We start from the raw sequence: 144,179 nt of genomic DNA on the forward strand, positions 1-144,179 counted from the left end.
ACTCGGTGCGCTCCCCCTGGATCCGTCACTGGTCATGAACAGCATCTAGTGGAGATTGATAAAGAAGTGTTTTAATGCTTTGAAAATACATGTACTCCACGTTTGTCTGTTTGTTTGCTGTTGTTTTTTTTTGTGTGTGTGTAGTTGTTAGAGTAAACAGTGAACTGTGATACATTGTGGACAGCAGTATGTTTGAAAACCAAACAAGGAGATGCTGTTTTAGGGACGTTAGTATGTTCAGGGAGGTGAGCCTTGGTATGTTAATCAGTGTTGTCACAAGTGGCTGACAAGATATTGACAGAAATCCTCACATTGAATGACTATAGCTGATAACCATGGTACTGTATACGCCATATATTTCGCGAGTCTAAAATTTCGTGCATCGGGACTTCCCGACAATTTCACGAGTGGTTAAATTTGCGATCGTGGAGGCCTGTATTGAACGAAGAAGTGTACATGCGTACATCACATTCACATTGGGATCAGAGTCAATATTTTCGCGTGTCTTTAATTTCACGAATAGCACCTGACTCGCGAAATTCGCGAAAATAAAAACCTCGCCAAATATTCGGCGTATACAGTAATCATATAGTTTGAGTGTAGCTGTAGGAAACGAAATGCATTCCAAGATCCTCACAACAAATGTCTTATCATATGTTTAACACTTTTTTAAATAACATGTCATGAATGAGGTGTACTGTACATCATTTGCAGAAATCAACTTGGGAGATCTGACCTGTGTATATATATATATTATATGTGAGTATTACAAGTACATGTAAAATAACAGAAATGTGGCCATATCTCTCTTTCAAGGAAAATTATATTTTTCTTCATCAATATTTGCATAGACACAAATTCACACTCATATATACAAACATTTCTTACATTCATATCAATTGTGCTTACAATACAATATGTTGTACATGTACTTGTTCATGATAGTTGTTCAGTTTCAAAACTTGTAATCAATTCATTAGCAAATAATAAATAAAAAACTGGTGTAAATTTTTCACCAAGTTCTACAAATCAAAGTGACAATACACTGTATATTAGATTTCAAATGCCCCAGCTTTTTCAGCCTTTAAAATACTTACAACACTTTAATGATACTTTGAACTCTTGCAGTTTTCCTTTATGTTCAAAGGCACTTCCACAGGCTTTGAAGTTTAGAATCAGAAAAAAAAAAAGACTATATAACTGGTTTGATTTTTCTATTCCCTTGGAAGTTTAAAACACTAAATATCATTCTTGACCCAAGTAAAAGATCTTCTAAAAGTAAACCTTTCAGCTTAACCGTATAATGCTACATGCAGCAAATAATTATGACCATGTAATATGAACTTCTTTTTGCCTTTAAGATGTAATACTCTTCATTTACAAACAATTGCTATTCAACCACAATGTGTTTAAATAAGCATGCATACACTACATGTATTATGCTAGTTCTTTCACACACAATGTCATGCTCACTGAAACCACAAATGTGTTTGAATAAGCATGCATACAACACTACATGTACTGTAAAAGTGGAAATTTTTTGCGGTGTTGAAATTTTCGCGCAATGTCATGCTCACTGAAACAAAACATTGCTTTATTGATAATATTAATAGTTTTATAAAATGTGTTGAGCTTTATGCTAGCTGCTCTATACAAGTTTTACTGGTCCAGAGAAAATAATCACCAAAATGGCAGTTAGACAGAGAGTACAGTTTATACATCAGTGGCGGATCCAGAGGGGGGCGCAAGAGGCGCACACCCCCCTTTATTTATCGTTGAAAATAAAAAATAAAAAAAAAAAAATAAAATGAAACCCGGAAGTGGCACTAGAAATATTAGTTGCGCCCCCCCCTCTTTACAGAATTCCTGGATCCGCCCATGTACATGTACATACAGCTATTGGTACACATCCAATCATATCATTGTAGAATGTACCAAATTGGAAAGACTCTGGATGGGATATACCCTAGCAGCCATGATAAACAATGCTAACTGTATTACCAGAAAGTCTCATGGAACTGGAATGGTGTTTGTGTGCTCGATTTCTCTCGACTGATTACCATTAATAACGTTCTTCATAATGCATGACTGTCCCTAAATCAGCTGACACATGCTTAACCCATTGAGGACGGTTTGATTTTGCTACAACACGCAATTCCCATAGACACCTGCCCGAGTATACTCGGGACTCGTCCTCAACGGGTTAAAGGGATGGTACAGTATTGGTGGAGATGACAATAGGGCTTTTCACTTTTTGCGAGATACCAAGAAAACACTTCTGAAATAGTACAGAGTATACCATTTTAAGAGGAATCCAAAGTTTATTTGATGAAAATCGGGTTTGGAATAACTGAAACATCCAAAAACAAAGTAAACAAAGCGATCGCAAGAAAAGGTGGGTCTCACACTTTATTAGAATCACTCTGTTTTGGATATCTCAGCCATTTCAAAACCAATTTTCATCATATAAACATTGAATTCCTCATGGAATTACATGCTCTTTCATATTTTATAAGAGGTTTCTCATTATCTCACCAAAAAATGTTAGAAACCTAAAATTAGGTCTCAACCAAAATTATACAATCCCTTTAACAACAATCATTGTATGACCTGCACACAATACACAGATAAAACATTTAATACTGATGAATGAAAATCTAATGCTCTCATTTCTTTCAGAAAGAATGCTTCAGTGCTCTCACATGAGATTAGTTTTGCTTTGCCATTTTGCACAATCTTCTACAATAACTTGTACCACAGGTTTGTAGTACATTGTAAGACATGATGTCTTTGGTCAAAGATTTACAAAATATATGGCACCTTGAAGAAAGATCAAAACTCTGGTACTCCACATGCACAGTGTTCCACAATAAATACAAGTTCCATTTTAGAGATATTTGCCATCACCTAATCAAGCAGCGTAGATGAATACAATACATATGTGTGTATTCTAGCCGTCCACTAATTGTGTGTGTCATAGAGATCTTCATGCTAAATGTCAAACTTTCTCACACAGTGCCACACGAGAGAGAAAGTGGGTGATCTCAGGTTCTATTTCTATCTTAAAAGTGAAGCAACACAGCAGAGCTGATAGCATATCCTGATATTTTTTTTTTCTTTTCATGGCACACTCTGTATCACCCCAATCTGAAGAACACATCTGTACAAATTAATACATAATGTGTGCATAATAAATACATATACCCACTTTTTTTCACTAAAAACAAGCAAACACACATGTACATTAAATGTTTTATCTCGAACGTTTGAGAGTGATTCCAGTTAGAGCATGAAACACCGAAATGAAGAAATTGGAAACAAGGGATAAAAATGAAAATGCACCAAACACTTTCAACAAATGCACAAACCTCCGCTGAACACATGTGAAAACTGTAAATGATGCTAACATCCATTGCATTGCAAGCTTAAAAAGAAAGGAATATTGAGAGACTTTGCTTGAACAAAAGTTATGTATGCATCACCCACAGCATTCTGAGGAATAAGAGTTTTATGGCAATCAAAAGAACCATCAGACTCGACACATCAATCCTTCTAGACCAAACTCTCCAGTGTAGCAATTGGTGGGACCGTTGGGCAATACACACAAATTTTGTGCATCCACACCAGACAATCTTATCATGAAGCAAATCCTATTCATGTTGTAATAACCAGCAGCTCTATGAACTTTAATCTGCCACCCCTGACTGTGCTTTGTTTGTTCAAGAACACATCTCCTGGCATGCTTTCTTGGCTTATTCAATGCAGATATCACAAACTTCAAAAGTGAATAGAAATTAAGTATTGTAAAATCATATCAAATTAACACCCATTCTCTTGCATGATTTTCCTTCCTCTGTACTGTCACATGAGTGGGTTATATTTTTACATGATTATCTGAATACTAACAAGCTAGAATATTATAGATTATTCATATACAGTTGTACAAGTACCACAGCAATATAAGGTTACATTGCTCTGAGGTTCTTAAAATACTCATGTGCAGTGTTAACCATACTTAAAAGTTATCTGTAGTTGATGTTCTGTTAAGTAATTCATTGCTCTAATAAATTTCCATAGTGAATTTTCTCACTCATTTTGATGAACACTAGCCAACTTTACACTGTTCCATGATACAATGTATTAATTATCCAGTCATGATTGTCTTCATATTTAAGGGATAAGATTTTTCCAGTCTGGTGAAACCATGTCAATTTAACCAACTGACAGAATGTGGAAACAAAATGTAATTCACTGAGATACAATGTATTACCCAGATATGTGTCCAAGGTTCATTCCTCAGGAAATGAATAACTGCATTAGAATGTTCCCTGTTTTCATACCTGGTTCATTATTACTACAGAATTTTGCAGTTTTCAAAAATGAGCAAAGGCTGACTTTGCATCACTGTGGCAGTTGGACCAGTTACCTGACATGTTAACAAAGAGTAAAGAATTGACAGTTCAGCATTATTTCCATCGAGTAGGTATGTCACGACATGCCTCTCTTTAAAAAATAATCAGACACTAGCACTTGCTATGTACACTGACTCAACTTTAATTTTACTGCAATGTAAACAGAGACACAAACAGATAAATACAAAATCAAATGAACAACAACAACCAGAAATAAACAAAGAAACAAAACCTCAGCCAGATACATACAGTTAAAAAAAAAAGTTCCATTTACGACTAATACATACATGACTACATGCTATTGCAACTTGATATTTGACTCACAGATGTTCTGGCCTTCAAACATGGCATGGGTTACAGACTTGGTACAGTAACATAACAAACAGAGAGGAAACGGAGGGATGCCTATCGTAGTGATTGACTCCAGTTGATTGGATTGTAGCACAGCAGCTCACGTTCCATCTTGTGCTGGTTTCTTCTGTTTATTCGCTCATCTTGTTCTTTATTTTCCATGATCTGTGTATAGTAAATAAAATAAATACATGCAAAGTATTAAGTAGAATCACAATACTAGTTTGTATGTACCATTAATAGATGGTAAACCTACTAAGTGCAGTATAGTATGGAAGTTTTACAATGCTCAGTGATCTATGCTATATACACGTACCATGAACATTTGTCTCGTTCATTACACTGGAAATTTTCAGTATATTTGCTTGAAATATGGCATGGAACATGGATTACAATTTAATAAAGATAATTTTCAAACTTCAATCTCTCATGGCCTCTTCTTACTAGCAAGTCTAATGATATACCGGTAAATCATATTTCTGTAGCAATGTACTGTACAATGCATGGAGCCCACTGTTGATATTGAGAGGGGGGGGGGGGAATATCAAGATATGCTTTGAAAGGAACAATATCTATGCAGGATCAAAGTGACTGCAAAGGAACTCAAAACAACAATGATTGAAAAGACATTTACACCAGGTACAATGTACATGATATCTCTGTAATTCTCTATGGGAGCCTTCTTAAATCTGGGTGTTTGAATCTGTCAAAGTGTTATGTCAACAATACCCTGACATGCCTAGAGGAATGCATCTGTGAGGAATAGCACCTTATCAAAGCTATGTCAACAAACTCCTGATAACCTAATTACCTTGTTAAACAGTTTCATGGCCAAGCAATGAGACATCTCTGGTAAATGATGATCTTTCCTTTAATTTGCTACAAACTGTAATGAGTTAATGTACACACTACTGCAGTGTTACAGGAACTCAGTATAAGTTGTATTACCATGGACCTACTGTAGGTCCATTTATTACCAAGTGACCCAACTGTTATAAGACAGCACATTAAGACATACATGTACTGTATTTAGCCAGTCCTAACTGCAGCATAGCCTTACAATAATCATTAACTTTGGTTGACTGTAATAAGTGTATATCTCTTCAAATACTAAAACAGAATTGAACACAGGACAAAGTGTTTTTGAATGGTGTAAGATTCATTTCTGTTTACCACACTGATACAATACATGTACAATGTAGGGAAACATTATGCATGTAGTATACATTTTACATGCAGATTTCTAGCTCACTGTTGACTGCTTCAAAGACATTTTGGACCTTTGGGGCATACGGGATGGATCACATACAGAAGAACAAAAAGTACAATGATAACAAGAACATGAAAACTAACTAAAACTGTGAACCAATATAATGTGAGTCAGCAAACATGAATTTACAAACAATGTAGAGACATGATGGTAACATTCTCATTACCTACCTTTTTGTTCTCATCCCTAAATTTGTGCAGGTAGATAGCCTTCTTGACAAACGCATCCTTGTCTGCAGTCAGGCATTGTTTGTCATAAGCCACCGCTGTCTCACTCTCCTTCACTCGATCCACAAGAAACTTTCTTCTCACCGACTCCTTGTCTGACATCTGGTCTTTCAATGAACTTCTGATATGTTGCCTATGAAGATATATCAGAAATTTGAATACATCACATATCACTGAGTCCGATGAAAAATGGGAGAATAATTTCGGGCTCACAATCTTGTCTTTCTGCAAAGTTTGCAGAGTATCATCTCATCCATTTTCATCATTACCACAAATTAGTCAACAAACATTTGCTTTGGTATTTAACAGTAGGTCCCAAAAATATTAAGAGAATTTGATATCATTTTTTGAAAATCTTACTGAAGGATACTTAAATTAAAAGAGAAAGTTATTTTGCATGTTAACCATAACTAGTATATCAGTGCAATGAAAATCACTGGTGAAATTTGACACAATAGTCAGCTGTGAACGTCAAATGACAACTGTTGCACTATGAATCACAATGTGTAAGGCAGTTTGAAATGTTTAGCATAGCCATTTTGCTTTAACGACCCAAATAATCTCCTATTAAAAGTAGTTGCTTATACTTCTACTTTTGGATGGTAAACAAAATTACAAAACAAATCATATTTCCTAAATTTGCAGAGAATATCATCTAACTCTGTCTTTGAGGATGATCAAAGATTTCATGTCCTCACTATATCTTCCACTGTCATTGGAAATATATTTATCATGAGAGACAATAAGATTTGCTTAATATGTCTTTTAGAAATATGTGAAGAATACAACCATGCAATATCACAATGTGATTTTGAGGTAAACACAGAATATAAAGTTTAGATACTGACAAACCCTTTACAGCTGAGGTAGTGTTCAAAATATTTTCTTCCTATTGTTCAAATCTTCACACTGCAGTATTGCATCTTTTACTGCTTTCATTTGAAAAAGCTACAAAATGTGGAGGTGGAGGAGACCTCCTTTGGTTTAGCACTTTCACGGAAAGAGCAATTAATGTCCCAGAAATCTAAAGATAACAACTTTTCTTTACCTGTACTCTTCTTGTTCCATCTTTGTGCCATAGACAGGTTTCATCCATGCTCTGTGAAATTTGTGATACTGTTCTCTTTTCATGTTCAGGGTTCTAAGCTCATTTTTGTAATGAGGGTTTGTTGTCTCCAAGCTCACAGTTCTGCCAACTTTTGGTGGGTGCAGAGGGTCAAGTCGTGGGTATGACCGTCCACCAAGGGCTGTGTGAGGAGCCTGCTTGATGTCAGGATGCTCTGTGGCTGAACCACCCCATGAGTTTGAGAACTGGCGGTATCCAATGGAAGAGTGCGACTTTCTTTCGGGTTCATCATTACTGATTGTTGGGTAGAGGACAGATGTGATGGAAGTTTGCGCTGGGGCAAGACGCGGAAGGGTTGTCATCCTCGGTCTAACTATTCCTCGATCAGGCATGACAATCTGTGGAGGTAATAGTGTTGGGTCATAAAAATATAAACTCTTTGCGGCTATTTGAATACTTCTTAGCACTAATCTACTTATCCACTACAAACTTCTAGCGCTACTGTACATACAAACCACATTTTTTATAATACAACGGACATTTCTAATAATCATAATAACTGTAATAGTGAACTTGTTAAGCATATATCAAAAGCTTTGTTTACAGTGTATATTGCCTCATTGGACCAGTCTGGTAGTGATATTCTCAAGCTGTCTATGGAAATAAAAATATATTTCTAAAGAAACCAAATAAAAGTAATAAACAGGACAAAAAAGCATAAACCAATTACTGCTCTTAATATGACTGCAAGGCTAGTGTGGTGTTGAAAAAAAAAGTATGGTATGAAACACAAAATAAACATAACTAGGGGCAGGCTTTGACTTGACTGAAAAATCGATCTGAATCTGGTCGTTGGGATATGTTGTGCGGAGACTGCGTCTGGCTTCATGGAGTCCCCTCCTATACGAAGAGAGCTGATAGCATTAAAAAAAAAAGAAAATAAGACTCTTCTGGACAGACAGATTTTTCTGTCTAACAGGTTAGATCCTGACCTAACCAACCCATTAACTTTACAGTTTGAAAGCAATAGTCACTAGTTCGGCTAGTACTACTGACACTGTACAATGGTACAAGCATGTGGTAGGGTGTGTTGCTGGAATTTTAGTAGAAAAGCATCGGGATGCCATCGAAATCGACCCTACCCTGAAGTCTATACTGTTCCCCAGCAATTTGTGCGTTTACTGTGAACATTAACAGCGAGATATTTCGCTCAGCAATCATTTTTGTGAAGTCATTTGTGAAGTTTAGACCCTAAAGATCATGATCGATACTGCTACTGTTTCTAACTGTTAGTCTCGTTAGATCCCGTTTTAGACCTTCAACTTCCAAGATTGCTAGGTACATAGTTGCCCTTTTATTCAAGTGCCATTGTCAAAATATTCAGAAGTATGTGGGAAAAAGCGTGGGATAAAATCCGACAGCTCGACAGATCGGCAGGCGGGTTACGCTGGAAACAAACACACTACGGAGTATTGTGCGGCGTGCGGCCGAAGTTCTGGCAAGGGATCGTCCGGGAGGGGGACGACAGCAGCTGAAGGCGGAGCACCAATCGTGAAGTTTGGAAACAAAATAAGTGTTCGAAACAGAGGTATAATGAACATTATCATACTTACCAGAGACAATGAGTCTAGAGCGTTAGTTTCATGATAATACCGCTGACAGACACTTTCTTCCTCCTTACAAGCTTAGTTTTAATATTCCTTCTCAGATCCTTCTTCCGAATCAAATCGTCCCTTATTCCTATGCGGGATGTTTACAGCAATATACAATTGCTACAGTACACGCACACACGTTACACACGTACGTACATATGCCCGGTGTTTAGTGTGTACGGTCACGTGACTTCAACGTTGCTAGGATCTCGGACAGCTTGTGCTTGCCGCTCGACCACTTGACGCACAGAAACCAAAGATCAGCATAATGGAAAGGCGTGGTGGGGTGGGATGAGGGAGGGGGCACCTCCCTGGTCTGACGCTTGGTTTGTGCGCCACTTCACAATTACTATTACATTGTTTTACAATAATTTGTAAAATAATTTAGTCGGTGCAAAGGATGTCAGAGGTAATATTTCACTGCATTGTCCTAGAACAACTTAGAGATATAAGGGGGGGGGGGGGGGGGGGAACTGAGGGGCGGGTATAGGGGTACCCCCCCGTCCCCAGTTTCGACGGGACGAATATGTACAGGCTGAACCATCCGAGAGTCATGGGTTTTGTTGTGATTTTTAATTTTTAATGGGCGTACCAGCGCCTAACATGAAATACCCTCATGCTGTTGTCTAGATCTATAGACTCAAGAAACTGCAAGGTATGCTTATTAAATGAGAACCTTAACAAAACTCCATATGCCTAAGAAGGGTTTTCTCTCAAAACAGAAATTTAACAAGGCTTGAAAATAAACAGGGGAGCTGTTTCTGTAGTAGATTTGTTATGCTATAGCAGGGAGGTGGGAAGAGATTCCCACCTCCCTGGCTATAGTACGTTTATAGGCATATTATAGTACATAGTATATGGTATAGGCCTATGGTATATAGGCATAGGTGTTATTTCGAAGGCTTTCCAGATATTGCACTTTGTGTAACGAGGTTTGTTTGCTTTTAGGGCAAAACTGTCGGTCGAAGATGTCCAGTTTGTAATTCAGTAATCCTGGTTGCTTTTTGCACTTGGCCAAGGAAAATTGTCAGCCTAGGGATTTTGAAAAGATTTAGAGATTTTGATAAGTCATTGTCGGCTATCTAGGGCCTGTAACTCTGTGTAAGAATATAGGGAAAGTAAGACACAATAACACGTCATGTATCAGCTTCAATAACTTGAGCGTTATAATCGATGTTTGTAGGAAAACTGACAGAGTACTCTCGTTATAACGAACATGGTTATAACGAAATTCAGGTTCCAAATTATCACGTAAATATATTTTTTTTTTACACTTTACCATTTGGCTATGAAATTTCAATATAATTGTTTTAACGGAAAAAACCCCAAAACTGCCGGTAACGAGTTCCCTGTACGGTAGGCCCCAGATGATACGTTGTTAACTCATCAAGAATTCCTTGGTCCATGCAATACAGAGTACAACTACAAGGGACTTACAAAAGCAACTTAAAAAAAAAAAGAAGAAAGTCATACAGTGGAAACTCGATATAAAGAGATCTGATATAACAAAATACCTGATATAATAAACTAATTTCTCCAGTTCCAAAGAATTTATTTCCTTTGTTTTGTATTGTTTATTGACTACTGATATAACAAAATATCTGATATAGATGGTCCAAAGGATCTCGTTATACTGAGTTTCCACTGTATATAGCTTCTTGCAAGAAAATCAGTTGTTTCGATTGAAATTTAGACTTCCATTGTGATGGAACAAGCTAAAGACGGAAGAGGGAGGGGTGGGGGAGATCGTCATACATTATTCTCATTTTCTAAGACATTGAAAGAGCATTTGAAACTGACATACAGCTCCTCCGGAATGCATGGAGGATATCCTTCACTATCCCAGTAACGGGAATGGCGTGTGCGCGCTTTTCATGAAAAGTTTTGATTTCGTACTCTCCCCCCTTCCCCCATTTATGTTTCCTAAACGTCTAGAGAGGGCAGCACATAGCATTATCAAAAACTCTGCAGAGGAGCGTGTCAAGTTTTTTTTTCTCTCTCCCTCTGTCTCTCTCTCTCTCTCTCTCCCTCTCAAACTTTCATTGTGCATTTCACTTATTTTCTAGGCATTCATTGAACCCATAAATGTATATGTTAAGGAATTAAGCCAAGCTAAACCCTACAACAGTATTCTTTTTTTTAATCCATTTATTGTTATTATTACAGTTTATTTATTTATTTATTTTTTGGTATAGCAAAAGGAATAAAAATAAAAAATGGAGAGGGCGCTTGACCCCCCCCCCCCTTAATATTTTAAAGGCGCCCCATTTACTTACAACACAAATTTTTGGGCAGGTTTTTGTCTTATAGACGACGCTTGGTGAATTGATAACATATCGGCTAAGTAGTCTCCATTATGTTTTCTTCTGTGGATCTGACATATTATGTTAGTTACTGTCACCTTTTCAGAGCAAAATGTTCTCCTCTCTCTCTCTCTCTCTCTCTCTCTTCTTTTCTCCACTTTTCAATTCTTTCTCGGCCTCAGCAAAATACATACATGTAATGGGATGAGTAACTCTAGCAGTAGGCCTATCAGTAAGTTGAACATGCCGGTGACTTTACGCAGGAGTCAATTCAAAATGTCTCCCTCTGGCAGTAGCGGGAAATCTAAAAGATTGAAAGCCTATCACTGGGGGTTACTAAAAAGTTATCTGTCAAATACTGCGTCATCAAACTTCGAGAATTAAAACTTTGAGAAGTGCACTTCTTCCATATTCGAGCTGTTATCACCAGCATCCATTTCTTTATCAACAATGATTACCCCATACATTTAACAACAATGATGTCTCCATACCTCAACTATGGAATTTTAGTATGGGATAACTCGTCCAAATTTTTGCTCGATTCGTTTTCCTTCTTCAAAAACGTGCGATACCAGAATCGTCAATAACGTCGAATATTTATTTCATACAAATGATTTCATTTTTTTCATAAGAGTAAAATCTTGAAATTGACTGATTGTTTGTAATGCAATCTAGGCAGTTTTATGAACAGATATTCCACAAATTATATCCTCATGACGTTGTTCTTCACATGTTCAAAAGAAATCACCGTCGATTTACGTCGATGTAGGGCAATTTGTCAATCAGTTGCAATGAAAACATCTCCACGGAAGAAATTCATGAATTTGAATAACAAAGCAGTACCTGCTGCATGCTGTAAGGATTAGAACCAACACTTGCTTTCGGGCGAAAGCTCGGTGGTCTAGTGAAGATGACGCCTGTTCGGTGATCAGGAGGTCGTAGGTTCGAATCCTGCTCGAGTATGTACGCCCATGATTTTTTTATCATGGCTACTACTAAAACACTGATCAATTCAGTGCTTATTTACGTCGATGTATGAAAACATCTCGACGGAAGAAATTCATGAATTTGAATAATATCTTTGAAGCCATAATGATTGATAAAGGCTTAAAGATAATGGAGGAATATGATGAATCTTCTGTTAGTTGCAATTCCAAATTCAAATGAAATGAGTGAAGAAGAAATGTAAACAAAAATGGTAGGAATTTGGATTTCTCAAGTTAGGAAAATTGAAAATAATATTTGGCTCTTGAATTTGTCTCAAGAATTCTTTGATTGCTAAATTAAAAGAATGAAATAAAGATATTCCGTTCATTTAATCATCTTTGTGCCCTTACTATCTATGTCACATGAATTTTTCCTCCTTAGGTTTAAGAACTTGATTTTGTTTGAGGTCAGAAAGAAACAAAGAGAACAAAAACCTATTTATTTTTATTTCATTCATGTCTCTCATTGTGTAAAACTGGTCTTTTGTTATTGTTATCTTAAAGATTATTTGCAAATGAAAGACACATCAATTGTTGCAATTTTTACTTTTGTGCCTTGGAGGACAAAAACGAATGTATTCATTCATGTGTAAATTTAACTTTATATTGACCTACGAGGTTCATAGCCAAATCAATTACCAATTAATTACCTTCAATTACCGTACCAGTTAATTACCTTTAATGTGATATATATAATAAATTGATTTTTATCAAAATCTTCAATGAAAAATATGTACTGGAAAAAGCATCTACTTTTTTGTTTTGCTGAGTGTATTACCGTATACAGTGGAAACTCGATATAACGAGATGGTCGGGACCGAGTCATTTTCCTCGTTATAGCCGATATCTCGTTATATCAGTAGGCATAAAAGAAGGCATAACATAAAGACATTAATTTGCACATGTGGGACTACCCATCATATTTCAATCAATACTGTTAACTTGATATTGTGTGTGAGGGAATTACTCACCTTTATGGGTAAGAAGATGTTTTTCGCCAAGGAAATCCAATATCAAGTCATGAATGTGTTTCTTATTAATTGTAGATGTTTGAATTTGTAAATTTATAAAGCTTGCGATTGTATCAAGATCGTATGTGGATTGGTATGTGGTTATCGTATGGGTGTGTGTTGTATGGAAGCTTGAATATGGGCTGCACAATGTTGTGTGTGTATGTGACACATTCTGTATGTACATTATGACTGCGTGTGTGTGAAGATGGGGAATTCCCTATGTAGAAAGCCAATCACAGCATCAGATTGTCTCATTCCTGCTAAACGTCATGATGATGTCATGCATACATTATGGCCGTCCCACCACATTTTCTGCATGTATCAGTGTGCGCGCACACACACACTTACACGTACAACATGCAGTGCTAGCTGGAGTGCACTGACTATAGTGTACAAGACTGTTTTTGGCGCATCAAGTTTTACAATCTCGGAAGATGATAGCACAGGCGAAGTAAAGCTTTACCGAAGGCATTTTGCTTTACCTCGCTACAGCAGGTTTGATTGGCTATGTTTTTCTTTGTTTGGAAGTCACAAAATTTATCTCGTTATAGCAGTTATTTCGTTATAGCCGATCTCGCTATAAGAGTAGCATTTTACATAGACTTGTGTGGAAGGAAATTTGGGACCGGGAAAATTTCCTCGTTATAACCGATATCTCGTTATAGCAGTGTTCGTTATACCGAGTTTCCCCTGTATGCTATTATTTTTGCATACAGATGTGTTGGCGAATGATTAGCTCATGGACGTTTTCGTGAGATGTTGTTTTCGCGAATTGACAAGGAGGTCTTCACACATATAAGCGCACTACAACTGTACTACCTTAGTATATGGTGATAATTTCACCTGTTGGTAAATTCACGAAAATTAAACCCTCACGAAAATAACAGCTTATACAGTATTGTACTTGGTCTGCATGGAATGACACCCTTCGCTTTTTAGGCATTTCCACTTATGACATATGCATGTTCAGAATAGTCAGCATTGCTATCTGTTACATTATCACAAATAGATTGATTGCATCCCATACCACTGAGCAAATATTTTCTTTTCTCCATGAAAAAAAAAATGTTTCTCCCTCTCCTCTTCAATCTTTCTGATTGGATTCCCTCAAAGATACGAAACATTCAAAACAGCAAAGTTTCTCTCAGCATATTACCTTGCACATGTAATTATAGAGTTGGTAGTTCTCCCTTCTCATACATTGTAGTGCTTCAGGAACAAACGTACTTCACTTGTCTTGTACATCATTATTGTGTTTAATTTCATAGAATTAAGTCCCATACAATACTGCAAATAGAATGTATTCTGCAATGATTTTATTCTAATGTGTTTTCAAAGTCCACTGATATTCACAAAATCAAAGTAATACACAAATATTGCCTCTCATAAGACCAAAAAAAAAAAAAAAAAAAAAAAAGCCACACATCATCATGTCCCTGAGGCAAACAGTTATGTTCAAGTCATATAATATCCTTTAATATATCTCCTACAAAATGACAAAAGAGGGTGGTCTGTAAAGATGATGACACAATGAAGAAATACATCATAAACCCACAAGCAAAATTGGATTCAAATCTAACTTAGTCTTGACATACAGCATGTCCTAAGAATTTATTGTGCTCACTTCCCTCCAGTTTCTAAACAGAACGGCATATAACCTTTGATTGCATAAAGTGAGTTAAATTTACATGAAAATACAGTGTATTGCACACTTCAGTCCACAGTCTATGTCACTGGCTCTTTGACCAAATCATGTAAAAGATATTAAGAAATAAAAAATATATATACAGTGTACATGTACTGTGAAACGACAAATGTTTGCATGCATTTTAATTTCGCAAATTGCACACGTATGTTAAAATTCATGAAATTAAAATGCGCGCAAAAGTTCTCGCCCACACAATATGCATGGGATGCCATTGGCAATTCACGAAAATTTTATGCTGCAAGAAAGCCCGTCAGCTCCAATTCGCGAAATTGTCATGCCGCAAATATATCGTGTTTTACAGTATATATATATATATATATATATATATATATATATATATACAAATGTATATATATATATATCAAATCATCATTAAAACAAAAAAAGCTTCAACACATCAGCTGTTCAGGAAATTGTATCACAGCATTTTCTTGTGTAGGGAAAAGATTGTTACATTTTGAGAAAAAGTATACAAATGATTAAGCAAACAAAGTGAGTGTTATCTATGAGATCTGATTATCAAAAATTAAGATTGTCAATTCTACTATCATTCTGAGGATATTCAAAGAAAGAAGGCCCTGAATACAGAATGTGAGTTTGGTAATACATGCTTGCTCTGCTAAGAGCACATTTAACCCACTGAGGTCGGTTTGATTTTGCTACAACATGCATTTCCCATAAACGCTTGCCTGAGCATACTAGGGACTTGTCCTCAACAGGTTAAGGAACTTGATTTCTTTGCTGAGTGGCTCAATACAACCAAGTGCGAATACTGCATTGGCAAACAAATAACACATGATTCTCAATGTTCAAGAACAAATACACACAAACACAGACAAACATAAACAATAAAAGCCAAAAGCTCTTTTGTCAGCTGTATTGTTCCCCTGACTAATGACAAAACTTGAGGTTTATCCGCCTCTAATGGTGAATTTTGGTCATCTGTCTTGTGAACAGTCATCCAGCATTCTCTCAAAACTATTAGTTCTGATAAACTCATGTTGTCCAAGTCTATTGGCATTCCGTGAGAAAAAGTTTGTCTGTGGATTCCACTGTATGCCAAAGTTTAGCCGAAGGTAGTCAAGAACAGCACTGGTGCTGGTGAGAGTGTTGAAATTAACTTTCTCTGATCCTGGGAGGTACATGTCTCCGAGCATCTGAATCAGATGATGGTGGAAGTAGGTAAAATGAGTCCCTAGACCCATGGATATATCAACCTAGGAAGGAAGAGACAAAATGACTGATGAAGACACTGTATACAGTTTCATCCATAGTAACCTAAAATTATACATTCTGTGATCTGCTGAATTATTCAATCTACAGCTGAAATATTATGGTAATGCAATGCTGCACACTGGCACTGGACCAGTAAATTCAGTGCTGGACCAAAAACTTTTTCAGGGATGGACCAGTAAAACACGGAAAAACTGGGTACTTACTGGTCAGACATACAGGTTGGAGCAATAGAAAAAATGGGTTAGTGTGCAGCCAGGGTAATGAAAAACTATGTATAAATTGACTGAATTAATTGATTGCTGATTGATCTGCTTTACATAGGAAATTTCTTTGGAAAAAGCAACAACAATAAAAAACGTAGTATGCATAGTGGTAGTGGCATTTAATAATAATTAAATTTATAATGATAATATTAATTATCATTTGTATCATTATCATCAAGGTTGGTAATACATAATGTACTACTTATCATTATCATCATCTTTAAAAATGATGATAGTAATAACAGTAAACATCATTATCATCATCATTATCATTATTACTTTTATATCATTATTAGAATGTTCATTATTATCATTAATTACCATAAAAACACTACTAAATAATATTTCATGTATGTGTATTTTCTTCTTAATTACAATCAGCAACATGAATTTGTTGTTGTAATCATCATAAAAGATAATGAATTAATTCCAAGGGCATTTCAGGCTTAAAGGCATAATTTACCATTTGCAGAAGAAACAAAAACCCAGAATTAGTGCTATAAGATAGTTCTAAAATGTGAGTTAGGGATAGAAACAACCACTGTAAAAATTTGAATCCGTATTATCGATGTTCAGTATTGTTAAATACACAAAATGTGAACAATAGTTATAATAAGAATGCTTCCAGACTAAACCGTCTACAGTTATGGATTATTTAGAAAAATACTGATACAGTGCACTCCCGTTATAACGAAATGCTCGGGACCGGCAGTTTTCTTTCGTTATAACGAAATTTCGTTATAACCGAACAAATACAATATATAACTAAAACAAGGAAACCACGTATATATCATATTCTGTTTGCTGAATACTCACCATACACTAGAAAGGTATGTGAAATGTGATGGGATAACTGTATTACAATAATAAACGCAAGTTCCCCTCAGAAACTGCGCGTGACACAAGGAGCGAACACACAGTGGTGTGAAGCGTTCACCCATGCAGAGACGCTATATGCTTGTTCCGCTACGTATTTTCGAAAGCAATTCGCATTTCGTTATAACGGAGCACATTTCTTTTGTTTTTCTTTGTCTGTGGCGCTCGGAAAAGACTTCGTTATAACGGAAATTTCGCTATAACCGTGTTCGTTATAAGCGAATTTTGTACCATAGACTTTAATGGTGATAATTTTGGGACCAGAAGATTTACTTCGTTATAACGAAATTTCGTTATAACCGTGTTCGTTGGGAGTGCACTGTATCTCCATATATTTTAGGCTTTATCGCAAAAGTTTTTTATGGTAGGATGTTTTGTGGTACGACAGACTTACACATATGCATTAAATGTGATATCTTGAACATTTTTAAAGTCACTGCTCCCAAAGGTAAACTGGACCTTTAATCTTGGCAAAAATGTTGTACCTACCCAATCCTGGATACATTGATAAGGAGTCTCAGTGTAGCCTGCATACATAGCTGGGTTGCGCATCATGCCTCTTGCTGCCATTACTCCTGTGGTAAACACCAAACAATATGATTATGGAAAAGTAACAGATGTCAACTGTGATGCAGAGTCTCCTTTAGTGTAGGCCAAATGTTCTATCAAGTTCTTCACATCAATATCTAATTAAAATCAGGAGCTGCATGAATGAGTTAACTAAAATGACGAACATGTTACACAGACTAGAATGTAAACATCGGTAGAGCATCTGCCTTCGACCCAAGCAGCCCAGGTTCGATACCGGAGTCTCACTAAGCAATGTTGTATGTAATCATACTTTCCCCTCTAGCAAGAGGCAAAACACTCTCTCCCTCGGATAGGACATAAAATGGAGGTCCCATGTGTGAGAGAGTCACAACTCACACATGTAAAAGATCCCCTTTCATTCATTCATCGCAAAGAGCAGGGTGTTTCACCCGGTGAAGTGATCCTGCCTCACTTCCAACTGGACTGAAGACCAGCTGATATAGCTGAATATGGGCTATCCAGCCATCTTCTCAGATGGAAAATGAACAAACAAACAAACATCTTCATGGAAGTACACACAAAGATGGCAATAAAAACTTGACTGACTCAATAAAATGGGGAAATACTAGAGCAGCTACTTGTTTGTTTGTTTTTTTAATAAATCTAGTTACTGCAAATCTTTGCCAAAGAAAAACATGGAACAAATCGTACCATCGACTCCTGTGTCCCTAGCAACCCTGTTTACATCATCTATGGTCTTGATGTCACCATTTGCAATGACTGGAACTCCAACGCTTTCCTTGATGATGCGAATAGCATTGTGATCTGCCGGTTCTCCTCTCTGCTCCGTTGTACGACCATGCACAGTGATCCAAGACACTCCTGTGTGTTCAGCTCTCCTGCAAAGCTCAACTGTGTCTCTGTCCATCAAGTGATAAAATTCAGTGCAGATTTTTTTTTTGTATTGTTTTGTTTCTTTTTTAATCTGAGTTTGTATTCCACATTTAAAAGGCCTCACAAGCAGTAGAAAATTGGTTTTAACTAGACTGTGTGCAAAATAAATAGATATTTCATATGCTCTTGGCTGTTCATTAGCTGATATAATAAACTATAGTATTCAGCTGAATTCATACGATCAGATCGTTTTACCATTGCCATGGTGAAGAGACAGTTATTCATGAATGGCATGCTTAAGTTGACAGTAGCTCTGTTTAAGGTATGCGGAAGAGATCATGCTTTAAGACCACTGCATAATATACAGTCAAAATATGAAATGTATGGCTAAATGATGTGGTAAAGAAAATGCTACTGATAACATATCTGCTCTATGTTTTGCATCACAGCTGCTGCTTAACCACAAATCAATGACAAGTAAAATAACACATCACACGTAATTCACCAGAACAAGTAAATATCTGGCTAATCAATTAGCCACGTAATTCACCAGAAGAAGGAAATATCTCGCTAATTAATTAGCCAGATATGTCATATCCTTGTATCCTTATATCCCTGTTCTCGTGAATTATGTGTGATGTATTTTTCTACTTGTCAACTGGTTTGTGGTCAAGCAACATCCGAGATGCAAAGATTTAAAAAAGAAAGAAGAAAGAAATAGTGATGTCCCTCAAAAAGTGATGAAAAAACAAAGAAACATTCAAATGACAACAGAGCATTTGGCATTTCTTACAGAAACATTTTAGTTTAAAGGTCAAAACAAGTTTAACATCAAATTTCTCAACTCTGCAGTGGTTCTCAGTGAACACAGTTACCATGATACTGTTGTATGTAATCTGCTATTAAAATACAGATATTAAAGGGACTGTACAGTACTGATTGAGGTGAATATTCAGCTTGTAACTTTTGCAAGACATTTAGAAACCATTCTATGAAATGTTAAAAAACATATAATTCTAAGGGGAATCAAACGTGTATTTGATGAAAATCGGTTTTGAAATGACTGAGATATCCAAAAACAAGGTAAAACAAAGAGATCCTAATAAAAGTTGTGGCCTGTCAATTTTATTAGGATTGCTTTTTTTGATATCTCAGCCATTTCAAGACCAATTTCATCAAATAAATGTTGAATCCTTCTTTGAATTACATGCTCTTTCATATTTCATAAGAGGTTTCTTATTATCTCACCAAAAATGTTATAAACCTGATATTAGGTCTCAACCAAAACTATATGATATTTAATATGGTAAATCATGCCATGCGTTCTAACCTGATATCACGGTGAATTCTAATCTTGATTGATGTGGTGAAGTCTGACTTGGTCACCCTATTGATGGTTTGCCTCACCATGTCCTTCACAAGGTCTGCTTTCTTAATCAGCTTGGCTCCATATCCCTCAGCCATTGCCCACCTACAACATGAGGGGAAAAATGTTGTCAAGGGACAAGCTTGACTTTTCAAAGTAGTCCTCACTATACTGTACTTGGCTAGTCGAACATGGGTCTTGCAAGTCTTCCTTGGCAATATTCATTGATAGTTATGGATCATAATCTGTAAAGAGGAAGGCCTTAAATCTCAAGCAAGGTTTTGACTGATGATAATCAGTATTAGGTCCATTCTATAGTACATCTGTACTTGTATAATTCCATGTTATTAATTGGCAGCATGTCATGTCCAGGCACTGTATTCAATATGATTCTTGACACTGATACATATTGTATTTCCACTTAAAGTATTTAAAACAAAATTGTAATTAATGTTAAAAACTTGCTTACTGTGCTTGATCCACATTACATAACTTTTCATTGCTTTACTCAAATATTACAACTTAAGTCTTTAGTACTAATCAGTGAGAATGGATATCAATACTCCTAAGATATTTGAATGCACTAACCTTTGTGGGCAACCACAGTTGAGATCTACTCCATCAGCATACCTGTAATGTAGAAATATTTGACTTATTAGGTGATAAATTGTATAAAGTTTGTATGGCATGACACTAATCTAATCGCCATGAAATGAAGAGCACTTGTCACCTCCATTGTGACCTTCATTGTGTTTTAGCTTACAGTGTATTACATCACTTTGGTGAGAAATGAAAATTACTTGTTGAATTCTCCTAAAATCTCTTTCAAGGAAAAAAAAAATATCCTTGAACCTTTTAGTCACATTAATGCCCCATAAATGCCTAGTTCACGAGCCTTCACATATCATCGGTTGAGAATGATAAGGGTGTTAAGTTGCCACAAAACCCATAGTGTCCAACACCACTTAACGCCCACGGTTCTCATTCTCAACAGACGATATTCTCTCAATAAAACTTGCATTTCTCTTCTGTGTCTATTGTATGCATTTAATTACTAGTGTTACTTTTAATATATATTTATTTTACACAATTCTTTTTAGAGGTTTGTAAAATGAGCAAATCACTAGCAGAGATCCATTCTTCAGATACCAACAACGTAATAGAATAAATTACTAAAATTATCATTAAAGGTTTATTTTATAAATATATATCAACACAGTATGATACCAAATTATATTCAATATACACCAAAAGTCTACATTCTCTAGTAAACAAGTGCCAATTTGCCTTAAGCTAGTGTACAACTGATAATCAACTCTTGTTTTTACACTTTTCAATCATCAATCATTCTGATAAGTGATAAGCACACAATTATTTTACCTGGCCCTGTAAACTTGACAAATTACAACAAAACAGCTAATCTTTGACTGATATTGAACCCGTCAAATGATTTCAGCTTTACGTAGTCTCATGTAGTGAGATAATTCATAAGAAGGAGTAGCCGAGTCTCTGTAAACTTACGGCGCAATTATTTCTGCTGCATCGGCCAGATCCTTGGCATTGCTGGCTGCAAACTGGACAATCAATGGCCTGTCTCCTGTTTGAATCATAGTAGATCAGTTTAAAAGGAGATCAATGTTTAGACTTTAATTTGTCAAACATGACAAAAGACCCACACTCTGAGATTGTATGTGAAATGCTGAAAAAGAAAACAAAAAACGACCAAAACAAACATTTGGTACACCTTGATACAGTAATTCTAGGTATGAAGACAGAAGATGGAGAAGAGGATAAATGCCCCTCTATGGACTCCCCTAATCTTGTACAAGTCTGCCAACATTCCCACATCCAAATCAGGGAGATTCCACTCAGCAATCATGGAGATATCCGTGTGGTATGTGCATTTCAATGGGCGAAAATAATACCCAAATCAGGGAGATTTTAATATCCTCTTATTCAGACATGAACAGATTTCGACATTTTCAGGCAGAAGACTCCTGCAGAATCAGGGAGACTTGGCGCTCCGTTGTCAATATGTAGTTTAAGTGAATATTCTCACTTTTTATTCCAATAAACAGATGATTCAAAATGTTAAGCTCAGTAAACACTCCTCTAGTTTATTGGAAAAACAGATGAAAAGCAGTTGACTACCAGATGTACTAGTATCACAAAATGCAGACATTCACTACTCTACTACTCACTTTGATTGGTTGTGAACTCACTATCTCTGGCTTTAACTGAGTTGACAAATGAGTTGGATACTATCATAGGCGTGAAAGTCAGATCACATCCATAACTGGCAAATAAAAGAGAGTAAATTGATCATCATTAAAAGCAGTGAAGACATTAAGTGCAGTGTGGACTCCTGGTTAAAGATTATGGGTTAGTGCCTGTCACTGTGCAGATGAGTCATATGTACCTGCACTTGTTAACAGCATGTAAGGTTTTAATCCATTACACCAGTCATGAATCTTATAACATACTTGCATTGCACTCACTTTGAAGATACAAGTGTATTTCTTGATTGCATGCATATAAAGTAATAATGTTGCATCTGCCCCCTGAAATCAAATATTGCCATGACGATATCTAGATGAACAAGTTTTATTTTTGAATTCATCAAGGCACTTTTGTCGAATAAACTTGCTTCTAGGAGCTCCGAGTCCTGAAGAACAAATATTGGGATTACATGTGGGCTAAGATGACAAGTTGACACCCTACACATATTGACTAATCAATCATGAATATCAATAATAAGTGTCAAGTTTGACTACAATCATACTTCTTATCCACTAATGCTAAAGAATTGTTCCCATTGATCTCATCCCTTGAAAGAAAAACTTGTAATGTGTAAAAGAATACTACAACATACAATTGTACATCTATAAAGTGTATTACAGCTCACACATTTTGTAATTTGGTTAATTTTATATCATATGCAAAACAAGTACACACACACGCAAAACAAAAAAAAAATCCTGTCCAACATAGTCTATGCACATATGTACTGTATACATGTTGCACTATAATCATTTCAAACCAGTATTGGATGGCTGAAATTGCAGTAAAATCATACCTCTTTACAAGTGTCCTGAAAGCCAGCCTGTGGCAGAAGCATAAAACCCAGTGGGTAAATGGGTAGGGAGAATGACAGAAAGAGAAAAAAAGTTGAAATGGCATAGAAATCACAATATAGGTTACTACAACTGTAGTACATGCCAATGCTTAATTAAAAAAAAAAAAGTTAAAACAAGCATAATGAACGTGATAAATAGAATTAAATGCTATTGATGAATATGGGAATGTATAATTACAATGTTATTGCGATCTATTCATTTATATAGATTTTGGAGGGCTCTTCTTTAATTTGGCTATTAACTACATGTATAGAATACCAAGTTCATGTACTATGTAGGTAACTTCTAATGATGTGTACTTGAAACTACTAGAATCTGGGTGTTACAAAAAACATTTCCCACTTCCGATCCTGAATAGTTTGAAAAACTATAGCACTGCCATTGATATGAGTAATAGCTGAATAGTGCACAATGTACAAAATGTACGTTTTGTAGGTTTCAAACTTGACTGGATTGTTTCTCTAACGTAGGCACAATTGGGTGGTAATTTATCTAGTACATAGTAGCATTGCATTATGCCATAGATTAGGCAAGGTTTTAGCTGAGTTTAGGCATATTCAATAATTCATTTTGAAATGTTTAAACACAAAATTCTGAATTCTGATTGAGAAATAGATCTAGTTCTAAGTAGAATTGGCAAATACTATAGAAAAGTACATCAGAATGTCTTTTGGGTTTTGCACAAAGTACAGTACATATTTGTTAATGTTATTATCAATAGAAAAATAACATTAATGCAGAGCCATACACATTTCTATTAACATGCATATATGTTATTATGTATTACTAGCCCGACCAGACGCCGTGCGCCAGCACGGCTTGTGCACATACGACCTTAAATTAAGATAATGTTACATTTTTGTCATGTTAATTGATACAGTAGACTTTAGTTTTAGTTTTAACTGTGAATCAGTAGCAACAATACTCTCAACGACTCAAGCTACATCATATAGCTAGCTAGAGAGAGTCCACTTACCAAGCACTATGTAAGATTTCTAGTGTGTGGTGCCGTGGTTTGATGGCTGTGGTCCAGTAGTTACTCTGGACAGACATGTCTACTGAGTACTGTACTGACTGAAGACCCCCCGCCCCCCCCCCCCCCGTTTAAAAGGTTTAAAAAGCAATAGAAGCTAGGTCTAAATACTAAATAGACTAACCGATAGATACAACTAACTTTACTCACTTTGAATATCTGACCATGGGAGCACACATTTTGACAGGCTTTCCGAGCAAAGACATCTCTCGAAACAGATCCATTGGTGACAATAGATTACCTTCAGAATTCATTTGAGATTCGTAATCTGTCCATTTGACAGCGTCATTGTGCTCATTCTCTGCGGCTGCTGCTGCGTCTCCTGATTCCATCTCTGACTCCATTGACTAACGTGTAAAAGAACACATGGGACTATGAGAGGGCTAAAGGCTGTTCCTGGAATTAAGACTTTCCACTAAGCCTCCGACTTCACAGCGAATAACCCGTGTCTCTGCATTTTGGAGAAGGACCCGGTGCGCTAAGAAATGAAATATGCCAATGAGCCTATCGTCCACTTGGTTATGTCATAAAAAGATGTGGCATCGGCCATCGCGATCGCGATCGACGTGTCCTGTGGTCTAAGAGTAGCGCTAGCACGTCACACGAGGAGGCGGAGGGGAGGCATCCTCTACCGCATCATAATGTATGTACGCTGTGTAGGGGCGAATTATGCAAGTGTTCCGCCGACATATTGACTTGATACAAACACAACGTACGTTGGCCGAAACGCCTACGTAAGGTGTGATAGTCTTTTTACAGAGGCCCAAATAGCATGGTGAACTGATGATATTATGGTCGATGATGATGAATTGATGATGATCGATGATGACGATGATGATGATGATGATGATGATGATGATGATGATGATAATGATGATGATGATGATGATGAAGTTCTAAGATGAAGAAGAAGAAAGACGAAACAACAGTAGCCTACCCTAAATCGGTAGTCTCGCCTTTTATGTAGAAACACACTGCACAGAAGGCTGTAAGATCTTTTACCAAATAGTCAGATTTTTGGCATAAATGTAATCCTAGAGTATCATATAATTTCCGGTCAAAATGTGGGAGAAATGTCTGAATGTAGTGTGGAGTAGCAACGTAACGGGCATGCAATGTCATCTTATGGAATATGGTCTGCAAATACAGACTAAAGAACCTTATCGAGTTCGCGCGGATGTGAACGGCGCGAAAAATTGATTGTGTTGTTGAACCGTACACCAAGACATCTATCTATTCCCATGTGCGGGTGGTTCGTTTCATTGACAATATTGGTTACTTATCGACTTGTATCTTGAATGTATGATTCCATAATAACTGACAGAGAGGTTTTAAACAATAATACTAGTATTTTAGAATGTTTAGATGATCTCTAAAATGATAACATCCTACTTTTTGTAGATACATGGGGACAAAGCAGACGACAGATATCCGATAGGCAATGCACAAAAAAAGAAAAATAATAACAGAAAAATAAGATTGCACAGTATACACGCCCGGTTAGCTCAGTCGGTAGAGCATGGGACTCTTAATCCCAGGGTCGTGGGTTCGAGCCCCACATTGGGCGAAATCTTTTCTCCTTTTTTTCTTTGTTTATATCATATTAATCCAGCATCTGTGATGGTGATTTGAAGATGACGCATCATATTAACAATCTTCACTATACTTTCATGCCATCGTATTTCCAAGAGAGCGATTAGTGCCTCTTTTGGTTAATTAGCATGCACATTGCATTATGCTTTTTATACGGAGAAGTACATGTATATAGAATGTATATAATGTTTGTGTCTACACACTCTTTTTAGGAAGTCGACTTGGCGAGATAACGTTGTCATGTCACAGTCGATACACACTCGACCTTTTGGAAGCCAACTTTGTGAGATAATCTATAACGATTGCCATTTCGACTTACAGTTTCACGAACCTCTCGTATCCGGACAAGTCGGGACCGGGGCTCATCCGGATAAGGGATTTGGCCGTATACGGGAGACTCAATGCTTTGTTAACATGTACATATACATACACATGTACTGATGTAGCCCATTGTAGTACCACATGTAGTAATGTGTATACTGCAACCTTTTTATTGTTACATTTGGGGATGTTTGGGGATGTTAAAATGTCTGAAGGTAAGCAATTTGGAAGGAAATTTGATGTAATGTATCAAGTGTTAATCATGTTGGAAGTACACTGTAATATGTAATTCATGTGTGTGTGTGTGTAGGAGTTCTCAAGGAGTTGGGAATCCCCCTTTCCTCCCGTATATAAAAAAAAAAAAAAAATCACGGCGAGATTGCGTCCGTATAATAGAGAGATCCGGATAAAGGGAGGCCGGATAAGAGAGGTTCAACTGTACTAACTTGATTATGGTGGGCGTAGGCCTAAGTTGATATGGTAAGTTTCATATCTTGACGTGTCGACATGACAGGTATCAGTCGACTTTAAATAGATGAAGTAGGCCTACTAGCTCGCCATGTCGATCGTCAAGTCGAAGGGCAGTTACAAAACTCGCCTTATGGAAGTATATCGGTCACCTTCATGTTGTCGACAGTGTGGTATTTTCAAGTCAAATTCAATAGGCCTATATAGCAGAGGCATACTGCTAACTCAAACCATACACACAATGTCAATGATAGAAGCTCTATAAGAGTAATTTGCATGGAATTTCCCAGTTTCTATGAAAGTGAGAAATGTTTTCAAACAGTGTTTGCTACTGCTGGGCACAACAAAATTAAAAATTAGAAGAAGATTATGCCTAACATTGCATAGGATATACTCTTCCCGCGTAGCCCTACATCCCCCCCCCCCCCCCGATTTAGAAACTACAACCCCTTCGATTAGGTTACGACATTAGTACAGTCCCAACAATAGGTATAGGCCTACTTCACTGTTTATAATCGGATTATTTTGAAGAAAACTTGTTAAAGAATTTGTATGCATACATAATGTCATGTAGCCTTGATAGTTTGAGACACGTACGCACACAGAGAAAGCAGTGGACTCGCACATACGCTTTATACAACGCGCTCTAAACGGCAAGCTGCAATCGAGCTTTACATCGCTGGACATTGCGAGCTGCCTTTGCAGGTAGCGTGGCTTCTAGACCCTCTGCTCGTACTACATGTATTTTGCCATACAGGATATTGACGCCCGCAATGGGCCGAATGCATAAAACAAGCAATTGCTTGTAAGCAATTGCTTCAAGCAAAAGCACAAGCTCGTCTAGCAAAAGGTCTAGCTCAAGCAATTGTATTGCTTAAATCCATGTTCATAACCTTTTGCTTGTGCTTATAGCTTTTGCTTGCCCGCAAAAGGGACGTCACGCCTGTGCGAACACAAGAGTGGAGTGTGACAGAATGTACTTGAAAGGGCATGTGTGTGCTGAAACATTTCCTGACATAGCAGAAGAGCCATGAAATGACACTCATAAATGCACACAGAGACGTACACACACATCTATACTACACAGTAACACACACGTAGGCCTACTGGCTGATTCCCATCACTGCTTATCAGGCTGATGGTAGCCCGTATCCGCCAGATCACACTTTGAGAGAGGTCTCCTTGCACTCCACCGAAGTCAGAGACCCTACCTGTTTTTCATCACATTTTGCGGGCTAACCACTGGGCATTCCCTTTGTTGAAATGAAATTTTAAGTTTCTTACACTACTTAGGAGTAATTTCTTGTAGATTTATACCACTTCTGCACAAGTGTGGTCTTTCTTTATGAATATGAAAATGATACTTAAAAGGGAACGTCCCAGTAAAGCAAAAGATCTAGCTCATTTTACAGAGCTTGGAAAATCGCAAGCAATTGCTAGCAAGAACAAGCAAAATGCATGTTTTATGCATATGTTTTTAAGTAAATGCTTGATCTCTAAGCAAATGTTGTTGCTTGGGGGCAGCAAGCAATTGCTTGTGCTTTCTAGCAAAAGCCCGGCTCAGTCTGCTCGCAAGCAATTGCTTGTTTTTATGCATACGGATTTGAGTAAAAGGCTAGCACAAGCAATAATTGCTAGCGTTTATTGCATCCGGCCCAATGTCGAAAACTGGAGAAGGTTTGATTTAGATGTATTTGTTTGCTGAAGGCAAAGGCGGTGACTCGTCGCCGCGGAGTCCAGATGGCAAAGGGTCTGGAAACCAGACTAGGACGCAGGCCGTGAGGGAGGGGATGACAACGTCGTGCGTACTATACTAGTACACATTAATGACCCGAATGTAGGGTTCCCCCGTGACTTTCTCAACATGCAGGATATGTCCGATTTTGAATTGAACATCAATTATTGAAACTGCATCGGTGTTACACTCGAGACTCAGTGGACAGTTCCAGCACATTATTTTCATATTTCACTTCACATTGAAACAGAGACTCCAACTCTCCCGTTTTCGACGGCAGATCTCCCGCCGAAAACCCATTTTTGCAAAATCTCCCGTTCTCCCGGTTGAGATTTAATTTCTCCCGCCCTGGCTCCGTGTCTCCCGTTGGAAAGGATTTCCTACTTATTGCTATCGTATGTTGAAAAAGTAAGCCTTATAGATAGCACTTAATGAAATGGTATATGACCCCATAGTAAACAAAACAAGAAAAAGACAAACAGGCAAGATACAAAATATGACAAAGCAGGCCTATATGTCATCATACGGGGTCTATAGGGCAATTACCCCCTGGGCAATTACCCCGGACCCTTCCCCTGCCCCTAATCCTAATCCTAATCCTGAACCTCATCCTAACCCCAGCCCAAACATCTAACCCTAATCCTAACCCTAATCCTAATCTTTTATACTCTGGCCTTACCACTGAATCAGTATTTAGCCGGGGTAGGACCAAATTGCCCGGATACGCATCATAGTATTACGATATCTGCATATCATGCAGTATAAAAGACTATTTCATAAGAGAGTAAGAGACATTGTATACCAAAAGGAACAGCAAGAGCAAAGCTTGTAACCGTGGGTTCCATGAACATGAATAGGCCTACGTCTCGCATTGGAGATAGCCAGATACTGTTAACACGAAAGCAGAGCTACCAAGTCTCACGCATTCTGTGTGAGACTCAAGCATTTAGGGGCCATCTCACGATCTCACGCATGACAACCATTTTTCTCCCGCATCGGGCGAAGTCTGCAACTTGGGCCTATAATAATGAGCATAGCTCAAAAGATTAAAGTGATATAAGTTGCAAGTGAAGGTATATTTCTCTTTTGTCTTTCAAAATAAGTAAAAAATAGTCACTGAAGTATGCACCTGATCGCACCATTAAGAGCTAAAAATTGAAAAAGTTCCCTACCGTGGGAGGCCACAGGGGGGAAAAACCCCTCCCACACCCTCGCTAGCGCGAACATTCACATGCCGAGATGCCGAGTCATGAAAATCTCACTCATAAAATTTATTTGAACTTGGCATCCCTACGAAAGCTAAAATAACAAGGTATTGGTCCTACTATTAAGTCAAGGGCAAAATAAGTAAAAGAAAAGAAAAAGAAAAAGAAGAAGAATATAGGGGAAAAAGAATAAGTTAAAAAAACCCTGACATACATCATGATCATGGAACATAATAATGCCTATGCATACGATCATAATCTACCATCAAGTTCATAACGAATTCAAAGTATAAAAACCAATATTAAGTGTTATAGGCCTAATAGGAGCATGACGCTTAAACCAGGTGTTAAAGCGAGTGCACACTTCACTAAAATCAATATTGATCCTTCATGCATTAAGAGAGGATACAGGTTAGGGCCTAAAAGTGTTCAAGTCTGGAAATTTATAATCATTTGATAGCATTGATTTGAGTTTGTTTGTATGAAAATGAACAAAGAAAAAGAACATTGATTAAATCTCCGGGAAGATCATTCCAGAATTTGGATCCGGTGAAAACAAAGAACTGTTTTTAGAGCTATGGGTATGCGAGTACATGTGGATTTTGATAAAAATATCGATAAATGATTCTCCTACATTCTGTCTTATTGCTGCAATTTGTTGTATGTAATACGATAGTCAACTTGAACAATGAAGGGAATTTTCACTAAAAATTAGAAAATTGCCACTTACATAAACATGATAAAGAACGATATTTTGTAAAAACCAGATGTTCTGAACTTGATATAAAGTCCTATTTCGGAATATGATGCAGCGACCTGTTTTAGATGTGAGCCCTTCATGTTTTTGTGTCTTTCCTCCAGTTCGTCATCTAAATCCTCCATGCCTTTACATTCCCTTCATTCTTTCCATTTTGGCTTCATTCAAAGCAGTGAACTCAGATTCGTTCTTGATACAGATCTGTATTCTATGATACAGTCGGTTTTTTGTCACCCTTCATTCCTTCATAAAATCTCTCTTTCATTCTCCCGATATAGGCCCTTCGAATTTGACTTTCTCCCATTTTTTCTCCCTTTAATTCACTTATTATGAATACCTAATTTTCCCTTCTTTCTCTCTATACCTTCCTGAGTCCTCTTTTATTCCTCCCCTTAACTCGATCTCCTTTTGCCTTCCATGTACCTTTCTTCATCCTCCCGTGTCTCGGTGGTCTATTCGGCTGCATCCTTACTTACAATAGAATTGGAATAATCGCAATCGCAACGCCGAGCTCAGCTAAAGATGATGATGATGCACCGCATACACCACACCAGACCAGACCCCCAAATAGTGCGAAAAGACACCAGGCCCTGTTTTATGAAAAGTTATAATTCATTATAACGGTTGATTCTTATCATAAGTCCATGGCAGCCTGTGTAGTAATTAAATTTATAATCGATTACCGTATATCTTTTGAGAAAACGGAGCCCAGATAGTGGACCGCACTTACTCTGAAGGAGAAGAACAAAGTATAGGCCCCTGATTTTTCTACCGTAAAAATATTTTAGTTTATAGTTCGCTTGATAAGTACATGGTCGGCGGAACCAGGGGGGGGGGGGGGCGTGGGGGCTCAGGCCCCCACACTTCTTGTGCACCATAAAAAGGAATACATAAGGTGTTATCACTTTAAGCCCCCCACTTTTTTTAACCCGGAAGTACGTATAGGACCTAAGTAGCACTAAAAAGAAATACATTGTGGATATACATCTTGAGTTGAAGTGTGATCGCGGTAGGCTATGTTTTTCCGCTAAAGACCCCCTGTTTTTAAACCCGGAAGTGGAAGGGGAGAGAAGGACCTTTTGTTTTGCTTGTTTGTTTGTTTTGTTTTGCTTTGTTTTTTGCTTGTTGATAGCTCATCAAACCCGGAAGTGGGCCCCCACTTTTGAAAATGCTCCGCCGGCCCTGAAGTAATCTATAATACAGTGTACATGACTTTTGTACAGACAAAAATTTCGTGAGAAAACAACTATTAGTACATGTATTTCTACACTCTCGAGGAGCCTATACAAGTTACTAAACACGTAAAACAGCTGTGGACAATATCTGCAGCTCTTCCTGATACAGTGGCTGCGCTACACCTGTCCGCGAACATAGAAGGCTCTGTTCGCGAAAGGGTTATAGCGCCCTCAATGACATTACATTGTACTTACGCGGTCATCCCGTAGTCAAGGCAACTGACAACGCACCGGGTGTTTGGGTACACTCGTACGTCACCCTTTCACATGTGTTTTGGTTGCTCGACCGGTAATTGCCACACAAAAACTAGACAACACAAACAGTGGACCATTGAAGTGAATGGATGTGTGATGCGACCGGGGGTACCACGTACGTAGAAGAGACTTGGATCGACAGCTAGCTAGCACTGAAAGAAAGAGCAACGGTTTCTACCTTTCACTTCAGTCATTTAATTACACGAATCAGAGTAGGTACCATCAATCATTATGAGTGGAATGCAGATGTCATCGAGACAACCGTATCCCTGGCCTAAGCTGGAAAATGACGAGGATTTCAAGGGACAAAGGCAGCATACCCACAGTGTAAGTCTTCATCATTTGTGTCACTTGTTATACTGTAGAGGATCTAACGTTATTAAATACTCACATTAACATTAGATTCTATCGGCGCTAATGCAGAGTTCTAACCATTATTAGCGTTATTTATATTAAACTCTAGGCCCTGCTTGTGTAATGAAATATTCAGAGGACGGCAAGTTTCTAGAACCTACCATAAAAGACTGTCCTGGATTTTAATTAGGGGGCCAAATTTAGGCTTTTAACTTGTGAGAGCCGGGGAACTTCAGCACAGGCCACAGCCCCTAACCTAACCCTATCCCTAATACTCTAACCCTCAACACTACAGCTACACTCCACCCTATAACTCTAACAAGTTAACGTTAGCCTCTAACAATAGGCCTAATCCTGGCTATAGCCACCTAAATTTAATCATACTCATTAGAATACTAGTTACTACTCTGATTGATACATAAACATAGTCTAACTAGTTAGACACTGTAACTCTGTATCAGTATCACTTTTTTATTATTCAATCTTAGCGGGGGTAAATTACATAAATGGTTATTCTGAAGTTAAAGCCTAAGGTTAAAAGGATAATTTAGCCCCCTAACGTTAAAACCCAAGGTTGCCCCATCTATTCATAAAATGAGATACTTGGAAGAATCTTTGATGAGTAGACCTCCCAAACATCTCCTGTGGAGTTTTAAATGGAGATTGGTTGGGTTAGAAAGGGTGGACTTTCAGAAAAGGAATGAGAAGGAAGGGTCTTTCTTATCAGCATGCTAGCAAATTCTAATAATTGTGTGCTCTGAAGCCAATGGCAATGTGCTGCCTATATATAGTGCTACTAGATGCAGTTCTGAAATACTTAATTGCCTCTATCCGACTACTGTTAAAATCCATCTTCCCGAGCCTCCATTTGCTTCACTATGCCTAATTCAATGTCATGTAGGTTACAAAAGTATCTGCAGTTGTGACAGATAGGCTCCCATATGATCATCTTAGATTTTACCTCATAAGTCATGTTTTTCCCTCTGTCTAGGTTGGTATATTTCCTGTAGAATCTAGGTGAGCTACAATGGACTCCTATTATAATGAAGTCCTCGGGACTGGCAGATTTCTTTCATTATATCAAAATTTCATTATAACAGAACAAATAAACAATACAAAGACATAGAGCTGATAATTTTACAACCTGGATTTTAATTTCGTTGTACCGGAATTTCGTTATAACCGTGTTTGTTATAACGGGAGTGCACTGTATCTAACTTTAACGTTTGACATTCTCACTTTGATTCAACTCTAAGACAATTCTCACTGTCTCAAGTTTCCTTCTCACCTAGAAATAGTAGAAAACAGTACATATAGCGTGCTCATTTTGTCTTTCCTTGTGTGTAAATTTGATTACCATCATGCAGAACACACATGGCCAGCCCACACATATAGCCCAGACCAAAGACCCGTGGAACAGACTCAACTCAACATGCACACTGGCAAGTTCAAGGAGAGAAATCTTCCATCATGATCCACAGGTAAGTCCAATATAAGACCTGATTAGGCAACTTTATTGTTACTGTTTGTTGCACTTTACTTCAGGGGTCTGTTTGATAAAGAGAGGACTAAAATTTCACCAGAAATTTGTTAGTGACAGTTATTGCAGTTGTTATGGCAGCGGGGTAAAGAGCAAACAACCAGTCAGTTACTTCAAGTATCTAAGTTGTTGCTGAAATGTAACTGCAACTCTTCCCATGTATGGTGATAGCAAAAATCTTTACAAAATGCCCTCATCTATATACTCTTCACATTTATAGCCGTACAGTATATGTGTTGAAAGCTCTTATATATATTTTTTTTTAGTGCAGTGTTATACATAGGAAAAATGATTTCTATCACTCTAAAGTCTGTTTATTGTTTGAGAACTTGAGAGTGAGAAAGAGTGACTGATGTCCATTATTTTCATTCCACAGGCTCCCCGTGACAGCCTGGACTTTATCCAGAAAGCCTACTATGATCATCACAATGAGCTGCTGAAGTCTAAGGCAGAGACTCTGATGCAGCCAGAGACTCTAGGAGTAGATCATGGGTGAGTAGTTTGAGACACCACTAATGAGTGATTCTCAGTCTGCTTTTAGTGTCTAAGTGCTTCTCACCCCATCCCCTCAATCCCTTTATTCTCATGCTCTATAAACAAACATCCCTTACAAAGACAAGGATCTACCAGTGCCCCTCTCGGACTTTAAAACCAGGATGTTCTCCTACCCCCCTCTGAGCTGAGACAATGGAACTTAATGAACGTAAGATAATCACATTTGAATAGACTTCAAAATCCTTGTGGGTAACAATTAACACATGGTTTGTATAACAAACATAAGCTGAAGTCAAAAGGTCATTGTTTGCGTGGGGATAGCAGCACTCTAATCTCAAGTCCTCGTTCAATGGTCATGGTCTGAGAGGGATTCACTGTAGCAAACATAGTTACCATAGCTGTTGTCAAGAAGAACTTGGATGAGACCAGCAAGCATGTACACAGTATTTCAAAGTATGTTTAATAGACTGCTTTGCAGACATGTTAGACAGAACCCCTGTTTGTTTGTTTGTTTTTTCTTTGATTGTTGTGTGTATACAAACTGAAGTTTGTCAGTGATATAATGCAAGTTTCCTGCAGATAGCACACACCACACTGCCCAGAGAATAACTCTGTAGAGTTAGTAAAGTTATGAATAAAATTATGAATTGGTAAAGTTTCAGTTCAGCTGTCACTGAGTGACTGCTACAGTTCATGACATCATGTATGTACAATACAAAGAAAATATATATATACAGAGAATTTCACAAAATTTTGTTTAAAAGTACACATTGCCTTGATTTTGTTGCAGACACATGTAAAGGGTAATAATGTTCCCCTGTTTGTAGAAAGAGGTACCAGTAAGCCAAGTGTAAAAAAGAAAAAAAAATCCTTTATATGGTTTCTATACATGTACATGACATAACAGTGTTGTAGTCTTCTCATCCAGTGAGGGCTGCTGAGAAACTTTAAAAAAATACCTTTTAATAGATTTTCCAATTTTCCTGGAACTTCTCTGATGTGTTCTTTCAATATTGTACTTTATTCCCTCAATTCTCACATACATCTCACTTTCATTCTCCTTTAATGAAATCATGAAAGCATTATGCGACAAGCTTTCAGTCATTTTTTACCATATTGTACAATCTGCATGAAATTTGATCTAGAAACATGTTTCTCCATGATTACATTTTAATAAATTTTATATCATTATTTTTCATTCTGACAGACGCACTTTAAAGAACAGACCCACTCAGATGAAGCAGGCCACCACTGCTGCTTCACCCACTGGTCAGCTGAGAGTGGTCAGTATCCACAACCCTAAGAAGGAGAGTACACACAGTGTGAAGGGTGCTGTTGAGAGCCACCACACTCCAGCCACCAACCAGGGATTCTCAAGAAAACATGACGGAACATTCTATTCCACATAAGCACCATCTCTTCTCAGGCCAACCTGGATATTTTATAGTAAAGATTTATTTATCATGTTTCTAGGAGACCACACCATCTCGGTATGAGTGTATGTCATTTGCTGCCCAATATTCAGCCAGTCGGTATGACATAGCATGGCATACAGGCTGTAGTAGCATGATCCCATCTGGTCAACATTCAAGAAGGGATTCACTTTCAGAGAAACATCATTAAAAAGTTGGTGAATTTGCAAGTGCACTGACCTTGAATGATACCAAGAATTAAAGGCAGTCATTTGAATTATAGTAAGATGCTGCATGTGCTGTTGTAATACTTTCAAACAGAAACCTAATACCACATAAAAAAATCAGAATATATAAAAAACGATCAAAATAAAAATTCTCATAAAATAGACAACATCATAGTGCTGTAGAAATGTGTACCACTTGGCACAAAAGTGCTGTCATTTTGTAAGCTAATTACTAGATCGTAGCTATTTGTAGGTCCTATGCACACAAAATTTGATTGCACGAAGTCGTTACTTTGTGGTTCTTCACCAAAAGCTGTAGTTTTGTTGGTGCTGGCAAGCAATATGTGTGAGGTGAGTAGTGTGTTGAATGATGTTCCCACTACATTGCCATCCAATCACTCAGCATCTGTCCACATTTGATGAGAGCAGCTCTTTTGTACATGTATTATCACATGTCACAGGTTATCCAAACAATTTATCTACTTCATCACATTGTATGTGTAGTTAATCTTATGTTGGTCTTCAGTAGCCATTGATTAGAAATGATATGTTGTAAATAGCAAAACCTATTTTGTGTTCCTCATTGTATATCTCTCTTCCAACTTTAACAATACAATATTTCTGACACTCATTATTTTCTATTGTTTCTTTTCTTGACTGTATTATTATGTGAACACATTGAAGAACAAAGACAATGTAAATGGGGGGGGGGGGGTATCATTAGGAGAGAGGGAGAAAGAGGGAGAGGGGAAAATGGGAAGGCATGATGTGTGTGTGTGTGCGTGTGTGTGTGTGTGTTGTGGAAGAGGTGCTTATACAGTATTACAAATTATTCATGACGGTGCATAACACTTTTCTTGTAGGGAGGGGAGGCGGGGGAAATGGCACATCTAATGTGTGTACTTGTAAGTTTATGACATGTACTACATGTAGTACCAGATGTGAGGGACTGCATGTTCAATGGATGAATACAAGTTAGCCGAGTCGAGTGTTGATGAGTGGCCGGTGGTGTGATGCAAGCACTAAGGTGGTTTTACACCTGTTATGATCGTTGCTATTCCTCTTACAGCAATGCAGTAAAGCATTCTGAGACACCTCGAGGTCACACTGAGGTTATCATTACATTCCTTAGTCTGTAACATGATTTAGATTACAGAAATTCTGTACTAAAAAAAAAAAAAAGTTAGGCATAAAGTGGATACATGTACTAGTAACTCCCTGTTTAAGTTGTTTGTTTTCTTTAGAAATAGTCATTATTTTGTCTCATACATCACATATCTTTTATCAATCATGTTTTGGGTGTCTGGGTGAGTATTTCAGATCGATAAATGTCACATTAAAATTAGCTTTGAACAAATACTGCCTAAAGTAAAATAAAAACAAATAGAATGGTAGATGTGAAAATTGGAGAAGTATGAAAATTACAGGCTTTAAAGATACATGTATAAAGTTTTCATGTAACAAGTACAAGAGTTGCAGCCACACTTCGATATCTGATAAGGTGGTATGTCACTATCTCAGAAATCGCTCTTTCACATGAACACAGATCTTCACTAAATTAACAATCTTTATTACTCTGCATCATATTGTTGTCTTGCAATAAAGTTGCAGGGATTACGTTTAGGAGAAAAGGGTTTTTTTTTTTTTTTTAATCATCAACCAACAAAACTAGTTCCTATGCTATTTTTGTGCACATAACAACAGGAGAGCTGATGATGTCATCCCCTTCTATGATTTGCATATGATGTGGTTGCAACAAATATCACCAGTAAGAATATATGAAACTTAAAGATTCCATAACTTTATAAAGCCACATCAAATTTTTGATGAAATTTTTGCCTTTGAAATTTTGTTTGATTTCACTTCTCTATTACTTTCAGCCAACTTGAACATAGAGCGGCATTGTAGCTTACATTCAGTGCTAATTCATAATGTTACAAGTCTTTCAGCCTGTCATATTCGCTGCTGATATAGTGCCATTGATCATGTTTTCACAGTTTGTTTTAAATAAATTGGGTATGTGAGTGCTTATTGATCCAGCTTGGCACTCCCATCAATGTTTCACTGCTGCCGACATCATATCACTCATATCAAACTCACTTCACGGCAGAATCATCTTTATCTCAGGGAAGCAGACACTGGAAAAGGAGAACCATAACTCATATCAACTTTTTGAATCTCTTTTTGTCTTTTTTGAAACATGATCTTTTTATCCAGCATAAATACAAACATATTGATGCTTTACAATCTGCTGTACACAAGCATATCCGCGTAAGAAAATGCACTGATACATCAGTTGAGACACAAGTGGCCACAGCTTGAGGTTACTACCGAAGAGAAACTGAGAGATCTGCCGACATAGTCATTCCTACCAAAAAAAAAAAAAAAATAAGGAAAATAAACATGCACCAACCACAAATGATTAGTACAATGTCCTAGCAATATGCATCCAGTAGTAAATACAAATCGTACATTGATAACTCGGGTAGAGGACTACATGAAAATGCTTGTCTCACAAAAATGAAAAACAACAACAAACAAGCATGTAAGTGGTTGTGAAATACTGCACTACAGTGGAACACTTACCATCTCCTTGTCTACTCATGCAATTACAATCAGGAAAATGCTGCTATTACTAAAGGTACAAATGAAATGGTTCTGTACCAAGCACACCAAAAATTACATCCATAAGATTTTAACTGCCTGTAATGCACTGCCAAGTTGAAAATATTTTCTCGCAACATTATACAGAGCAGAATCTTACATTTACATTGTACGAAAGTGTAATGGTAAAGAATATACCTGACACAGAATATGAAGGGGACAGGTGTGAATATGAGAACAATAGTTATAATAAAAATGTTTCCAGACTAAACTGTCTACAGTTATGGTGTATTGAGCAAAATAGTGATATCTCCTTATATTTTGCGCTTTATTGCAAAAACGTTACATGGCAGGATGTTTTGTGATACAACTGACCTACACATATGCATCAAAAGTGATATCTTGAATATTGTTGAAATCACTGCTCCCAAAGGGAAACAGGACCTTTAATGTTGAGGTTTTCACTTTGCTACTGCTTGCACAAAGTCATTCATCTTTCAAACTAGAAAAGTGCTCGGAGAGAGCAGACCTTCGCCAAGCAGTTCATTTCCACCCATACACAACTGCTGAAAATTCCCCAATTTCACAATGTTAAAGAAGCCTCACAGTTTACTACCCTCATCAGCCTCTTGCTAAATATCTTGAGCAGAGCATGCACTTTAGTGCACGTATGTAAACCTCAAATACGCCCAGCTTGACCTCCCAAGTTCAATGACCCCATTTGCCAAAATATTTTTAAAATCCTTTAAAAATTCATAAGAATTCCTACGTCACTGCCAAAATTTAATCATTCGTTCCTTGTGTCATTATCAACTCTTTCTGCAAGTTTCATCAAAATCTGTTTACAACTTCTTGAGCTTTTTTGAAAACAGACAAACAAACAAACAAACACTGACAAAAACATAACCTCCTTGGTGGAGGTAATAAAAGCACAAACATGTTTGATATCAGCCTCTGGTCGATGTCACACACCAAATCACAATTCACTGAATTCTTCACTGAAAGCATAGTGAATTGGACATTCAAGAATTTCAGTTAGGTATACATTCCTTCACACACATTTGAGATACAAGTTAATGGATACAACTGTATACAACATATATCACCAACTCAATATTACAGTCATAATATCTGTTGTGTTCACATTCTAAGCATTTTATCTAAGTTTGTTTCCAGATTGCTATTGGTATGTATGTGTGTGCATTTCACAGACTAAAGAGCAACTTTGTATGAAAAATCTGATTTGGTAATGATCAATCAGAGACAGGTTGAAGGACAGAATACATTTGAGGCAGCTTTATAACAACAATAGTAATATGACCCTGTTGTCATGAGCAAAATCACATATCACACTCATGTAATAAAATAGATATACAAAACTCCCTGATACTGTGCTTACAAAATGCAGCTTAAGCTTTGAACAGGTGACCAATGCTGTATAAAGTTCTTGTTGGTGAATAATGATTTGTAATCCCTTTCTGTAAATTTTCTAGGTCATCAAGAATAAGTATATAAACACTATAAATTTTACACCAAAATGTTACACCATGCAAGCTCTCTGTAAGCACTAGCCTCATGCTGTGTGGCAGGTAAAACATCTCTCCAGGATTAATATCCTTATTACCCTTTACATAGTACAATGCTTAATTCTGAGTATGCCATTTTTTGTTGCTAAATCAATCTGCAAAATCATAATCAACACAATGTGGAAATGAAAACACTAAACTGGCTTGCTACACCTTATAGTCATTAATATTGAGAGTGAAATACAAACTATGACCCTTACCTGTGCATCATACATGGATGAACCAACATTTCAATGCACCTAACACTAAGAAAGGGGTTTGTATTTCAGGAAAAAACAACAACAACAACCAAACATAAAAAACCAGCACATGTATAAACATATTTTGCATTGACCATGATGTAGACTCTGAAATTCAGCCATCCAAGCATAATGTTAACTTTCAGCGTTGCAATAGCATTGCAGAAAAAGCAATTTACCAGTTTTACATCACAGGCATTTTGCAAGTTATCATCAGATGTTGCATACTTTGGCTTTATAGTAAAACAGGGATGCACACTGGCGTCGGTCCGACGGTCAAAGACCGGTAAAAGTCACTGTCGGATCGGTAACCTTTCAGGAAATCCACAAGTTACCGGTTCGACATGACCAGTAAAAAAAAAAAAAAGCATTGGCGGAGTCAGTAGAAAGAAAAAGAGCAGCCCCGATCAGGGAGAAACAGAACGCAAGATATCGCACTGTTCAACAAGTTTTACGCAAGTTTTCGTTTATGTCTACCGGTGCAATTTGTACAATAAACATATAGTTTTGAGCACTAGCATTCGACCAATTACTAGCTGGTTACTAGTATTCGCGCTGGCTTGCGCATTGGCGCTGCTCACGCACTGCCATGACAGGCAATACATGCAAAGCATACACAATGTAACTGTTGAAATGCTTGTAATTTCCCGATCCCCGTTTTGTTTGATCGTTTGCTTGCGATCGGCGGTCATGCCAGACAAGAAGCATTGATAGAAGCGCACGCATTTCTGGGTCATTTTACTCATTATTTTTTAACGCAATATCGATCCGATCCCGGCTTCGCAGCAGCGTGGCAGTTGACATGTTAGAACTACATGTAATTTACTTGTGCCGATTTTTAGAAAAAGTAAACACATATTCGATATTCAGCGATACAGTTAAAGGATCTGATTGCGTTCATTTTCATTTTACACAGTCATTTCACAAATGAATATTTTCATTCGTTCAGAATGGTCTCAATAATGAAGATAGGCGCAAAAAGGATCACGAAATCGGCCCTTCCGAGTACTTTTTAAGAACGCATACACAAAATGTGAAGAGATAATACTAGGGAGAAAAAAAAATCATGAAATCATCGCAGTCCCGCTTACATATTTCAGGTAGAAATCGTCCCAAACAGGATCATGAATTCGGCCGCGTCGTACACCTTTCATGTACGAAATGCGAAGAGATTATAGAGGAGAGAAAAAAAAGGGACCCATTTGGTGGGTGCATCATAAAAGATTACAGCCGAATAACAATAACTATTCATGAAATCAACGCAATCCCGTTGAAATTTGAGGAAATAATAGGCGCAAAAAGGATCTTGAATTCAGTCCTGCATGCCGTGTTGGTTATCAAAAAACGCATGCACAAATGCGACGAGATTATCGGGAAAAAAAACAACAACACATTTTTACCCTTCTGGTGCGTGCATTACATAAGATTACATTCGAAGTAATTCATGAAATCGCCACGATCCCTCTGATATTTGAGGTAGAAATATCCGCAAAAAGGATCAATTCGGCCGTGTCGTATACCTTTTAAAAACGCAAGTACGGAATGGGAAGAGATTAACGGGAGAAAAATAAAGGACACATTTTCAACCCCTTTTGGCGCTTGCTTCATATAGATTACAGCCGAATAGTAATTCATGAAATTATCGCAATCCCGTTGAAATTTGAGTAAACAATAATAGGCGCAAAAAGAATCTCGAATTCGGCCCTGCATGCAGTTTATATGATTTTGACAACGCATGCACAAATGCGAAGAGATTATCGGGAGAAAAATAAAGAACGCATTTTCAACCCTTCTGGTGCGTATATCACAAAAGATTACAGCTGAATAATATAATGAAACATCGCAATCCCGCTGATATTTGATGTAGAAATTAGGCTTTAAAAGGATCGTGAATTCGGCCGTGTTGTATAGGCCTACCTTTTCAAGAACGCATGTACGAAATGCGAAGAGATTATTGGGGAAAAAATACAGGACACATTTTCAACCCCTTTTGGCGCGTGCATCATAAAGATTACAACCGAATAATAATTCATAAAATCATCGCAATCCCGTTGAAGTTTGAGGAAACAATAGGCGCAAAAAGAATCATGATATTTGGCCGTGTCGTATAATTTTTAGGAACGCATTTACTCTCTAAAAAATATCGAGTGAAAATTTTCACTCTAAAAAGAGTGAATACAAAAAAAGAGTGAATTTCGAGTGAAATTGGAGTGAATTTTGAGTGAAAATGCTCATTTTCACTAATTTTGGAGTGACGTCAGGGATCACTCGAAGATTTTGGAGTGATCCTTGACGTCACTCCAAAATGAGTGAAAATGAACATTTTCACTTAAAATTCACTCCAATTTCACTCGAAATTCACTCTTTTTTGTATTCACTCTTTTAAGAGTGAATATTTTCACTCGATTTTTTTAGAGAGTACGAAATGCGAAGAGTTTATCGGGGAAAAAATAAAGAACACATTTTCAACCCCTTTTGGCGCGTGTATCATAAAATATTACAGCCGAAGTAATTCATGAAATCATCGCACTCCCGCTGACATTTGAGGTAGAAATATGCGCAAAAAGGATCGTGAATTCGGCCGTATCCTATACCTTTTAAGAACGCATGTACGGAATGCGAAGAGATTATGGGGAGAAAAATAACGCATTTTCAACCATTCTATAGCTGGTGTGTGCATCACAAAAGATTACATCCGAAGTAATTTATGAAATCGCCACAATTCCTCTGATATTTGAGGTATGATAGGCTTAAAAAGTATCATGAATTCGGCCGTGTGGAACATCTTTTAAGAACGCACTTACGAAATTCGAAGAGTTTATCGGGAAAAAAGATAAAGGACACATTTCAACCCCTTTTGGCGCGTGCATCATAAAAGATTGCAGCCGAAGTGATTCATGAAATCGTCACAATCCTGCTGATATTATTTTTGAGGTAGAAATAGGCGCAAAAAGTATCATGAATTCGGCCGTGTGGTACATCTTTTAAGAACGCACTTACGAAATTCGAAGAGTTTATCGGGAAAAAATAAAGGCCACATTTTCAACCCCTTTTGGCGCGTGCATCATAAAATATTACTGCCGAAGTAATTAATGAAATCGTCACAATCCCGCTAATATTTGAGGTGGAAATGGGTGCAAAAAGCATTGCGAATTCGGCCCTCCATGTCGTGTACCTTTCAAGAACGCATGCACAAATGCGAAGAGATTATCGGGAGAAAAATAAAGAACCCCTTGTAGCGCGTGCATCAGAAAATATCACAGCTAAAATAATTATCGCAATCCAACTGAGCACCAAGAGCAGGTTACGCAGCAAGTTCGTGCGCCGATGTTTAGAAAAAGTCACAAACGCATTTGATACAATCTGATTTTGTTCATTATCATTTTACACTGTAATTTACAAACAAACATTCTTTTTTTTATCTTATTTTTTTTTTATTTCTTGTGCAATAAATAATGCAAGTTAAAAAAACCACATTAATCTGCAAAACGTAAAGGGGGGGGGGGTTAGTCTGTAAAAACAAGAAAATAAGTTTGCAAGTCATTTAATGATTTTTTAGGTTGTCGTTGTTGACCGGTAGATTTTCTCTTCAGACTAGTAAAAAATGGTAAAACGGGGCATTTACTGGTCCGACAGAGACAGGTCGGACCGGCAGAAAAAATGGGTTAGTGTGCAGCCCTGAATAAAATAAATGATACTAGCCAATGACATCCATCATCGCTCTACATTGAAGGCCACATGAACAATACCATCACTCACATCAAATGGTTATTTTCTTGCATCTGAACTGTAACGATATTCTTCTACCTACAACCCAGCTGAACATCATTACACAAGAGATATCAACATTTTCTCAGGACAGGATGTGGGGATTTTTTTAGATTGGTGCCAATTTGAGACTTCTTACTTACTAGGCTTTTTTTTTCTTTCTTTCTTTTTGACTCCTGAAACACATACTGACATCATTTACAGACATCTGCAACATTCTGAGATGATACATAAAATGAGGCCATGTTCCAAATTGCAAAAATAGTTTTTGTGCGTGCTCTGATACAAGTTTTGCATAAGTCTACCTTTACATAAGTGCATTTATGCTCATAAAATGACTTCACATGTATCATACAGATCATGACTACAAGCAAATATTCCATATATAGGCCCTATATACAGTATAACACAAGATAACACAATTGTCAGACAGCTCCCTGAGTTGTAGTTGGCCAAGCTCATCATGAAAACTTGCATGTGGAGGGAATATATTTCTGTTAAATTGGGTGATTTATGCTCTGAGACATTCCCTGCCATTAACCATTTTCAGCCACTTCTGGACACGCCAAATTTGGTTTGCACACTAAACTGTGTCGCACACACTGTAATGATAAAAACTGTTGCATACAGATTTAAAAAATAATTGTCAAAGGGAATATATTTCATGAAAGACCTATGGGACAAGGTTTATAAAAAAGTGAAAGACACTTTATCAGCCATGTGTACAATTTTACCAATCATACTTCATGATCACGTGGCATATTTTGTCACAGTCTAGTTACTGCTGTAGAATTTATTACTCCTACAAACAGTTCACAATACTCAAAAAGAGCTTGATCCTTTATTTGATTACGGCTGATTATCGAATTCACTCTATAGATATGTTAACAGTTGATCACATTATTTATTGGCATAAAAAAAATAATGCCTCTGGCACCCTTCGGGCGGAGGCATAAAAATCATGTTAACCATGAAATATCTGGCAAAAGCCACAAACATCTACTTGGCAACTGGCAGACACTTAAACATGAAACCATTAACTTAGTAGTCATAAAAACATGTCTTTCTGTAGTACATAGTTAACTTCAATATTGCATAATACAAACTATTACTGCTTCACGAAGAAAACATCTTTTTTTTTTTTTTTTTTTTGCTGCATTGAAATGAGAAACACCACTGACATTTGATGGTGTGTAACATACTTTGCTTGCTTTGGTTGTGTAATACAACTGTATTCTCAATAGACAATTTCCAAGGAACATATGTAAACTGAGGCACACATAGACTTACACATAATATTTGTGCTACATGAAGAAAGACTCAAAGGGGAATAATGAAAGACCTATCCAAGCAAACCATGAATATTGCAATGTGTCTGCTCTTTTCATTCTCAAACACACATCCCACTTGATGAAATCTACAAGTCTGCTGACCATTCTGCTCCTGATGGGTCAAGAGTCTGAAACTCTCTCCTTGGTTGATAGTTGACTCAGGACGGGATCTCGACGTCTGTCCTCTCCTTCTGTATTATTCTTGATGTCCATAACTATCTACTTCTGATTCAAGGCAGACTCAAACTGGACAAACAATGACCAGCAGGAATCGTGTTACTTCACATATCAGCTGCATGCAGCTCTTTCCAGCTCTGGCCTCACATGACCCAACATCTGTCTGTATGGTCAGTCTGGATGATTGCAGCCATTTTAGCACACTCCGGTCAGTCTTGTCCAATGTATTGGCCAAACATTAGTTATACACATGACTGTCAAGATCCTATGTTCCTGAGTGTCTCTTCACATGACACCATTTAGTGCCTAAAAGAATGAACCAGAGTCTGATGACAATGACAGTGCGTGCAGACACTGGTTTGAGTTTGTCTCATGAGTCTGGGATGATGCCGTTTTCTCTGATTGGTGGTAGAGGCACCGACTGACTGATGGTCAAGATGTCCCGGTGGTGGACTGGTTCTAACTTCCTTGGCCTCTGGATGATGGCTGGACTGGAATGACCTCCGAACCTCTGCTGGATGATTACATTCCTGATCAGAGTCTGTCAAGGAGAATAAGAAATGTTCATTCAAAACATTAAGTAAAATCTGGAAGGTGATGGGAAGATTCAAGCACCTGTACTCAGACATAAATGTAACTCTCATCTGCACCATCTATGTCAAGATCTTCTTTCACACAATCTGCAGGCTTAAAAATCAAAACAAAGCAACCTAAAAGTCGTTTGGCATACATACAAATGACATGAAGAGATGTTAACATCTGGACACAAACAAATGACAGCTATTTCAGTGACATTCAAATATGCCTACTGTTGACACTTGGGTGTGGACTGCATGGTACATGTATGTTAGGTGTAAGATTCATGAAATAAAACTATGCCCCATGAAGAGAAAGCAGTATAAAACCGAAACATAACATATTAAACAGGGAAACAATAGCAAAGATGAAGCTTTAGCAATTAATGACTTTCACTCTTCTGCAGAAATCACAAAACCCACAAAAAAACAACAACCAACAATTGAACTATTCAACCCCCCAGAAAAAAAAGAAATAGAGGAGGAATTTGCATTTTGCATGCTGTAGACATTTGTCCATGCCATGAAGTGTACACAGAATGAGCATAGAATAGGAGCTAATCATCCCCTCCCATTCAACACTTATCATGCAGAAAGGGTTAGATTATCTCCATCTTGTTTCATTCATGCACGAAGGCTATTCAAATTCAAATCAAGGGAGTGTGACTGAATCCAGTCTTCCAATGCACTAACTAAACATCTTTTGTGAGGCTCTTATGGTAAGAGAATAGATTGCTGATCACAAGAATAGAATAATCCATTGTGAGCTGTAGAGGGGTTATCTTCTACAATTCTTTAGTGTTGAGTTAGTCTTGAGTTAGTCTTGAGCAGTCAACCAACAATACCTCCAGGTGGTTGTCAGTACAAAGCGGATGTAAAATCTGTTGTGAGCATCACATACAATGCCAAACACTGCCAATAATAGCTCAAATTATAGCAACAGGAAAACTCTTCAACTCTAAAATGCTTTCCAAGCCATGTAACAAGTGTTACAGAATGTCTGATGTAAGGGATTCTTTAGTAATAACTTGTCAGTCAGTGAAGTCCTGATTATATATCTCAAACAACAATCAGTATCTACAGCAAGATTCTCTTATTTGTATATAGTGAACTCTCCATATATTCCTCTTACAATCGGGGACAATAAGGAAAGCAGTCACAATTGATCTTGTTGTTGTTGTTGTTGTTGTTAATCAATTCTCTCATGATATTGACTGCTGGAATCCAGTATCATTTAATCACTCTTTTCTTTTTTGTTGTTGTTGTTGAGATTTTTATCATTCTGAAGAAGACATGAAGAATAGACAAAGTGCATTGTTGAGGGCACTCACAGTGTTTGTAACTCTAACTCTTTGATTGCTTTTCTTGTACTTATATGTCTCATAGATTTTAAAACATATCACTCTGTAAAGAGAGAAAACATTTGAATTCTTTTTTTCATGGAGTATTGATCTTAGCAAAGGCCTATGTACTGTGTCTTGAGCTGTCAAGCCAAACAAACATACAAAGTTATAACATTGACTGACCTTCCATCTTTTCTTGACATCTCTCTTTGTCTTAGCCTTGCTACAAGGCAACACCTTCTCAACAAGGAGAGCCTCCACCTCCTTGGTCACCATGTTGGCAATGCTGTCCATGTGAATGAGACGTGTACCTCGCTTGAACTTGTGCGCTACTACATTCTCTATGGTGCTCTTCCTGCGCAGCTGTGGCCGGTTGTTACTGGCAAAATGATGATCATAGCAGAAGTAATACTGAGTAAAATTTTAATAATTTCTAATCTTGTAATGATATTGATCTTTTCATAATTACGTCCCTCTGCGCCTCAGAATAGGATACTAGATCGAAGGCGCATTACAAATGCTGTACTTATTATTATCATCCTCATCTTGACAGCGTTAAAAATGAATATAGTGATGTTGCTGTAGATACTTGTAATACATTGTATTACTTTTATAAGAATAGCAATAAAAACAATGATAATGATAATGACAGTAAATCATCAGCATCATTGTCACACCAATGACAATAATGATAATGATAATGAAATAATTATTGAAATTTTCATTTCTCATACTCATTACCTCAAAAATGCATACAAGAAACCATCATGTTTAGCACAATTACACCATACATTTTTTTCCTCATCAGAGGATTTATTTGGGATTCCATTCAAACGTAGAATCAAAATGAGACAATCATACTGATATCACAATAAAGAGCAATACAAACACAATGGTGCATTAGAGGTCCCACAATTCCTTTGGTAATATTTGTTCATTCTTTCCTCATGTTCTTCTATATTTCATATGACAAATGTATTTCTATTCTCATTCGAATTTCTCTCTATAACATCATACATAATACCAATCACCACATCCTTAATGTTTGTCCAGTCCTGTCAAGTACAAATGAGTGATGTAAGAATGCATGGCAGTAAGCTGAAGGCATCAATAATACTTTGTTCTGAACAGACTAATAACTACATGCCAGGTCAGCATACGAAAGAGGAGGTCAGAGTACTTACTGCTTCTTTGAAGTCTGAGGGAGCTCTTCACTTTCAATATTTCCTGCTCGCTGTTTAACCTTGATTTTTACCGAGTATTCCTTCCGATGCTTGGCCAGGGTTGTTCTTAAGATTGACCGTTCTACGTTCAGCACAATCATAGCCCACTGAGAGGGGAGAAAATAAATACAGGTTTTGGACTGGTCATGGAGGGTGGAAGCTCTCAGTTGCAATGTTTAGTGGATTAACAAAGAGAACAGAATGTATCACACATCTGCAAAGATGCTGACATAACTCAAAGACAGGTTACATGTCAGACTGGAATCACGTTGAAAAGCCTCTTGAAGCTAATTTTTTATTCAGATCATATCTTTTCATACCTGTCTTTTCCACTCCATGCGTGATCTCTCCTCGATGATGTCAAAAGTCCGAGCCATCATCGCAATGACCATGTTCAGCATGAGAACTGATACAAACCACATGAAGATGACGAAGAGAACTATTGCCAACCATGGCATGCGACACTGGTAGAGACGAGTCCACTGTGGGGAGAAAAAGAAAGAGGAAAACAAAATAAGAACAGATTATCATCAGAAACATCTTACTAACATGGCTGCCCTATGACAGAATGCCCACTACATCTAGGGGGCATGTTGTTTTTTTGACAACAGAGTTTAAGAGAACGGCAATTCAGATGAATTCAGTAGCATTGCATCTACATGCAGAACACTTGTAGTAATGAGTCATACAGCCTACAAGATGTGCACATACATGCATTTTGTGAGAAACTTAAACAAACTATAGTACATTTCTAAGTATGGGGGTCAATATTTAACATTGCTTCCAATGATTTTCTATTTAGATATATCAACTAAAAACTTGAAAAGAAAACAAAAATAGCAGTGACATTGCCTGTTTAATCACAACTGCCACAATACAATGCATTCATAGACTTACTTCAAATTCGCCCATAGTCATGATGAAGGTTGAGATAAATGTTTCTGGGACTGTGCTAAAGGAATTGGTCTCTGCACCACTGTCTATGAACAGGAAGAAAAATGCTGCAAGAAAAAAACAAGCAAACAGAAAGGTAAGTATAACATTAATTGCATGCATTACATTCAGCTGAGCCTGTGATGTCTTACCACTTTAGGTAAATATATCACTACTGCACACATTACATTCAGCTAATCCTGTGGTATCCTACCACTTTAGAAGAAAATGTCAATATTACCTAACCAGTAATTGACGAGAGTGACACAAGTACAAGTTTCACGGTTCTTATGACATAAGATGCGACCTGTCACGTCAAAAGCAGTCACAAGTCGCTGGCAGCACAACCAGGAAAAATCAGATTTTATTTGAGGTACCGATAAAAAAAAAAAAATCAAAATTTTGTCTTTGGGCTGATTGGAAAATCTAGGCTTTTGCCTACCACTAGCTCAAATTTCAAGGTGTCACGCAGACCAGAAAAGTGTGAAATGTTTGATTATTTGGAGACATTTTTTTCAGCTTGTCATTTTTTGCTGCACAGCTATGGGCAAGGGCTTTGCATGGCGATTTCACAAGCTCTGCCCCCTAGCAACTGGTCTATTGAAAGCTGATTGGCTGGTGATGACATATTTCACTGAAGTCGTCCGTTGGCCAAGTGCATGTTACAAAGCACGATCGATCATTAACTTGGAGCATTACTGTTTCTACTCAAGAGAAAACTCCAGCGTAGTTGAAGCAAACAGTAGATAGCGTGCGCCCAGTTGGCTGACTGGACGAAATCCTGTAGTTGGTTGTGGTCCCTACTGGTGATTGACAGGTGCCCCCTACTCGCTTGGCCAATGGTTCTGCATGCGCATGGCGTGGCTTTAGTGCTTTTCCAACAAATGTAGCCCCTGTTGTACCCTGTGTTATACCCATACATTGGATACCAAGTCCAATGCTTTCAAGCAAAATAACATGTGCCGTAAGCTGCTTAAGAAACCCCTTGTTTTCTAATGCTAATTAAGACAGAAATCCTGCTTTAATCTTTGTGAAATTTAATGACTATAAAGTCATATGAACTGTAATGCATTGTGTGAATTTTCATAAGTAATGGTTTAGTGAAACTTATTGTTGCTAAGTAGTTTATGTACCCAATATTTTCCATCCCGTATGGCGTACAATCTTGGAATAAAAAAGAAACAGAGAGCAAACTTTGATAGCGATTTCCTCTGCATTCTGTTGTCACAAATTTCCCGTGTTTGCCGCATTCGATTTGAAATATCTCTGGTTGTAAAGCCCATCTTTTAATGAATAAATCATACATCAAATTAAAGCTTAGATACTGGACTAACTAGATATCTTGTTAACAGAAACTTCGAAGAATCCGACTTGTGACCGCTTTTGACATGACGAGTCACAATTGGTTATGTTTCACTACATTTGTCATTCGAATCCTATCATTTCCAACTAGCAAAGTTCCAAAACAGAAATTTGTCAGAGTTTGACTTTTGCTTTACAGTAGCTTGATGTGACAATGTAAACATAGAAATGTGATAAGTCAGATTTTGAGATGCAACAGTGTAGGCCTAGTGTACAACAGTTGACTGTAAAGAGTATGAGATGTAACTGTGTCATGAAAGATAGTGGGTTGTGAGAATGTGATATGTAACAATGTTGTGTGTGACAGTGGGCTGTTAGAGAAAATAATTTTTTATATTTTTGTGAGTAATACCTACCTTGAGCAAACACTGCTAAGATGATGAAGTAGATAACAGAGAAACGGAAAAGATCTCCTCCTAACATCTTGAAAAAGACTACTACCATGGGTCCTAGACTTGGGTAGCCCCTGCAAAGGTTTCAAAGAGAAAATGAAATAGCAAAAGTCCAAAATTACATTAATATTGCACAAACAGTCCTGAATTTCTTTGTCTATGGCAATAACCAGCAGCAATACATCACATACTGGGTAGAATATCTGTTGATTACTGTGCTGAGAAAAAGTAAACATTGCAACTCTCACCTGAAGAAGAAGAGGAGGTAGGACCATGAGAGTGGGACGATGATCATGACCAGATAGTTCTCAGCTCTCTCGAGGCCCATTAACCGTACAGGAATACAGGCAAAGAGCAGGAAGATGGAGATCATGAAGAGAGCTTTTGTTGGGAAGTCCAGCTACAGACACAGATAGAGCAAGAGAAAGACTTTGAGACATCATTGGTTGTGTTGCCACTGAGTGTCTGTTGGTAACAACTGATTCACAGAAGACAAGTAGCAGACTTTATGTTTTGATATAGTACAGTGCACTCCTGTTATAAAGAACATGGTTACAACAAAAATTTGTTGCAATGAAGTAAAAATTAAGGTCCTAAATCCATCATCTACATATCTTTATATTGTTTGCCTACAACAGAATTTCAATAGAACAAAAGAAAACTGCCAGTCCTGAGAGACAAAGACAGAGATACAGACATACTCTTCAGATGAACATCATCAGAAGACCTCACATTAATATTAAGAACATGAATACTTTAATCAACCTATGAGTCATGTAGAATATCTCTTCTGAAAAGATAAGGAACAATATAAAGTATGCAATTCCCAGCAATAAGCCATGGAAGCACTGGGAATAGAAATAACAGATATATTCTACAGAGGCAACATTCTCTCAGTTCATTTGCTTCATTTTTGCATTATTTAAAAACTAAACATGAAATATTTCGTAATACAAACAAACATAAATACACACATACATATATGAATACATAGATAATTATACTTTCTTCATTACACATATATTAAAATGTGAATGCATTTCTGGTCACACTTACCAAACTCTTGAGATAATCTACTATCGATCCCCTTGACTTGACCTCCAGAAGCTCTGTGATGGTTTTTGCCACACAGCCAATCAGGACACAAACTTCACTAACATAGCGAGCCTGGCATGGGAAGGGGGGGGGGGGGGGGATAGAAATGAGTCATAAAATGTTACTGCCTTTGATCTTCAGTCCAGGTATTAAAGGGTGGGTTTGTTTGTTTTATTCTATCAAATCACATTAACGTAACTCATATCTATGTCTTTAAAGCAATAAAATTTTTAAAGTCTTAATAGCATCTAGTAGTAAGAGTCAAACCAAGAATACACAATCATGTAACACACTCTGCTTCCATCATACATGTGGGCGTTAGCCGTTCTTTCTCATTCATCTTGTCAAGTTTGACTCAGACCAATATTTCCTCCATTACTGCACCACTGCATTGCGTCTCTATAAATGGAATGAACCTTCCCAAGTAATGCCTCTTTGTTGTACCAAAGATATCAAAATACATAGAAAAAGTTTATCAAAAATATAAAATACCAGCTAGACACAACCAAATAGGGTGTGGTTGATAAAAGTGAATTCACGGACAAAATGCATCCTATTTGTAAGCTGGACATGCCTTACATTAAACCTAGAGAGAATAAATTAAAAAAAAGACATTATTTAACTGGATATGAAACTCCACCTCTCTGGTCAAATCTATAAGCATATTTTGAGCAGAACTCTCCTTTCAAATCACAGGATTGCAGTGAAACATGTCAGTTTATTCTGATTTAAAAAAAAACACATGAAAAACATTAAATCTATTCACACAATTTCTTCTAAATTCTTATTCTCATTTCATGTCACTATGGGTTAATATTTACAGGTGCAAGCAAGTCATGTGACACTAACCTTTGACGTTGGGTCACTGCCAGTCATGAAGCCATCAGGTGGTCTGAGGAGGACTGCGATGAACAGCAGACTTAGATGAAGCATGGCCCAGAACTGCTTGAACAAAAACTGAGCCTGTGTGTTGGTGGGGGTGGGATGAAGTAACCAATTCTTCATTTTAAGATTCAGGTAACTCGGCTTTAATGAAATTTTTTTCCTTCATTCTGGTTTTAACAGTGCTTTTTTGAACATGTGACTTAAAGGACAAGTCCACCTTTATATACATGCGGATTGGGTGAATGCAGCAATATTAGTAGAACACATCAGTGAAAGTTTGGGGAAAATCGGACAATCCGTTTAAAAGTTATCAATTTTTGAAGTATCTGCGTAGTCACTGCTGGATGAGAAGACTACTATAGTGTATGATGTCATATGCGTACAACCATATAAAGAAAATAAAAAGAGCATTTCACAAAACTTTACTCTTTAAATAAAGTGCACATTTCTTCGACTTGTTACTGACATATGTTCAGGGCAATATTATTCCCCCTGCCTTCTGAAAGAGAGAAGTCAAGTGTTCTTTTGTTATGCGAGAAAAGTGAAAATATGTTGAATTTTCTCTATTCTTTCTTTATATAGTTGTACTCATATGACATCACAAGCTATAGTAGTCTTCTCATCCAGCCGTAACTGAGCAGAAACTTCAAAAATTCATAACTTTTGAACGGATTGTCCGATTTTGCTCAAACTCTCACTGATGTGTTCTACTAATATTGCTGCATTCACTCAACCCACATGTCTATGAAGGTGAACTTGTCCTTTAACATATATATATTTTTTAATATATTATTCATCCCTCAAGCAAGAGCTCTGCATGTAAACAACATCTGACATATTTCAACATTAAAATTGAGGGGGGAATTTGCAATTGTCAATTTGCTTATATAATCTATTAATAACACAAGTTTTTGACAAGGAAACTTAGAATTATATTTAATCCTAGACTACTGTACAGTGGAAATTTTTTCGCAAAATTGCATGACCAGAAACTAGCAGGAAAGTAAAAGCATGCGAATACCTTGCTTGTTAATAAGTATCACTGTGTAACATCTTGCTCAAGCGGAATAAAGAAAAACCACAAAATTCATCTTCCTCGGCAGAGCATGAAAAACTACTTTCAGAAAAATATCCACTTTTACAGCACTTAATTCAAAGTCATGCTAGCTTTCATTTGAGCTGATTATTATTAATCTATTTATTTTGATTTATTCACTTTTTTAGAGAGAAATTACCTTGTAGACTTGGCTACAGTTGACAAAACAAGAATAGATTCATCAACACAGATGCAAGAGCACAGAATCAATGGACAAGAAATATACAATTCAATCTCTTTGTTCTTGCCATTCTGTAAGGTCAGATATAATCTCAGTATCAACTTACATTCCTGGAAACGTTACAAAGATATGATAATAAACTTGATATGTAGTCCAACAGCACCTGTCCAGTGATCCATACCGTTTGTATCTACTGCTGTATAGCAAGACATAGACTAAAACGTAGAGAGATGACCTACCTTACAGTATTTCTTCCACTTGACCTCTAGAAGCTCACTGATGACCTGACCCTCCAACATCTTGAGATGGTGAATACTTTCATTCTCAACAATCACACTCAGTGCTGAGTCATCATCTACAATGGTATCACATAAATAATTTTAAAAAAGATTAGGCAACTGAAGTTCTGAAACTGCTTTTTTATTTGTCCATTTGCCATTTTTTCAGTGTTCCCAATTTAATCAAAGAACACAACAAAACTAGTGGGGTATTCTTACCATCTCTCTTTTTTTTTTTTGGGGGGGGGGCAGCAGGGGGTGGGGGATGGAGATATCTGGCAGATACTGCAATATTAGCTTTTATGAAGATGTTTCCATGGCACCAAAACCAGTCATGAAGATTGGTTGTCTATTCTGGAAATTGTTTTGACTTCTTTGTGTTTAATCATGATCAGTGATTCTGACGGGTTTGGCATCTATTTGGTCATACCTGACAGTCCAACTATAATTGTATAGATGGTGGTCATCCATTGAATTTTCTTGAATGATTATTACCTTGCCTTGCTTGTGAGTTTGTCGACAATAAACACACTGACATAATCATCAAGCCACTTTAATTAAATGCAAGAATATGAAGACAGCACAAGTTTCGTAATTTCCTGTGAAAAGACCTATGCATGGTTTAACTCCTCTGTAATCAGAGCAAGGCACTGTCAATACGAGGTTGTAGCTTGATGAAGACCATAAACACAGTAATCACACACATACACAGATACAGACTAAATCAATCAAATCTTATCAATAGGTCAATAATGTAATGACAAGTACTTAGATCACTTTCATAATGGACTGTTATTACCATCTGGAAAGTATTGCTCTATGACTTGTCAATACAATATTTACTGCAGTGTGTACAAATAGTGATTGTTGACTCAATCATATCTACTGTTCAGTGTTGACATGTAGCTGAAAATTTTGTGTGATGCACACTTTGGGTTGCATTTGAGATACTTCTTGGAGATTAAATTTGATAAGACTACTGTCCTACCAGGCACAAAGTCTTGTAACATGCTCAACAATCTCTAAAGACATGTCATATACTTCTCAGCTCAGTCATAAAACGAGTTTCTGCAGTAACCTCAAATAGTTTGACACTTAACACATTAAAAGCATATATTAGTTTTATATAACTTAACTGTGCCATAAAGGGACAACTTCGCACTTTTTAATGATCAGTACATTTGTGCGCCCAGATCAAGTGCAATTTCTGTGTTTTAAAAATGCTATCACACTATCTTGGCCGGTACTGTTAATCACACCGTCTTCCATAATTAATCCGTATAAAAAGACTGTTTAGATAGATTTTCACAAGTTTGGTAGAAAAAATTCAAAACAAACACAGAGTGTAAATACTTACTGACTTTCCCGTTCTCATCAATGGAATCTAACAGGGATAGTGGATATGCCACGTAGGCCACCTTCCCATACGTCCACTGAGTATCACTGGAGAGGTCCAGGAGAGCTGCAAAGAGCTCTTCCCTGCCTAGACGGAAGGACAGCTGAAGTGGTGTTAGTCCCGCTGCATTGCGAATGGTGTAGGAAGCCGGCATCTTGTTGTGATGGATTGCATGATAGAACATCAGCTGTTTGGAGAGATATAAGTCAGCTTATATTAACATACACCTCATGTCTGCCGGGGATAGGGTATAATAGCATTTTATTTATTAAAGATGCTTTTCAGGACAAAATATCTACTGCATAACTTTGAGTCACTCTGGTAATCAAGCCTACTAAACCTAGTAAAAAAAAATTAATTAAAGCATTTCATCTTTGGTATAGGTGAGTATTCTTGTTCATATAATTTGTCATTAAGAATAACCCCTCCTTCATTAAACTTTTGTCATGTTGCACAATGTTTATCCCAATCATGTAATCATCCTCCTGCATGAAGCATGAATTTGCATTATATAACTGCATTGATGAATAGATTGGCAGAATATCAAGTAAAAGATATTAAATATCAACACCAATCTTACTAATACACCCATGAGCTCCTTGCCTCCAGAGAGGCATGACAGCTTGGAATACTTTCCACAACTATTACCTCTCAACATACCTTCTGGTTATGAATGATGGCCATGTGAACGATAGTATTCCCAAAGGAATCCTTGGCGTTTGGATGACACCTGCCCTCGCCTGGTTTGCGCCTTAGTGACTGATCAATGAGATAGTCATAGAGTTCAATGCGACCAAAACTGGCGCAGAATGCCAGTGGGTATTCCCCAAGGTATGCCGGACCCTCGTAGCGGGACTTGGTATGGCCTATGTATTTCCGCTCCTTCAGGTCATCTGGGCGAAAGAAGCGCCCTCGTGCTCTCTGGTCAAGCCGTGCTCTGTACCTCCCAACCAGCAGCTTGACTGACTTCACATCATTGTTGACAATGGCAAGATGTAATGCGCTCTCTCCTATCATAAAACAATTAAATATGTGACATCATTATGTTGTGATGACTCCATTTCTGTGTGTATTCAAGACAAAAAACATGCAGCCAAGCATCTTAGGCAGAGGTATGCATATTTTGAATTTAAAGACCAATGAAAAAACAAATCATATTCGTACTTGCACATATAATCATGTTTTAGGAAATGATATGGGCCTGGTGACTGATGAAACATGGTGTAGGAGTTGTGGGAGAAACTATCCCAGAAAGAAACTAGATATATCGCTACGGCGACTGATATGCCTCCGCCATAATGCATGGTTCTCCTAATAGGTCTATAGTACAATGTCTTGACAATGTGTGATGACAGTTTCACACATTTGGCAAAATATTAAAATGACAGGTTTGACACAAATGTGCTGAATGTTCACTTTCCTAGAACTAGGTTCAATTGGATGAATGATTAAAATGTCAGAGTGCAGGTATTTGGGGAACTGATGATTTTTACTTGACTTTTGACCCTTTTATAAGTTTATGCATTGAGTAATTTTCAAGGTATTGAGAAAAAGTATAATTTCAGTATCAAATGGGAAAATAGCATTATCTAAACCTGGCCTTTGACCTTTGACCTCACAGTTCCAAAGAGAATCACTGTTAGGTTGAACATGCATAAATATGTAAGTTACATGATGATACCTTGAGTTACTTTTGAGATATGGAGGAAAAAGTGCAATTCAGCACTTTCACTTGAACTTTGACCATTTGACCTTAGACCTTTTGGCAAGAAACTTCCCACAGAATATATATTGGGTAATACATGTATACATCAAGTTTTAAAAAAAAACCTTGAGGAATTGCATAAATATAAGGAAAGTAGTGATATTTTGAGGAGTTGACCTTGACCTTTGACCCCCTGACCTTTGAACCATGACCCCCAGCTTCCCTAGATAATCACTGCCCATTGAAACAAGCATATATACTAAGTTCCATGAAGATACCTTGAACCATTTGCGAGATATGGAGAAAAACATGAATTTTCAACCTTTTTTTCACAAAATAACCTGTGACCTTTGACCTTTGACCCCGTGACCCTAAAATCCAAACAAAGTATTATCTACCCAGGATATACCCTCATACCAAGTTTGATGTAAAACCACCACACGGTTCTTGAGATATCGACAAAAACAAAACGGGACGGATGTACGGACGGATGTACGGACGGACGTACGGACGGACGTACGGACGGACAAACGGACGGACGGACGGACGGACGGACGTACGGATGGACGGACGGACATACGGACGGACGGACGACCCGAAAACATAATGCCTCCGGCCACTTCCTTGGCGGAGACATAAAAATTGATTTGAGTAAATCAGCAGTCACAAACAAGCAGTGAGCTTTTGTAGAAAATGGAGCAAAATTTGAAAATCATTCAAATGATTTTAGAGATTAACTGTGAACAAAAAAAAAGTTTTTCAAACTATGATTTAATAAGGGGACAGAGGAGGAAAAGATACAGGAATGTAAATGTAGCACACAAAACTCACCGTAAAAGTCACTACCTTCATAGACATCTAAAACTAGGTTTGGGTAGAGTTCTAACAGGTGTCGGGCAATCTCACTGTGCATGGGTGTGTCATTCAAATAACACAGATGGAGAATGGTTTCCCCTATGGCTCCTCTTTGGTAGAGATCAAAGCACAACTCATGCTCCTCAAACTTGTTGATGGCTCCATCCTGGTAGTTCTTGAAGTTCTCCATCAAATCCTGGTCATTTATTGAGCTCTGGGTAGAAGATGGAAACAAATGAGAGTAATCAACCTAAGAAGGACAGTAAGCCTCTTCCCCTTTAATTTTTTTTTTTTCATGTTATAATCACTTGTAAATTTGAGATGCAGCAGCCAAAGTGAATACAATGCATGCCCGCAAACTGCTACTAGCGATACAGGTATAAATCCCTGGAAATGGTGTCTCTACCAGTCTCAGAAAGTGGCAGAATGGAGCATACAAATAGGAGTCCCCAAGATACTTGCATACACCAGTTCATATGAGCTAGGACCATACAATTATCATTTGAGTTTAAGATGAATGAACTTTTTTCTTTAAAGGGATGGTACAGTATTGGTGGAGATGAGAATTGGGCTTTTAACTTTTTGCGAGATACCAAGCAAACACTTATGATATAGTACAGAGCATACCATTTTAAGAGGAATTCAAAGTTTATTTGATTAAAATTGGGTTTGGAATGACTGCAACATCCAAAAACAAAGTAAAACAAAGTGATCCTAATAAAGTGTGGGTCCCACACTTTATTAGAATTTTTTTTGGATATCTCAGCCATTTCAAAACCAATTTTCATCAAATAAACATTGAATTCCTCATAGAATTACATGCTCTTTAATATTTCAAAAGAGGTTTCTCATTATCTCACCAAAATGTAAGAAACCTGAAATTAGGTCTCAACCAAAACTGTACGATCCCTTTAACACAAATAATCTGGTCTTCATGTAAAATCAGGACCAGGCAATTCAACAAGTCATGATGAAGGATAGGATGAACCGTGATGCCAATATGGCTTGCTTATCCACAGAAGTGAAATACCCATGTGTCATTGAAAATCTACTTTCTCTACATTAGGTTACTGGTAAACACAAGATAAAGTTAAGCACGCAGAAATAAAATCCTCACAGATTTTTCTTCACAATCTCAGAGTACCAAGAGAATTTTGCACTGGGTACAGAGAGAGTCAGAACAAGAAGTAAACAGTGCATCCACTTTTCCTTTACCTTGTTTCCTTCAAGGACCCCCCACTTGTATCGAGCAAACTCCTCTTGGCTGATGGATCGACCACGCCCGCCATCATACAGCATCTTTCCCACCTGCTGGACGATAAAATCTCGGAAGTCCTCAACTGATAGTCGCCCCTCCCGCATCTTCTGGTAGGTTGTGACCAGGACGCCCCCACCATTGAGGTAGAGCAGCTGGTACATGGGGTTCTCCTCTGCAGCCTCATTTTGTTTGCGCCACTCAGCGTCCGGGTCCGTGGTCTTGAGAGCTCCCAGGAGCGCTGTCCTGAAGCGGCGCAACATGGAGTTGGCTTGCTCAGGATGTCACACACAAAATGTTGCCCTGGTCAGATGTTCGTGAGATAAGAAAATCATCGAAGAATACTCAATTTGTCATAGACAACGGTTGCTGGGGACAATCATTGTTCAAACAAACTAAAACAAGTACATTTAATTGGTTCCCATAATGAATATGTTTATACTATGACTTGAAACTGTAATGACTGTTTTCAATGTGGAAATAAATGAAATGAAATGAAAAAAATGAATCATGCTTGGTTCTATCTAAAATGAAAATCATTAATTCGGTACAAAATCACCCAAAATATAATTCTTATGTCAAAATCTAGACCAACAAATCGCCAGTTGAAGATGAATTTTGTAACAAAATTATTAGCAAGGAAGTGATCACAGAACCAGACATGGTTCCTTTTGGCGCACCATAGCAAAAAACCGGACTAATGCCAATATACCATGCTCAGTGTAAATGGGCCTTTAGCCATTGAGCTATGTCTCCATGAAGAACACATGTTGAACGTTAGCTCACTGTGTATGTGAAAGATATGAATCTGGACTACATTCTCATATGAACGTAAATGTGGGTCTCGCACAGCAATGCTCATACCAGCAACGAAGAACGGAGAAAAAGTGCGTAAGTCGCCAACACAAACGGTGCTAGAGCTCTGTTCAGCAGACAACATTCAACACCGAGCCTAGCACCAGCAACCGGAAATACGTCATAACTTTGAGGTCAGCCTCAATCGACTGATTTCAAGTTTGGTTTTATGGCCGGTGCTAATGCTGAGATGGCTAGCACTGTAGCACTAGCCCCTAACTTGAAATCACAATCGATGTATTAACAAAGCATCAACTTAAATGGTGATCACAACATTGATGATTTACAAGTACTGTACTCTGGTACTACCATAATTTAAGTTTGAGGAAGATCTTGCCTTAAATTATCAGCATACAGTCACAGAACATACAATGCACTATACAGCCATGTAGATGGCAACAAGGATGCAGTTCCTCTTATGTATGTGTTTTCTTTGACAGGACCTACAATTTGTATAAATTCCACACAAGATGCCTTTTATAATTCAACAAAGTCAACCCACACTGAGGTAATTGCCTTGGGGGCCATTGCCCTAGACCCTTCTCTGGACTGCTGAGTAAATGATAATGAAAACACATGTATGCTATATGAGAATAAAACTTTGATTAGTCCTTTTTGTAAAAGCATTGAAGGATTTATATGGCAACCTTCACCACATGAATATTTACGATGGCGTTTTCTATTCTTAATATTTAACAAATCTCTTACACTCAATGATGAGTTTGTGATGGCAAACGAATGATCCAGGAATGTTGTCACTGATATGTGAATCCATGAGATTCTACAACTAGTGTACGTCAAATTCCATACCAATTACCATTCATATTCTGTAACCAAGTTAGAATCACAGTTTGTACTGCATACAAAAAATGTACACTCACAGATCTAAACTCATGCGAGTCCCTCTCTATACTTGAAGTGAATTGCTGCGGGGTTTGTACATTGTACGTACATTGTATTCAGCTCGAGCCATTGACATGCCACAGTCAGTGAATGGTACCCTAGAGCACAGTTGCTGTCAAGGAAAAAGGAACAGCCTGCCACTATACAATTGTAGGTAGATCTATTGTTCATGAACAATAGTTGCATTCCGAAATTGCATTGCATACTGTCAAAAGCTTCTTTCACTTTGGAAGGTCATCAGTGTGATAAACAGCATGGAATGGCTGCATACATTTATACTATTAGTATTCTGGTGCCTTTTGTATCAACTTTCAACCTACACATGTGTGGACTACATGTATATTACATTTGGGGAGGTTACTCCACACAGGGAGGCACACAATAATACCATAAGATTGAATAGTATCGAGGATGCAGCATGGCAACACAAGCTGTTCAAGGTCTTGAGTTTTTAACTTGCATGAAATCCACAGCAAAGAAAAGATAATCAGGGGGTCAGCAAAATGTGCAGTGATTTCTACGTACACAGTATTTTCCCCTTATAATTTTCCCTCAGTAGGCCCTACAGAATGATAGATTCAATGACAAGCCCTACAGCATTATATTACCAGTTATTTTCTCATAATTTCTTTTTCTGTTTTACATTGTATATATCTCATATGGTTCGACCATTCATATCATAGAGCAGCACACACAACCCATCAACACACCTGCACAGCATGGTGGTTACCATGGCAACTACAAGCCATGCACATGCAAGCCTCACACTGTATAGATTGAGTCTGTTCTGCTTAATTGCTCTATTCTCATCAGACCCTACACCATTGATCTCTAGCCTACGTAGCTCTGAGGCAGCATGACGCAGAGATCGCCTCAAGGGCATCTATCTCTAATCGGCAGTTATGCATCAGTGACAAAGAAAATTAATTTTGCAATCTTCATTTACAGAAAATATCCACGACTATTATTATTTTCAAGTAAATGTTTATTGAGAAAAAAATTACTTTGCTTCATGTCGATAATGCAACTCTGTGTGAGACTATTTTCATTACTTTTGTTTGGTGTTCTAGGGGTACATGTATACTCTTCTTCACAAATTGATAAAGATATTTCTATGTGTACAATTGATAAGCTGGCATAGAGTGTCTTTCTGTAGATCAAAGCCACACTTTCTTGCTTCCACAGTTTGTTTTTCAATAATCTATGAGCTCGTGTATAAGGATGAACAAAACATTGCATGTGTCTAAACACGTGCATGCATACATGTGTGCAATATTGATACACAATGCTAAATGTAACCTTGAGTGTGTACAGTGTAATGCCCTTACGTATGGTCATACACACTACACACTTACCATTGTGGCATGCCGGCCTTGACATTACTAGTAGCAATGGCCCAGTGGCCCAGGGTCACTTAAAGGCATAATTTACCATTTGCAGGTGAAACAAAAACCCATCATTAGTGCTTTAAAAATAGTTCTAAATCGTGAGTAAGGGATAGAAACACCCACTGTAAAAATCTGAATCTGTTTAATCGATGGTGAGTATTGTTAAATACACAAAATTTGAACAAATAAATATGTTTCCGGACTTAACAGTCTACAGTTATGGTTTATTCAGAAAAATACTAATATCTCCTTATATTTTACATTGTAGGCTTATTACGAAATTTCTGTATGGTAAGATGTTATGTGAAACAACAGACCCACACATACGCATCAAATGTGATATCTTGAACATTATTTAAATCACTGCTACCAAAGGTTTTTATCTCAACAGGACCTTTAAAATTGATGTTGAGCCACCAAATTTATCTTTTGGTAGCCCAATTGGGCAACTAAGATTCAAAATAGGTTGTTGCATACTTTGACTTTTAGTTCAGGCCACTACCTACATGTCCCTTTTCTTGCCACCAATATCTAAGATTTTAAGATTTTAGTGGCCTGAACAGGGTACCAAACAAAAGTTAAAGGCTTGTTAAGCCCTGGATATGTAATAATACTTTGAGCTATGTTGATGAGATTTTGCTTACAAGTGTTCAATCTTCTTGCAAGCACTAAAGATTGTTACAATGTAGGTGCAAACATTAGTCTGTTTGAGGTTTATAAATAAAGATAGTAGCCACAAACTGGATATATGTAATGACTGGGGGGGGGGGGGGGAGAATCGCAGTGATTTAAAGTTATGGTAATTGTACGTATGACGTGGATTATCAGACATTCTAGTGTATAAAATAGTCATAATCTATCCCTTTCAACAAACACACACCTTACGAAACATACATTATTCACATGCAATAATATACAGTAAAAATCTTAAGTTGTTGAAAAAAAAATACATGTATATAGGCCTACTGCTCATTTAGGTAGGAATTTAAGTTTTGTGAACTGATATATATATATACACAGCTGTGTATATATATAAATATATATGAATGTATATACAATTATATATCTTATTCTTTTTTATTCAAAATACCACTGATACCATTATTTGTACATAAAATATCTCTACATAGAATTAATCGAAATGCATGATACTATACAATTTCTCCTTTATTGATATCAGCTTCAATCGATGTTGTTCAACAGCACAAATGAAGGGTACCAATGTGATACGACTTGCCAATAATAGAGCATTGAATTTGTGGGGTAAATGAAATCCAACATACCAACATACAGAGTACACACAGTACTTGCTGAATGTAACTGATTTAAATCTTTATTTTTCTTGGGACATAACACAAATTTCTATAATACACAAGCATAATATTGCAAACAAACTTGTTTTCATGCACATAAAGCACTGCTTTGCCATACATGTATGTTGTAATCCACTCTTCAAGCAGAACAGCCTAGATCTAAAAATTGGAACTAAAATACAAGTACTTTATAGAGCTTTTTTTTTTCTGGCTGCAATCTCACATCTAATTAGGTAGAGATAATGAGACCACCTCACAAGTCTCTTTGAACACTATCTTCTACATACATTGTATTATACAGGATATAAAAACACTGTATTTTGACATTAACTCTGTATTTATAACTAGAGTAAGATATATCCTATGAGTGTAAATTGATTGTTATCTGGTGATAACTTGTCAGGGGAAAGAGGTTGCTAATCATTGTCAACAAAAACACAAAATGTAATGTTTAAAGATATTTTGGTAGTAGTGTACCACCTACAGTAATAATTTACCTTTGCAGATTTCTGTCCACACTGAACCTGTCATTCATGCCTACTCAAAAAATCCCTTCCCCCTCTCCCTGAAAAGCCATGTTAAAGACCCTGTCTATAGCAGCCACCTGTCTACAACAGTCACTGTTTTTCATCCCCCTTGGGTGGCTGCAATAGACAAGTTTGAGAGATCGTGAGATGATCTCAACACTGTGTACTGAATAGATTTGTGTAAGTGGATGTGACTAATATTTCTTTTAGGGGAAATATGCAGTCTGTTGTATCCTTTCTACGTAAAACTTCGGAATTCCATGTTAATTAAGGAAATGGTGGTAGAAAGTGAACATGTGATTGTGTTAAGTAGCAATGTGCCCCCCCCCCCCCCGAGTTGCATTTTCCCACCTTTAAATTTTTTTTTTTTGCATTAGATGATGGCCTGTGAACTATGTGCACTTGCCACCAGAGGTGACTGTATACGGCACAAACCCACACTACCTTGTGGGTATTTTGAAAAACATATCTGCTACTTGGAAGATCCCATTCTATCCTCTAGTGAATCTCTTATCATATTGATTCCTGTGTACTGTGTAGTGCTGGTCAACTCTAGTGTTTCTGTTCTGGTATGGGGTCTTGTCATAAAATTGATGCCTCGAAAAATTACAAAAAATTTATTTTCATGGAATTACATAATCCAGAGACTCCAACCCAAAGTACCTTCTGATCTGGAGATTCTCCCGCCTGAAACCCCTAGCAAACGGGAGACTCCAAGCTGATGTGTGCGAAGCGCGAAGTTCCTAAGGTTCTAGATGCTCTCTGGTGCTATCTAAGGCTTATTTTTTCAACATACGATAGAAATATGTAAGAAATCCTTTCTAACGGGAGACAAAGAGCCAGGGCAGGAGAAATTAAATCTCAAACGGGAGAACGGGAGATTTTGCAAAAATGGGTTTTCGGCGGGAGATCTCCCGTCGAAAACGGGAGAGTTGGAGTCTCTGATAATCAGAGTATGAACATCTTTTGTGATAGGCTCTACTCATGATTGCACTCTCACTGGCAATCATGCACTATTTGCTGAACACCAATATCCCATATACGGTATAATACGTATATTGAAGTTTAGAGTTGACATCCCAGCTCTCCGATAAAAGTGTTTTATGAAGGAATGTGAAGCGAGATATATAGTAAGTCTACTACTCATCGACCACATTGAATAGATTGACCACCCTCGCGCAATGGCTTTGTCGCGTATGAAATAAAAAATGCGCATGGGATAGGGCGCAATACGCTGGAACATTCGAACATGAATACAAATCAAGAAAAATTAGGGGGATACAGGCAAATAACCTGAGGAAACAGGAGGAAAAAGAATTGAAGAAAATCCTTATTAGTAATACATGTAATTATTGTTAACACATATTTGCCTATTCACTGGATTTACACGCTTTTCAATGGGAAAACGGGCGGATGGTTTAAAAAATGAGCTACCATGGGCGCACAAAAAAAAAACCTCCCGTGTGTTTATCGCCGAGATTTACATGCGTAGGATACGGAGCGACAACCTGAGCATAAGGTAAGGATCTGCGGTATTTTCTCCCAAAGTGAGACGAAATTGAGGTACATGTATATCTGTTGAATATTTTCGGTGAAATAGTGGTTACAAATAAAGGCAGTCGATGAGTAGGTCCAACCATACTGTAATCAGTTATCAAGTGTACTTAATCAAAATGAAAGCTATTCAACCACAACCAAAAGAGTTAGTATGTTTTTTGTATAGTTAATATGTCTTCCCCCTGTCCGGTTGGCCCCTTCTTAGGGGTGTTGGAGAGTGAAGAAGTCTTCTTCAAGTTCTTGGTTTCATTTTTGGAAGCTCACTTCGTGGCAGCAGCATTGCCCGGCCAGCCGAAGCTTGCGAAGTTCGGCTGCAGCACCCACGCAGGGCTGGGGTGATGTGAACAAGGGGTAGGCCGCGGCCGTACGATTACATAGGGGCACATAGACTATTCGTAACAGTATTTATATGTCTTTTCGAGTAGGGCATGCACTACTACACTAGATCTATACAATTTCGATGTGGAATTTCTGCTACCGCTGACAACTGGGTCTTAAATTTGTCGAACGTGCGCACTTACTGATACATGATACTGTTTGAGATTACAAGTATTCAAGATAAAATTTTACTTACATTTAGCACGATGAATTTCCGGCTTGGAGCATAGCGGGAGTGGAAAAATCCGTAGGAAGCCAGAGGTTTTCAACCCGTTGCGAAGGTACACAATACAACCAGTCGGACGTACACACACGGAACACACACTACACGATGGACCAACCACTTCAGGAGAACAATACTTGCACTCCTTTCATTGAGACGCCACACACGTCCAGCTGCTCATACACATACTATGCACACTCGTCCACGGCGCCTCAACCGCTACCACGTTTTTGACACCTGTTGCATGCACTTTGCGGATCATCAATTACGCAACGGTTTTTTTAGGTTTCAAGTGCCTGTTGTAGGTGTAATCTAAGTTTTTGTGGTAATGTTGCTGCAGTGGTTGTAGTTCATTTAACCTCTCCGACCCTTACTGCGACATATGATTTTTTTTTAATCATTATTTTCCAAAATCATACGCTCTGAAAAACGATATGCACATGTAATACGAAAAAAAGAAAAACAAAATACGAAATTGATTATAAAAAATACAAGGAAATCAAAGAAGAAGGGGCAGGAATATTTGTCAATATCAAAATGCTGAAATCTCTCTGGCAATATATATATATATATATATATATATATATATATATATATATATATCCCGTTCTCCTAGAACCATCATTATAATCAGCACCTTTTATACGCATACATGACTTATAGTTCTTCGGACCGAGTTGCATGCAACACTTTGATTAAATCCCATGGAGTGAAGTTCATCTCTATCAAGTGCCTGAACAATACAATCATGATTCAGTCGTACGTATATACAAGACAAAACACACACACACGCACACACACACACACGCACACACACACACACACACACACACACACACACACACGGGGTACTTAGCAAAATGCTATGACAAGTGCTGGAATGTGAAGTTTGTTGTTTTGAGCCTGGAATCGTACACATTGAAAGTAAAAACTAACACACCTTACCCAAATTTCAACTCGTTTGAATAAAAATTCATATTCACTTTACCCAACTTTCAACTCGTTTGAATAAAAATTCATATTCACCTTACCCAAATTTCAACTCGTTTGAATAAAAATTCATATTTGAGTGGTCTCCATCAGACATGACAGCGGCTACAAACTGTATGTTTTGTGCTAAAGACACAAACATGTCAAAATTTGAAAATTGTGATATCACTCCTTAATTGATATACATGTATAACAACCATAGACATGTATAGATTGTTAATAGAATATATATACGATATCAACACTTACATGTACACTTTATCAGCGGCTTTTTCAGGCGATGTGTAGATGGCAATGTGTATAGTATCAACAATGAAAACCTTGTGTTCGGAATAGTCAAATCATATCTTCGAATATTCTTATCTACGTGATGACAGAGCCTTGTATATACAATATAGTAATGGGTTTAGTCATTGCTTACGTGATTAAGAAGAAATAAAAATGGATTAGAAAAGAATGTGATGAGTTCTATCTTTGTTCTTTTTTTCAACACCCTAAGCACTCAAAACTTACTGATGGATGGTGGCACACAACACCACCCCGAGGCTTGCAAACTGCTGTCTCTCACAAGGAGCTGGTGTTGCGAGTGCTATTGTTATGCAAATGTTGCTCCTGCGTACAAATACTTCATCAACAGAATCGAACCGTCCTCTCTGCATAAAATGAAAGTACGACTTTAGAAAATACAAACTTATTCAAGTCAGCAACAAAATTATTAATGTTTTCCATTTTTTCACTCTTTCGCCTGGAAATTTACCACATACCGGTTTATTTTTCTTGTTATGTTGTGTTTTGTTGCTTTTTTTCTCAAAGGTATAAAGAGAAGATGACAACCATTTCGTCATACTGTTATGCTGTCTAAACCTGCACACACATAGACCCGCACGCGCACACACACACACCCTCACACATCTTCTCTATCTTTTTCTCACTTAAAAAGATTATATACATGTATACATTATATATATATATATATATATTATAAATATATGTATATATATTATATATATATATATATATATGTATATTATAAATAAATAAATAAATATATATATATATATATATATATATATATATATATATATATATATTGGAGCAAGCGCCATGAGCGCCTGACTTGGCGGATACCGGCGCTATACAAGACTTCATCATTATTATATATATATATATATATATATATATATATATATAACATACATGAGAGATACTCAAATCGTGATAAATGAAATCAGGACTCTCTTTCACTGCTGTACCCCGCCGCCTTTTTCTGCTGATGAACATTGTTTGATGAGATGGCAAGCCTCAGACATAAGCCAATATACACTCATCTTAATCGATAGTAAACTATTTTATTTCAGTATAAATTGACGATCACACATCTCCAAACAAGGATCATGACTCAATACAATACGATGGTAATCTATCTCATCCAGTGCAGTGGATAGGATATATACAGTTTGGGCAAATGGTGCATCTAATGAAGTGCCACCATAGCGCTAAAATGCAGCATATACTTTCCATCGAGTTCCTCATTTTATCTTTAGAATTGCATAGTTCACAAAACATACATGATCAAACAGGACTTACTAATCATAAAAGAACAAAATAAGATTTTTCTGTACCGTTTACAAATATCAAAACTTAAATTAGATTTTGCAATGCATAAAAACATCTAATACAGAGAACTTACGCATGTATTTCTAGGTTAAGCTATCAGAGGTTTAAAAACATGATATTTTACAGAATATATAAAAGTTCGTGCATTTGGGGAAAAAAACAACAACATCGAGATGTCTGAAAGTCGTCAGAATCGGTTATTCTATCTCGTGAACAGAAATCTCATCAATTGATTTTGTAAAATGCTCAGTGAATTTAAAAGTGCCAGAGGGCACGAATTTCTCGCAACACAGGGAATTCCAGTCGTTCATATCATATCTTAAAGTAAGCTTCTTTTGTGTATTTTGTCGATCGTTCCAAGAAATTCCTCACACCCATTAATATATTATACTTCAAAGGCAAGTAATATCTCAATTATTTACAATCAAGCCATCCCCTTGAATCAACATTATTATTATTATTATCATCATCATCATCATCATCATCATCATCCTTTTGTTATCATCAAGATATTCCCTGATGTTATCATCATCGTCGACATTCAATCATTACGCAATCAATTTTTAATCTCATGCCCGCACATACAGGTCTTTCATAGACAGCATACTACATGCTTCAAAAAAAAGATCAAGTGGAAACACAGTTTTTATGCACTTCCAGGAAAATCTAACCAGATGCTTATTTGATTTTCGCTATCAACAGTTACCGACATTATAAGGTTGAGGTTGTACACATGGATACAATTATGTCATTTTCCATTGTGACACTCACAGTTGTCACTCGTTCTAATGAAAAAAAAAGTATTTGAATGTCGATAACTTCTTTGTATAGCTATCATGGCGTTCGAAAGAGTGTATTTTCCAAAGCACATTTATTGCCTGGTAATCTGAAAAAAGTAAAGCAAACATTTTGTTGACGAATCAGTACAACCAAATGCTCAAGATTGATATCTATGAACAATCCACAAGTCTATATGCGGCAAACATAATTCTGCAACTATATACATGTAGTTACAGAACATTCGTCTTTAACAATTGAGTAAAAAAACATAATAACTTTGCATTTCACAAAACGAAGAGTAAACAAAATCTTTGTCGCATTACTGTTTTCTAACGATTTAGTAAAATAAAACGTGCTTAATAACACACCAGTCGCACCCAATTTTCAGTTCTTGGGATGTGAGTGGACTTTCTGTTTACAGTGGATAGGAATATGTGTGAGAACTCGGGAGAAAATAATTATGTTCAAGTTTGCATGAGGTAAGACGCAAGGAGTAAACCTCTTTATAGTATAATTCAGCTTGAAAGTCCCGGTCCGATAGGAATGTTAACCCATCTCTAAAAATCCCCTTTTAATCTTTGGTCTGTTCTTGAGTGACTTCCAATTGAGGAAGATACAAAACAATGACCTATAGATGCGATCCTTGATAGGATGAGAGTTTCATTCTTCTCTGCGACTAACTCTATGGGAATAGAGATAAGCAGTTTACTATTTGCCAGCACGTACGAGGGAGGCGAAGACACTATCTTCTTTCTTCATGAGCACATTGGGAGAGTCAAACTCAACCACGTGACCATCACTAAGTGTTAGGATGTTGTCTGAATCCATGATGGTACCAACACGATGCTGCAAGGAAATCAAATACACTAAAACGTTGAGAATAGTATAGTCTCCAGATGTGCACACAATTCCCACATCCCAATGCATCCAGTAAATTGCAACTTGAAGCGAAACCCTCTATTTGCACTTCGTCCATCTTGATAACACAAGCGTACAGTACTTCCCAAGGATGTATAAATTCATTAGTTTGACACTAAGTACCAGAATATATGATACAGACATATTATGTTCTAAAGTTAGCACTTTTTTAAGATAGAGAGAACTTCCCATGCAATGTGTTATTCTTTGGAACAAACTTTTTTTTTTCTATATTCTATATATGGAACACATTTATAGACGCATTTAAAATTACACAAGATATCTTAAAGTTCTTTGTATATTGTCTGTACAGTCTTCTTGATCATCAGGTATGCTATCCCTGTACGTAAAATAAAGTTACAGTGATTATAAATTATGCCATGTAGTTTGCCAATGAGAGAAAATATAAGCATATCTAAACTACACATGCCTTGTGTCAGAGATGATTATTAATCGAAGTATAGTTAGATAACAGTGACCGTCTCGATGTGTATTCACGCTAATTTTCAGTTTCTTTTTAATCAATTTGCATTGTTTATACGTATGTTTAAGGTATCGATATCACGTTGATGTTTTGAACATAGCCCAAAGTTCAAGTTAATAAGGATTTATAAGGTTTATGAGGATCGTGTGATTGTACTCTGTAAGGGACAATGTTGACATGATTGTAGTAAGGGTGTGATGGAAACAAACTACTCTTTTTGCAATTAGCATTTTGGTATAGTTATTGCATACTTACTGCAATGGTTATCACTGTCCTATCCTGGAACACATCTGCAACAACGTCTTGTAATATGCGATCCTGCGTTGATTTGTCATGTCGAGAATAAGGAGAGAAAGACCATTAAGTATTGGAGTGAATCAACAATCTTGCTACTCTCACGTAATGAGGAAGGCAAATGGATGGTCATGTACCAGTATAATCCACGCAGTTGCACGACTTCACCGCATTAACAGAATCTGTATACTATATCATGCGTATTAATATTGATTTTAATGCTCTAATCAATAAAGATACATTTTCCTCTCTGCGTCTGTCTGTCTTTCTGTCTTTCTGTCTTTCTTTCTGTCTCCTTTTCCCTCTCTTTCCCTCCTTAGATACTTCGACAACTTCGCACTTTACAATCTCCTTTGTGAATCCATCCGAGTATGACTATGTTGACACCATCAACCATTTCGTTTTTACTGAATATTAAAATCTAATTACGAAATCATTAGATACATCATGTCTTTTTAAGTATATTGCTCGAATGAGCTGAGAAGACATGTATACTGAATGACATAGACCTTTTTTCAACAATCTTCATCATCACTATAATGCGTATGTATGGGTCTATTAAAGCAGTTGGCAATGACACTAAAGGTCAAAGGTGAGTATAGGAGAGAGAAGGTGTAGGGTGAGGTGATGTGAAGTAGATTGTATCAATCATGGAAGTAACAATGTGAAGTCATGATTTTATCATTAAATGCTGGATTGTGGAAAGGAAGGGAACAAATTTACCTTGAAATGTCATGAGATGCTTTAGACAAAGTTGTATTGATTTTAGGTAAAGATAAAACCAGAGTGTTAGCATGTCACAAAAATAGATTCATAAAATTTCCCGAACAAGTGTTAACCCTTCCTGTGCCAGTAAGTCAAATTTGCTCAAATCTTGCTCACAAATCCATGAGCAGGTTATTATTGGGGCACATAGAGGGTTAACAACAATGGCAAGGTGACTTGCTGAATAATACAAAGAAAACAATAAAAAAAGCTTTGTAAAAAAACTCTCACATGTCAAGTTTCTATTTGCGATCACTGAGCACATTGACATGATAGATACTATGACTGATTGAGCCGGGGAGATGGGATAGGTTTGTATCTCGGAGGGAGGGGAGGTATAGGGTGAGTTTCTTGGAGTGCCTTGAACTTGGATGTTGATGTGGATGTAAACCTACCGTCTCCTGGTCTATGGACGCAGTGGCCTCGTCCATGACAAGGATCCTAGAATCTCGGAGGAAGGCCCGTGCCAGACAGAACAGCTGTCTCTGACCTACGCTGAAATTCTCTCCACCTTCCGTCACAACGTAGTCTGAAACAGGAATGGTATAACAGATGATCAATTTAAGATTTGTTTTAATCCAATGTACTGTTTCCAAGTTTTCTCATGTTAAAGAAATTGAACCCTGTTGTATAAACAAGATTGTGTGTGTTTGTGTGTCACGACATTGAAAATTAGAGTATTTTCATGCGTTTGAATTAGGCGCTATAGTCAAAGTGTGGTGTTCTCATATTTCACTTGATGACAAGGAAAGTTTAACCATTAATTAACAAATTAACAAATTAACAAAAGTATCAACGAAAATATTAACAAATACTCTAACTCAAATTATAGTCTTGTCAATAGGAACCTTTTAGCATGATATCTATAAAGCAATAGCCTATAGGTATGATTCATTGTAAAATAGCAAAGACTATATATATGGAAATAAGGTCACAGGCCTCACCTAGTCCCCCTTCAAGAGGTGTGACGACATCTCTGAGCTGAGCGATGTCCAGAGCTTTCCACAACTCGTCATCGGATTTGACGTCGGAAGGGTCCAGATTCCGTCTGTTACGAGTGACACCGGAAAGAATTATAAGAAAGAAAAAAGTCAGAAATAAGAAGAATGAGAGGAAGGGAGATATTAGGATATAAAGGGCACAATAATAATAATTACTAACGAAACGCAAATTATATTTACCATGATGCTGTAGAATAATGCATGTTGGTTATCTATCTATGCATACCGCTGAATTCAACAGTTACAGCAGATTTTGATATGTCGAACAAAATAGCACCTTATATATCAAAGGTTATATGAGGTGAAATTAAAATACGAATAAATTTGGGGAGGTTTTTGACAAAATTTATCTTTATGAACCTTGTCACCTGACAAATTAAGTGAAACCATAAGAAGTTATGAAATAAACATCTCAACCCCGAGTCTAGGGCTATTATGTTTACACAGTGTACATAGGAAAGGAAGCCCTTTGTATTGAAAAGCTGGCTTTCAACTAGCTCTTATACGTAATCGATTATCAACATCCCATAACTTTCCTCAAAACTCCGTGAGTGTCATTTTGCATTAATTTGCAATATTATTGAAATAGTCTCACCCACTTGCACAAACGCATAACAACGACCACACGCACTCGCACACACACACACTCACTGACAGGTATCTAGCAATCAACAAAGAGTGACGATGCCTAATCAGCCAGATCCCTATACGTACTAGTAGTAAGTTTAAAAGATAGACAGATGGGGGGGGGGGGGGGGGGGGGGAGAGACAGAGAGAGAGAGAGAGAAAGACGGGGGGGGGGTGGAGGAGAAAGACTTGAGACGATCACGTGATGAATCTCACCTGATGCTACCAGTGAAAAGGATGGCATCCTGTGGGATGATAGACAGTCTCTGACGTAAGGTGATGAGAGGAACGGAAGCAATGTCCACACCGTCTATCAAAATACGACCTGACGACGAGAGCGATAGAATCATCAATTCATAATTATATACTTCTATTCCTCACACCATTTTTTTTCCCGACACTTTGGAATTAAGGATTAGGATTACATCACACACCACCTATATGATTGCAAGACAATCAATCTGCAATATAAGCCAGAATTCTCTCAGTTCCATTCCTTTCTGGCATGGAATAGCTTCGTCTTCCATTATTATGACGGGGTAAAGTCAGTCAAATTTGAAAGAATCCCTGTAAATGTTTCAGTGACATATATGATTACCGTTCTCTTACATAACATGGTACTCTCACGTCATCAAGACTATGATCCTGTTTGATCACTTCAGAGCTGTTATTTACAATTGAAGACCTGAATATAAGAACGACCCAAGTCCAATTTTTGGCCAAATTCAGTTTGACATGGGAAATTGTACCTTATGCATGGACTCGTCTTGTGTATAAATGATAAATCCTAATTACCCCCGGAAGTGCCTGAAATGAATGAGTTAAATCTTATATTAATGTAAGAATGAAGGACTTGACCCAAGTCCACCACACAAAATGGCCTCTCCACAATTAATGTAAATATTAATTGTCATAATAATATATGTTCTAATTTGTATATACAATGTTGCCTTCCCATCACAGTTAAATAGAATATTATTGGACAAATAAAAAAGATATGAAGTTTTTTTTTAGTTTACTCGAAATGGTCTTCCATGGACTTGGGTCGTTCTTATATTCATACACTCAATTGTACAGCACTCACTGAAATAGAAAAGTAGGCTATGCACACTTAACTTTTCCTGTAGGAAATGCCTTCTGTTAATGACTTATTGGTAGGCATTATTTCCATCATTTTCGTCAACGTGTATGTACCTTTTTGCTTCATGCATACTGACGTGAAAATGAGAATTCTAAATGTATTCACACACACTTTTTTCAATATGAATATACATTTTTCTGTTTAAACTGAAAACTGGGCGATGAATTAAGATCTAGCAAAAGAGATAAGCTGAAATAGATAAGCACAGGTAAGCCCATCATCTGTACTTTCAGTCGTGCTCAGCTCAGTAACGTTTGCTGTTTTAAGTAACACATAAAAATCATTGATACAATTATAGAAGACAACCTTAATGAAATGATAGTTTAAAAGACGCAGTACAACTTGCCCTTGAAAGTATCGATGATACGGAAGAGGGCCAAGGTCAGAGATGATTTTCCACTTCCGGTCCGCCCACAAATACCAAGCTAGTCATGAAAAAAAAAATAAAGAAAAGATGAACACAATAAGGACATTCTAGTCTTTTATGTACTTGCAGGGTCGAATGCCACAGGAAAAAAAAAACCAATATCGTTGTACAAACTTGGTACTTTACAAAGTCTAAGTTTGGTAAATAGGCCCTATTGAATCGATTACCTTTTTTTAAGAGTAGAATTTCAGCGTGATGATGAAATAAATGATTGATTCGCATTCCACTTTACTTGTCTCTATCATGTCTATGTTCAAAGGAGAGTATGATGCAATACTATTTACTTGTACACCTTTACTGTGAACATTTTGCATGGTTGAAAGCAATGTGTGAATCTGTTTAGTAATAAAACATAAATAGTTTTGCCATGTTTTTGAGCTTATTCATCTGTTTACAGAAAAAAATGACATCATATTTTTGACTGTACTCTTTCGTCATACATGTTTAGAAGTACTCTGTTATGAAAAATACAAATGACTTCTTCGCATTAATTTCTTTAGACGTCGTAGTACATGTAGTCTGATACATCTACATGTTTATGATAGCATATGTTTCAGTCCATGGTCTACATTTTTATGAACGCTGATCTGCATCATCTAACAGAGTTTATTCCTGGCCAAGAATCAGGGAAGATAAAACAGTCAAGAGCACACTTTCCGGGAGGCGGAGAAGGTTTTATTACCTTCTGTCCGGCAGGGATGGTCACGTCGACATCGTGTAGTACGGGGTCCAGCTCGGGTGCGTAGCGTACGCTGATCTTCTCGAGGACGATCTCACCCTTGTCAGGCCACTCTGGGGGTGGCTCCAGGCCTGGCAAAATAATATTACATAACTTTGTCATCTATATTAACATTTCCTCTCTGTCTCAATATTAAAACGTCATCTGCTTCACATTACTGTAATTTGTATGGAAACAGTTTCATTTTTTTTTTCTAAGCGGACTTTTTTTGCTTTGGCATTGCATGGGCGTCACCAGGGGGGTGCGTTGGGTGCGAAAAAAAAAAAATCAGTCTGCGAGCGACCTCAACGCCGGACGCTAAATAATTACTCTTTTCTATTTTTTTTTTTAATATTTTGCACCAGGGACACACACACACACACACACACAAAAAAAAAAAAAAATCAATTCGCACCCCTGGTTCTGGCAGCACTGATTTTATACATATCTATTAGTATTCTACAGTGTTTACTATTTATCGACCGTACTGTACATCCATACGATACGTAGCACTTATACGTTTGCATGTACGTGTGCTACTTACAAGTATGTAGGGTCTATGTACGTTACTTCTGACCAATACATTGCCAGCCCAAGAGCGAGCCTTAGCCTCATTTAAAAAAGATGAAAGAAAAATGGAGGGGCAAGCATATCATTTTGCCCACCCCCCCTCTCCATAATTCCAGAGACGAGTATATTAAGATTTTCTTATCTTTTTTTTTTTGACAGAAAAACAAAAAGTTACCTCCATAAAAATATTGGAGGGGCAAGCATATTTTAATTTTGCCCCCCCATAATTAATAATTCCCGAAATGAGAAGATTTTCTTGCTTTTGAAAGAAAACAAAAATGTTGCCCCCATAAAAATATTGGAAGGCAAGCGCACCATTTGCCCCACCCCACATAGTCATAATTCCCGCGATGAAAGGATTTTCTTGCTTTTTTGTTAGAATTCAAGAAATCTGTCCAATTATTTCACCCAAAAGCAGTGGCGTAACTACGGAGGGGGGGGGGGGGGGGTGCGCCCCCTCCAAATCCGCTGTTAAAAAAAAAAGACTTACCGAAATAGTAATTCAAGTGTTAGTAAACTGCTTTTGAATGAAAGGGCGATCAAGAAATAAGATATTTTTCTATGATTTCTATTAACCATAATTAGATAGGTATATAGTGTGAAACATTGTTCAAAAAGCCCGTACCCGACAAAAGATAGTGATTCAGCGTGATTCCTGGTTGGCATTCTGCATATAAGCAGGATGTGCGCAGTGTACTCTGTACATCCGAACGAAGAGTCGCTACAATTTTGCGCAATGTGCTGTAGATTGTACACCTTTGTACCTTACGCTTCGTTATATCAAAGCTAGATCATTGATTTTGCAATGTTGCTTTACATACTAGTCTATGTAAAAATGTCTTGCATTGCCAATAAAAAGACTTGACCTGGGCTAATTCCTAACTTTTCCATGTACATATACACACTCAAACAAACACGCACAATTAGTTTAGGGGATGCTCTAAAGTGCAGATTTTGGACATCCTTTCCCCGCTTGGTCACTTCGACGCCACCTCGCTGGTCATACCTCCCCCAGTCATGAACATAAACCCACAACCTTGACTACCAGTGGCGGATCCAAGGAGAGGGGCGCACCGGGCGCACCGGGCGTCCCCCCTTTAATTTCCAAAGCGAAAAAAAAAATAATAACATAGCTTCAAACGGCAGTTTTTGGACAGTAAAAATGTCAAAATTTTCAAGCTCACTCGCTCCTCTCGCTCGCATTTAGTCGTAATGCCATTCTCATGAAGTTGCTGCCAGTAATTGCCGGCAGTTGCGCCTGGTGCGCGCCCCCCCTTAATTTCCAAAGCAAAAAAATATGGCTACAAACGGCAGTTATGGGACTGTAAAATGTCAAAATTTTCAAGCTCGCTCGCTCGCTCGCTCGCATTTAATTGTTATGCAATTCTCCTGATGTTGCTGCCAGTAATTACCGGCAGTTGCGCCCGTTGCGCCCCCACCCCTCCTTTATTTCCAAAGCGAAAAAATATGGCTCCAAATGGCAGTTTTGGACCGTAAAATGTCAAAATTTCCAAGCTCGCTCTCTTTGCTCGCTTGCATTTAATTATCATGCCATTCACCTGATGTTGCTGCCAGTAATTGCCAGCAGGGTTTGCGCCCGCGGTGCGCCCCCCCCCTTAATTTACAAAGCAACAAAATATGGCTACAAACGGCAGTTTTGGGACTGTAAAATGTCAAAATTTTCAAGCTCGCTCGCTCCGCTCGCTCGCATGTAGTCGTTATGCCATTCCCCTGATATCGCTGCCAGTAATTTGTCGTTTCACACCGTCATTCCATATCCATTTATAAGGGGTACAACCCTCTCCGGCACTTCCACACCCTCCCCCCACCCTTGCTCGCTCCCTCGCATACTAACACCCCCCCCCCCCCCCCAATATGAAATCCTATAGCTGCCGGCGCGCCGGTGCCCTTTCCCCGCTTGGTTTCCCTCAAAAAACAGTAAAAGTCTAGGGATTGAGAGCTTCCTATATTCCAAATGTCTGTCCAAAAAATCTCGTAAACATTTAGTGTCAAAACGCACCCCCCTTGAAAAAAAGCTGGTGACGCCCCTGCATTGCTCCACAAGTAAACAGCTCAGTCTCTGATAAACATTCATTTGTTCTTTCTTATCTAAGGTAGTCTGATCATCGTCAAAACAAACGGAATGATCGCATGCAAGTTGTAATCGTAATATTTAGGGGAAATATAATTATGTCATGCCAATATTCTATATATCTGTCTTCTGGCTTGAAATATCTTTACAAGAACCATCTGAAAATTCAGATGAAAATGTAGAATATCAAAGTCCCAGCCCCCCCCCCCCGAAGTCAGCTGTCAGCTTACTTGTTTCTTTTTAGGGCAACAAATTCAGCAAGAACTTCTAGCTTACCGTCGTAGTCTTCGTTCTTGACCTCCGTGTAGTACCGAATTCGCTCAATGGCGTTCATCTGGAGCTCCAGATCGGCGCAACCTCGGACCACCATGTTCATAAAGATGGAAATCTGTTGTGGAATAGAACGAATGACGGGTTCAAATTTTGCAGCTTTGAGTTTATTTTCACCTTATGAACGATGAGATTCAGCATCGGTATATTGATTAGATAACATTCTCGTTTATGATCTCGTGTTTGACGTGAATCTAAAATCTATGTCATCGATTGATTCAAGTGTTCTTTTTGGGAAAATCAGGTCGCTGATAAACGAAAACTTGCGAATTTGTGAATGATGTAATATCGTACTTTAAATGAAGAACCTCATTCAATACTAAACTGAATGAAAAATCATGTAGAAAGTGATATGCACGGACAGAATCAAACTTATAAAGGAGGTGAAGTTATTTGTGTCCTGGTCCAAAGACTATGTGCTATTGAAAGGTATAATTACTATCATTATCATTAACTTTTTATTGCAGTGAGACTCGCAGTCATTATTGGCTGTTCATCTAACAGTTACACAATCCTATACCAGACTTTGTGGATTCACGGTGAGCATGCACCATCCACGCTGCGGAACCTCTCCCGGTACACTTCTGATTATGAACACCTCCCTGTTATGACTCACGACCTTACGACTACAGACCTTGGATCCGAAATAAATCACAATAGCCTCAGAGTACACACCCTTGTCTATTTCAGATCCAAAGTTTGTCAGTCGTATAGTCGTATGAGTCCTATAGCGTGCGGCGGGTTTAAGTCTCCATACAGAGATGGATGCAAATGATCAAATAAGGTTTTGGAAGGTTTGTCTTGTGAAATAGATTGAAAGTCCGATCAGTGACTACTTCAAAGTATTAATCAAATCTCTTTTGCGTATAGGAGTAACAGAAATGCCTTTTACTGCTTTGTTTGGCATTTAATTTTGATACGAATACATTATACGAAAAAAGTTTTCAAGTCTATAGGATAAAAAGGGTAATAGAGTGTACACTGTATATATATAGAAACAGTAATATGTTCTAGTTCATGCCTGAATCTCGCGCGGATTAGTAACGACAACGCACAATTCCCAAATCTCTAGAGAGATTTTTAGAGAGCGGGATCGGAAACCTGCATGGGCCCGTTTCTAGACACTGTACGTTTTAAATTTGATTTGAAAAATCAAACGCATATTCCCCAAATTGCATGCAACTTTGCGATTTAAATTTAAGTGCGTTGCTGCGAAGATATGCGTGTGAATTCTCGTATGATTCTGTCGAGATGATTTTTCAGTGCCGACTGAGTTGAAATAGGATGTGTGATTTTCCTTCCCTAAGTCGCCATATTCGTTTTGCTTAAATTTCTATTGCCATACTCTGAAAATGAATTATTCTCGTGCTCCGATTCGCAACATTACCGCTCTGTACGACGTGGGTCAGTTTGAAATAAAAAGAAGAAGACAAGTTTGTAAATCCGAAAACGACATCTTTCGGATTACCAACCTTCGTAAAAACAAATCTCTTTCCATCGTCGGACTAATTTAACTTTGGACTGTGATGAGATTTAAACCATCGGCATAGCGAACTGTAACAATAATTTGCTACTATTTTCTCATTGACATTTCGTGAAACAGAATGCGTTTCGGTAGTTTGAACGTGTAAATGTTGCGGTGTCTTTCCCCTGCTAGTGCAGACTAAGTTCGGTTACGGCGAAAGTTCCGTTACGAAATGAAAAATAATGCAAGTCTTTTCATCAATAACACACTTCCGTATAGATCAAGGTTGTAGATTTTTATGCGTTTAAACGCAGTTTCTATTATAGTTTCCTACAAAAAGCGCAAGTCTTTTCTGCAACGCTCTTGCGTTTTAAATACAGCGTTGCTTGTGATTTGACGGACTTGCATTTGATCTTTAGAATTGCGTTTAAACGCAATTGAGTTTAAGTTTCTTTCAATTTTCTAGTTTCCGATGATTATCAAACGCAAGTCTTTTCAGCGTTCCGTGTGATTTGATGGGCTTGCATTTGATTTTCGGGGTTGCGTTTAATTTTTAATTTTGCGTACGAAATAAAAAATAATGCAAGTCTTTTCAACAATAACGCACTTCCGTAGATGTTTAGAGATGCGTTTAAACACAGTTTCTTATATAGTTTCGTACAAACACTGCAAGTCTCTCTGCAACGCTCTTGCGTTTAAATACAGCGTTGCGTGTGATTCGATGGATTTGCATTTGATTTTTAGAGTTGCGTTTAAAAGCAATTGAGTTTTGAAAAAAGTTCCCTACAATTTCCTTGTTTCGTATGATTATCAAACGCACGTCTTTTCAGCGTTCCGTGCGATTTGATGGACTTGCATTTGATTTTCGGGGTTGCGTTTATTCTTTAATTTTGCGTACGAAATAAAAACTAATGCAAGTCTTTTCAACAATAACGCACTTCCGTAGATGTTTAGTGCGTTTAAAGGGACTGTACAGTACTGATTGAGGTAGGGATTCATATTTTGAACATTCCTAAGTGAGATAATGAAAAGCCTCCTATGAAATATGAAAGAGCATGTAATTTTAGGAAGGATTCAACGTTTATTTGATGAAAATTGGTTTTCAAATGGCTGAGATATCCAAAAAAGTGCTAATAATAAAAGGCAACATGCCCCAACTTTATTAGGATCCCTTTGTTTCAGATATCTCAGCCATTTCAAAACCGATTTTCATCGAATAAACGCACTTCTCTTTGTAGAATATCTCGTGTTAAAAGCTAAATCTACACCTCGACCAGAACTGTTTAAACGCAGTTTCTTATAGTTTCGTACAAAACCTGCAAGTTTTCTCTGCAACGCTCTTGCGTTTGAATACAGCGTTGCGCGTGATTTGATGGACTTCATTTGATTTTTAGAGTTGTGTTCAAACGCAATTGAGTTTCAGGTTCGTGCAACTATTTTCTAGTTTCATAATCAAACGCAAGCCTTTTCAGCAACGCACTTGCGTTTATGTGCAAAGTTGCTCGTGATTTGACACACCTGCATTTGATTTTTAGTTGCACTTAATTACATGTAGTTGCATTTCAATTAATTTTCTAAAAACGGGCCCAGGTTTCTAATACCGCTTCGGAAATCAACGTTAGAATATTCGGATAAACAGAAGCACCTACAAAGTATTTAATGTTCTGATAATGATTCTCTACTAGGACCTATAGGTGTACAAAGTTTGTGCGTTTTGAGAATAACGAGAAGGAGAAAGGGGGGAAAGTGAACTGCTTTGGGTACTACATGTAATACTCCAGAATGAGTGTATGCCCTTTCTATTCTGGCGTACAAGACAATGGGCGCATGGCGCGAACGCTACCGCGCCGTTAGTAGCGAATTACCGAGTAAAAATGCTGCGAATCGGAGCGGGAAAACACTTCTTTTTCAGAGAGTGGCGATAAGTTTTTGAGCGAAAAAATTATGTCGACTTAGACGAGGGAATTAACACGTACTTCAGCTCAGTTGGCACTCAAAAATCAGGTCGACTTACGCGAGTTGTCGACTTATAAATGTCGACTAAGACGAAGAAATTTTCAAGGAATAACAAAGGCAAAAATCGGGATTTTTTTATCGTGTCGACTTCAGCGAGTTGTCGACTTATACGATGTCGACTTAAGCGCGGTTTACTGTATATATATGTTTATACATTTCATTCAGCCGACTATTTTTTTTTTCTTCTAAAGACTGGACGTGACAAATAACAAGGCAAAGGTGTACAACATACTGTACCTCGAGTGAGTAGGTAATAGCCAAGCCAACAAGACTGGAGTCCACACTACCGTAGACGGCGCCTAGCAGGGCCGAGAGACTGGCGATTAACACGATGACAGCACCGAGATAGTCCTGTGAACAGACGTCATAATTATACATTTTTATTTCCGACTCTTGGTACAGTTAGTACACTAATGTGGACTGGAAATATATAGGCAACACGACAGAAATACCATGATACAGCATAATGAGACTTAAACCTCAAGCAAAATGTCTGTATATCTAAACCTGTAACTTACCAGACGAATTGCGAGCCACCGATTTGCAGTGTACAGGTAGACCAGTGCCGTGTTATTCTTGTCGATCTTACCAAGAATGTTTCTGAAAAAGCGTTTCTCATCCCTGTTAGGAAGAAAACATTTAAGTGACATTGATTTAATTCACCGCTCAATTTCCGAATAGACTCCAAACAGAACTCCTTGAAATCACCAATATCTGCTGCGTACTGAGAAATGTTGTAAAAGGATGTGTATAACTTGGACAGCGATGTTCCTAACTTGCAAATGTTTTATTTGGCAAACCGCAAAAATATCGGTTTTGAATAGCAAGGTAGCTTCATGAAATTCATTTTGCAACTCAAGACATCTTTCGTTGGTGAGATAAAGCCCTGCCTCACCTTACGGGGAAATTTGACAAACGGATCACGATTACAAAGTTATAGGAGAAATCTATTCAAAAGCCAATCCCTAACAATGAGATCTGAACATAATTATGGAAGATATTTCAACATATATTGTCATCGTTGTGTTTGAATATGTATTTTCCTGCTTTCAAAATTTGGGACTATTTATGCTTTGCATAGACAGAAGAATTGCCAATATTTATATCACCTACTTGTATGCACGTATGATAGGAAGACCACCTAAGGTTTCAGAAAAATGTGCGAATACCGGAGACCTGGTGACGCTTTCCAGACGTTGTAACATCCTGTGTAGTAGAGTAGAAATTAAGAAGGTAACTGGCAGAAGTAAGCTTCACCGGTTTGATCAGTTACAAACAATCTGAGCTGTCTTGACACATACTGAGTAGAATCATCATATGTCATATCAACATCTGTTTTGTATGAATCAAGAATCATTTATCTTTACACATCCTGGCAACACTTTAGGTGTAGAAATTTTGTTCATACGGCACTCAAAGAAAAAGGGGAAAGAAATCGAGCAGAAAGAAGAAGAAGAAGAAGAAGAAGAATAGGAGGAGGAAAAGAATAAAGAACAAGAAGAAGACAACGAGGAAGAGGAGGGGAAAAGGAGAAAGGGAGAATACAGTATGTATCAAGACATGTCTATTCTACTGGAGCTGTAGGCGTAGTAGGGCCTACACACGGAAGCGGCGGACAGACGGAAGCATAAAGTAACAGTTCTTGTGCTGTGAGAAAGCTACCCTGTATAAAAATCACCATGCATAAGATGCTAAAACGTTTTGATTAGTGTGTCAGTAGTTACAACCTTTACCTTGACGTGGCTACGAAGTAAACGAGGATGATGAAAAATATGATGCCGATCGGAACGAGGAAGATGACGAAGTAGACGTTGACGATGGCGTTGACGATGAATGAAGCGATGACGCTTACCAGTGTGTTGAGTAGCATGTTGCAGGTGTGAACCAGACGCTGGGATAATCGTATTAGATCATTACAAATATTGTAGTAAACATTTCGCTATTGCGCATTGTCCTGGATACTTTCATATCATAATATAATGGCATTTTTCATCATAGTAATTTCAAAGATCTGATCTGGGAAATCATGTAAGTTAGAGCTGTGTCTCACAACTGTTTATGAAAAATGGATTTAGCCAGGAAGAAAATTTGCTTCGATTATTTACAAGAAGGCAATAATTACCTGATCGATCCACTGCGTATCGCTCGACAGTCTGTTGAGAATCCGCCCAATAGGTGTGGTGTCGAAGAACCTGGTTTTAGAAAGTGAAAATGAGAAAATTAAGTCATTAAAAGTACCGCTGAATATAAAGCTGACATCTCAACTAATTGGAAGTACACTGATTATACAATGGCGACAAAGAATTCATTGATGTACCGAAGAATTTGTTTAACAAAAGCACAAACTCCATTACACGCTCAAACTTTCAAATTGGACATTAAAAAAGATAACAAATTTTGCCTACCAGGATATGTCATGAACTGAACACCCTACGAGAACTATAGTTTGCAGGACCGTTAGTTTATCACAATTTACCTTTTCGTTTTCCATTATCTCAAAGCCTCTATAAATGTTTATTCAGAAAATTCGGCCATATTATACAATATTACTATTGTCATTCCACATTTAACATGCAATGATAAGCCCTCATAAGAGAGATGGTAAAATGATTAATTACAACAAATGAGGTACATGAATGGTGCACGTACCATCGTTAATTTCGAGCCAGAAAATTGCCTGGGTTAGGGTTTTTGTATACTGAAAATAGTAGTAAAGACAAATATTTGTCGTTTTGTTTCTCTAATTTTCATCTTTCAGTCCTTTTCTTTCATACAACCTTTGTTTACAAGATATATCTTTTGGTTCACAAGCAAGTGTGATATAACTTTGAACGGATGGACGAACTTGTTACAAAAGGAAAGGTTATAATCTCCTACAAAATCGTTTGATTTGCCAGGAGACCTTGCACTGTCGAGAGCAAGACGTCAAGTACAAAACAAGGTGAACATCACTTTTTTAATTTTTACTTCTTGCCATCGTTACTCTATTGATTGCGTTCCATTATACTATCTATGTTGACTATGTATAATGACTGTGCGTTTGTTACAATTGTTTCTGTGGAAGTCGTTACTTTGATGAAAACAAATAAAAATATCTTGTAGGAATTTCACCTCATGGGTATGCCGATGATATTCTGGACCAGTGCGAAGTGGATGGCTCGAGCTGCCAGCAGGGCTCCCAGACAGCTGAAAATATTCGATAAGATTGACCCAGCTACGGTAGACATAGAAAATCCGGCGTATCCCCTCAGGTAGTAACTTGTCGATTTGGTTTCCTATAACGGGTTACGACACAGACAAACATTATATACTCAGTATGCAATCTTAGCTAAGTTAGATATTAACATTTGAACCGTTTAACTTTATCCTTTGAGACATCATGATTCTGAAGAATTAAAACTGATTGATAGAATAGAAAATAACAACAACAACATCATCATCATCATCACCACCAATAACAACAACAACCAGATGGTATGACGTACAATGTATCAAGAAGAAGGTGAACATTTTGAGTTTTGTTCTCACGTTTGCGGGCAAAAGGCCAGATTCGGACCAATCGGATAGCCAGAAGTTGGTAGCCACCTGCAGACCACTCCTCATAGCAACGCATCCAACCATCAGACAGGCGATGGAGTATCCCATCGACTTGAAGTAATACAGGTACATCATGTAGGACACGGATCCCTTCTCTTTCTCCTCCTCCTCGATTAGCCGGCCTGTCTCCTCCGCTAGGGAGAATAGGAAAAGCGATCAATGTAACAAACGATCTGTTCCTTGTTCATTGCGTCCCTAATTTCTGAAAAAGACTAGTGTTCAACCCCAACCCGATCCCGGTAGGGACATTAAGCAAAGTCCACATGATATGCTTTTCAAGCCCTTAAAAGGGGCTTTTGAAAGTGATTTAAATGTAATGAATTTTAATAAATTTTGGCGAGCGAGCGCAGCGAGCGAGCCGAAAATTTTTGTATTTCAGCTGACAAAACATGGAATTCTTGTCATTTTTTGCTTATCAAATCTTACAATTCTAATCAAGATAATGACGGCCTTATAGATAACGACTTATCTATACCAAAAAACTGAGTACTTTATAAAAACATTCTAAATCAGGGGGGCATTTCATGAAGCATTTTGTCCGACAACTTGTCGGACAAAATTTGCTCTCAGCCAATCAGAAGCAAGGATTTCAGTAGCTTTTAACAGTTTGTCAGACGAGATATCTGACAAATTGCTTCATGAAATGTCCCCCAGGTACGCGCGAGTGAGCCGAAATTTGTATATTTCCGCGTCATCATGACGTTTTGTTCTTATCTCCTTTTTGTTTTGATAAATTTTGGCGAGCGAGCGCAACGAGCAAGCCGAAAATTTTTGTATTTCAGCTTACAAAGCATGGAACTCTTGTCATGTTTTGCTTATCAAATCTTACAATTTTAATCAAGATATAGTGACGGCCTTATAGATAACGATTTTTACCAACAAACTGAAGACTTGAAAAAATACTCTAAATTAGTACGAGTGAGTGAGCCGAAATTTGTATATTTCCGCGTCATCATTACGTTTTGTTGTTATCTCCTTTTTGTTTTGATAAATTTTGGCGAGCGAGCGCAGCGAGCGAGCCGAAAATTTTTGTATTTCAGCTTACAAAACATGGAACTCTTGTCATTTTTTGCTTATCAAATCTTACAATTCTAATCAAGATATAGTGACGGCCTTATAGATAACGATTTTTACCAACACACTGAGGACTTGAAGAAATACTCTAAATTAGTACGAGCGATTGAGCCGAAATTTGTATATTTCCACGTCATCATTACGTTTTGTTCTTATCTTGTTTGATTTTTTTGGCGCCCCCCCCCCGTATTTTCGAAACCGTTGGCGCCTTCATTTGATCCAATTGGCGATCGCTTCAGAACGAAAGAAATTGCAGCCGCTGCTCCGTGAAAAATTTTGCCTGCTAAACATAAAATGACATGTGTGAACACAATAGACATTGTCATTTTGTTCGCGCCATCATCACATTTTGTTCTCACCTTCTTCTTCTTCTATATAAAATTTAGAAAGCGAGCGCAGCGAGCGAGCCGAAAATTGTTGTATTTCAACTTACATAGGGCCTAACATGGAATTCTTGTGTGAACACAATAAACATTGTCATTTTGTCCGATTCATCATTATGTTTTGTTTTTATCTTTTTTTATTTGGTTTTCTGCCCCCCCCCCCCCCACACACACACACTCACCATTCTTCCTCCCCCACCCCCTTCCGTTGAGTTGTTTCTTCTTCTTCTGGTATAATGTCGCACAAAGTAGATGATGACGACTATTTTGATGGAGATATCGATGACTGTTATGGAGGTGGTACAGATGATGAATGCACTTAAAGTGATGCTGATGGAAATAATTGTGATGAAGTCAATAACCACGTTGATGAAGGCAGCGATTAGCAACAATTGTGTTCCTAACAATGATTGAGCCAATAATGATTTTATGTTAATGACTAAAATGTGATGTCTACCACTGTGAGGACGGTCATAACGACGATACACGGCACATAACATTTATCGATTGTGATCGCATCAATAATTAAGAACGTTTCTACAATATGAATTATTGATAAAATCGTTAGTGATAATAGCTGTGTTCAGACAAAGGCAGTTTTGGTGGGAGTAACTTTGGAGGAAGGGTCGGAGGAAGCTTGGTCGGAGTAACTTCGGAGGAAAGGTCGGAGTAGTGCCCGTCTGAACAAGGTCGTGGTAACTGCCTCCGATTGGGGGAACTTACCACGACCTCTTCCTCCGACCAATACCCCTTTCATATTGGCCAAAAAACACGGCACGTCCTCCGGAGGACGTACCGTGTTCATCCCAGACCACTGTCAACATGAAATCTCGACTCGGCGTGAACACAGAACGAACAGCGGATGAACACGGCGTGAAGTTGGTGCTAGACCGTCCAGCACAAACACGGCACGTCCTCCGGAGGACGTGCCGTTGTTCGGAAATCTCGGACAAACACAACTGCGAGCGCGCGCTAGTATGTATACAGTTACACGTGTGTGCTTTGTCAACCTACAGTGATCGTTTATTTATCGTATACTATATGCCATGACAAATTGTTTGCCAATTTGTAGAGATATTAAATTTGTAAGAACAACGAATGATTAAATGATGAAAAAAATAAAATATGTGTTGACTACAAAATAATACAGTTTATGTTTTATCTATGTCTAAACAATGGTTACACTCACCTCACGTGTAAAATTGCAAGGCAATTAGGTGCGTCTTCTTAGAATTTGATCAGTCTTACGACTGCCATCAGTGGCTATACATACACTGTACTGATTGCTGTCAGCTGTTGCATGTATGTATTGTTGTAATGCATTTGGAAAAATTCGTGGATTCGGCATTTTGGTGGACTGCCAGGAAGCTGGTCGCAAGTAATCACGGGACCGTGCCCCGAGCGGGTTGCTATGGGAACGTGTGCCGAGTTCGTGCCGTGTTCGAGATCAACATGAAAGGGTACCACGGGCTGTGCCTCGTGTTTGCATAAGGAACTGGGAGGGCAGTCACGCCGTGTTCATCCGAGACTCGAGTCTGGCATGACATCCGAGGATGCCAGGGGTACAAGATACTCCTGAGTTTTCTCAGGAGTATCTCGCTACCACGACTTGCCGGTCGGAGTAAATTGCCCGTGCGGACAAGCCCTCGGAATATCTATGAACTTACATACCTTTCGACCTAGGTACAACTTCCAGGGTCAAACAGCAATGTTAACATTTTGCGAGTACACGTGCGCGTGTAGTGCATGTTATTCTAACCTAGTCGATCGCGACGAAGAAGTTATAGCGCTCAGAAATTTCCATCAACAAGAATGGAGAAGACAAATGCCGCTGGTAATAAACAATCGTATGGTCGACGTGCGCAGCGCTACCACTTCCGGAAGTTACACCGACCCTCCACGGTGATCCCCTCGAAGATCGTCGTAAATTGGTCGGAGTTTCTTCCCACGACCGTCGTGTTGACACAGGGTCGTGGTAAGATAAGTATGAATTTGAATTTTAATTGCTGCGTCATAAAATTCTACTCCGACTAGAAATACGTCTGAACATTGCTTAAAAAAGTCCCAACGTTCTCGAGGTAATAGTTATGTAATACATTCATGAATCGGGTATCAGTGAGTCCCCTGGAGGGAAGGGGGATGTTTTGCTAATACTCAAGCTGTGGGCACAGAGTGATAGTTGTAAATTATGTTTGGTAGGCTTTATTGTCTTGGACACCATGGAATAACAGATCTATCATGTATAGACAGATCTGAAATGGGCTATCCACCGCTACATATTTTATTATCATTGCCACAGTCATGTAAATTTGTTTTCATTGTGTTCTGATATATAAATTATGTTATGTTCAACGCTGTTTATTTTTGTACAGGATTTTACTGTTTGAACGAACGAACAAACATACAAACAAGCAAACAAACAAACAAGATACAAGATAAAAACTAGACTTAGATAGCAAGTAAGAGTGACTTGCAAACAACCATTAGGAATGTTAGGCATAACTTCTTAGATTCTAAGACCTAAAGATGCTGATGTTGAGATAATCCATTTCGCTTCCTCCACACTATACCTGATGTTCCTGGAACTGAATCCTTGTTGACGGAAATCTGTCTCGATAGCTGTTTCTTCAGGGCTCGCCTCTCTTCCAGCAATGTCTCAGACTCGGCCCCCGACGCCTCGGCCTCTGATTCCGTCGCCTCCTTCAGCATGCGTTCCGAGTCGGCCATAAGAGATGGGTCAGCCTCCGCCACCTCATCAGGCGTGCCCTGACACGAGATTTTACCGTCTTTCATCACGATTACCTGTCAGGAAGTCGAACAAGGAGTCGTCATGGATACGAAGGTGCGAGGATCATCAAGATCTCCAAGTGATCATTGTATTTAATTATCCATGACAGCGGCAACATTGAGTATGGAATGAAATATCACTGGCAAACTTAGCATGCGGCCGAGTTAAACAACAGTTAACTAATTTGGTACTTACCGAAGATCCAGTGCAACCGGATCTAATCAGGAGAAGTAGAATTTAGAGCAGACAGCATTATACTTGCGCGACATCTTCATACATGATATTTTATCAATCCATAACCTTCGTGCACATGTTGATATATTACCCTATACACTTTTAAATGTACATGCATCATTACCTCTCCCTCCCTCCTCTTTCTGTCCCCATTGCAGGATATCTCTGTCTCTCTATTACCATTTGTATATTACTCTATGTTCACAAACATCGAAAGGATGGACTATCAAAAGCCTTTGATGCTATGATATACCTGATATCACAATCTGTACTGCTGCTAAATGATTTTACGTTTATATTCAACTTTCAGATTACTTCCAGAAACCTTACATGATACTTTAGATGGACAGACATATTATTATCTAATGCTACTCATGATGAATTCCATACAGCATGGAGAGCAAAATCATTTTCTTGGTGATAAAACATAATATATTTGTTAAACGGCTACAAAATTCAGTTTGAATATTTGTTATTCATACCTTATCAGCGTCAGGCAGATACTGCAGCTGGTGTGTGACGAGGATCACTGTCTTCCGTCGTTTCTTGAGGATGTTCTGGATACCATTCTTGAAGAGGTGCGATCCAACGTGCATGTCAAGTGCAGAGAGGGGGTCATCCTGGAGACAAACAAAGGACAACGAGACAAAAGTTTGGAAGATTTTGTACGACAACGATTAATGCATAATTTATCTCATTGTGAATTCTTTCCGAGGAACACAATCGTTATCTACAGCAATTCTGCCAAAAGGGGGTCATCCCACCAGACCGACATCCACGAGTCATACAGCCCACAAGTTCGACATTGAAAACAGGTCCTGAGTCATACAGCTCACGAGTCATCCAGTCAATGAGTTCGGCAGTAGGTAAATAAAGCCCATGAGTTCGACACTAGGTAAAAGCCCACAGCCAACACGAGTTCGACAGATACAAGACAAGCTGCATGACTCGTGGGTGTCGGTGTCGTGACGTGCACCCGCCAAAAGGGGCGGGGTTGCTGGGGTTAAGATATCGTCATGATCTGGCCAGGATTTAGGTCGCACGTACCAGAATGATGATATCCCTGTTGGCGTACAGACTCCTGGCCACACTGACACGCTGTTTCTGTCCACCACTCAGGTTGATTCCCTTCTCACCGATCTCTGTCATGTCTTTTCCTGGAAGCATGTCGATGTCAGGCTGCAATGCGCATGCGTCAATCACTTTCCGATACCTTGCCAAGGAACAATGAGGAAGACAAAATATGAAATAAGTGTCCAGAAAAGTTTTTAAAGTGTTTCAATTGAGCTATTGAAAAACCCCAACACTGGGGAACCTAGCATTTTTATCACATAAATCTGAATTAACGGTATGCGTATATTACAAAAAAAAGAGAGAGATAAATATGAAATTTTGCCTTTCACCGGATATGGAAATTAGTTACAAGCACATAATGTGAAAATACTATTTCAGCCAATGATGTAATACAGGTTAATACTAGACGAAATGACGACTTCATTCCCTCTTCCAATCCACGTGTTTGCTACAAACATCTCTGATTAGTGAAAATCGATATTTCATAACTTTCTTATTCTGGTTGTGATTTTGAGAAAATCCCTTACCATTTCGAGCATGATTTAAATTCTAAATATTTATCGCACTGCTATCATCACTGGTGACAAATGAAATTCTCACATGCTTAGATTGACTTCTTCCCCGAAGATGATGTTCTCCTTCAGCGTGGCGTTGACGAGCCAGGCTTTCTGGGGAGCGTACGCAGTCGACTTGGCGTCACTACAACGAAGGGGGAGATACTTATTTCATATTGACTTGTCTTGAATATTTGGATATATTCCTTGAGCACGAAACATATTTTCTTCTCGACAACAAATACAATATGATCATTACTAAAGCACGTTGTTGGTCTCTTTAAATTAAAAGGGTTGCTTGAGGCTTGACCTCATCAATATACCTTTTACATGTCTCATGATGGAATGATGCAAGACAAGGGAGTGATAACTCGACATAAATCATTGTATAAAGGTATATATTTAAAATTTTATGAATAAACAAGTAGTTACCACAAAGATGCATGCAGCTTGTGTTGTGGAAACATTTGTTTCACTCTCTGCCCCCCCCCAAAAAAAACAACAAACAAACAATATATCTAATAACAAACTACTATCGACCGCAAGGACTAAACTTATACTGTGCTATATCCTGATATCATTTCTGCAACACCTGCTTTAATTGGGTCCTACTGGGACACACCTGCCTGCAGTCATGGCAGTCCCATGAGTTAGGACCATGTACATTTACTCATCCCAAACACTCGCCGTACTCCCTATTCGAATCTTTCCTTGTCAAAGGCATCTGTTTATTAGTACCACCATCATTACCTGCTGGTTGTGACAGAACCCGACAATGTGGTCATTTCATTCAGCATGGCGCTCAGCAAAGATGATTTTCCGCTGCCCACTTGCCCCACAACAATGGTCAGCTTCCCTGGACAGAGAGGATAGCAAACGATTAAGAACGGCAAGTTAATCTAAGAGATGCACTGTTCTCCCTTACGCCATGGAGCAGTAGCTCCATGCTTATACCTCCATGGCTGGATCTGGTTGGATCAGGGAGGTGGGTCCCATTTCCCTGGTTGGACAGCTGTTGGATCGAACTCCAGGAAAACATATCCACGCTGCAGAGATTATCAAATCACCCTGAAACGGGCAGGAAAGACAAGTATCGTGCAAAGCGCTCTATGCGTGACTCTCATACAGGAACCCGAGCACTGACATTTTTTTTTTGATAACATGTCTGCTGGTAAAAAGAGGACTTTTTCTAAAAGTAGTTATGCAATCATAACATGAATACTCGTAGGTTTATGTACTATAGATATTACGTTTTACGATCGTTCTTGTTCACTCAGAGTAATGGAGCTTTGGGAGACTAATTACAGATCTTTCGAAGTTCTCTTGTACGATATTGTATTCTTATGTACACATGTACACACGTACACACACAGACAGACAGCACCCGAGTGAATGATGAATTAGCAATTTTTACTTCTGTGCACATGCAGCTTTAGTATTCATTTTAACACTTCAATGATGTATTCAAGAATGTACACTGTAATTATAAGTCGGATGTACTGCGTGTTGAATGGTTTGTGTGTATCTGTGTGGAAGTGTGATATGTTATGTTATGTTTTGTGTTTGTTTTTCACATATTTCACTCACGATTAGAAACAGGCTCGGACCTCCCCTCTTACCTTTGGGAATGTCCACATTGATGTCTGACAGGATGGGTACATTGGAGTCAGGATCCCACGTGAAGTTGCCGTCATCAATCTGTTGCCAAGCAACGGGAGGATAGTGACTCGTGATGACAGCCATTATGCGACAAAACACTTTCCCAAATGGTGAAACATTTTTAGGTACTAAGACTCAATTGCATATAATGATATTATATTTTCTTTCTTTATCCAGGGTAGCCTCTTCAGCGCTGACACTGTTCTACAAGAGGGCCCTGCCCTACCGTGTTTGCCAGGTTCCCATTTATACACTTGGGTCGAGAAGGACATGGTGGGTAATAACATCTTTTCCAAGGACCTTAGCCCTGGAGTGGATTCCAACCCGGGTCCCTCGATTTAAAGTCAGGAGTTTTATCCACTGTGCCACACAGCCAGGAGGAGGAAGGGGGCTTTTTATTCTCATTGGTCTTGTTGAGTATAAACTTCCCTCTCCCTTACGTCTTCGTCGGGAAATTGGTTGTAAAGTTATGGTTAATACTTCAATGGACAAAGTGGACGTACGTAGCTATAGAGCGTCTGTGACATTGAAATGATGTCATACAATCAGCGTCATATATGATGAAATTGATGCACTCATCTCTCTTTTTTTTAAAGTCAAGAGTATGGATAGCTTTAATGAGTCTGTCCTCTATAGAATAAACCCACTAATCGAAGAAAAATGTCGTTACATATGTCGTTACATATAGGATAAGCTAATTTATGTGTACTTTAACGATGTTTGTATCAAACATGGGAAAATAATTTCAAACGAGGATCCTCATAAACTGCCATCAAACTCACCCGTATGGCCACATCAGATGGAAATCCGTCTTTCTCTCCAAAGAAAGTGTCTTCCTGATAATGAGTGGCTCCATAAGACAATGAAGACTTGGGAGACCCATCTCCGCTAAGGAGTGGTGTCTTCTTATCAGGCGAGTCTGAAGCCGTCTCTACACGTTTGCTTTTCTTTGACCGACTCCTCCCCCAGCTAGGCTGTTTCACATCGATCTCAAAGTCCTATTATGACAAATGCACATTGAATAAAGCTTGGTGAATGCAAAGAAATTTTAAACAATGTTTTCTTTGTAGGCAAGAGGTACTGTATCTAAATCCCGGCCCGATACACAAGAAAGCATTGCCTGTTAATCAAAGTTGACAAACCCGGAGAATGTCCCCATAAGTCTTGCACACATTCACCGGCGAAGTATGTAGAAAAATGGGCACTATTAATTGATATGAGGAACTTTTGGAATCCTCAGATTTATGTATTCCTTATGGGCTTGGACTTTGACGTGATTGAGGCGAGTTGGAATATATCACCAGCAAACCTTATAGTAAAAGGGCTCAAACTGAAATACATCAAAATTATAAACTCAGCTATAAATCTATCTTGAAAATGACACGTACGAGTTTGTCGGTAGACCTGACACTCTCTGCACTGTCAGTGGCCGAGTCGACACCGTCTGGGAGCCCGCTGATGTCTCCAGACCGACCTTCAACCTCTGGAGCGAGAAGATATTTCCGTAGTCGGGAGGTACTGACGATACAGCCGACGAAGAGGTTGATGACGAAGGGAAACATGAAAAGCGGACCGGCGATCTGGTTGAAGAGCGAGAGAGAGGTGAAGACGACGTCGGGTGTGAGAATCTTATCAGTCACAGCTGTGTACGTCCCGAATGACTGCAGGGAAGTGAGGGCGGAAAAGGGAAGACACAAAATATATGTCATTAATTCGAACAGCATCAAGTGATGAGGTCAGAGAGTTAAAAATAAATTCTCTTTGAGCACTTACATGGAAGCCCTTTTACTCCCTGCTACAGTCTTAATCAAAAAGTGAATTCCACCATAATTTGTACGTCTTACAACAGATAAATCAATTTGATTTGGCAGAGCTACACAAGCACTATACTTATCGTATTAATATGTTCGTGTCGTACAGATGAAGCCAAAGCAATCATACTATAAAGAGAAATGAAAAAAAAATCAAATAAAATCGGAGGTGTACTTACAACGAGCGTAACTATGATGGGTGTGGCAGCATTGATGACAACTGTAAATAAAGGAACAAAATAATTCATGAAGCATGCATGACGGTCTTCGTACACAACAGTCACATGAGCAAACCTTTCGTCCTTCTCATTTATTTTATGTATCTCTTCTTATTTCTCTTTATTTTTCATTCATTCTCTCATTTATTCTATACATCTCTTTTTATTTCTCTTTATTTTTATCTTGCAGTCTTTCTACTTTATACTATCTTAGTTTAGAAGCTACTTCTTTTTGGAAAAAAGGTGAGGGGATATTTAGTAATAGCAATGATAATAATGATGATAATAATAATAATAATAATAATAATTGTAATAATAATAACAATGATAATAACAACAATAATAATAATGATAATAATAACGATAATAATAATGATAATAATAAATAATAATAATAATAATAATAATGATAACAGAGTCTTATATAATTCCGATCAGGAGTCAATAGTAAGTGGGAGATAACTTTGAATCAATGGATTACTTTGCTGTTCTGAAGAAAGGTTACAGCCTCCTAAAAATCATGTGCTGGACTCTGTCAAGCATGAGATTTCTGTTACGCCATGTATAAGAGAGATAAATATGTTCTACTTTTCTATAAATGTGATAAGAAAGTGAGGGTAGCAAGGAACAGCTTACAGGTGACTGCAAAGAAGATGTAGACTTTGAGGAGAGCGTAGAGTTCGGTGATTCTGGCCCGTTTGATGGCCTGGTAGTAAATCCTTTCCCATCCATAGAGTTTCAGGAGCTTGATGCCTTGTAGCATCTCATTCGAGATTTTTAGTCGGAAGTCTGCCGCCCCCTTTTGATGGAGTGAAGAATGCATTACTAATATCAAATACTAATCTCCCGTTTGTCTGTGATTGGTCGAATACATTTTCTATTTATCATGTTAACAACAACTGAAAGGGCTATCCACCCTGTGAATGGAAATAAATGAATGAATGAACAAATAGATAAATAAATAAATAAATAAATGAATGAATAAATAAATAAATAAATAAATAAATAAACAAATGAATAAATAAATAAATAAACAGCATACCAGACTTAACTGCCAGAAGAATATAAAAAAAAATAGAAATTGGGAAAAATTACAATCTTTAACAACATTGGCTACTTTACAATACGTCAAGTTAGTTTTTTTCTCTCTTTGTTTCTGTTTTGTTTTGCTTTGCTTTTTGTTGTTATAGGATGATGCCACTTACAAGCTTTCAAATGTATTGGTATCTTGCGCGGGTGTTCATTTCACTCATAGGCGTGCGTATGGAAGGCAGAGAAAAAGATACAGGATGGTAAGCTTGTAGACAACTTCTATTAAACTAATGTTTATCTCGAAGTTAATTAGATAACCAGAAGCATAAACGTTTTGTACTTTGTATAGAAAGAAATCGTATTCAAATAAAACATTCAAATACTAATAAAAGACATTGTACATGATACATACTATTGAATACAGGATATGACTATCAACTACAAATTCCCTAAATAATGCGCATGAGATTCCAGCTGATACTGGATACAAAACTAATAGTTGTTCTTTACAACTGTATATTCAACTTGTTGACAAATTTTACTGAATGTATTCCAGAATGAGTGAAACATCACAGTACACAGGTGGAAAGATAATCGCTTTATGCGCTGAATAGCAAGGACATTCTTATTTTAGCTGCTTCTTTGACCTTTAGGATGGGAAAGACAGCGTCGTCACGTGACTTACGAGGACAGCCTTGATGAACTTTGACATGGATACAGCTGCTGCTAGTTGGAATGGGATGACAAGGAGGAAGACACTGGCTCCAATTAGAGCTGGTGATCCCAGCTGTTGGTAGAGGAGAAAAAGGGCGAAGGCGATCTGGAAGTAAAAAGACAGATGACGGTTAGAGTTCACTGATATTGGGAGTGAACACTGGGTGACATTACTGCTTTACATGTTATTATGTTAATGTGGCAGGAATTTACATCTTTCCAACAAATTCTGTCATATTTCATACATCCTCTACGTCCTCGATAAACTAAACTTTGGCATTGATGAAAGTAGCGATATCGAATTTTGTAACCCCTTTACTGTAATTCATTGTACTGATCAATATGTGTCATATCCCGTTGTAAGTATTTCACCTATTCATATCGGAACCATGGACATTTCGGCTGCTTCTCCAAGAACTTTAATTCAGAATGCGCCGTGAATAGAGATGAAATTTGTTTGCTCCTGTTTAGTGGTTCCCCTCCCCTGAGCTTTGTTGGGGTCGGTTCCCCTCGGCACATACCTTCACTGGGGTCGCCCAGACTTCGTTGCCAAGCATGAAGAACATCATCACGTTGTTGGCATCGACCGACATGTGGTTGGTTATCTGGCCCATGGTCATCATCCCACCCGACATCGCATACGTCGACAGCCGAAGAGACTTCTCGTAAACTACGCTCTGGAAAAAGATATAAGCAGATCATCCCAAAGAAGTAATAATTCATTCGAGTACCGAAAAGGGGTCAAAGAAGCCTCAAGAAGTATATAAAGACACTGCGACAACTGAGGTAGTATATAGAGTATAGTGCCGATATCTGAAGTGGCACAATGAAGCATGATCATGTATTTTATACACAGTAAATGTGTGACAAGAAAATTGAGGTTTATCATTACAATTTACCCGTATATAGGAATGAGTTGTATGTTCATTTGAATTCATAAAGTAGACCCCGTTATCAATGGTTTTCAAATGAATAGATTGCGGAGAATCTTGACTCAAAATCTACTGCTATTATGGTGGCCATTGTACATTTTTCATGCTGTTGGTTTGCATCATGAAGCGCTTTATAAGCAACCAGCATGACATTTAAAAACCCCGGATAATTTGGCTGACTTTTTAAAAAATCTCAATATCACTCTCGAGAACAAATTATTATGAAAACGGTGCACACTTACAGGAATCATCAAAGCAGCCTGCAATGTGAGATTCGCGACAATAACATAATACACTCAGCAAAAAAAAAAAAAAGAAAGTAAACGCTTTTTCAAGTGTCTAGATTTCTCGTAGAATATTCAGCTGAAAGCTAATGTATTATATACCATATTGGAGGTAATTTAATTGGCTATCAACCTATTAGGTCAACAAAATGGGAAACTTAACGCATGAGTGAACACCATTGTTTTTCTCTTCTAGGGCACAAAAGTAAAAATTGCAAAACTGAGCAAGTTGTCATTCATGCGTATATGTGCTCTACCATAGCACAATAAGAAGAAACAACAAATTTCACACAAAAAGAGACATGAATTGAGTTGCAAAAACAAACCTTTGATCTCTATGATATCTTTAAAGCCTAAAAGAGCAATGAAGGCTAAAAATAATGCAGGAAAATAAAGCATCATGTCAAATCTAAATTTAAACGAAATAAGTGAATTATTAACAAAAATGGTACAAATTTGAGCTTTTTTGCAAATTAGGAAATTGTAAATTATGTTTGGTTCTTGAAATTGTCACATGAATCTTAAATCACTAGTTTAAAAGAAATAAATAAAGAAATTCTGCTCATTTAACCATCTTTATGCTTTTTATTCCCTATGTCATTTGAAGTTTGATTTGACAGAAAATTCTTATTTTCCCCTTTAGTTTCCCACTTTGTTTTTCTTAGAGGTAATAAAGAGATAAAGAGAACAAAAAAAATATTTTTCCTATTTCATTCATGTCTCTCGTTGTGTTAAACTGGTCTTTTGTTGTCAATGTTATCGTGAAGGGCATTTGCAAATGAAAGAGAAAATGTCATTTTTTTGCAATTTTTAATTTTGTGCCTTGGAGGGCAAAAACGAATATGCCCAGTCATGTGTAAATTTTTCTTTTTAATTAACCTATTAGCTTAGTAGCCAACTAAATTACCTTTGATATGGTATACAAAACATTGATTTTCATAAAAATCTTATAAGAAAAATATGACCACGAAAAAATGTTTACTTTCTTTTTTTGCTGGGTGTACATATACTGACATTATATTAGTGCTTGCCTGAATAGCAGATCGTGCGTGGATCCCTTCGATAGACGTCCAGAACTGGTAGGTTTGGTCACACATGTGACGGACGAGGGCCGTCACGAAGATACACCCAATGAGAATGTATGCATCAGCGAAAAACTCAGACACACTAACGGGGTGGGGAGGTTGGGGCTGCGGATCAAGAGTTCATCGAAATGTTATGAATATTCATCACATATACAGAAGGATACTCATTGATGATTAATAATGTTTTTGTGCATAACACATAGGTATATCTCATGCTTTAGCGAAACCTCGAATGACAATGGACTCCTGTATTCCTATGGCGACAGAACTTATGTTAGCATGTCCATCGTCAACATCCTATGTCACATGTTAACAGTCACTCATTGAATCTTTCTTCATCATCATTTTATTTAAAAGTAGATTATCGAAATATCTGATGGCTCGTCGACAACAGAAAGAGGAAGAAAGGAGAAAAAAAGTTGATATATTGAAATTGTAAAACCTGATATAGAACCGAGTTGCATTTTTAGAAAAGTCAATTTCCATTGGAAGTGTGTCAGTCAGTATGGAGATTAGCAGCTCTGCTAAACCCTTAAATCATCCATTTCATTGATTATGAAATATTATCTGTTGAAAGTTTTTGCAGTGCTGATATTAAGTCATTGTATCGCTTTCAAGGGCTTGGCCCACTCACTTACCATCAGGTTGTACTTATTTGTGTTTAACATGTACGAAAGCATGTCGACTTGTGTCGAAATCGTCATCTCGTCATGTGTGATTTAGTACTTGATACAAGGGGAACAGGTCAGAGGGTGTGACAATATAGTTTCCTTTTCATTTCCTTCTTTAGTGGGCCTATAATACGTGCCTTCTTGTTGTGATATATAAAGTCGACCAGAGTACACGGTTGATATACATGACCCATTGACCTCATCTGATATTCGTTTGTTTACACTGATCTCGATCACTAAGAGACATGATCGTTCTAAAGGACGTTCGCATAGACTTGACTCTACGTAGGTAAATTAATCGCGTAAAAAAAAACCTTCAGGAGAATTAGACGATAAAAATCAAAACAGAAGCCATAACAGTGCATTGTGCATCCAATAACACAATGATTATAAAATCAGACATTGGAACACTGAAATAACGGCATTTGAACTCTTGCTGTAATTTTTTGATTTGATTACTACTGATAAACGGAGAAGATTTTGCCGAGATTGGACTTGGGACAAAGAAATCGGGCAATAAATTGCCCTCTGGGGAGTGTGAGGTGACAATGTCACATGCGACTTTATAAAGGTGCTGTTTTGTTGGAAACATGTAAAACCATTGTGTGTTTTTTTTTACGCACAAGAAAGCACGCAAAAAAAAAAAAACAACAACAACAGTAAAAAACAACTAACCAACCAATCCGAAAGGTAACAAAATGCAAAACACAAAACAAACAAACAAACAAACAAATAAACAACAAACAAGCAAAAAAAAAAAAAAGAGTAGGCAAGGACCCAACAACGACTGCTATTTATGATATGTGTCTGGCTGCTTTCCTATTTCCTAATGTGAATGAACAAACGAACGCAAGACAATATGGGGCACTGGGAAATGATGCTGAACTCCTTTCTCTTACAAAATTCTGGTCGCGATCTGATCATTTAGTAAAAACAAAACAGAACAACACCCTACAGATGAATATAATGTTGATTTGTCATTGTCAGGACTTAGTTAAGGTTGATCAGTATACATTCTCTAATGTGCCTGCCACACCTTCCTTAAAAACAACAACTAGCTGAATAGTGAGGTACGCGTATATCGCGTATTAAAATCGGTGTACAGTAAATATCATCTGCACTAGCTATAGTTAATAATAGTATGATGATGATGATGATGATGATGAACCATATTCATAAACAAGAATGAATTTCGAACTTGATTACTATAACATGCTTCCTTCACATGTGTTCTACTGGGTCCTACCTCCCCTGGCTCTCTGATAACGTAGAGGGTAATGCCCCCGATGGCCAGAGGACCGACATAGGCACCGAAGTCTGTACAGAGCTTTAGGAAAGCACCAGCGAGCATCCGAGGCCAGTATGTCGTGACGTACACCCGGGCCAGACTTGGTTCAACTCCTTTGGCCTTGGCACGTTTCTGTGGAAACATAAAAAAACATACCCAATCGGCATCGTTACATCAGTTGATTTCAATATTTGGTATATACACTGTATTTGCATATCTTTTTCTCTGTTTTTGTTTTGTGTTGTCTGCCGTGTTTGTCATGTGTTCTTTAAATCTGCATAAATCTAAACTGCAATAAGAGGGACTTGCGGCACATATAACACAGAATTTTTAAGTTGCGGGTAACATATCTTTCACACATTGTGATTATCCTTTAACACGACTTGTGTTACAGTGCGCATCCAACCATCAAATTATTTTCAAGTTCAAGTTCAAGTTCAAGTTCATATTTATTCGTTTTTCCACAATATACAGACATAAATCTCACAAAAACAATGCATACAATTGTACAGAGAAGACAACAATAATAGGGAAAAAACTAACAGTAGCAATACATTGCAATAGTTGCTAAGATAACGAAAGTGAAATAGTTTTCAATGTGATATTCACTGTGTGAAAAAAACGGAGGGACCCACTAAAAAGACAGAGCTTGTAGAGTGTGGGCCCCTCTTGTATTAGAAGCCCGATGTAAAATTTGAATTGAAAACAGCAAAAAATCCGCACAAAAAGTTCGTCACAAAAAAGTGTGGCAGCCCACTAAGAGACAGACGAACAAACAGTTATACATAAAACGACAACAAACAGAGTAATGAACATAACAGGACTGGGACAGCAACAAGACTACTTGTAGGAGGAAAAACAAGAAACAAACTGACTTGACGACACAAGAGGAAACAAGACTATAGCGTGATAAAAAGGTAACAGAATAGACAGGAATATGCAACACAGACGACGATCCTCGGAGGTTTGAGGAAGAAAGAGAAGAAGAAAAAAGAATATAGAACAAACCCTTCAACTGCGAAGTATAGACAAAGAAAATCTTATAATCAAGGCTTGAGCAAGTTACAATAATAAAGAGAACGGCAATGCCGATATTGCGGATGAGTAACAAAGTAAGCCTATAAACTAATCTGATTCTGCGAGTCGTCATTATAAGATTGTAAAAGAAGAGACTTTAATCTCCTTTTAAATGACTATATACATGGAGCAGATTTTAAATCATGATTCCAATAATTTGGTCCAGTGTAAATAAGTGTATTCTTTGCTAAAATCGTTCGAAGAAGTAGTAAATGAAACTCGTTAGAACGTCGGGTGGGGTAATTATGGAATGATTGTTTTTTTTAAACATAGAACCAAAGAAAGGTGGGAGTAAATTGTTATCATACATATACATAAATTGACCTAAGTTAAATAAGAATAATTCATCGATTTTTAATAGCTTATAACAGTCAAATAATGCATTTGTATGTGAACGTGTAGGAGAATTAGAAATGATACGGAGGGCTTTCTTTTGCAATAATAACACTCTATTCATCAGTGTCTGATGAGTATTGCCCCAAGCTAAAATTCCATAATTAAGGGAAGGGAGTATCAAAGAGGAGTATAACACTAGTAGGGTCTTTTCAGGAATATAGAATTTCAGTCTATTCATAACACCTATATTGCGAGAAATGATTTTGCAGATATGATCAATATGTATTTTCCAAGAAAGTTTATTAGGCCTATCTACAAAAATACCAAGAAATTTAAAATATGACACACTTTCTAAATTACAATCATTCAGAACTATTTCTGAGTTCAAAGAATCAACAGTATTGCTGAAAAGCATATATCTATTTTTTTTAACATTCAAAGATAACTTGTTAGCTCTGACCCAGTTGGTCACTTTTTTCAATTCCGTATTCACTTGTTGAACAAGAACATCGATATCGTTATGGGCAAGAAAAACACTGGTATCATCAGCAAAATGTATAAAAGAAAGTAGCTCTGAAACAGAGGAAAACTCATTGATATAAATTATGAATAACAGCGACCCCAAAAGACTTTCCTGTGGAACGCCACACTTAACATCTCTTATAACTGAATGATTATCTTTAATTGGAACAAACTGTTGTCTGTTAGCTAAATAACCCTTGAACCACTCCAAGGCCTTCCCGCGTATTCCATAGTGCAATAACTTATGGAGCAAAATGTTATGATTAATCGTATCGAAGGCCTTGGAGAAGTCCAAGAATATACTAATTAAATGAGAATGGTTGTCGGTTGCATTAACAACTTTATCAATAAAATGAAGAACTGCGTGGATGGTACTGTGTCTCTCTCGAAAACTAAACTGACAATTTGTAAATATGTTGTGCACATAAAAAATTAATAATTCTGGTGTATATTATTTTTTCTAAAACTTTCGACAATGAAGATAATAAAGAGATTGGACGATAATTGCTGACATCCAGATTATTACATTTCTTAGATATTGGAATTATTTTAGCCAATTTCATTTTATCAGGAAAAATACCATTAAAACTTGACAGATTAAAAATGTGGGTCAAGGGATCTGCAACTGAGGATATGACACCTTTAAGGATACAATTATCTATATCATCTATATTTTGATCCATTTTCCACGATCAAATCTGCGCATAGATCTATTTGAATAATTCTTTTTGGGGAAAAATCGATAATCCTTGGAAGGGAAAGGCACGGGATACTTTGAAACTTACTACTTCTCTCTGCAGATTTCTCTTGAACCGCAAGTGGTTGTATTCAGCCGTGTGCACAGTCGAGATGGTACCGAGGTCATCGACCTCCAGAGGCTTTTTGAAACCCAGGATGAACATCCAGTTCAGCCACCAGTGCATGAGTTGAGACATAATGTTGACATAGAGCTCCATGTAGTACATAGATTCCTTCTTCAAATCTTCGGGGTATTCCTGAATCAGGGTCGTGTCGTTGAAAAACCCGAAAATCTGCGATTTGGGCAAAGAAAACATTTGTTGCTTAGTAACCGTTGACATCAGTGAAGTCTGGTCTTCGTCACATTTGTGATCACCGCTAAATTTTGTGAGTGTCTTCTCCCGTCCCCGCTCTTACAACAACCTATCAATTTCTGGATACCATATGTCTTTCACATTTCATACTTCGAGAATCGAAAACTTTTGCTTGTTATATCATCAACCAGACCACACACACAAAAAATGTTACCTAATCTAATTCTCTTTTTTATGACGTCATTTTCTATTTTAGAAGTCCCATCTTTGAATAAAGGAATGATGGAACTGGACACCTACCATGATTGAGATAAAAATTAACTCCAGTAAGAGAAAGACGCTGTAGACGACGATGAGAATGATTGTGATGTCATAGATGGTGACATGGACGTCATTGAGCTCCTGGTAGTTGAGATATTCGAGCTGGAGTCCCATGGTTGCCAAGGACGCCACCCAATATAAGAGTAGAAACCAGGACATATGCCGCGAGCGCCATTGCTCCATCTTAGTAAAGTACAACAGCGACATCAGACTCCCGAAGAAAGATGTTATTCCTGCCCAGTTGAAATTGCCACGAAAATCAAAGAAACCAGAAACATTCGCATTTACCTTTTCTATCTATAAACAAGGAGATGAGTATGATTTTACATCCATTTTTCTTAAACTTCTTATATTTCTTTCCTTATCGTTATCGATAAAAACAGATTCAAAGTGTCGCTTTCTTGAAAATTACGGTCTTGTTGGATGTAAAGATGCAACTGATGCAACTTCTCTAGAAACTAATACAAACGAACAAACACACACACATAAACACACACACACACACATATATATACATATATATATATATATATATATATATATATATATAGATTGTATATGATTGTTTATTTATAAAGCTATAATCATCACAGATGCCCATGGTATGTTAAACACACTAGGAAGAGGATTTCCTTTTTTTTCTCCCGGTCTTGCTCCAAAATTGTAGTTAAACAGCCGTGAAGTTGGAGGTTATAAGAACAAATGTGTTTGTCGTGACAAAGTATTTTTATTGCGGAATTGTGATTAACTTCTTGGTGTGGAAAAGAGTTGTTTTGAGTAGCCTCCAACGGGTCTAAATGTGTCAGTTAATGCCACAATATCAAACTTCTCCAAATTATTATTATTATTATTATCATTTATTCGGCATTTGCAAGACAATACAAGTGATAATAGATAAACAAACAAAACAAGCGAAATACAAGAATACAAAATGTCAGGTTTTCCCTGGTGAGCTTTCCTAAGTTGCCGGGTTGGAAAAAGCAATCAAAATCACTATGACCCTTGGGCCTCTCCAACCAAAATACATTTACATACAAATATGTCCAAATCTCTGAGCACTCCCAATCAAGTACGAGGTTCGACCAAATTCAATATTTTACTGCTCAGTGTTAAAGGTCGTGGAGTAAACATAAAATTCAGATAGACCAAATGAGATTAGAACAAGAAATAACACTATTTATAGGCAAATAAATGAAGTGCTTGGCAGATAACACCAACACTCAATAATGCATAATCATGGGGGAGGGGGGGGGGGGGGGTTGGTTACCGGAGGTGACCACCCCCTCATGGTGGTGTATATGGTTCTACCGACCTGTAAGGTAGAGATGTGGCTGTGTTGGCTGCTGGATGTACGTGCTGTCTGTGAGAATACCCTCAGCTATGGACGCCACTGACATGACAGCTAGCACGAATGTTAGGAGCCAACGTGGGGCATGGGTGGGATAGCGGAGGAGAAAATGACCTTCCCGTTCTCTAAGACCAATTATAATCATGATAATAACAATAACATATATGTTTATAATATGTAAAACATATGTATATAATTATATTCTTCTGCTATGCAAAAGCTTCGAATGTGGATGGCAATAATGTACAGTTAAATGAAAAAGTGTATTATAAGCCTTTATGTAAAGAGTGCTCCAGTAGGGATATCCTGATTTCTGATGGTTAATCATTCCAAATTTTAGACAGAGGAGAGGAAATACTTCCGTGACTTTTTTTCTTTTTTTTTGTTGCAAATAAAGGTGTCACAGTTGAACGATTGATGATATTCTGCTTTGACTGAGAACCATAATTAAAGTGGTGTATTCAGATTCATTCTTACTTAAAATAAGTATGAGCAAAAATAAAAAAGATCAAAATAAAACGTCAACAACACCTCAAACAGATTTGGTAGCGATAAGATTCTTACAGTTTGTTATTTGATTACCGGTATCTTTCGTTAATAGTGTAGATTTATCATGCATATGCGCGACGAATGGCTGTCATTTTACATCTTGTTCTTTACAGGAAAATCCGGTCCAAAAATAAGTTCGTTTGATAAAAAAGAGTAAAGTCTTACGACTTACATGGCAAAAATTTGACTGAAATCGGATGAAAAATAAGGAAGTTATGAAATTTTGAAGTTTTGCTAATTTCTGCAAAACAGTTCTTGTACAGTGGATATGAATATGCAAATGAGTGAGCTTACCAGGCCACAACCTCACAATTTTCTATTGATCGTGTACAAAAAAATGACGAAAATGCAGTGTTTCTGTCATTGAAGTCTGAACATGATGTTATTCCTAGTTGAATAACTTCAGAATAGTGATCAGTGAGATAAACGAGGATTTGGGCCTCGGGCATAATTGCGTTTGAATGGAAAACTGGAAATTTCAAAATGTCATATGTACAAACTATAGTATATGGCAAGTTGTGAGGGATGACATGCTCACTTTGCCATTGGCATATTCATATTGACCGTTCAAGAACTGTTTCCTGAAAAATCAGGGAAAATTTGAAATGTCATAACTTCTTCATATTTCATCCGATTTCGATCAAAATTATACCGATGAACTCGTAATATTTTACTCTTTCTTATCAGACTAACTTATATTTGCACTTGATTTCCCCTTTAAGACACAAATCACACTCAGAAAGTTTAGAGCTTTAAATGTGGTAAATCGACAGTCATATAAACTGCGATTTTACCTAAAAATGCGCAACACAAAGCCCAGAAAAGTCGTCTGAAACAGAGACGCCAGAGACCCCATTGAGGACACATAAAAAGAAACACTATATTATCGTTCTCAGATGATACCTGTACGACGTGCAGCAGCTGATTGCGATGATGATGACGGCCGTGACGACGACGAACGCGACCTGGGTGCCAGCAATGAACGCGTCGATGTAGCACTGATTGCCGAAGACATCGGCATAGTTCATGGAACGGTTGTTGAAGGAAGGCAGGTCGCTGCTGTTTGTTCCACAGAACCATTTCCAACTTTCTGACTCCATTTTGGTATCGGATGGTGTGCTCAGTGGTAGCCAGGTGTGAAGAGTAAGCCTTGTGTCTGGATGACGTCCTGGAGTAGTGCGTGGTTGCTCAGATCTCTTATCTACTATTTAAAACAAAAGTACATTTTTGTGCATGCATGTAAACTATATATGTATATATCTATGTATGTATGTATGTATGTATATATGTATTTATGTATGTATGTATGTATGTATATATATGTATGTATGTATGTATATATGTATGTATGTATATAATTATGTATGTATGTATGTATGTGTGTATATATGTATATATGTATGTATGTATATATGTATGTATGTATGTACGTATGTACGGTGTATCAATGTACTGAGGGAGGAGACAGGAAAGAGTAAAAACTTGATGTTTGTCTTGAAATGTGTAGACTGCTATCCTGAAAATGTATTGCAGGGTTTGGAGCATTAAAGCATTGATCATTCACTCCTGATGGCCAATATTTTCTTTCCGAAATGGCTTCATTGTTAATACAGTCTTATTGCATCACTTTTACAGTTTTAACAATTAGCAACATTTTTTTTTCTTATCATATTGCCGCATAGTATACAATAAACTTCATTCATGTGAGCGTTCCCGAAATGCCGAAAGATATTGTGAAAAGATCAGATCATCAATGTGTTGTGATTTTTTTTCTCAACTCTCATTCCTTTTCATGTTCTCAGTCTCATCCTTACTATTTTTTTATCATTTTAAATCTCTGTGTAATTCTATTCATCGTTCTCATTCCCATTCTCAATTTCGTTATCATTCTATCTTTGATGTTATTCCTCATTCTCATTCTAATTTCATGCTTATTGTTATCCTAATTTTTATCTAATTTCTTTTTCTCGTCAAAATTATTGTTATAATTCTGTTTCTAATATTAAGTTTCAATCACATTCTTATTCTGAATTTCATTTTAATTCTCATTCACATTTTCTTACTCATGTTCTAATTTTTGTTACTACATCAGTGTCATTACCACGGATTGAAAACGATCCATCTACGTCATAAAAAGTGCACCGTAAAAAGAGACGCCATATCTGTTACAAGTGGATAAAGTGGTAGATACCCCTGTAGTTCTTGACAGAGCAATAACATCGAAGCCAATAATTCGTCCCAGGGACATGTTCGCGCTTCCTGCATTGCTATTCTATTTCTCGACCACGTATTGCATTGTTTACTCTGCTGGTCTGATACGGTGGTTGCGTGTAGAATATTTGTTGACAAAATAACTTCATTGATAAGTCAAAGACAAAGGTTGCCTGTTTACAACACTTTGTTACTCACTTTTTTTTTTGCTGCATAAGATATGCATTGGATCTACCAGTCAGAAGTACATTTTAACCCCACGCAGAATTATATTTACATAATAATCTTAGACGTTCTTTGGATAACCGTCAATATGTAAATAATAGCTGGATCTACAACAAAAGCGAGAGTGACATGATCGAATATGCAGGCTATCACACAATCGATGACCTGATTTTGACCTTTGGTTGGTCGTTGAGTTCTCTAACATGGCGTCCTTTAGGCAAGTACGGTCCTTCCTGGTTGTGTTGGTGTATACAAAGATGATTCTTGCATCACTTTTCTTACTTCTTCCCTACATTGTATTAACAGACACTTACAAACAAGAACATTTGTTTGTGCAATTTTTCAAAGAACTAACTGTTTTTGTCTGTCTCGAAGAACACATAAAAACATAATGACCTTGGTCTTTTAAGAAGAATCAGACAGAAATGTTACATTGGAACACTGGCGTAGCCGGGGGGGGGGGGGGGGATGGGGGCGGTCGCCCCTCCCCCCCCCCCCCCCCCACCCCTCTAAGATTTGGACCGGGGATTTGGGAGGCGGAAAAAAAAAATGCGTGTATACTGTATGCATGCACATGAAGCGGGTCTCCTTTGCAACCTTTCATCAAATAAGATATATTTTTTTTAATATTTCACTCAAAGTGTGCACCAGATCGTTGAATTTCAATTCAAAATATGCAAAATCTCTCGTGCTTGGGAGGGGGTATCCCCCTCCCAAACCCTCCCCCTCTGTGCCTCTTTCCCTAGCTAAGTACACTTTTTAGATTTACAAAAAATTCTGGATAATTCGGAGTGCACAAGACTTATCACTTATATTCCGAAAACTGAAGGTTCCCTTATGTATAAGGGGAATTTCCCCTTTTACTCGACCCTTTCCTCCTTCAGCCCCCCCCCCCCATCAGTTTTTTTTTTGTTGTTGTTTTTTGTTTGGTGATTTCCCAAATGTTGATTCCATCAAATATGCGTATAGGCCTATACGAGATATCTCAATTTCAACCTTAAAAAAAATAAAAGCTCCATCGGAAGGGAAGGGTGGAGATAACATTCGCCCACGCCTTCTCCCTGCTCGCCCCCCCCCCCACCCCGCCATGCAAAGAAGTAGACCGTGGCTATACCCAGATCGCTTTATTTCAATTCTAAAAACGCAAAAGCTCCGCGAGCGGGAGGGGGAATCCCCCTTCCCCTAAGCTCTACCTCACTAGACTTTATACATACGCACAGATGGTGAACATTCGGAATAAGAGCTAAATTCCGTGATTCTAACACTTCGATGAAAAAGTATTGCACCAAAAATTTGCACCAGATCGCTGAATTTCAGGTCTGAAAACGCAAAATCACCTTCGTGTGGGAGGGGATATGACCCTATCTACACCCTCGTGTGCATGCTTTTTCTGTTTGATTGCTGAACAGACTAAGTAAGAATTAATACAAGAAGTGTATCTAAATTATACCATTTTATAGGCAAATTGTTCAATAATAATCTACACTAAGATATACTGCTACCTTAAACAAGTGGGACTGTTTCACGTCGATAAAACGCGCAAAAACATGCATCAAATTGCACCATTTGCAACATCAAAATGCAAAAAGTTCTTACTGTGGGAGGGGGGAACTCCCACACCCTCCCCTACCCCCTCGCTCGCTCCGCTCGCTCGGGTTCAGTCGCGTTCATAATATTCAGTGAAAAGAATTGATACAAGAAGTGTATCTAAATTATACCATTTTATAGGCAAATTGTTCAATAATAATCTACATCAAAATAAACTGCTACCATAAACAAGTGGGACTGTTTCACGTCAATAAAACGCGCAAAAACATGCATCAAATTGCACCATTTGCAACATCAAAATGCAAAAAGTTCTTACTGTAGGAGGGGGGGGGGGGGCGGGACACCCCCTCCCACACCCTCTCCTACCCCCTCGCTCACTCCGCTCGCTCGGGTTCAGTCGCGTTCATGATATTCAGTGAAAAGAATTAATACAAGAAGTGTATCTAAATTATACCATTTTATAGGCAAATTGTTCAATAATAACCTACATCAAAATAAACTGCTACCATAAACAAGTGGGACTGTTTCACGTCGATAAAACGCGCAAAAACATGCATCAAATTGCACCATTTACAACATCCAAATGCAAAAAGTTCTTACCGTGGGAGGGGGGACACCCCCCTCCCACACCCTCCCCCCCCCCCCCCCCTCGCTCGCTCCACTCGCTCGGGCTCGGTCGCTTCGCGCTCTCGCTGACTAACCGCCCCCCCCCCCCCCCCAAGATGAAATCCTGGCTACGCCGTTGATTTGGAAAAAAGGAGACAAAGTTTGACCAATCGGTGACATTCAAGTAACTTCGCGTTCCCAAAGCTTTACATTGTTATGCTTCTTTTTCTTCAGTGCTTTCGAGATTTAAAGAGGAATCGTTCTCGACTAATAGGTCTGATTTGACTAACAGTCATAAAATCAACATGCATTTCATCCATTCTTTATTTAGCGGCGGCTTTGATACCTTGGTATAAAATTTGTCTTTGTTATTGTAACATTGTGGTTTTTGCTAAAACAAAGAGAAAGAAAGATTTCTAAGAATCAAAAAATTAAAACAAAAAGTAACATAGAAATACATTTTCTGGAAAATGAGTCACCCTGCGTCATTCAGGAAGTCCAATCCTTCCGGTCACAGTCTCCACTTTTACTTGCCAAATTTGGGCATAATGTCCACTCTCTGCCCTCCTTGGGTCAAGCTATGACCTCATAGCCAGTTATAGCCCCTCCACCCAAACAAAGTGGCAGTAAAAGTGACGTAGAACTGTGCGTCGGTGGATTGGAATTTAAAGTTAAAATATATCTTTGGGAAGGGTCCTAAACCCAATAAATAGAGAAAGTTTTCCTCTCCTCACTTCATATTGGAATCTTTGACAACGGGAAAGCATCGAGACATATTGTGAGCAGAATTCGTGAGAGTCAGCTATCTTCGTCTCCGGCAGGGGTAAGTTATCTTCCTTGTCAAGCTTAATCTGTGAAGGCTAGTTCGAGTCTAGTATGTTGTCCAGATAGTGTTAGGATTATCTATGAGCTGCTACTTGCGCTATAGATCAGTGATAACAATGTTGCTATTTCAAATTTGAGTTGAAATAGGGATCCTCTGTTATATTGAACAGAGTGATGCGAATGTGCATGGGCACATCATGAGATTTCATTGTCGTTCATATATATCTGACTTCTGAAATGTATGGCTCAAACCTGCCTCAGACTCAGATTGGTTGATATGACATTGTTTATCGGTTATCGAGCTCCTACATTATGTGAGTGGACATTAAGTTAAGTTGAGTTGATAAAGAAGAAGAACTTGTTGGAAAGCTGGTTAAAAGATAGACATGACAATTTGGAGATGTATGTTCATTGCTGCTTTCACAACATTTTGATCGATGCCATTGTGTATGTGCGTGATTACATTGCTGAGTAGACACTCGTGAATGTAATATTCTAGTCATATTGGTGTATGCACTAGGAGACTCCCCCCTCCTCTCTCTCTCTCTCTCTCCTCCTTTTCTTCTCCTTCACTCTTCTTCACTTTTATTTCCATATCTTGCCTATTGAAGATGATATGAGCGTTTAGTAGTATAAGTCTATAGGGAACTTATATGTCCAGTATTGAATGTATACTGTTTGTACCTTGAGCAAATGGAATCTTGCTTTATTATGTTAGTTACAGTAATAAGAATGAATGTCGATATATCTGTAAATGCACCATTTGGAGAAGTACGGTATAAGGATTAAGAGCGAACACAAACGAATTAAGACTGTGTAATGCTATATTAATGTCAAATGCAAATGTATTCATTGATTATACAATGTACTCATTATCCCTTGTACATAATGTTTATATATTTCAGGGCTTGTTATGAGCAGAACCTGCGAATAAAAACGAACACCAGTAACCAACATAGCGAGTCCCGGCTCCATCATTGTTGTCGTTACATTATATTACTAGCTATATTTCACTTGGCACAAGTCATTACAGAGAATAGTCAGTCACAATATTCTAAAACGAGAGGTGTATCTCTGATACTGACGATGGTATTAACATTTACTCACAGAGTTGTTGTAATCATATGATTACCACTTTCACACATGTGTGTATGGCATGTCATCACGTTATCATTATCTTAAGAGATGACCTAAAGATCGTCCTCTCCGGATGTCGAAAATCTCTTCAATGACATTTGTACATACTATATGTTAGAGAAATGCCTCAAGTCATTGTTTCAAATAAATTCCACAGGTTTATTAGGTCTGGGGGTGTTTTATGAAACTTTTTGTCGGTGATTTACACTGACAACTGTTAAAAGCTACTGAAATCCTTGCGTCTGATTGGCTGATAGCAAATTTGTCTCTGAAAACTTCCGACGAACTCGTTGATGAAACGCCCCCCAGATGTTGCTGTGGGCCTTATACTATCACAGGCCGAATGAGAGACAATTTTTACCCTCATCACACTAAAAGTGACTATCCTCACGATTTATAGACTGGTTTCTTTCAGCATTGAATATGCTTTCACTTTTCAGCCACATGTGTTTCTTATCTATGTGTGGTGAACTGTTTAAATGTTTAAATTTATCTTCGGCTGTAAATATGAAAGCGTCATTAGAGAGGCAGAGAGTGAGTGATTTTAGGAAATCATCAAACACGAAATACTCCTGAAAAGAACTTCAGAATCCACCAGATCATCATTAGACGCGAAACCATCTAATTAATTTGTCTCGCAGGATACTGTCAATCAACAGAATATTCGTGTGTATTATTTACAGTCGTCATCATTTATCACGAGTCATCACATATTCTTAATTTGACAGATCAGGCGTTGAATTTCCGAATGCATATTTAACCAACAATACAACGCTGGTGATTACCGCTAGTAGCAGATATCCTTCTTTCCCTGTACGACCAATCTTGCCGATACGGCTCTTTACCAACCTCTGAAGAAAGTTCTCTTTGCACTGCTAGCCGCTCAAAACAAAGTCATTGTTTCACTTACGACCACGGAACTATATGATTGTTTAGCGAATATTATCATAATCAGCTTTTCTAACAATCAACACGCAAGTAGTTTTGTATAATCTGTCAAAGTCAGTCAAATAAGATATTAGAAGGAATGTAGAGATATATGCAAGATATACCAACATGACACAGGGAAGTCATACGAAGGGTTGTAATTTGCCAATATTCGTACAGTGCCTGTTTTACTCTGCTGCAAGACATCAACAAAAGTCTTTGGCATACCAGAGCAGAGGAAACATATCGCTGGAGAAGGAACTTACCTCAGTGCTTGGTACTTAGTCCTGTCCTCATAGTATGCCCTAACAGAAGGACGGCGAACTTCCGCTGAGAACTGACTCTACATATGCACCCCCATGACAATCTGGCACGTTAAGGTCACTTGTACAGAGCTGGGCTGAAATCACGCTTCATTCAGCGTCTCTTTTGCTAGTTCGATGATATGATAATGCATTATGTACTTAGTTTTACAAGCCACAATCTGCCGTGACTACCTTGTATTATTTAGGTAACTCAATCATGCTCTCGACTTTGACCTTCCCACTCTGGTTCAATTTTGCTGTGGCAGGTCTTATCATAATGTGAGAAGCGAATTGGTCAGACATAGCCTATAATAGTCTTTGTATTCAGCTATTGATCGTCGGGCTGTTACTGAAGGGAGGGTGAATGTACGTGTGTGTGTGTGTGTGTGTGTGTGTGTGTGTGCACGCGCTCTTTGTACACCTACCTCGCATGTTTGTGGTTCTTCGAGACCATGAGAGGAGCATGAAACCCATGTGAATTGAGTGAATGACGAAATGTTTATACAATGTACAACACATCAGTGAAGTTTGAGGGAAATCTGACATATTCGTCCAAAAGTTATGTTACAGTTTCTGTGCCGCCAACGCTAAATGAGCAGACTACATTTTGCGACGTCACGCATGGACAACGAGCCATAAAGAAAATGTGAACTGAATTCAACTCATTTTCCATTATGATATAATGAAAAAGAATAAAAAAAAAACCCCGAGAAATCATACAGCCGTTAACATAATTATTATTGTCAGCACTAAACTGCATCGTGAGGAGAGAATTATGTATTTTTCATTCAAAAAGAAAATTGTGGAATTATCTTTATATTTGTTCATATCGTTGTCCACGCATGATGTCAGGAACTGTTGTAGTCTTCTATTCCAGCGATGACAGCACGGAAACTTTGAAAACTCATACTCTTTAAAGGGACTACTCTCAAACTTCACTGATCTGTTCTACTATTATTTTCGCATTTTCTCAATCCAGATACAGGTATATATTTGAGTGTTATTTCCTTTTGTAGAGCGTTCGTATGCCCACTCATGCATCCTTTGATCATTGTTGAGTAGTGAAAAAAAAAATCTTGTTTTCTGTAGCAGAGATATGCAGTGTATCTTTGGCTCAGCTGGTCACAAGGATTACCATTGTCTTCATGTTCGACATTTTGATATGTTACACATCAAGGTCATATTTCCTGGAAGTATATGAAGGCAAATGTAAATCATCGCAAATGTACAAACATTGAAAGAAAAACAGTTATAGCTTAATGAGATCAGAATACCATGTGCACTGATGAAAGCATGTATTTTAAAACTTAAAGATCACGTGTTTTCTGATTCTGAGACTGAGATGCAAACCTTGATGACGAAAAGTTTTCATTCTTATTAACTGACGTACGCTCAGAAGATTAGTTATGTTGTGGTCCATCCTTAAATCCTCACACAGATATGTAGTATCTCATCATTTTGATTATGCATTAGAAAGTATCTTTAAAAAAATTAGGCACGTTCGTTACATGCTTCATCTCAATGGACATCTCTCCCAGAACGTATTCGCTTTACCCCTTTCTATGTCAATGGGTCAAATAAGCACAAATTTCAGACACGAGCCTGTGATCAGGAAATAAGCATGGCCCACAAAGGGTTAACGAACACATTCATCGCAATTGACAGTTCCTGCCCGGTATGATACAAGGATCCAATTTACCAAAGTAATAACTCAAAGTAATGAAAAATGAAAGGTAAACACTCCCCTATATTGCATCGGGCTCAAGAACATTAGTTGTTGTTGTTTTGGTTATTGGAAAATCATTCATTGATGAATGCATGTATAACTGTGCTGAATAACTGTATAGACATGTTATTGAATCTTTGAAATATAACTCAAATGCAGGAAGTTAGTCTCTTTCAAGGGCCCTCATCTTGTTGTTAGTTAGCAGGTCTCGCGTGTCGACCATCAGTTCTCGTCTTTAGGCAGCGAGAAGGCATTCAGGGGTGAGCCAAAGAGAGACTTTGCTCTTCTCTATTATTCTCGCTCCCCAAACAGAACGGTACAAACATTGTATAGCTGTGTATCACTCATAACATTTTATTCCTAGTCTAGATTCAAGACATGCTGTGATTACACAATTTGTGTATTTAGCATTTTTCATTAAAAAAAAGTTGATCCCGGACATGTCCAAAATGTGAAAGTCTCAAAACTGACATGGTAGACTGACCAGTCGTGACATTACTCTCCCAATCATATCTTGCATTATAGAGGTTTCGACTATACATTGGTCAGTACTCTTAATAAAACGCAAACAGTCTATAGAGTGAAGACCACGAGGCATTGCACTTGACACGACAAAGTTCAGACACCAAGAGTTCGTGATGTGTAAACAAAACATATTATTGTACGTGCAAAGACAGTATGTCCCCCCCCCAAAAAAAAAAAAAAAATACAACGGGACCCTTCGCAACGATATTTTTAAGAATAGTGAATCCATCAGGGTTTGAATCTATAACTTATAATCCACATCTTACAGAAAACCCCATCCGATTTGCTTTAGTGATCAAAGAGAAATGAGGATCTTTGTAGAGTATGCCAGTCCTCCAAGTTCTGTCCATTGTGTTCGCTAAGCATGGAAGAAACAGACCCATGGCACGTTTTACAACAATCCACATTTTCTCAGTGACCACTTAACAAAATTGAATGGGATTTTTCTGGTAAATATAAGTAAGATGTTATATCTTTAGACGCTGAAATATCATTCAGACAGTTTAATCATACTGAAAGTTATCAATACAGAAATCCGATTGCATTTTTTGGGGGACATACTGTATTCCGTATGTGCAAAGAGCGATATTTAAACGAGCGATTATAAACCACAAGGTGTGTGTATGACGCCCAATAAGTAGAAGAATGTGCCATAGGAAATAACGAAATAGAATCATAATTGTCTGAGCATTTAAGGGAGTTGTTCATCTTTGTGTATTACTATATCTTTTATCGAACAAAAGTTTGCTATATTAATAGGGAACTTGAAAATCCAGTTTACATCAGGAGTCATGAAAAGGATAGATAATTGTCATATTTTTAAACATAATATTTGAACTATGATTGCGATACTTTATCCATTGATTTTTTTTGCTGACTGCTCTCTCAGCCTAGAGACACCAAAATCTAATCTTAATAAAGTGTAGATGTAACATTTTTAGGAGCAAGTGGCTAGAAATTATTACGATTATTCGTTTTGAATGGCACCCCCTCATGACACACAGCTCGAGTTCGTCCCAGTGTAGCTTCGTATAAGAGCTGCTTCAAGGGATTACTGCATCAAGGTATCAAGGTATTTCTTTGCACTTAAACATAACGCATTCGAGATAGTGTGAAAAGCAGTTAAGACATAACACTGATAACTTTGACAAATGCCAATCTGTTAGAGAGTTAAAAGTTTATCAAACTTGCAGGTGTGTGGTAGTACCAATCTGTGAGTCTGATCCTTCCCCTGCAAATACCTCTTACGTTTTCTGGGAGTTTATGTATGGAGAGATTTTTCTGTCTTTTTCCCCTGCCCAGACCGATACCTGTCGTATATGCTGGATCATATTTTTAATAGGGAACATTCTCGAAATAGTGGTTTAGGCCTGGTTGGTCACAAACGTCCAGTTTATATTCTAACTTTGGCAGTCTTTTGAGAACATATTCCTTCATGTGTTAATTCTTTTGTAAGATACGACTTGGTTCCTCTTTGTATTCAATTTTCATGTTAAAGGTGATCCCTCAGAAGACAATAGAAGAATTCCCTAAACTTTACATAGAACTCGTGTTTGTTTGGTACTAGGATGACCAGAAGCTGGGTAGATGAACCCATGCTGAATGCCTCAATATACATGCTGTAAATACTGTGTTACTCCAACGCTGCATCTAGACTGTGTACACAAATACAATTTATTGTATCTATTCGTCTCATTTTTCCATTTTACATAAACATGTTTAGTAGTCACGGCGATGGATACATCTAGAGTAAGGGCGAAATATTTACACAGGTTCTCGACCTGAATTTCTTTGGTATTCATCAAGACACTGTTAACAACCCGAATCGTATTGTTCACGGAAAAAGACAACTATAATTGTGCTAAATGTGCAATCCTGAAAAAAAAAAACCAACGACGACTGCATGTTGAAAAAAATGAAGCCATATCCTCAGAATTGCATCGTGATGTTGTTGTTTTTTTTCTTCATATTATTTCTATTGACAAAGAAATCTCAACACTGACATTTTGAGTCTTCGTTTGGACCTAGATCCAGACAATTTATGACACAAAGAGACAATTTATGACACAAAGTAAAATATGATCGCCTAAGCAACACAACGTCATGGCCGGGAATAAAGGGTGACAGAGAAACAAATCTTCCCCTTTTCGAGGGGTTCGGATAAACATAAGTACAGTAAACCAATGCGTTCTACAGGACTTACATGAATATCTATAGCTGACTGTAACTCCCTCAGTTCATATTGATTTGCAGACAGTCAGGGTCTTGGGCGATGTCTGTGTCGGTGCCTCTAATGCAAATTAATTTTCCGAATGATTGTTTTATGAAGTCCGTATCCACAACTTCCCAACGCGTCTTTCAAACTATGTGGATTCCAAAACTTCGTGCGGTTTAGTAAATAGAGTGATGTTGGCATTCGCTAGAACTACACTAGCGGTACTGATCCCGATCGTATCTGAAGTTACTGCTTTCATGTGAATATTCCTTCAATTCCTTCCTTAGCCAGCGTGTTGGATCATGGACCTACACTACATCGGTCCATGGTTTGATATACACTATTGTTCGGCTGGCATCCTTGGCCCTCACCTCTCGGGTGTTTGAACGGCTTGAATGGCCCAAGAGTGTTAGACAACTTCGTGTAAGCTGGATTGATTTTTGAGACTCTAAAAAATAAAAAGGAATTCTTAGCTCGTCAAAGGTGATTAGCTCAGAATGTAATGAGAAGAGAAGGAGGGTCCAGGTTCGAGTTATCGGCCCGTGTCATTGCCATAGACTCGTCCAGTGATTAGTCTCTTTATGCTGCAGGTTGCATTCTGTTCGCTGAGTCACAACACCTGTGACTTGGCCCATGGTCGAACATAATGATTTAACACTTTTGGTAAGATCAGAGTAAAAACCCATTTGTATTGTTAATGCTTCATCTGAAACTGTCCTGAAACTGTTGATCTCAATACACACTCCGGAATTTTCAGTTGTCTACTCTACAGCCTTCATCAGCGGACTGACCTTAGCCGTCTTGATCGCGTGACGGTCAATAAGCGGGTCATAGACTTTCGGAAGTTTAAAGCGATTTGGTTACCACGTTGGCCTACATAAGGTTCACGTTCTGGACGGGGAACTTCGAGGGAGTAATCTACATCAGGGCCTATCAACCTTTATCTGAACAAGGATTCGATGTAGATTCCGGAAGTCAATGACCCGTTATCGACCGTAACGTGATTGGTAAAGATCAGTTGGCACTTGTGAAGATCAGTTTGGTGATGGAAGCTGTAGCATTGGCAGCTGAAAATTCCTGAGGTAAATAATGTGTATTGAGATCGACAGTTTAAAACCAACGTCAGATTCTTGATAAAAATGAATAATAAATACAAAACTATAAAAAGTGACTCCAGCGTCTGAGAGAAATTCTGTTAAAAATGCACCATTTGCATAATGTTAACACCACACAAGTCATGATAAGTATCATAACAGTAAAAAGTAACGGATATCTCAGACTGGCTTCTAAAAATATATAATAACATGATACTGATTTAAGTTAAAAAGTTCACTCGGAAAATTGTTCTTTCCGCATTCTTTCCGCACACATTTCAAACCAGTAGGCCTACCTATGCTATTCTGTATGAAAATGACGCTTTCTTTAGCATGTTTATGCAATAGCATGTTCTGTGGTTTGTATCTTACATTTATATCATTACCTAATCAATACAAAAATGAATGAATGAATACACGAAACATTCCGTTGTGTGTCTGTACCACATTTCCTAGATCATTTGACTGACTGAACTCCAAGCTTCCACGGTTGACGAAATAAGGCGACAAACTTGAAGCCGTCTGACAAGTTGGTTTACTAGTCAAAATATACGGGTGAGCTGCGATTGGTTGTTGTCTGTTCGCGCCACGGCAGTCTGTCGTTTGGTTCGCTGCTGCTATAGCCAGAATTTGAAAAAGTCCGGTAATCCCTGGACGAGCGCGTACCCGAACCCGTCCGCGCTACCGTGCTACTTTCTCTAGAGAGACCTCTTCCGCGGAATCGAGGACAGACTGACGCTAGGTTCTCCAAGTCCAACGCTCTCAGGAAACCCTTACGACACCAGCCATAGCCGAGACTGTTTACCAGACCTTGTAGAGGCATCGTCAACGCCTGCATTATGAAGAGATAGAAGCATAATCGTCCCATGAAGATCTCGACAGTCGTGCTAGAAAGCTGTAGCACAGGAATACTTCGTTATAAAGAGGTCAGATGAATCAAAACCCTCTTATGACGAGGAGATTTTGAAGATTCCAACTTTTTTTGTACTCTTACGAAGTGAGAAAACCCCCCTGATATAACAAGGTGGTTGTCACTGTTTTAGATCCTCGTTATAGCGAGTAGTCCATGTATACTATTGCAAATGATTACAGTGCATTTTCAAATGCCATACATTTCTGCGTGGGGACGGTTTTACTGTCGTATGTGAAATTGAAGAATGACTTGACGATGTTTCTAGTTTAATTTCGAAGTTGTGTTAACATAGTTGTGTTAATGTAGTCAGGTGAATATACAATGCATTAAAGGAATGGTGTAGTTTTGGTTGAGATGGGGCTTCAAATTTCCAACTTTTTTTTGCAAGATAATGAGAGACCCAACTTTTATTACGGACCATTTTTTTTTTTATTAGGACCACATTTTTTTTTTACTTTGTTTGTGAATATCCTAGCCATTTCAGAAAACAATTTTCTTCCAATAAACTGTGAATTCCTCCCCGAATTGTATAATGCTCTTCAGTATTATATAATTGGTTTCTAATTATCTCGCAAAAAATTGATATCTGAGTCTTCCATCTCAACCAGCACTATACCATTCCTTTAACCTATTCAATAGATAGATTCAGCAAAATGAAAGAAGAGTTTAGAGACGATGACAATGCAGATAACGATGACGATTGTGAGATCATGGAAGAGACAGGTGTTTCTTGGCCCAGTAGTATGTATGAACCGAAATGGCCGAAATCCACTGCTGTAACACGTCGTCTTATCTCATAAAGTGATGTTGTTAAGATTCCAACCAAATTCTCATCAATTTATGGATCATTTGCCATTCTACCGTGTCAACTTGCGCATGCTAAAAAAAAAAAAAAAAGAAAAGAGAGAAGAAAGTGAAAATGCACGTAGAAACTCACCGCAATAACGTATAACCAGTACAGCTTCTGAACATTGGCTCTTCGGCTAAGAGTTAACATGGCAAGGATATATGCTGAAAAGAATCACAAGGCAGAAAATCAAGTGGGATTGAAATAGAAACAAAATTCAATATTAATTAGTGCACTCGTAATAGAAAAAAAAAACGCTCCCATCAACATAAACTCTGCCTATATAGCAATGTAAACTTTGGCTTTTGTGTAAAGTATTTGCAAATGTATAATATCCTGAATGACTCGTAATTATTATGATTTCACATCGCTCAATTTCTCATTTTGCTCATCTCTTTCACCTGCAAATTCATTTAATGTCTTTAAGTTTTTCTATCTCAACGTTCAGAGTGCAGGATAACTATATATTTTTGGCACACTCTGATAAATCTTTTTTTTTTGGGGGGGGGTTGGGGGCTGGGGAGGGGTAAAATCAGATTGCTATGTCGATAGAAGTGAGTTTGACTATGTCGTTTTCTTTGCCGACACCATCACAGTACAAATTAAGTGATAATAATGTATGTTTAGGAATAGCACGTTTTCTTTTCTACAGAATGCCCTGGGTGTCATAAGAGTCATTAATCACGTGAGTCATTACTCTGGTCTACATACTATATATTACTGGCTTCTTCTTCCAACATCTCACTTATACGTTAAATTGGCGCGTCATAATTTCTCATTACGACGTGAATTATATATACAACCTACTGGTGTTTACTGATAGGACAATGAGTGCGTTATTTCGTAAGGTGAGTAATGTTTGATCCTCACGCAGGTGATATACGTACTCTTAATCACACCTAGAAGGCAAATCAGTGTGGGCATCACAATACTTTTTAACTCCTGTCTATGCGATTACATTATATCATTGTGCCCCGCAGTAATGGCAGTATACTAGTGATCTCCTATATTGCAAATCAAGCCACGCTTATGCTGTAGCCCCTCTGTATTATTCATTGTTGTATGTTTTGTTGTGCTTTTGCTGTACATTGCACAAAGACAATGAAGAAGAAAATACTCTGCGAACAACTTATATTTATGTGTGTACATGAATGTGTATGTACAATGATGATACAGAAACCAATAAATCAAATCAAATCAAATCAAATCAAATTGCCCTATGGTATTTAAGTTTCTATATCAATGAAGTCGCTAGCCATCAGTAAGACACTTCGAACTCTGGTCTTCAGCAGATTGTAAGTAAAAAGGCCCACCGATGATTATTTTGCCAAAGAAGTAAGCAGAGTCAAGACACAATTGAGAACAGAGACACAACGAGAGGCCGAAGCGACGGAGGCGACGTCGACCGCCGATTCGCTTGGCTTTGGTTCTCTTTGTAATTATCATCTTCTCACGAGTGTCGGTGCTGACAACTTGCGCAGCGTAAGCGCCTTTGACAAAGGCTAATAGTGGCAGTGCTTTCGCATTGTTGAAAATCTCAAATGAAGAAGGCCATGTACAAGGCTGTACATGTGGTTTCATGATCATCATATGCATGATGTTCCGGATGTTTTTCTCCACGTTCATGGTCTTTAGCGACCCAACCGACTACTGCAAGCATTTCCTCTGCTTTGGCTGGACATGGTGGCATAAAAAACAAAAACAAAACTAGAAATGTCGCTATGGCGACTAGTATGCCTCCGCCATAATGCATGATTCTCCTAAGAAGTCTATAGTACGTCTTGACAATGTGTGATGACAGTTTAACATAATTAGCAAAATATCAAAATGACATGATTGTCACAAATGTGTTGAGTGTTCGCTTTCCTTGAACTAAGTTTAATTGGATGAATGACTATATTTTCTAGGAGAGCATGTTCTTGGGGATTTAGGATTTTTTACTTGACTTTTGACTCTTAAGTTTTATATGCATTGAATGATTTTCAAGGGATGGAGAAAAAGTATAATTTCAGTATTGAATAGTAAATTGTTAGCATTTTAATCTGACCTTTGCCCTTTGACCCTATGACCCCAATATTCCTAAGAGAATCACTGTCAGGCAGAACATGCATAAATATATACTAAGTTTCATGATGATACCTTGAGCCACTTCCTAGATATGGAAGAAGTGAAATTTACCACTTTCACATGACCTTTGACATTTTGACCATTGACCTTTTTGGCAAAAGACTTCCTAGAGAATCTCTATCGTGTAATACATGTATACACTAAGTTTCAAGAAAAAAAAATCTGCAGGCATTGCATAAATATGAGGTGAAAAGTAAAATTTGAGGGGTTAATCTTGACCTTTGACCCCTGAACTTTGACCCCATGACCTCCAAATTCCCTAGATATTTACTTCCAGTCAGTATATGCATTGTACTAAGTCCCATGAAGATACCTTGAACCACTTCCGAGCAAAAAGTGAAATTTTAACATTTTCACTTGACCTTTGACCTTTGAACTTTGACCTCATGACCCAAAACTCTGTCTAGAGAATCTTCATTTTGTAGTACATGAATACACTAAGTTTGAAGTAAATACCTTCAGGTATTGCATAAATATGGGGAAAATAGTGAGATTTTGAGCACTTGACCTTGACCTTTTGACCTTTGACCTTGAGCATGTGCACCCAAGAGTTGATAGGCACAATTTCGCCCACTCATACATACACATGCCAAGTTTCATTAGGATACCGTAAACGGTTTTTCAGTTACGCTGTCCACAAATCGATTACGGACGGACGGACGGACGGACGGAAGGACGGACAACCCGAAAACATAATGCCTGCGGCGACACTTCGTGGCGGAGGCATAAAAACAATGATAAGTATAAAGATATACAACACTTATATAAAGGCGCTTACAAGGCGAATTTTTCTAAGCGCACTTATTGCTGAATTACAAAATAATCATTATAGATACCGTGAGAGTTAGAAAGAGAGAAAATACATCTGTTAACTTAAAACTAAAACAACAACAACAACAACAATGAATGTAATATACATGCCACGGTATGTGCCTCCTTTGACCAATCGAAACTGGCCTTGCATAATGTCAGGTATCTTACTGAAGGCTGAGTTTTAGCATGGACTCATCCTGACCATATTGCACAGGAGCTGTTTTTTTCTAGAGGAGAGGGACCATTAAAAAAGAAAGAAAGAACGATCACTGTATCTCCAGATAATACGTGACAATTCTTTCGCAGACTTTGGATAGAGGCTTGTAACATGAATTAATTGAGCGGAAGTACACACAAATCTGACTACATTATAAAGAGAGAGCATTTCTTTGCTTAGAACTGCAGGCACGAGATAGCGTACAACTTCATTTTCACACTTCGATATATGTATGTATGTATATATATATATATATATATATATATATATATGTATATATATATATATATATATATATATGTATATACATATATATATATATATATATATATATATATATATGTATACACGACATGTATATATATTTAACTAAGCATGAATAACTATATAGTAGGACTAAGTGATATTGTATAACGCTATGAATAATTATTCATAACTTGCCATACCTGGTACCCAGCAAATGACGAACATGAGGATATAGGTTAACCCGCGGTTTCTCAGCTGTAAAGCCTCCAGGTTTTGCCTGTGTCCCATAAGTCCCTGCGAGAACTGGCCTCGTCTGAATACACGATATGTCCGAATGTAGAGAATCTACAATGGGCGGAATCAAAAAAGATATAGAAAAGATATATGTCTTGCAGAGTCATGAAGAAAATAGTTCATTCGGAAAAAAAAGAAGTGATTAAATGACATTCCGACATTTATGAGAAAATGGAATTTTCCGACCATCAATGCTTTACTATACCCACCGTCATTATAGAGAAGCACAATGAGCTGGCATTTGAATGGTTAGGTTTCCACATTTTCTCAAATTATTTTACATGTTTCACAGGGTTTACAAACTCTATGACTTTGTCCTCGGGGTTCCGTCGTTAGTTCATGCATTCTAAGGCAATACCACTAGGGACAATCACAACTAGATTAAACAAAATGCAAAATATTTCAAGTGTATCTTTTGACACAACATATCGAGCCATGAAATGTGTCGAACATCATTCCAAAGACTTCGTTCATTTACCATTCACGTATCATCATCCGTGTGCTTTTAGCGCAGATTCCGCGACTTTTTTTTTTACCATAACCATATAGGCCCCTTGATATCTCACAAAAGGCAGACCACCCCTCCCTAGTCCAGATTATTCTTCGCCGTAAGTTTTATTCTTTGGCTACCCGTCAATACATGGCGCTGTACATTCTAAGGATGTGGTAGACACGTCGCATCATAGACTACACTTTCTTCGGCAATGACCCGGAAGTTGAACGCCTGTTTAAACCTTACCGATATTGCTAGAGCTGCAAAGGTGACGAGACCAATGACCACTGATTTGACACTGGAGCTATGGTAGTCTGGAGGCTGGAAAGATGAAGGGGTGGAGATCAAGACACCGATAATGAACTAGGTAATGTCAGATGACTACTGACAACGAAAACGAATGAAATGTGTATGAACTGCACATGGGATGACATGTAATGCGCGACAAATTCTTTTGTGATAATCAAGTTGGTTTGTTAAGATTATGAGGAATCAACGTTTATGTCACAACTGATCCCTCACAAAAAGGTATTATTTGGGAATTATCTGCTTCGACAGCGAAGACAAAATTAAGAAATTAATTGTAAAATTTCGTGTAGGCCTACTCACCATGCACGGATCATCCGGATGATGGTAAATCAGCAGACAACTGCCGTGTCCATGCGTGGAAAAAAAAAGAGAATAGCACCGAAATTAGTGAAATTATCAACGAGAAATCGTATCCGGCGCATATAGAATGGAATCGTTAACACGCACCAATAACTTACTTAAAAAAAATGAACACATAATAACAATTGTGATTATAAAATGGGCTTTAGCATCTCTGCAGTCTGATTGGTCAATTGTCATGCATTGATTTTTACTGATCCACACTGAGCCATGCGTCCGGTAAAATCCGAACGCATGGCTCAAAAGTCTTGTACAATAGGTGTACCGGACGCATGATGGGGGAAATGGTTGTATTTCATTATTTCACGGGTCCATTTTATAACACAAATGATGCACAGGCCTATTTCGTGAATAAGACCTCCTTTAACTTTGGAACAGCATAAAACCTACTCGCTGTGCTCGTGGGTTTAAACAGTTCCAAAGTTAAACTCGCGCATCCAATTCTCACCGATCTACTTTGTCCTGTGCATCATTTGTACACTATTCTGTTACTGCCCTTTCGACAATCAATTAACTTGTAACCATTAATCTATAATAGGTCGTCGAAAATTCATTTGAAAAAAAAATGAAATTTTTTCACTTATACTTTGTATAAGGCTTACTTTTGCAGATCTTTAAATTACAGGATAACAGTCGAGCGTTTATCCTTCTTTGATTCGGGCTGATAAAGTTTACAGGGTTGTTAAAAAAGAAACTAAAGGAAATCACGTGATCGTTATTAAGCTGAATTACAGAAGTCTTTCCCTAGTCAGTGATCTGCCCTCTCCCTTTGATTCTCTTCTCCAGATGTGCAACTTACCTCGTTTTTAGCATCACATAGCCTTCTCTGACCATACTGACCATGGTCAGTTCCGGTTCAACCAGTAGCTCGGATATGATCATGAGTATCTTAGAGCTTTCGGGCATATTTGTTGGCAAGACCCCTTATCTGAAAAGCTAACGATAGGGCCTACCCATAACTGGGCATGGTGATGTTTACCTTAATTAAAGAGACTATACAATGCAGAGGCATTGATTTGATAACATGATCATCACTTACCGGGCAAAAATGAATTTCTAAGTATGTGCCACATATCTTAGAAAAACTTTTCTTTAGATTACTTGGATGTGCTCACCACCTCCCAAAAAACAAAACAAAACAAAACAAAACAAAACAAAACAAAACTTCAAAACTAGGATTCCGTCAGTGGCATCACCATTTTGTCAATCACTGGTTAAGTATTGATATGATCAACAGATACAATGGAATGCACCTTTGTTTTAGGTGAGAGTGACCACAACAACTTGCTGATTATTCGGTCACTTTCGGCAGTCCGGGGAAGTCTAAGTTGCATTTCTCTTTACAGGGTTCAAGATGTTACAGAAATACTTAGTAATCTTCATTCGAATACGGTAAGCAAAATATCCAAATAAACTTCCCCTAGACTGAGCATAACTTCATGTTTCCCTTTAATGTCTTTTGCTATATCATAACGTTAGTAACATAGGAAAATTTGCATTACAACGATGTCATTAATCACACAAGTACTTTGGCAATGAGTGACAGATGATGTCATGGACAGAATTTCGATGCGGAAGTTTTTTGTTTTGTTTTGTTTTGTTCTGTCTTTATGCATCCTCACCTGTATGTAGGGTCCGTGCAGTTGGCGTTGATAGGGTTGTCCTTTTGGAGATCTATCTCTACGATAATAGTCATGATTAGGAACGGAACGACCCAGGCTAGCAGGTTGCAGAGAGGGATGTACCAAGGGGTACAACTGGATCGCTGCAAGGGGAAAAGTATGATCTCTAATTATTTAGAGCTACAGTGCACTCGCGTTACAACGAACGCAGTTATAACGAAATTCACGTTAAACGAATCTCGATACAACGTCTTGGGACCGCGCTATACCAGGAGTCGCCTGTATTTTGTCTCGAATGAAGCCAGATTTGCATTTAGTGGTACAATTGGTTGTCTATCATAAATTCTTAATGAAGAAAAATTATAAGAACCTCATTATAGGAAACATTGCCTGACCTCTGTTAATGTGACAGTAGATCGATGTATAGATGTTATTTGGTTAATGGCAAGTTTTTCATGACAGTATAATGTGTTAAAGAAATTACGTTGAAGAGACTGTTCATTCATGTTTAACAACGTAAGATTTACATGTAATTCTAAAGAATTATGATTTAAATCTTGTAAGGCTTAGAAACTCAAGCGTTCTTATCATCATTCTAATTATTATGTTATCATTATTATCATTATCATCATTATCATTACTGTTATTATTATTATCATTATTATTATTATTATTATCATTATTATTACTATTGTTATTATCATTGTCAGTATTATCATTATTTTATTATCATCACCATCACCATTATTATCGTCGCCATTATTTTAATCAGAGATGTTCGTCTTGGATTAAAGCATTGCAATCCAGGCGTTCATGTAAAACCATGAATCTTCTGCTCAGACCCAAAAACTGAACTATGTCGTCTGATGGCAATCGGAACTATACTCCAATCTATACTAAGCTGCCACTTACGGTAGAAAACGAGGCATGCCGTATAATGTCTCTGTAAACTCTGTAAACAAGTAGTGAAATAAATTTCTCAGAATTTCACTGTGACTTACCATTTCAAATGAACCAGAAAAGCTGAAACGGGACGGAAAGTTGATAAGTGACTTTGTTCTCACGTAAGCATCCAAGGCGTACGAAACAGTCAACATTAGAGACGTGAAGTACAGCGACTATCGGAGGAGAAAAAGAAGCAGAAAGAATTAAGTTTACCCTCATTCGTAGACCCTCTCTTAACGGTTCCATAAAAAATGTTTACCAATTGTAACACGAATCATATATAAAAGTGAGAAACGCTCTCTCTAGTTAGTGTGGGACAGTCTTCAGATTTTCAATATCAGCAGAATGAAAATTTCGGATACGACCTTGAGGGAATGGGCCATCTCACCTTATTATACAGATATACAAGTTGATACTTTGTTTTCTATGCGCTAAACGGTAGGCTTTATTCATAGAGTTAGAGCGACATTTGTAAAGTTTCTTCTTTTTCTTCTTCTTTTTTTCTTAAAGAGTAAACGCCTTTTTTTTTTTGCCTAATGGGAGTCTGTATGTTTGCTTGTGCGTGTATGAGTGGATGTATGGTGAGGGTGCATGAAGTCCCACCTCCCCCCCCCCCCCGCCCAAGTTATGCTTCATGCGAGATCCAAGAATACTTCATCATCTTCGATGCTCCAAGAACCTCCTTCCAGACAAAAAGACAATGCAAAAGCGACTGAATCATTTGATAGCAGTGGTTGCTTGTTACCATCAATAATCCAGAAAGTATGGAACACGTCTTCCACATTTTCTCCAAATCATCACTGACATTTGACAAGAACAAGGCAGAGATGACGACTAGCAAGATGGCTGCGATGAAATCCACCGAGGAGAGATGGAAGACTGGGAGCACCTGAATCAGGAGAAGGCAAAACCTGGATTTTAATCGATTTTTATGGATTTCAAAACATTTACTGTTATCTACAGCATCAGGATAAGTGTTACAGCATTAAAGAATAATACCAAAATTCTAATGTGATTGAAATCTTGTAGACATGATATACAATTTTCTTTCAAAACATCGAGTGAGTTTGCATAATGGCGCAATTCATTTTTCATCATAGTTTACGTATTGCATTTTCGCCAGATTTACAAATAAACTGTATTTTGCAGCAATATTTGCATTCTAATGCAAAAGTTGTCATACAATAAAGCGTGCATTAAGCTAAATCTTTCATAATATGGACAAAAACAAATATTAAAGAAATCTGTAGGACGTCAAATTTGGATCGTGTCTGAAAAGTAATAGTGCAATAGTGTGGCATGTAACGAACATAGGTATGTCAATTGTATACGGTACTTTCAAACTATATTGATAGAAAGAAATAAAACTTTCCGAACACTGCACACTTACTCTTGAATGTCTAATTTTCCTTCTCACGAATGTGACAAGAATGACAGACAGAGCTCCTAATGTGCTGAGAAAAGAAAGGAAATGTTATAAAGTGATGTAATGACATGATTTTTTAACATATACTGAACATTGTATTATTTTAAGAGAATGATATTTGATTTGTTTTGATTTGATTCATTCACAAAATTCATATGCATACATCAAGTGCATATACAAATGGTTTGTAAATGGAATATTTATTCTTATACATGTCATACATTTATCCATGGATCGTCATAAGTCATTCAAAGCTTGACTGGTAATCTAGTAGATATGACTTACAAATCTATCTTCATAAATATTTTACCAAAAGAAAAATGTATTATGCACTTTCAGTATATGTTTCAAGGGTAAGAATATGACAGAAGGGTATAGAAAGAAACGGAAATTGAGAGGCGAATTAGGAGAGAGGTATTCTCCACATCATGATAGTTAAAGATATACAAATTCAACACTCTTGTTATCGAGGTTAAAAATTCGTCGTGATTTATTTGCACGTATAACAAAATAAACATGTGAACCTAGGGAGAGCAGGAAATCAATTAGTTAATCACTTGGAATACAGCATATCGTAATCATCCATTCCTAAATTAAAAGCGATGAGTATGTTCAATTGAAGGCAAAAGGCGATAGAAGGGTGATCCTTACCTGAGTACTGCCGTGAATATTAGGAGTCCCCTGATGGTCGAAAGCTGCGAAATAATAATGATAATAATAATAATAATAATAATAATAATAATAATAATAATAATGATAATAACAATAACAATAATAATAATAACAACAGTGATAATATCGATAATCATCATCATTATCTTCATCATGATTATAATACATATAACATAATCTTATCTCTCCTTCTGCTCCTCTATCCTTCTGTATTTCTCCGCCTTTTTAAATTTCTGTTTTATCAACCTCCTTGGCGCCCTAAGTAAACAGTGCTCTCTGCAAAGCTTCAACAAATTCGTTGTCTATACACTCTTAAAACATCCGAGTCAGAACTGACCCGGAACTGGGTCCGTTGGGGTCATACACTGTTCCGGGTCAAAAATGACTCGAGTTACTCGCTCGTTGATCTGTCGTCTGCTGTTGGTATCTTTTTACTCTCATCCATCTTCATGATCCTCTTCTACGTCTCTCCCTATTAATAGTTAACATGTCTATTGATCACTGGGTTTGTTCATTACCTACAAAAAGCTAAAAACGTCAGACACTTCATTTGAATTTCACCATCAAAGTCATACCTGCTTGTCGTGGAGTTTCGTATGTTCCGGGGACCCGGTGAACCCTTGGACGGCGTAAACTTTGTTGTACAGACCCATATCCTCGTCTGCCATGTTGTTAGAAACCAGCAACCAACACAAGTAAAGTATACATCAAAAACAGAATCCTCTTATCACTCAGGAAATGTCGGCGTCATCTTCATTATGTTTCATTTGTACCTTGCAAAGTTGAGAGAAGCTTTCAAGAAGCTATCCACGAATGAACATACACCGACATGTTGAGCAGAGAACTTTGTACTTTTAAATTCTCCACGATGTACTTGACGAGTGTACATTCACAACCCGCTATGCGTGGTGTAAACTATACACATACCGGCTGCATAGTCCATCGCTCATGCGTTCGTGTTCTAACTGTTGAAGTACAAAGAGTTTAGCACTCATTCTTCCTCTGATCACTAGACGATGAAGCAATGGCTGCATTACAAACAGACTGTGAAAGACAAAGTGTACATAAAGGATGACCTCCGTACCTGATTACCAGTCACGGATTACATAAAAATCTCCGCACTCCCACGCCTTACTTGAGAGCAAACATAGTTATCTCACTAACTAAACTAATGATTTACTTCATTCGCCAATACTGACTTTCCTGCTTCCTTAAAGAAAATAACAACATCAAAACGACACAGGGTAGACAAACCAGTTGTAAAAATCAAGAAAAAAATCAAGCACAGAGGCTTGAGGGCGCATTTTACATGGGGATAGAGACTGAAGCATACTAGTTTACTATTCTTTATGTCAAAGTGGGCAACCAGTAACAAGAGAGGGCGTTCCTCGCCAATTTGCTTGGTCTCTTTTGGCACTTTTCATCAACAGTGAAAATTCGTAGAATGAAATAAGAGGGAAACATAATTATTGTGTTACATTTGACTTGTATACCGAAGAGGTGATGACGCTTTCTCCTAAAAATGTCCGACTGGCCGGCACCGAAATGTCAAATCATTTTTTTTTTGTTTCTTTTTAAGAATGGAATTATGGGGAAGAAAAAAAAATGAAGTTTAGATAATTATAATGATTTGATATAATGATTTAGCGTATCCGGGCAATTACCCCGAGAGGGCAATTACCCCCCGGCTAAATACTGGTTAGTGGTAAGCTTAGAGCAACGATTAGGGTTAGGGTTAGGGTTAGGGTTAGGAGTTTGAGTTAGGGATAGGATTAGGTTCAGGATTAGGATTAGGATTAGGGCCAGGGGAAGGGTGCGGGGTAATTGCCCAGGGGGTAATTGCCCTATACCCTGATTTAGAACTACTACTTCTGCTACTAATGATAATGATAAAGTCTTCTTTATCCACGATAGCCTCTTCAGTGTTGGCACTGCTGTAGTTTAGATTCTGAATGATTATGATTTGGTCTGTTATCTTCCCTGTATACCGCACACCAATAGACGGGGTGTCGCCACCAAACGGCAAAGATAGCACAGGCTTAATGTGCGAGGCTGTTCTTATTCGATATACAGGGAGGATAAAAACCTAATCAAAACGTTCAGAATTTGAACTCTCCCCGTACCAGAGGGCTTAGTCAACATTTATAGACCAATGCGGTTTGGTTATAATCTTTTTTATGATAATTTCTAACTGTAATAGGGAGTTACAAGTATGGCTAACATAGGACAATTTATGCACTGACGTAGCAACGCATCTGGTTCATAGCATAAACAATTGAAAGTGCCTTTGCCCTTCTTTGGAAGCCCCTCCCCCCCCCCCCCCATCCCCCCAGTTATGGCCGCCAAATTAGTCACAGTATTCTGAAGTCGGATTCATCTATACGCCTGGGTCGAGAGGGACATACTAGGCGAAACCATTAATTTTCGTCCAAGGACGCAAGCACTGGGCGGAAATTGAACTCGGGTCCTCCGATTGATGATCGGAAGTCTTATCCACCATGCCCACTATACCACATGATGAGAGTTAATATGTCATTGATCTTCTGTGTTAAATTCTTCATAAACAACCCAGTTGGAGAATCACTAAACAATGATGTCATCCCTCATTTAATTTGCATCTTTATTCGATCGAATTGTGTAGATTGTGTAGTTTCTCAACTTTCTATCACTGTTCTTGTAGTATCGCAATAGTATTTGTGTACTTGTTGTAAACTAGAATGGAATGTCCATTTAATAATGAAATAAACGCACGGTGTAGTGTTTCTTACTTAAACAGAAGAACACACGTCACTCTGTGGCTATTAGTTTTGTCTGGTTTCTTTATGAAATTCTTCATCAAGATTCCCTTTAATCGAAAAATGAAGCCTCTGTTCTTATTTCATTAAAAAAATGAGGAATCTATTCATATCCGTTCATAAAAACAATAAATACAAGAAAGAACATAGGCCTCATGCTAGAAACAGAAAAGTAGGTTGCTGATGAATGCGCGCCACGTCACAAAAATCACATATGCATAATATCACATATCCTGTTCTAATCTACGGCTGACGATGGGCAGCTTACTTATTTTGTTATGGATGACGACTCCTAATGTGTGGTAGGCTGGAGCACAATCACGTGACTATCGAGTACTTCAGCGTGAAAGGTCAGCGTGATGAGGGTTAGATGGTATCATCGCTCGTCTTAATTTGATTGTGTGAAAATACCAGCCAATCAATTTACTGCGAATATTTGTCTGAACAAGATGAGAAATGGTACATTGTTCTTGACTCCAGTTTTTGCACACGACACTATAGCAAACCTGATAAGCATCATGTAAAGACAGAGTTCTGGCTTAATGTCAATATGTGGAAGAGAGGTAGAGGCACAGGTATCGAAGGGATGATATCCCTTGTGGAAGTCGTTCGCCTAAAGATCGGGATATATATCACTAGAATCACTGGTTAACACACCACTTGGAGAAATTGGGCATCACGCTATCGGTTTTGGAGGAGGAACAGCTCGGTAATAAGTGAAGATTTATGCAACTTAGGACAAAAAGGGGGACTTTGAAAAGAAATTAAACTATTCTTCGAAGTCTCATTGAGAACTGTCAGCCATGCTCAGGGCGATAGTCTGCTTCCTATTCCTCTGCGCTGCAGTACAGGGATCGGCGGTAAGGAACCAAATTACCATCAGAGATGGCGGCTATGAAAACCTACTCATTGCTATCAACAAAGACGTCGCCGAGGATCAGACTATCGTCGACACCCTTATCGTAAGTTTGAAATAGTCTATGTTGACACTTTTTATATCTCTTTATTCAATAATAATAATGGAAGTCTGTCGGGTTCGACAATGACGTCAGTGACGCCGGAGATGGGACCGGAGCCTAAAGGCGGACGCGCAGACGCGGCCTCATGTTGGGCACGCAACAGCATAAAAGTAGGTTTGGAAATCCTCTCTGTGCGGGCTTTTCGCTTCTGGTCCAGGCTCTTGAGACGCTTTCCCTCTCTATTTACTGACTGCTTAATCAACAGAGCAATCTGCCACCAAAGATGGCAGAAACATTTTAATGATGTAATTTTGATGACACAATTGTCATTTTTTAGAGAACATAGTGTCTGTTGATTCATATTTGACTTTGATCATAAAATAGTCTTTAAAGTGATTGCATAGTTTTGGTTGAGTCGTAATTTCAGGTTTCTAACATCTTTTTGTGAGATAATGAGAAACCTCTTATGAAATATGAAAGAGCATGTAATTCCATGAGGAATTCAACGTTTGTTTGATGAAAATTGGTTTTGAAATGGCTGAGATATCGAAAACAGAGCGATTCTAATAAGTGTGGGACCCACAGTTTATTACGATCGCTTTGTTTTACTTTGTTTTTGGATGTTTCAGGCATTCCATACCCGATTTTCATCAGATAAACATTGAATTATTCCTCTTAAAATGGTCTGCTCTGTACTATTTCATAAGTGTTTTCTTGGTATCTCGCAAAAAGTTAAAAGTCCAATTCTCATCTCCACCAGTACTGTACCATCCCTTTAAATTTGACAAAAGATGATACCTTGAGGTGATCAGAAAATGAAGCACAAACTTACGCAGAATTTTAAACATATTTCGTATGATAAATGAGACAATAATGAATAATTATATGCGTTTATTCATTTTCTTCAAGGTTCTCCCGCTTATATTCCTAAACTAAATAAAACACACAGATCTGTCGCTGTTTCTTTGTCGATATTGTCATGTTTAGAGAACACTGTGTGTATTTGCAAAATTTGACTTCGTCTAAACTTTACAAGGCTTATGAGGCAGAGACTAGAACAAGACTTCGGTTCAAGACATGTGGACACCGTAATGATAACAGAACAAGAATATAAAAGTCCATAAAATGGGTCACAGATATCTAGCATCACTGGAAGTAAAATGTTTCGTGAATAAGTGCATAATGAACTGCCTGATTTCTGGATTTTTTAGAAAAAATAGCAATGTCATGGCAACTAATGTAGTTTACTTTGCTGCATCAACGACATGCTACAATAAATGGTTATGAATAGTTATACATTAACCACTGCAAGACAAGATTTAAAGGTCTGCATTTAATTGTGGAAATTGTTCGCTTTTTAAAAATCATTACTGTCTCAATTATTCTGATAATCATCGTGGATATAAGCCTAGATGATAATGACACAGTCTGTAAATGCGTCAGAGTGGTTGACTTCTAATACACTAGATGCAAGAATGTTCGTTTTTCGACTTCAAACGAATCAGTACAGACATGACAGCTGTATTACAACGTTGGTTTGACAAGCGTAGGAGTTCAACACTTCGGCATGCCGTTGTGAAACATCTCATCCAAATTCATCAAGTTTTCTATTTATGCTTTCGTTTTAATGTCTTTTTTGAAAATTAGGAGATAATAAATGACGATCAATGACAATCTGAAATGAAACTCACACTAGACTCAACTGAATTCAAAGTTTCAGTCACGAGTAGAGTAACCTTCAAAATGAAACACGTTAAGGTATGAGGCGTTTGACGCCAACATCTAATTGACAAACAGCAATTTAACTATCAAGAATAATCTTGTAACCCGGAGACCGCATGTCCTTGTACAGGAGTTCGTATTTGCCCTGCTTTTTAGTCTCAAAAAGAATGCTGTGTTTAATGGACAAACATCATTATGTGGTAGCAACGTAGATAGTTTCCAGGCTATCAATAAGATTATAGTAATCTTTCTGGATGCGCGTTTTTCTTTACCGCGTTTATATTCGGTTTACTTGAATTTTACTGGAAATTAGGAGAAGTTGATGTTCTGTCCGCCCACAAAGATATGCAGTCCTTATCAGGTTGATCTGTGTTCTTTCCTTTAAAAAACACACAAAAATTAGCCATATATAGACTCCTGCATTCACGAAATACTTAGAGTGCTGCCCACAATATCCTGTTGTTGCAAGTTAGCACGCGATCTAGAAACAAATATTGTGAAATGTAGCCTGTGACAAAAGAACCACAGACACAATTTACATATGTGAACGCACAGGTATACGTTATGTTTACACACATAGTATATCATAAAACATGTTAGTTTTAAGTAAGTGACGACTGCTAGAGAATACTAAAATGCCATCACAGATTTACAGTTTACAATAGTATCGATACGTAGAGAACCAAGATGAGATGAGAAGCTTATGTAAGCCAGAACAGAGAATAAATAGGTCGGGTATACGAGGGGCTTCAAGTTTGATAGATTGGGACTAGCATCGAAGGTCAACAGTTTTAGTTGGATATAATGTGCCACACTTGACTAACGAGTGGCTGATTAAGAAAAGATGGGGAAGATTTGATCTCTTTTATAGTAAGAAGAACTTGACGCTGTGTAAATAGTAAGCAGTTTGATACACTCTAGCTTTGAGTGTCACATACATCAAGTTTCTCCAATAAACTTGACTTTTGAGGGACCATGTGTTACAACTGAGAATGCAAGTGTGTTAATCACCTCACACTGGCAGGGCGACTGATCGTTGGCCAAGAAAACTGACAAAGTAGTGATGGAAACTACGCAAACCAGTGACCTTTTATAAATTTCAAGGCTCTTCAAATAAGTATTTGACTTTGGGTGTGGTTTGCCTTGGATAAATATCATGACAATCCTTTAACCGTATTGCACCCTTGGTGGTCATTTGGCAGAATTGAAGAAATAGCAAACTATGATACAACCATTTTTACATCTCAGCCGAGGACTTGGCAAATTATTTTGTAGGTCGAGAGAAGAGATTGATGCACAACTCCAACCTAATCTCACTTTGACAAGACATTGTACTTGTTTACAAATGAAATTTCAATTTTATTTACTCCTTAACAATCAATTTATTTTTCTTTCACGGTTGGACAGAAAGAAACGATATTATTACTAACAAGACGATTTGAATAAAACTTTGCAGAAAGATCAGAGTAATCATGTTGTAGCTTACTGGCTGCGAAGTTGGGTAATGACGCTAATCAATGGTAACTATGACCTCAAACAAAACCAGTTTTAACTTCGTATTTATTGCTTAGAGTTTACCAGAACTTTTGTGCAACTGATCAGTGTCCTCATAGTTTACTGTTTTTTACTTAAAAAAAAGATTCATTCATAAAATGTATCTCATGAAATATTTCCTTTTTTTTTGTATATACAGTATATTTAATTTGGTCAAGTAAACATGCATTTTGGTTACCAATATTCGAATATCGATAACGTACGCATTCTCATGATAATTAATCAAAATTGTTCAGATGAAGAGCTTTTTCATTGCTATAAGCAAGATCGATGACTTGAAATCAAATGAATATATATATATATATATATATCATATCATCAGATTTAAAACTAAACCTTTCCAGTAATACCTCACTTGTGACATATAAACTAGCAGTTATGATTAAAAATATCATGTACTTTTTTGTCATTTTCTTCATTTTTAGCAGCTTTAAATACAAATATCTCAACTAACAAAATGGATTTAGATTGCTTTGCAATAAAACTCTTCATAATTATTATTAGATATCTTTTTCTATACTCGCATCATTTTCTTCTGATCCAACGATAATATACAGCAGCAACAAACTAATTATCATGAGATATTATGTTTCATCTCAATTTCCTAGCATCCATTTAAACTTGTCTCTGAAATAAGGCAGTGCGACTTCTAACTTTGCCGCCGATGTACATGATATAATTTGAAATTCACTTCTGCGGGAGAAGTCTTAGAGCCCTCTTACAGCTAGAAGATTATGGTTCGGAAATAAATAATGCGTAGACATGGAACATGAAATCTGGGTCATCCAGCTCAGTCCCATGAGACAGACGCTAGGCAAATAAGACCGACGGAACTTTTTGGAATTGAAATAAAGCAATCTAAAGCATATTTTTTTTTTTTTTTGTCGGAAAATTCCCGGAAAAAGTTCCCGAAAGTGTGCTAAGTCTATAGAGGAGACCAAGCAATGCGAGGGTGGCAAGATACCCCTCCCATATCCGAGACAGCTTTTTTCATTTTTCATTCTTCTTTTTCGATCTGGCGGACACCGTTGTTGAAATATCTGGAAATTTGTCAATCAGAAAAGTGTAGCAAGAGTGGAAGGAGACGAAGCAGGAGGATGTGGGAGGGGATAAGCCCTATTCCCCCTCCTACACGAGGGAGAATCTGTATTTTATGATTGCAGTTAAACGTTTTGGTGCACACATTTTGTGGTATATTATTTGGAAAACTGTCTATTTTCCAAATGTAGCCATAGTCTACTAGTGTGCATGGGGGGGGGGGGGGGTGGGGCGTGCAGGGCAGGGAGAAGGCGTGAGAGAGTGCTATCCAAACCCTTCCCATACGAGGGAGCTATCTCGTGTACGTATTGATGGAATATTTGGAAAATTGTCATTTTTTTTTTCTAAATCTGATTTGGGAAAACTGAGCGAGGAAAGGGTTGATTAAAAGGGGATATTCCCCTTGTACATGAAGGAACTTTTGAGTTCTTGAAATCTAAATGATAGCTCTTGTGCACTCACAATTATTGATAAGGTTGAAAGTGAGCGGCTTTATGCACATGCATACAGTATACACGCATTTTTTTTTCTTTTTATCCCCCGCCTTCCAAATCCCCGGTCCAATTTTTTTTTTTTTTTTTTTTTGGGGGGGGGGGGGGGGGACCGCCCCCTTGGCTACGCCGGTAAGCTATATAGGTACTAGGCTCGTGGACCTTGTTTGCCTAGTGTCGAGCTCCTGGACCTTATTTGCCTAGTGTCTAGATAGCACGTGGACCGTTAGTTGGCCTGTAGGTCGCGGGTCTCGTTCACGTAGTTTCTAGCTCGTCATGGGCTGTATGACTCCATGGTGTCGAGCTTATGATGTGTACCCCATGAAATCAGTTGATGATTAGCACCATCTTTTCCCTATTCTGTGCCAAGGATATCTTTACCTCTGGGTCGGGGCATCTCTTCACCGCCACGAAGCGAAGGACGTATTGGCGGAACATCACCATCCTTATCCCGAACACGTGGACCCCTAAACCCGAGTACGAGAGGGCCAGAACGGAGTCTTTCGAAACGGCTAACGTCATCGTGGACGCCGAGAACCCCGCCTGGGAGGACAACCCTTATACCCTGCAGCTTGGTGGCTGTGGTGTCCACGGGGAGTACATTCACTTGACGCCCAATTTCCTTTTGGATCGAGAAAACAGCGAGTACATCTGGGGCCCGATGGGTGAGAGTCTTACCTCCCTAGTTCTCCTTTCTTTGCGTACATATCATTAATTCCTTACCTCAGTTTAGACATTATACACCAATAATATTTGAATTCAGTTGAAGCTCATACTGACAGCTGAAATTTCCGGAGACAAATTATTTTTATTGAGATCAAAAGGTTAACACCAGCTTCAGGGTTATGGTTTATATTCATTAAGAATGGAACAGCCTCACAGATAGTTATAGTGTTTTTATCAATTACACTTTTTTTTTTGGTTCTACTCAGTGCTCCTCAGCCAAATCAACCACTGACCGGCAGTAAATCGCTTTTCCCAGCTGATATGTACAATAACGTGTCCACAAATTGCTTATGACTTTGTTGGCGAGTGTGTGCTCACATTTGAAAAATAAACTAAATTATGATAAGCTTTCTGGGCATTTTTTAGTCTATCATGTATTCATTGTTAATGAACAAAAAGGCCAACTAAGTTTACTCCATCGCTCCTACAAATTTACTTTCCGTCCCAAAATGTTATTACAACTTATCCAAATTAAAGATATTATTCACTTCTCTACCACAGACAAGCTTTTGTTACACGAATGGGGGCATCTGCGGTGGGGACTGTTTGACGAATACCACACAGAGGATGAGGGCTCTTCTAAGTTCTACGCTGATTCTCGGGGTAACATCGAGGCGACACGATGCAGCACTAAGCTCACCGGAGAAGCCCTTAACATCAATACATTTGAACAGTGTCAGCGTGACCCTGAAACCGGGCTCTACGAGGCAGATTGTTTCTTCTTCCCCAATCTTAACGGCCAGACAGAGCCGGCTTCCGTCATGTATGCTCAATTTCTAGAGTCGGTGAGTTTCTGATATACAGTCCTCTCTTCTCTTGGTCAAGACGCAATTTTGATACCGTCAGGGGACAAGGTTTGTCTCTGACAGAGTGTCATCAGGGAGCTTTATAGATTTGAGGCGAGGACGATTAGACAAGGATTGCGATGGCTGTTCTCCTCTCTCCCTGCGTCGTGTTGGAAGGTAGCTTTAGATTACTCGAGGACGCAGCAAATATCAAGTGAAATAACGCCCCTATATTATTGCATCAAGTAGCTCTCTGTGTCATTAGTTTGAGCGGACGCAGAAGTGACCAAGAACCGACCGTGAAAAATAAGACGACGCGAGATGAATTTTGATAAGCATGTCTGTTATTGGTGTTTTCATCTAAACGTCCGCGTTGCGGAAATCTAAAGCTTCCTATATAGCTTTAGAGAGGTTGAAACCAGCAAGCATCTCGCCAACACGTATTAATTACTCCCTATCTTAGGCCTGTGATGCCGTCTGTCAGCTAGGCTTCTTTATCAACTGTGATAGTCGATGTGTGATCAAACCAAAGTATATAGGCCTAATGATTAAATGTTAAAATTAAACAGTTTATGCTAGGTCGTTTTGCTATTGATTTTAATATATATATATATACATATATGTAATCAAAGGTGTTTTCCTATTAATCTTTTTATAAAGGGTATGCTTAGATTACGCAGTGGAAAGGTAGACACCTTTATGATGTATGTTTCAGATTTCCCAACTTAAAGTTCATAAAATCCTATGTACAAGCATCGTAAAATGTTTAATGGACGCAAATGTCTATTATGTTTCTTTAAAAACAAAATAGATATCTTCCCAAAAAAAAAAAGAGTATTCATTGTTTTCAAAACGGTTGTTCGTTAGGTCACCGACTACTGCCACAGCAACCCTGAATTACCCGGCTACCACAACCGCGAGGCGCCGAACAAGCACAACAACCTCTGCAGCAGCAGAAGTGCATGGGACGTTATGCTGGAGACGGATGATTTTGCAAGAGAAAATAATCCTCCCTTTGAAGAGGACATCGACACTACCCCAACTTTCAGGCTCGTCCAGGCGAGCACCAGACGTGTGGCTCTCGTGCTGGATGTCAGCGGCAGTATGGGGGTAAGTTAAGTGGACGCCAGCTTTCTCTTTTCCCCAAATTGATCTCTCTGACCGTCCCAAAGTTTCAAATTCGTGCAAAATCCTTATATCTGTGATTTCCCTGGTTATCTTCGAAGAAATGTATTCTACTTGATTATCGTCAGTTGTACAAGGCGACTAAAATGTGAAATCTTATGACATCAATCTTAA

At 37.9% G+C, this 144,179-nt stretch overlaps 6 protein-coding genes, 1 long non-coding RNA gene and 1 other non-coding gene across 8 annotated transcripts in view; 3 read left to right on the forward strand and 5 right to left on the reverse strand.

Moving 5' to 3' along the window:
• Positions 1-4,625: 4,625 nt before the first annotated feature.
• Positions 4,626-7,738, reverse strand: LOC139717183 (uncharacterized). The gene is made up of 3 exons (XM_071628684.1): positions 7,309-7,738; positions 6,204-6,393; positions 4,626-4,928 (listed from the first exon to the last, which is right to left on the reverse strand). The coding sequence occupies exons 1-3, from the start codon at positions 7,716-7,718 to the stop codon at positions 4,818-4,820; spliced, it is 711 nt and encodes a 236-aa protein (XP_071484785.1). The 5' UTR covers positions 7,719-7,738; the 3' UTR covers positions 4,626-4,817.
• An 8,127-nt stretch (positions 7,739-15,865) lies between these two features.
• Positions 15,866-24,668, reverse strand: LOC139717137 (tRNA-dihydrouridine(20a/20b) synthase [NAD(P)+]-like). Its single transcript, XM_071628638.1, has 9 exons — positions 24,475-24,668; positions 23,231-23,257; positions 22,356-22,450; positions 21,676-21,751; positions 20,743-20,784; positions 20,119-20,259; positions 18,606-18,814; positions 17,853-17,938; positions 15,866-16,205 (listed from the first exon to the last, which is right to left on the reverse strand). The coding sequence occupies exons 1-9, from the start codon at positions 24,666-24,668 to the stop codon at positions 15,927-15,929; spliced, it is 1,149 nt and encodes a 382-aa protein (XP_071484739.1). The 3' UTR covers positions 15,866-15,926.
• A 1,150-nt stretch (positions 24,669-25,818) lies between these two features.
• Trnak-cuu (transfer RNA lysine (anticodon CUU)) lies at positions 25,819-25,891 on the forward strand. Its single transcript has one exon. It is a non-coding gene; the product is annotated as a tRNA-Lys (tRNA).
• A 6,233-nt stretch (positions 25,892-32,124) lies between these two features.
• On the forward strand, positions 32,125-35,691 carry LOC139717184 (protein CFAP276-like). The gene is made up of 4 exons (XM_071628685.1): positions 32,125-32,220; positions 33,615-33,728; positions 34,164-34,279; positions 35,490-35,691. The coding sequence occupies exons 1-4, from the start codon at positions 32,125-32,127 to the stop codon at positions 35,689-35,691; spliced, it is 528 nt and encodes a 175-aa protein (XP_071484786.1).
• Positions 35,692-45,686: 9,995 nt separating this feature from the next.
• Positions 45,687-67,369, reverse strand: LOC139717186 (transient receptor potential cation channel subfamily V member 6-like). The gene is made up of 15 exons (XM_071628686.1): positions 67,318-67,369; positions 60,161-60,503; positions 58,922-59,159; positions 57,046-57,395; positions 56,347-56,572; positions 54,951-55,066; positions 53,399-53,512; positions 52,511-52,621; positions 51,703-51,854; positions 51,419-51,528; positions 49,665-49,768; positions 49,088-49,249; positions 48,729-48,874; positions 47,728-47,923; positions 45,687-46,167 (listed from the first exon to the last, which is right to left on the reverse strand). Exons 2-15 carry the CDS (start codon positions 60,461-60,463, stop codon positions 45,997-45,999), a joined length of 2,499 nt encoding a protein of 832 aa, XP_071484787.1. The 5' UTR covers positions 60,464-60,503; positions 67,318-67,369; the 3' UTR covers positions 45,687-45,996.
• A 3,804-nt stretch (positions 67,370-71,173) lies between these two features.
• Positions 71,174-116,162, reverse strand: LOC139717220 (ATP-binding cassette sub-family C member 9-like). Its single transcript, XM_071628723.1, has 34 exons — positions 115,928-116,162; positions 109,086-109,386; positions 107,598-107,758; positions 106,265-106,518; positions 105,698-105,943; positions 102,936-103,109; positions 100,965-101,123; positions 99,239-99,394; positions 98,689-98,823; positions 97,608-97,770; positions 96,933-96,973; positions 96,331-96,603; positions 95,725-95,940; positions 94,903-94,981; positions 94,034-94,139; positions 93,330-93,428; positions 92,703-92,868; positions 92,138-92,275; positions 91,204-91,435; positions 87,108-87,310; positions 86,691-86,854; positions 85,702-85,771; positions 85,313-85,470; positions 84,693-84,785; positions 84,098-84,200; positions 83,817-83,930; positions 80,045-80,156; positions 77,071-77,198; positions 76,308-76,386; positions 75,037-75,145; positions 74,137-74,240; positions 73,588-73,721; positions 72,389-72,451; positions 71,174-71,577 (listed from the first exon to the last, which is right to left on the reverse strand). The coding sequence occupies exons 2-34, from the start codon at positions 109,280-109,282 to the stop codon at positions 71,440-71,442; spliced, it is 4,767 nt and encodes a 1,588-aa protein (XP_071484824.1). The 5' UTR covers positions 109,283-109,386; positions 115,928-116,162; the 3' UTR covers positions 71,174-71,439.
• Positions 116,163-123,375: 7,213 nt separating this feature from the next.
• LOC139717187 (uncharacterized) lies at positions 123,376-127,798 on the reverse strand. The gene is made up of 3 exons (XR_011709948.1): positions 127,723-127,798; positions 126,890-127,034; positions 123,376-123,450 (listed from the first exon to the last, which is right to left on the reverse strand). It is a non-coding gene; the product is annotated as an uncharacterized lncRNA (long non-coding RNA).
• Positions 127,799-136,408: 8,610 nt separating this feature from the next.
• LOC139717138 (calcium-activated chloride channel regulator 1-like) overlaps positions 136,409-144,179 on the forward strand; it is a 14,179-nt gene continuing 6,408 nt past the window's right edge. Inside the window, exons 1-4 of the mRNA XM_071628639.1 lie at positions 136,409-136,567; positions 141,740-142,034; positions 142,597-142,880; positions 143,748-143,990. Of these exons, the coding sequence (XP_071484740.1) occupies positions 136,409-136,567; positions 141,740-142,034; positions 142,597-142,880; positions 143,748-143,990 (981 nt within the window). The remainder of the gene's footprint in view (positions 136,568-141,739; positions 142,035-142,596; positions 142,881-143,747; positions 143,991-144,179) is intronic.

Source organism: Diadema antillarum, unplaced genomic scaffold (assembly GCF_040938485.1).
Source record: "Diadema antillarum isolate AM-2024a unplaced genomic scaffold, OU_Dant_1.0 scf00000072, whole genome shotgun sequence".
Classification (NCBI taxonomy): Eukaryota; Metazoa; Echinodermata; class Echinoidea; order Diadematoida; family Diadematidae; genus Diadema; species Diadema antillarum.

Coding starts and splice junctions, on each gene's coding strand:
- LOC139717137 (XM_071628638.1), bottom strand. CDS start 24,668: ATGGAGTCAGAGATGGAATCAGGAGACGCAGCAGCAGCCGCAGAGAAT. Junction 18,815..20,118: donor AGAATTCACCGTGATATCAG/GTTAGAACGCAT, acceptor CTTGATGGACAG/AGACACAGTTGAGCTTTGCA. Junction 16,206..17,852: donor ATCAATGTATCCAGGATTGG/GTAGGTACAACA, acceptor CTTCCTTCCTAG/GTTGATATATCCATGGGTCT.
- LOC139717183 (XM_071628684.1), bottom strand. CDS start 7,718: ATGCCTGATCGAGGAATAGTTAGACCGAGGATGACAACCCTTCCGCGT. Junction 6,394..7,308: donor ATGGAACAAGAAGAGTACAG/GTAAAGAAAAGT, acceptor ATATCTTCATAG/GCAACATATCAGAAGTTCAT. Junction 4,929..6,203: donor TTAGGGATGAGAACAAAAAG/GTAGGTAATGAG, acceptor TACTATACACAG/ATCATGGAAAATAAAGAACA.
- LOC139717184 (XM_071628685.1), top strand. CDS start 32,125: ATGAGTGGAATGCAGATGTCATCGAGACAACCGTATCCCTGGCCTAAG. Junction 33,729..34,163: donor TCTTCCATCATGATCCACAG/GTAAGTCCAATA, acceptor TTCATTCCACAG/GCTCCCCGTGACAGCCTGGA. Junction 34,280..35,489: donor ACTCTAGGAGTAGATCATGG/GTGAGTAGTTTG, acceptor TCATTCTGACAG/ACGCACTTTAAAGAACAGAC.
- LOC139717186 (XM_071628686.1), bottom strand. CDS start 60,463: ATGTTGCGCCGCTTCAGGACAGCGCTCCTGGGAGCTCTCAAGACCACG. Junction 56,573..57,045: donor CCATCATTCATAACCAGAAG/GTATGTTGAGAG, acceptor CTCTCCAAACAG/CTGATGTTCTATCATGCAAT. Junction 51,529..51,702: donor TACCTCCTCTTCTTCTTCAG/GTGAGAGTTGCA, acceptor AAACCTTTGCAG/GGGCTACCCAAGTCTAGGAC.
- LOC139717220 (XM_071628723.1), bottom strand. CDS start 109,282: ATGGAGTCAGAAAGTTGGAAATGGTTCTGTGGAACAAACAGCAGCGAC. Junction 77,199..80,044: donor CAAGAACGAAGACTACGACG/GTAAGCTAGAAG, acceptor TTATTTTGCCAG/GCCTGGAGCCACCCCCAGAG. Junction 73,722..74,136: donor ACCTCTTGAAGGGGGACTAG/GTGAGGCCTGTG, acceptor TTCCTGTTTCAG/ACTACGTTGTGACGGAAGGT.